The sequence below is a fragment of the Lampetra fluviatilis genome, chromosome 19 (genome assembly GCF_964198595.1).
Source record: "Lampetra fluviatilis chromosome 19, kcLamFluv1.1, whole genome shotgun sequence".
Lineage (NCBI taxonomy): Eukaryota > Metazoa > Chordata > Hyperoartia > Petromyzontiformes > Petromyzontidae > Lampetra > Lampetra fluviatilis.
In genome coordinates this window covers 6,601,358-6,745,536 of record NC_136293.1, presented here as the reverse complement: position 1 = coordinate 6,745,536, position 144,179 = coordinate 6,601,358, and positions in this window count along the sequence as shown.

Sequence of the window (144,179 nt, the reverse complement as noted above, 5' to 3'; positions counted from 1 at the left end):
ACGGGGCAGCTCAGCGGCACCTGGCAAATGCCGAGGGGTGGCATCGGGAGCGCGGCGCCGAACTCGCCGTCCTATCTCCAGCGCACAGGCCTGCCCCTCGGCGTGTTAATTCCCCGTGTATTTAATTAAGTTGTTTTTGGTTTTTGAAATATATATTTTGCGAACTGCGTGCCGAGACGGAGAGTCCACTCGGAAGTCAATTGGCCAGAGCAGAAGTTTGTACCACTTAAGTTAGCAGAACGTTAGTCGTATGGATTTCATACGTATGTATTATTTGATAACTCATTCATTTCAAGTGTTTTTCAGACAATGTACTGTTATTGGTTATGTAAATACATCGGAACGGCTAAAGTGACGCCACGTCGGGTGGTATCGACAAATTGAAACATTTAGGCTGGGCTATCTCGCAGAACGGCCTGCTGAAGGAGCATTCATAGAACTGCGTCAGAAATTAATCAAAGGAAAATGTTGTATCTGCACGCTAGAGGGCGTCCTTTCTAACACAACCTGCAACAGCGATATTTTCACAACGTGACAGTCGATTAACTATCTGAGCTGGAGAAATATAAAAATAAGTTACAAGCAAAAGTAAAGATTACAGTTGTTTTGTACATCATCGATGACTTGCTTGGGACAATCAACATGCTACACTCTGAGAACCCAGTTACATCACGGGTGGCTGAAACCTGGATTTTAACCCCGAATTCCACCTCGCTGGTATGATTTTTTTAAAAGAAATAACTGCCTCGAAACAAGCGGCATGTGCAATATATGAAGGGGATATCTCACGTTCCGTCACAAGCGTAAAGGCCCCTGAGCCTGTTAGGACCCTAGTGCATTTATCAAGTTGCATCAACATGCTGCCACGGACTGCATTGCATTGTATAGGCAATGTTTTTAAATGCAGGAAAAACTAACTTCTAAATAACTAAAAGATAAAATGTCGTAATGGGCAATGTCGTTGATTGCTGCCAAAACTCGCCATTGCTTCCTTCCTTCTGCCAGATTCTGTCGTTGATATTCGTTTTTATAATCACCACCGTCGGACTTTAGATATTCCCCTTGTTACAGTCGAGTGAGCTGAAGGACACATCTTACTGTCGCATCAGCGCCGCCACCATCACCTGGCTTGAGATATTTTTCTTCTTTGTGAGAGCGGTGACTGGGCGCAGTGGTAGCATGTTCGCAGCTTGATGTAGAGGTTCGAGTTCGAACCCAGCGGCCTCCCCAATTAATACCGCTAAATGGTATTAACCGTAACAATACTCCGCGCCCTCTGCTTCACTCACAGTGGACGTTAAAGATCCCCTGACGTCATTCGCGAGCGTAGGCCATCGTGTGAATACGTCAAGGTCCACATTTGCCAAATTCGAAAATTAAACCGCACGTTTTACTCAATTGGGATTCTATACGCATATCAGCAATCATCGCCCCCTCCTGGCGGACTCATGCCCTGGGTCACGTTTGCGAGTGAAACTGGTCACTTGAGTTCTTGCCTGCTTAAACAATATCAAGTCGATAAACGTTAAAGCTACACCACGGGTCACCGACCCGTGCTTAGCACGCGCAGTGCCCCCACCACAGTAACCGTGCCGGCCTCATCCATCCTGCACCTCCACCTCGGCCAACGTCTACGTGCCCCCTGGTGAGAATCGGTTAATTGAATGAAAATTAAAGATAAAAAAGGTAATGAGACATCAACACCTCGAGCCGAATGTTGGCCCACGCCTTCTCTCAACGATGCGCGCCGCGTATCGCTGTGCCGCTGTTTGCGACGCACGCAGCGAGTTAATTCCGGCCCCGTCTCCCGTCAAACGCCATCAGTCTAATTTTTCCGCTTGATGGTTTAAAAAAAATAAGTGTCCGAGCCGAGTCTCCCCGCCACTCTTGTGCAGCGTGAAATACCGGCGGTGTCATAATTTATGATTTGGTGTTATTATGAAGGTAATTGTACAATGGCGGATAAAAGTGTCCCCGTGAACGAAATGGTTTTTGGAGACATTGATCAAATGCGCTCTCAAGACGTGAACAATACAAATGCTATTAGTCATGCTTTAAGTTGTCACTAAGTATGGATTTTAATAGAAAATAATCAATGTAATTGCACGGCGAGGTCTTTGAAATGACAAGATAAAGTATCGCTATTTAAATACAATGCGCCCGGCAATTTTGAGGACGAAACGGCTATGGTTTTAAAGTAGGGGAATGGAAGGCGGCTCAAGGTCATTTGACGGTTGCTGGCATTCGTGGCGGTGAGCGGAATAGGCGAGAAGTGACAGAGGTCGAGGGAAGGGGCACAGAGGGCGAGTGAGTGAGACACGGAGCTAGCGGACTGGACAACCGCGAGGCAAGCATTGGTCATTAAAGTCGCGGGTCACCGCAAGATCACTCGAAACGTGCCCGATCTTTCCAAATGTCGGAGGCCAAGCAGGTTTCAGCCTGGACAGCGCTTGATAGTGCTTAGATGGGCGACCGCCAAGCCTAACGGCAGCGGCTGGATGTAAGCACAGCGATTATAAGCACAGCTCTGAGATTACAGGAATACAAGCATACATTTCACCGGTGCGTTTGAGGCGCATGGCAACTTTTTATACATGCACAATTGGGATATAATCACACGTGACCTTTATCTCAAGCGGGTGTGCTTATGCCATGATTTGTATTGCATTGGTTCCGAGGTAGAACAAGTATTCGTTCCTGGAGGAACACATTCGGTGGAGAGAGAGAGAAAGAGAGGGAGGGAGGGAGGGAGGGAGGGGGGAGGGACATATATTCTCTGACACGGGCTTCAGGCTAAGGTGGCAGGCAGGCAGGCACCATCCGGATCGGTCAGATAAGGCTACGCCGGTCTCGACCCAGTGCCCAGCGATGCTGAGTGAATTTGACCGACCGTCATTTTTGATTTAGGAGGCCCTTTCCACCTGGAGACACTGCGAATGCTGCACACGTCCGCGCGCGTTTGTTGAATAATTGCCGGGGGGTGCGCTCGCGCCGCGACGCTGGTGTGGTGCGGTGTGCGGGAGGCCCCAGGTGTCTCTCTCTCTCTCTCTCGCAGCTGCCTTTTGGGTTATTCTCGCGCGCGTGGTGGCGCACACGCGCGCGCGCGTGCGGGCGTGCGCGCGAGCGAGCGGGCGGCATTTGCCGCGAAGCTTCTATTTAAGGGCGAGCATGTGTTTCTTGTGTTTAGCCTCGGGAGGGCGGTTCTTTTTGTAGCATGCCAGGAAAATAACAAGGGCCATCCGACAGTTGCCAGAGGTTTGGTCTGGTTTTTTTTTGTTTTGCATACGGAAACCAGGGCTTAATTTCTTACTTTTTTTTTCCTCTCGTCGCCTGGCTCGACTGGACATGGTGGCACGTGACTAAGTAGCAACGGCAGCACCGGTGCGAGAGGAATACTAGATGTGGCGTGCCGGGTAAAGATAGGTACTACTTACGTAAGTGGGTGGGAATCGAGCGAATCATTAATATTGGCTGCCCTACATCCAACGCCAGCAGCAGCTGGTGACTTTATATAATCGAGGGATGGGGGGATGCGAGCCGCTTTACTCAGATCCGAGCTCCCAACATGTGCAGCGGAACGTCTCGCTCTACCAGACAGAGCGCATCGCCTCATCCATGCGGTGTTCAACCAACACATTGCAGGGCACAACAACACACTCACTCACTCACAAACACGTACACCTACCTACTCACACACACACACCCACTGACTCGCTCACGACACTGCAGGTCAGTTCACTTCTCTATTCTGCTTCTTCCCGTGCGCTGCTCCGTATCTCCCATGGTCGTTGAATGAAACAATCCGTTCAGCACTACGCGGGTTGTTTCGCGGTTGGGCTGCGTAGCTCAGGAACTGAAGAAGCTCCCAGCACGGCGAACGAAACGTCGGACATCGTGCTGACGAATACGATGCACAACCGGGCAACACATCGGAGAGGCGATGTTGAGTGTTTGCGTTGTCTCACACGGCCGACAATAACCTTGCCTGGAAATGAGCCCGAATTTGGAGATTCGCGGTTGCGCAGTCTTCGGCGATGATTGCGGTGCTGCGGCACTCACCGTCATCACGGCGCAATCCATCGCACGGAAGCGTCGCGGGCCTCCTCCTCGCTCGCGGTCACTTTTTTTTTTCTTATTTTAATCGTTCAGATTTTCGCGTTACCGCCCATTATTTTGTTGTTGCTGTTACCCCTCCGTCGGCGTCTTAAATGAAGATCGTTCAAATCGTGCGACGTCATCCCGTGCACGTCTCTCGCTCGCGGCGACACGACGCTAATCTCATTACCTCCACGGCGCTTCGGTACGAAAAAAGAAAGATGAAAATCAAATCAGAACCGACCCGCGTGTAACCATGAATGAGACAAGAACAAATACAGGAAATGGCACAAATTATTAATTACAATCAGCACGTGCAGCTTTGAACCCCCCCCCCCCTCCCTGTAGTACATCCCACTGCTACTGCGGCACGGGCGTCTTTCTCACCATAATCACGGCTGGCACAGCTGCTGTATTACACAAGGCATCGCAACTGATACCTGATATCACAGTAACATGTGTTCCTTGTCTTGATTCAATTACAAGAAGGCAACTGCAACCTGCCGCTGCCTCAGCTCTATAGAGAATAAAGTGTCAATTTGTGCAGTTTGATTTTTTTTTATTCTATTTCCACACAGAATGCGGTTGGCCTTCCTCCATTATTTATTTCGCAAAGCCTCCACATCTGGGCAGGCAGCTGAACGCGGCGATGGCAAAGGTGAGTGGGTGAAGGCGCGGGCCTGCAACTGCTTGCTCGCGCCGCTGCTGCCAGAAGGGCCTCGATGCAGTTCGAGAGAAGTCCCTCTTACAGAGTATTTGGCATCCTCTTCCACGCCGGCCACCCGATTAATATGCAACGGATAGGTCAACGTTGGCCCAACCGTCTCATGGTCGCTGGGTAGACATCCCGCTGATATACTGACGGCGTTGAACACATTGATTGTGCTGGGTGGACAGACGTGGCGGAGGGGCGATTTAAACACATTCCTGCGAAGGGAACTGGTAGGAACGTTGGGTTTCTCGGTCAATGGCCAGGGTCAACGGCGGCGTGTGTATTCCGCAAATATGGCCGACTGTGAGGGCGGACACAAGCCGGCGTGAGTAGGTTAAACGTTGAATTTTATAAGGGCACCACGGGGTGACCAGCCCCTCCCCACCCAGCCCCACCCCTCCCACCCTCCACCCAGCCCCACCCTCCTCACCCAGCCCCTCCCCACCCTCCCTTCTCCACCCAGCTCCACCCCTCCAATTTCTGGATGCACGATGGACGGACGGACACAATAATCCCCTGTGGACTGGTGGAACCAGGTGGTTCCTACCAATATAAATTGTTTACAGCAGCCCCGCCAGGCAAAGGGATCAAACTGTCGACCACCCGATTTCAGGTCCACTGCACTAACCGTTACACCGCGCTAGCGATGACATATGCTCACATATTGCAATTTGCAAATCAGGATTTATGATTCTCCATGTGCCACATGGCCCTTCGAAACATATATATATAATTGGAACGATATATTTTACAAAATCAAATGGAATGATGCACAGGGTTTCACATCAGATCAACATCAAAAATGAGGATGTTTTTTTGTTCTAGCGAGCAGTGAGGTGTTGCTCATCTGGTGGAACCAGTGGTGGAAATTCCACATTCCCATGACAGGCACCGGTTTATCCTATTTAACGATCACATTAGAGTTCCCACGAAGCAGACCTGAGTTTACTGACATACGGATGACTGGAGGGAGGAGATCAAATGATAACGTTAAATGATGAAGTAATTGCATTCGAAAAACGCATTGTTGTTCAAAGGCATGGTGGAGAGCAAAGGTGGAAAGGCAGCCAAAAGAGTGAATGGGCTCGCGAACACGGATTGTTGCAGCACCGGACCACGAGGCCGTCATTCAGCAGTGGATAGATCATGGCTGATGATGATGAGAAGGACAATGGGCTGAGTTGACGGGAATTTCATCTCGCAACCTTGTGAATGTGAAGAACAGTCTGACACAGCGATATAAATATAGCCAGATTTACCTCCTATAGCGCTTCGCATATAGTTAAGGGTGACATTGGCTACCTTGGAAGCAGAGCTCAAAATACGACAACGGAGACCGCGAGCCCTCTGTGAATAGCACAAAAAGGTGCCCTGGGCATCTCCACAACAACAACGACCGCTGCTGCCCCTTCGTCCGTGTGCAAACCCGAGCCTAAGCCCCCCCCCCATCCCCCCCCCCCCATCCCCCCCATCCCCCCCATCCAAACCAACTTATATCCCATTTTTCCACAAGCTCTTCCCAGCTGAGTCACCAACAGGCCCTCTCTCGCATCGTACGGGTATATTTCCCCACCGGGTATTTTGCCGAGGCAGTAACAAACACCGCTAGCCTCGCGAGAACGTCTCTGAATCTGGCTCGGGTGCCAACGCAGGGCTAGGGATGCTGATGGGGGGGGGGTGGGGGGTTCATCATTTTCGCCGCCTCGGTCGGCGCAACTCATTGACGCAACGTCCAGCCGTCGCGCGTGATCTCAGTGGCAACAGCTCGGGTCGTGCAAGAGGATAAACGCAACCTGCTCCCTCCTGAGCCTCGCCGGTCGAGCTCAGTACAGCCTCGGCACGTGATCGGCTGTCGTATAGTGGAACAGAGGTAATATAGGTAGCTTAAATCGTAGGTTGTCAGAGCCTATGTAATGATCTATATTTGCTTTTGGGTTTGGCCACGCGGTTCGTGTTTCATGCCAAAATCATTGTCATTAACCCTCCAACACCTGACAAGATTGTCCCTTCGAAAAACATTATTTATACGTGTAATATGGTCTGAAAAGGGTGCGGAATGTAACCCCTGCATGTCCTGCTTTTGCAAACTTAGGCTCATGCCCCTTTTCCGACCTCGTCATACAACCCAAAGAGCAAAGCTCTAGCACAAATGTCTTAGGACTCAGCTCGGGTCTGGCTCACGCGAGCCGGCTAAAAGCCACTTTGAACTTGAGCCAGCTCTGAGCATGGTCCCAGCCATGCTCAGCGTACTAACCAGCACCACTCCGCACTTTCTATACACACAGATCCAACGTGGAGTCTTTAGCAGACTGTTGGGGCGCAAGTGCTGTTAGCGAGGACGTTCGAAGGCGGATAGCCAGCACCACACCCAGTGGTGATGTTTACACACTGCACAAGGTACTCATTTAAGGTTGAGTCAAACCAGGGGAGGCCCAAGGCCACTTGAGACATTCATCCCCGTTGTTGACCGTGAGCGCGATTCAAACTCGGGTGGCCGGGTTCATTGTGCAGTGCAGCGCTAACCACTGCTCCATAAACAGACAACCTATTCACACCTCAACAGACACTTTATTCGCACCTATAACAGACACATAATCAGTCACAGCCGGCAACGAGGATGATTGGGGAATAAGCGCGTTGCTACCCAATTTCTGGAGCTTGTTGTCATGCCAAATGGAACTGAAGACGATATGATTCATTAAGCGACGATTCCTAAACAACTGACATTTTTTTTTTAATTCTTAATATATTTTTTTCCCCACAGCGCTCCATTGAGCTCTCACTCACCTCTTTTCATTTCATCATTTTGATCCGGATATACTTTCAACAATTGCCCTCGGCAATGTGCTTGACGGGAAGAAAAAACCCCATTGAAACCTGAGCAAAAAATATTTGTCATCTCCGACGTGCGGATCAAGCACACGGGGACACTTGATAAAAGAAAGTGCGCCAAAGAGACGTGTGTATGTTGAACTTCTTTCGTATCGTACGTCGACAACCGTGCTAATCGGAGGTGCGGGGAAAGACGACAAAGCTAACACACACACACACAAATCAGTCCTAACGAAATGAGTGTTTGAATCTAGATTTAAGATTGCACGGCTCTCCATTGGCTTTCTAATATCGGCAGGAAAAGAGACGCACGCTCGACATTTTACTTAGAGACAAGAGAGAGAGGAGGACACGCAGCTGAGTAGACCACGGATCCTGCCGAAAATTACGGCGATCACGACGATGATGATGATGATGACGATGATTAACTGCCACTATTGTACACTCTGTGCCTGTGAATGATGATACGGGCATTTATTCCTGACATTATGGCATGTTTGGTTTTTTTTCTGTACAAGTGCTCACAATTCTGAGGACAAATGACGGCACACGGCACGACCATATGGTCATGTTGCCGGATTTAAATTTGCCAGCGTTTGCGCATTTTTTTTTAAATACGGGGGAGGCCAAAAAAGGTGATTTTAAAATGTACCGAGATTATGAATTAAGACCGTCTGTTAAAAAAATTACGTGCTTTAAGCCGAATACATTTTAATGATGTAGAGAAAGAGATGGCACACGCATACTCTAGGATAATGATGCTTTTTGTAAGTATCGTGATGTGTTTTAACGTGCTATTGTTACATAATTACTTTTGCAGAGAGTGCATTGGCTGTGCAGCGTGACGCACACCTAGCCTATCTCTGTGCATAAATCAGCTTGAGCCTTCCGTTAATCACGTGACGTGAGTGTGGAAAACCCCGCTCTAACCACCCCCTCCTCTCGGTGCCTCTTCCTCCTCCCTCTCCTCATCTCTCCTGACCCATGTGCTCCAGTTTCTCTGTTCCTTCTCCATCCTTGTCCTCTTATGTATCACCTCGCGGTGGCTGAGAGACGTTAACTGCCATGACTGGTATACATGAGGTCGTGGGTTCGATCCCGACCCTGACGCCTGTTGTTGTATATTTGGAGTTTGCGGTGTCTCTCGAACTCTTGGTCGCGTGGATTTTTCTCTGGGTCCTCAGGTTTGTCCCTCCACATTTAGAAACGTGCGTTTGGAATATTTGGGCTGCGATACATTTCCACACGATACGCCACTTCGTTGAGCTATCATTTGTAGCCAGGTCGCTTCCAAAAAAGAGTTACAGAGCTCAGTGGGCCTTAACTGGTAAAACAAAAAAAGTAAAAAAATATATATTTCCCGTTTGTTCTCTTGTTTTTTACTCTTCCGTTATCTTTTTCCATCTATTACATCCTTCATTACGTGCACAAAGATTGTTCGTATTAACAATGCATTGTTCGTATTTAAGCAACTGCTATGTAACTTCATTAGACCTCCTTTGCCAGTACCAAAATATAATAATAGGGTTTTTCCCCTTTTTTCTGGCAACAAAACTGAAACTTTGTTTTACTTTGATAGTGCATTGTCCTTGAGCTGTACGCCTTTTGGCGTCCTCTGGTCGAGCACCAATTGGGTCTAGGCTCAAAAGAAAGCCGTCCCTTGGTGTGGACCAATCAGTTGCAAGGACAATTCATATATTATTATAGTGTGTTTTTTTTGCATTTTGACTGCAAGCATTGTGGTTAATGCAGACATGAATCCTTGTTAAACGGTTTCAGTTTTGTGGGCAGAAAAAAAGGAAAAAACCCTATTATTATGTTATGTAACTTGTGATAACGTAAACAGAATGGGAAATCAAAAAAACTAAACTTTTTTTTATTTTACCAGGTAAAGCCCACTGAGCAATTAGCTTCCTTATCAGAAACGACTTGGCCATAAATGGCAACTCAACGAAGTGGCTTATCATGTGGACATTTATTTCAGTCAAATTTTCGAAATAATTCAAACGCATGTTTGTCAATAAAATATAATACAATCTAACATTTATATTATTATTTGAAGAACTCCCAGTGTGGTGGGTCATCTGTGAACACACACAAATGCCCTCCACACAGCCTGCGATTCTGAGCATATGTTTCAAATGTATTGTATCAGCAGCAGCCACGACCTATCAACTCTAGATTTGAAGCTTTCGTGACTGCAATGATTCATACTAGGTAAAAAATGAAATTAAAATTAATAATTATTTTTATTAATTTTAATTTCATTTTTTACCTACGTGACTTTACCGAAAGACCTATCAACTGTTGGATGAAGCCTCCCCCACACAATGCCCATCACCCATCATTCGCGGCTCCTGTGAGGCCGAATCGATCTCACTCCCGCACAAGCCGACATCCCTCCATCTCCCCCAGCGGCCGCGCTCGTGACAGGCTGCCACTCCCTCGCCGCCCTCGTCCCATGGCCATGAGAACTCTCCAAGCCTCCCGACTTCCCTGACCAAATCAATATTTCTAAAACATTTATTTAAAGAATATTTATTATTTAAAAAAGGAGTAGTCAAAACAGATGTCTTGCTCAAATAAACATTGAGACGGTTCTCATTTCCTGTCTATTGCCCTGAACGAGTGGTGGAAATTCCACATTGCTCTGGTGGGGACTTGTGTATGTTGAACGTCTTTTTGCACCGTACGTAGCCAACCGTGCTAATCGGAGGTGTGGGATGAGTCTATCCATAGGACAGCCACTGTTAACAATCAATACGACGTCTCTGCTTTCTGTTTTTTCTTCTGCCTTTTTTCTCCGACTCACGCGTTCCTCTTCCTGTCATATCGTATCGGACAAATAATTGCCTTGCAGGGATTTTTTTGTCTCTTAATTTAATTGATTATTTGATTCCCCCTGCCCTGATCGAATGCACCATCCGTGCGGGTTACGGCCTTGTTATCGCCTTTATAGTTAGCACATTGAGCCGCGCTAACCCAAGTGCCCTCCTGCGAACACCTTCCGTTTCAAGCGAATGGACGCGATGAGAGGTTACTGGCGGCCAGTGACAAAACAGCTTCTGAGGATGTGGTCTCAGTCGCCAACTGACGAGTAGATATATAGAGGATATCACAACGGTGATGCTGTGTTTCACAAACATATTCTTGGCCTGATGAAAATTTTATTTTTGAATGTTTGTTTTTTTCTCAACAGTTTTTTAAGTGGGTATTTTAATAAATTTCTGATAGCAGCCAATAAAAAAAAAATGACCATCAGATTTTTTTTCATAATAATGATAACAATGTGATTCTCATCAGGCCCCATAGTGCAAAATGCAGCCTCCAACTTCGACGATTCACTCCATCTATCTGTCCTCTTTCTATCTCTGTGCTTTGAAGGGCCATTTGCCAAAAACATCACCTATTATGTATATATATTTTTTAAAAATCAGCAAGTGCGATTTACGAATGTGTTTTGTCGTTTTGACTTAAACTATAGATGTATAAACTTATTTATTTTAATGATTATTTTTTATCAATGGCCAACCCTGTAGAATCTCAACAATGAGCTCTGTAAATAAGAACGTGCACGACCTGTGACCCTGGACCGCATGCTCATTGTTGGAATGTATCATGCGTCGGGAATGTGAATGAAGAACATCTATTGAAAAATACGTATTCTTGGGAACATTGTCAATATTGTGACGGTGTGGTTTGCCAAATACGTGAAAACCGTCCGATCGGCTGAGCAAAATGTGCTTTCACCCGCTGGCTCTGGCTGTGTTGACTCAGCCGCCAGCTCCACAGCTTCCGATGTTGTACGAAAGCGGCGCTTTTTGCGCAGCACTCAGATTTCGGGGGCCTGCTAACGCCACAGAGTGCAGTAACGAAGACGAGAGCACAAAAACGAATAACTATATTTGTATTTTAGCAGGTAAGGCCCACTGATATATGTAGCTCTTTTTCAGAAGCGTCCTGCCCATATATGATGACTCGACCAAGTGGCTTATCGTGTGAAAATTTATAGCGGCCAAATACTCTAAGCACGTGATTTTGATTCTAAATGTGAAGGGGAAAACTGGAGGTCCCGAAGACACGCCCACGCGACCACGGGGAAAATACGCAGGCTCCAAACATAGAGGCACTAGGGTCGCGATCGAACCCACGACCTCCTGTATGCAAGGTGAGCAAGTTAACAACTCGCCACCACAGCGCCCTGAGATGTGGGATGGCAGGGTGTGTGTGCGGGGGGGGGAGGTGATTGTCTGAAAAAGTTTTAATATCACTTCAGCTTCCATCATTACTACCCTCTCATTTTTCTTCCGTTGTTCAATTATTAAATACAACCCCCCCCCTCCCCCCAAGACATTTGTAAACGTTCCCTTGTTTCTGCACGAGAGGAAGATGCCCCGAGACCACCGCTCTATCCGGGGCCATCACTCACAGACGATGGCGGGCTCCTGGCATCGCGCACTCGGCGAACTTTGACGACCGCTGATTACTTTCCGTAATAAAAAATAAAAATTAGGAGGACGTGCGAAATGACAACGGGGGGTGGGGGGCATTTTTTTATTTGCCTTTGCGACAGAGATAATTGATTCAGGGCGCAAATTAAAATGTTTCACCCTGAGAAACGTATCACGGGGGGGCGGGGGGTGGGTGGAGGGGTGGGAGGGTTTTCAGGAGCACCGCCTTATTAGCGGCCCCAGAATTCTCGCTGTGCCGCGGAAAATCACAGTGGCGGTCCGGCAAGGCGACGCAAGCCTCAATTCCAGCCACCCCATTGCCGCGCCCCCCGTGAGCCCGCTTAATTTATCGTGGCGGACAACGATCCATCTCTGGCTTGCGTGCGTGCGTTGTCTGATGCGCGTGTTTATGGATCTCCGTGTAACCGCGCTTCTCCGAGCGGCTCTGCAACTTTCGCCCCATTTTCTTTTGGCGACGTCCACGTTTTTTTTTAAACGCATGTCATCATCACCCATCGTCAGCCAATGTTTCGTACGTACGTACGCATGCCAACTGTGCTCATCAGAGGTGCTGGGTCTCACCCCCGCACGCTGACACGAATCCTCTTGGACGCATGCTCTCCTTGGCTGCACCGTCCCATTACTCTATGGTTCTGTCGGTAAAGTCAGGTAGAAAGAAAAATAATGTAATTAACTTTTATTTTTCTACGTGATGTAGAAAAAATTTTAATTAAAAAAATATTTAATTCACTTTCTACGTGACGTAGGAAGGAAAATAAATTAAATATGTATGAAATTTCTTTTTTTATGTGACGTAGAAAGAAAAATAAATTAAATAATTAAGTAATGCTTTTTCTTTCTACGTGACTTCACCGAAATAACCAAAGAGTAATTCCTGCAGCCACAAAAGCTCCAAATCAAGTTTCTCGTCCCTTGACTGCATGCCATCGCGGGCAGCACCCGGCAAAAAAAACACTCAACGTCGGCCCTACGCTCCGTGTTCAGCAGGCACGCGCTCATTTAGTGAAGCGCAGACCTCTGGTTAAGCCCCTTTTTCTGACAGAGAGAGTGATAACGGGGCGTGTGAAGATGTGAACGGTGTCTTGCTGAGCAGCACGCCCGCGAGAGTGGAGTGAAAGCGCCGCGAGATGGAAAGTGAACAACAACAACACTTAGACGGAGAGCCGCAACACAAGCCACTGTGAGAGCTTCTTCACTTCACGACATCGCGTAATAGTCAACACTATTACGCTTTATTACAATGCCTCTATTGTTTTAAGCATATAAATAGGTTTTTTTCTGTCTTGGCAGCGCAGCGGTAGAGTGAGGGGACTCACAATCGTGACGGTCGTGAGCTGCTTAAAATCCCGATTGGGGGACGTTGACTCGGCCCATCGACCCTCCTGGGTCGATTCAATGCGCAGCATTTTGTATGGAGGTCAACGGCGTTCTGCCGTGTGCATAGACTCGCCTCCGTCACAGCGACGTGGAGTTTCCACCGCTGTCCGCGTGATGTAAACAGGAGGTGAACACCGTCGCAGTGCTCCTTTGAGAAGGAGCTCACTCGGAATGAGATTCGCGTGACGGTGTGGGGGTTTTGTGGGGGGTGGTCTGCCGAGGTTTGAATGCTCTGCGCATGGTCAGCAGCGGTGGCGGCGGCGGCGATGCGCGATTCCCGTTGGTCGTCGTGCGAGCGATGAATTCGGTCGCCAACCCCGTATCAGATTCCCTCCACCCCGGGCCCCCCCGCTGGCCTACGTGGGGCCCCGCTGAGACGCAGCAGCATCTGCACTGCGCCGTGACGTCGGGCCCAGCGGCGGTGCTCTCGCCGCTTGTTTCGGTTCAAGCCCAGCGGCCACCCTTATTAATACTGCGCGTGGATTAATCACGACAAAATATATACAACGCGCTGCCCGCGTCACAGCGGGCGCTTAAAGATATCGCGACGTTGGTCCACAATAGGCGGCCACTGTGTGCCGGCGTCATCGTGAAAAGGGATGACACGTTTGAAAAGTTACACGGCACACGACTACTCGATTGGGATCCCGCATCGCAAACCACTCTTTCCTACCTCTCCCCTCTCATCTCACTCTACTCCCCTCCACGCACTCTCCTACCTCTCCCCTCTCATCTCACTCCACTCCCCTCCACGCACTCTCCTACCTCGCCCCTCTCATCTCACTCCACTCCCCTCCACGCACTCTCCTACCTCTCCCCTCTCATCTCACTCTACTCTCCTCCACTTACTCTCCTACCTCTCCCCTCTCATCTCACTCCACTCCCCTCCACTTTCGCAAACCCTGCCTTACTGTCAAGGCCCTGAGTCAACTGCGTGCCCCAGCTCGATCCCTGCTCATGACCAACAACAGTGGCGATTATTTGAACCAGTCCTGGGCCTCCCCTAAGTCGACTTAACCTTAATTGAGTACTCATTGCGTTGTGTAATATCAGCAAGGAGGCCGATGGTGTTGGCCACCCACCCCCTCGTTTGCTGCCGTTCCGGCCTTTTGCTATTGCTCGCAAGCAGCACGTAGCCCCAACGTTCTGCTGCCGTCTGTATCCGCGCGAGCCTCTCTCCTTCGCGACCCGCGATGACTTTTCGCAGCTTCGCGAAATCAACTGACAAAGTTTTCGGCTTTTTTTTTTGTTCACCACCCAATTCATTCGCGTCGTGGTGTACGGCGGCGTAGCATCTGAGCTCCAATCCTCTTACCGCGCGCGCTCGGCGCGATGCAAGGCCGCGACAGGGCTCACCACATTTGCGTAAAATTGCAAGCCCGCACAATATTTCCGTGCCCCCCACCTCGATGCTCTTTCGAATAATTGGCGATATGCTGTGTCATTGAAAAAAAAAACTTTTTTTTTTCACCCTATCGATCCTTTCAAATTTCAAATGAGACAGAAATACGATAAGCTCTGTACAATTGCATATAGATTGGGCTTAAAAGAAAAAAATCCCAGATTAAAAAGGCGCATTGCCTTGCTTCACAAAAACGGAGGCCGGTAGCGGTCGAGGCTGAAAACTGCTGCTGCTACTGCTGCTATTGCTGCTGCTACTGCTGCTACTGCTGCCGCTACTGCAGCTACTGCTGCTGCTATTGCTGCTATTGCTGCTGCTACTGCTGCTGCGGCTACTGCTGCTATTGCTGCTATTGCTGCTGCTACTGCTGCTACTGCAGCTACTGCTGCTACTGCTGCTATTGCTGCTACTGCAGCTACTGCTGTTACTGCTGCTATTGCTGCTGCTACTGCAGCTACTGCTGCTGCTGCTATTGCTGATATTGCTGCTACTACTGCAGCTACTGCTGTTGCTGCTGCTGCTACTGCAGCTACTGCTGCTGCTACTGCAGCTACTGCTGCTGCTGCTGCTACTGCAGCTACTCCTGCTACTGCTATTGCTGCTGCTACTGCTGCTACTGCTGCTGCTATTGCTGCTATTGCTGCTACTACTGCAGCTACTGTTGCTACTGCTACTACAGCTACTGCTGCTGCTACTGCAGCTACTGCTGCTGCAATTGCTGCTGCTACTGCAGTTACTGCTGCTACTGCTGCTGCTACTGCTGCTACTGCTGCTATTGCTGCTATTGATGCTGCTATTGCTGCCGCTACTGCAGCTACTGCTTCTGCTATTGCTGCTATTGCTGCTGCTACTGCTACTATTGATGCTGCTACTGCAGCTACTGCAGCTACTGCTGCTACTGCTGCTATTGCTGCTGCAACTGCAGCTGCTGCTGCTACTGCTGCTATTGCTACTGCTGCTGCTATTGCTGCTACTGCTGCTGCTACTGCTGCTTCTGCAGCTACTGCTGCTGCTATTGCTGCTATTGCTGCTACTGCAGCTTATGCAACTGCAGCTACTGCTGCTGCTATTGCTGCTACTGCTGCTACTGCTGCTGCTACTGCAGCTGCTGCTACTGCTGCTGCTGGAGGAGGGGAACACAAAAGCTTCGGATTTTGGCTGCCTGCTGGGTATTTTTTTTTGTCACCGCTAACCTTGGACGCTGCATGGCAATAACAAGTGGGAACACAACAAGGTGATCCGAAGTGGCATGTTATGATAAGCCTTCCCCCGACCAAAACCATCCCGTGCGGTTTTGTCATCGCAAAGTGATTCTTGTGTCCTATGACCTCAGCACATCTTTGCATGCGTACACCTTCACTCGTGGCGGGGCTGTGGGTGGGGGCTGTGCTGGGTTATGTGTCTTTTTTGTTTTAAAATCCCACCACAAATAAGGTGAAGGTGGCGCCAAATAAAAGGGGGGGGGGGGGGAGCAACGCGAGCAGCGGGGAGGGGGGGGGGCGTAGCCCCGTGCCGGCTGATCGGCACGTCTCCTTCAGGCTGACCTTGTATGAATCAATCACATCTCCTTTTAGCGGCTCACGCCAATTCAATACTCGCGCGCGCCGCGTACGAGCAAACGCGTGCACGCGAACACGAGCACGTGCACTCGCGCGCGCGCGCACAAGGGACAAAGGTCCCACGTATAGCCACGAAGGACTTTTTTGGGGGCAATTGCCGTTCGCGAGCGCCTATGAAGGCCGGCAAGGCACACGAGAGGGTGGGTGACCAGAACCACGCCCGGCCGTCTTTGTCTCCCACGTGGCAATGGTTACGTACCGCTCCAGGTAATAATTTGAGACTGAGTCAATCTATGGGGAGGCCCAGGACCGGTTCAGATAATTGTCACTGGTGATGTCTGTGAGTGGGAATCGAACTCGGGTCGGCGGGTTCGTAGCGCAGCGCGCTAAACGGTACAATGCAACACAAACACACGCGCACACAAATACAATTATCTCCCGAAAAAGCTGAACAGACTGTTGGGGCAAGTGCTGTTATCGAGCACCTATGAAGGCCGCACGGCATAGGAGCGGGTCGGGTGGCCAACACCACGCCTGCACCCACGCACTCGCATGCACGCACCCACCCGCACACACGCACCCACCCGCACACACGCACTCGCACGCACCCGCACACACGCATTCGCACGCACGCACGCACCCGCACACACACGCACACACACGCGCGCGCACACCCACCTTAGCCCCTGCAACCATTCCCTCTGCTGGAGTGGACAAAGCTTTTTAATCAGAAAACTGTGAGCATCAGCAATGAGGAGACGGAGCCAGTTGGGTGACCCAAATTCTTGAAACACCGCTTGCTTAATGTAATCAGCAGTGGACTTTATTTCTCAATAGATAAAAAATATATATATGACTATATTTTGCCCATCTCTTCACACATCATCCATTCGGGGGGGGGGGGGGGGGCAATAAAGGGAGTACGATTTTGGTTGTCCTTTAGATAAACTAACCGGAGCCATAGGGATGAAGAATTTGTACCACACAGCCACGAAGCTTATTCAAGCAAGAAAACCACAGGCATCTTCTCAAGTGATTTAAAGCTTTCGTGACTGCAGGAATTCATATCTTCTCAAGTCTCCGTGAGACTCGAGTTGCGGGCACACGCCCGTTTCTCTGACATTTCCAAGGGCACGGAGGTCCTGGTGTTTGCCGACGAATCTGTTACTTAAGGCGTGTGTTAGTGGACACGGTGAATGAAGCAAAACCGCTCCACGACCTGCGCGCGTGGCCACAGCCGACAATGGAATTCAGAGAAATCACTACCCGCTGCCACAAAAAAAAAAACCTCCGCTGTACGGTGCACGAGATGAAAGGGTCGTGCCTCCGTAGCTCGGTACCGCGTGTTATTTTCTGAGCGAAAATCTTCTTTGATCCTCCAAAGAGGATGGTTGAGGCTTTAACCGCGCGAATAAAAGAAAAGTAGTAAGAACAATAAAAAAAAATCATTTCCCATAACCCGCCACCTTGCCCGTCACAAACATTCGAATGCCGAGGAGAAAATGTGTTTTTATTTTACCACGATGCTCACATTTTCTGCGCTGGCACACTCCCAAACAAATGTTGTTGATTGTTGTTTTCTGCTATTTTACTTTGTTCCGCACGACAAACTCTCCGATGACAGAAACTGTTGGCTCGGCACAAGAAACACACATATATATATTCTTTTCAAATTCTTATCAAGTGGACCTCCAAACAGTACTGTTAGTTCCTGGCCGCTTGGCGTTTTGACCATGTTGGCACAGTGCTCTGCAACATCCTAAAAACAACAACAACACAATCTCCGTCTTATTCTGTTTTATTAAAAATCTCAGTGTGTATATTGATCGTACCTCCAGCCGGAAAAAAAAAAGCTAATTTGCCGCTACATCAAAGTAAACAGATGCACCTGAGCCGTGGATGCGATTCGCTGACGCTCTTTCCTGCATGGTCAGAAAGCCTTCGGACGCATTCTTTCGGGTGCACTCCCGTGATTTATAAGCCGCGGTCAAAAAACGCCTCGGTCGAAGAACCTCCAGCAGCAAGGAGAATAACGACGAAGTAGCAGCCGCAAGGGATGCGAAGGTGTCCACCCGGGAGATTGCCGCGATGAAAATCGGCCCCTTGCGCGGGCGGGAGGTGGATTGTTGCGCTACTGGATCTTGAGAGGCTGCGACGGCTTTGGTGAGGTGTTCATCCAGCAGTTGATTGATCATGGCTGATGACGATGACAACAATGATGGTGGGAAGGGACAATGAGCTGAGCTGACGGGGATTTGATGCCACAACCTTGGAACTGTGATGAACGCTCTGACACAGCGATTTAAATATCACCGCAGATTTACCTCCTACCTACAGTGCTTAGCGTGCGGTTCGAGGTGACATTGGCAATCGCGGTGTAGCACAGCGGAGAACGCGACGCCACGGGAAAAAGTTCGACGAAGCAACTGGGCGAGCGCGTTCGGTGCGCAAACATCGCGCGGCACGAACTTTAAAATCCGCGTCGATCAAAGCCACATGGCGCCGGCCTTCAGCGCTCTTATCGAAGGCAGCATCCGACCAATGTCACGGGTGGCACCCAGGGAGGTTCCTCGCAACAAAAGGACAATTACAGGAGTTAATTTCGTCGGTCACTTGTCAATAGGACATCTTTTATTTTCGGGAAGATCTCGTGAAAACAATCAAACCGTCGGAGGCGACGAGCTGAGCCTCACCCGGGGAGACGGCGTTGGCAATTATCGGCGGAGTGACCCCGATAGCGCCCCACTCCGCGCTGAGCCGTCCCGCCGAGCGCAAACCTAAAGGCCACAGTGGAAACCCCCTCCCCCCCGCTCGCTGATTTATTTGAGGCGCATTAATTGGCTCTCCAAGTGACATCAACGCTAATTATTTTTAATTAAATTTTGAAAAGAACACCTTCGACTGTATTAGGCGTACGTGTGTGCATGCATGCAATGTGTGCGCACGGCGCGGTGCGGCGGTTAGGGCGCTGCGCTGCGAGCTCAGTGAAACCGAGTTCGATTCACCGCTCGCGGCCGAAGCCAGGTCGACTCAGCCTCAAAGGAATACGTGGTACGATCGTAAACATCGCCACTAGGGATACAAAAGGCAGCCAGACCAAGTGTTGGCCCCCCACCCGGTCACGTGGCGCGCCGGCCTTCAAAGGCGCTTGCTAAGAAACACTTGCCCCAACCGTCTGTTAATGCTATAGGAGGATCTTTGTCTTTGTTATATCTAAATAATGTGCAGCCCTGTTTTCAAACCGCTGGTGGACGAAACGGTTTCCTGTGCCATGTCATTCAAGGAGGTCGATCGCACCTCCCTTATTGTGGACTTAGAATTGATCTGCATCACGTGCCAGCGGATCTGTAGGGGAAGTGTGGCTAGGGATGAAGGGGTTTAAGCCCCTTAAGCACATTTGGCCTCACGGCGGTCCACTCGGTGTGGGGTGGTGGCACGCGCCGAACGGTAGCAGCGCTTTGGCTGCTTGTTGCGGGGGTTCACGGTTTCGACTCCAGAGGCCGCCCTGGTTAATACCGCAGTGTGTGAAGACACGGCGCGCCGTCTGCTGCACGGTGGACGATAACGATCCCATCACGTTGTTCTTGAGAGTAAGTCGCTGTCTGCCGGGAGCATGGTTATATTTTTGTGAAATTTCCCGCTAGATTACCCCATTGGAATAGACAGCAAAACATCGCAACCCCTGCCCACCCCCCCCCCCCCCTGCTCTCCTGCGACAACTTAGCAGGACCTACTCCTGATAAAGGGACATGAGGATCGGTGAGTATTTCCTGGGTTAACAAGCACACACACACACAGCCTACGCAGCAACAACCTCTCAAAGCCAGACTCGGCGAAAGACGCGGCGTGGCACGATCGCTGATCCCGTGGACGTGCCGCTCCACGGCGCACGTCTGCTCATCCCGTGCTTGCGCTCTCTAGTTCATGGCCATTCATTGTTTGCAAAAAAAAAAATTAGAGAAAAAAATGTGATATTTTATTTTCAAAAAATGAATAGATTATCCACTCCCCCGCGCCCCCCCCCCCAAATAATAATGTTTTCATCCACCCGTCTGTGGAGCGAAAAACATTGAAAAATCCAGGACTTGCCTCACGGCATTTTTTTTGCGCGAGCAAAGCCTCACGCGCAGTTTGTTGCAATCGCAATGATTCGCTGAATAATGCGTTGCATTGTGGGGGTGCGTTCGAGGGACCGACTGCAGCGGCCAGGAATATCCACTAGAGTGGCTCCCCCAACCCCCCCTCAAATTTCGTTTTGTCAGAGCGCGCGTAGGTGAACCCCCCCCCCCCCCTCCGATTCGCGTGATCCGGGCGGCACTGTTTGGCCGGCCGTTTGTATTCACGGCGTCTACCCGCCGCCAGATATATCTCATTTCGCCCGCAAGCAGACGGAAATGTCAAGAGTTCAGGCTAAGACAACTGCGCTCCTCGTGTCTTTTTAATTCCACTCCAGGTTAAAACGTAACAACACAATCAATGTTTCATGCGATCAATTCGGCGAGGGTGGCGAGCGACCACGTTCGGGGAAAAGGAACGGACACGCGAGCGCTTCGTCGGGCCGTGGCGAAGCCGAAGTAAAAATGAACCCGTAAAAACAACGTTTTTCACTCTAAATCCTTTATATGCGTGGCGGCTAAAGTCCTCTCGTCCTCTGGCTTGAGATGGCTGCCACCTATGAGTCAGATGATTGTCTGCCAGCATTAAGCAATTGGTAATTAAATAATTACAAAAAATTCTCTAAACAGTGTAAAATTTTTGAAAACAAATTTCACGAAAATTAATTGTCACGCACAACGAGTCTGTGTGGAAAATGTCAGCTCGATTGGATCACGGGAAGTGGGTTAAATAACGACCGAAAGATTTGCACGGTCGTAAGCAAGCAAGCACGCAAGCACGCAAGCAAGCAAACGAACTTAATATAAAGGATTTAATAAGTATAACCCGTAAAAACAAAGTTTTTCACTATAAATCCTGTATATGCGTGGCAGCGAACTTAATATAAAGGATTTAAAAATATATTCGCCTGTGGAGGACGCGGGGATCGATCCCGCGACCTTTGGCATGGGAAGCGAGGGCGCTACCAACTGCGCTACTCCGCCACGGCCTGTGGAGGGGTTATGCTCTGGGCTCTTACACTGTGACGTTCAGCCAAAGCGATGAATGAGTTCTATTTGAATATATGTAAAATAAAAATCTTTTGCCTAAAAAGTGTAAAATTTTGGGAATTTTTTTTCACGAACATTAATTGTCTCGCACAACGAGTCTGTGTGGAAAATGTCAGCTCGATTGGATCACGGGAAGTGGGTTAAAAAACGACCGAAAGATTTGCACGGTCGTAAGCAAGCAAGCAAGCACGCAAGCAAGCAAGCAAGCACGCAAGCAAGCGAACTTAATAAAATTAACCCGTAAAAACAAAGTTTTTCACTATAAATCCTTTATATGTAAGATCACCTCTTGACATGCCCCGTATATTCCCGAGGGCACTAGCGTTGACCCGTTTTACCACTTTCAAGAACCTGGCGGCTTCAATTTAACTGCTCTATAAATAGTCTCCATTGTACAGCGTGGGGGCAGGGATTTCATGCCATGTGGTTAGTCAACATTTGCGTCATCATGAAATGGGCGGCTAGAGTCCTCTCGTCCTCTAGCTTGAGATGGATGCCACCTATGGGTCAGATGATTGTCTGCCACCATTAAGCAATTGGTAATTAGATATTTAAAAACATTTCCCTAAACAGTGTAAAATTTTGGAAATTGTTTTTCACGAAAATTAATTGTCACGCACAACGAGTCTGTGTGCAAAATGTCAGCTCGATTGGATCACGGGAAGTGGGTTAAAAAACGACTGAAAGATTTGCACGGTCGTAAGCAAGCAAGCAAGCACGCAAGCACGCAAGCACGCAAGCAAGCAAGTGAACTTAATATAAAGGATTTTAATAAAGGATTTAAAAAAGGCAACGGAGGAGTCAATCGCGCGCCAAGTTACGGAGGGGAAGTTCCCATAATCAAGCGTGTGCCCTCGAAGGGCGAGGGCCGTACGAGGTGGAGGTGTTTCAAAGAGGCGAAGCGTCTTGTGATTGGGCTCGTGGGAGGAAATGCGGTGGGTGGATTTCTGTTCGACGGGACAACAAAGAGCCTCTTTTTTTTGGGCAGAAAGGGATTAAGCATATTACAGGATTTAAATTTTATTATAACACACGGCCAGATGTAAAGGTCAGTCCAGGTGAGTGCGGAATCTCTCTCGGGGTGGAATTAATATACATAAAAGCGCCAGATGCAAATTCCAATTAATTTGAACAAAAATTCTTTCAGCCTGGAAAGGCACTTGACCACGAAGCCAGGCGGGTGCTTGCCACGTGCAATGGCACGGGTCTCAGGAAACAGCAGTAGATGCTCCCAATGCCCCTCCCTCCCCTTTCCACATCTTCCCCACCCCACCACCCCCACTCCTGTGGTTGCATTTTTGCGGATTCTTGAGCCGTTTCCCAGCGTCAGCCCCACACACACCGGAGGGTTCCGGAGCTACGCCAGCGACCAAAACACAAAACAACCCCAAACGTCTCGCGGCAAGCGCTTCTTTTTTTTTTACGATCAGTGAAAACAAGAAGATGCTCGGTGTAGTCGGCACTTTGCTTCGTTCATCATTTCGTCAATTTTTTTTACTTTGCTTTATGTAAACCCCCACCTCTCGCTCACTCTCTCGCTCACTCTCTCGCTCTCTCTCGTTCTTCATTCACAAACGACACGACCACACGCGCAAAGGCGCGGCCGCGTCGCGTGTAATTCACACGCGACGCGACCACGAGGTGCAAGGGTGCGGTCGCGCGCCGTGGCCGCACGTACGAGCTCATGTTCGACCGCTTGCTAAAGCGACCACAAGCGTGAACGTCAACCGCATGAGGTTCAAATCATAGAAACACCATCCCCCCCCCTCATTCCGCCGAGCCAAAAGAGAAGACAAAGCCAATACATTGAGGCTGTGGCACAGAGACGTTTAACAGTCACGCAAGCAAGGACGAGTCAAGCTGTGGAGGCAGGCAGGGGTTGCTAAGTCAGTTTGTGTAGCAGCAATAGGCGAATGTACACCACTTAATGAACACCCCTTGTAGTAAATGCAATAATCATACGAACCTTATGTTTTTCTGCCATTCGTTTCTCGCTTTTTTTTGTTTCTTCTGATAAAAAAAAGTTACTTGTGAGAAAAGCGAAATAATACGGGGATATTTTTCGGGAGCTAGCCCCGACGTAAGAACCTGGAGCTCTTTGCGATGAATAGCAGCGAGTGAACGATTTTAAACGCGCAATCAAAGCACACAGCTGTGAGACACAATCGTGAAATATATGGAAAAAAAACGTTGAGTCTCGAGGGTAATCCGGCATGAATGAACACGTCTAAGGATGCACTCCACATGCCACGTGCATACGTAGATTGAAAACCCATAGATTGCAAAAGGTAGATTGCAAACCCATGGATTGAAAACGAAATTGAAAACTCATTTCATTAACGACTGCCTGTGTTCAGTTTGTCGTCCTTCCCCCCCGCACACCGCACCTCCAATTCGCACCGTTGCCTACCTGCGGTGCGAAGGAGGTTCAACGTACGGTACGTACATCGCACGTAAACGCGACCGCTCTCGCGTGTGGCCTGACTCGAGCGCAACGCGGACTTTGCGAGCCCAGCACTTTGCACGCTACACGAGCCCCCCACTTTCACGCGGGGTTCATTAACATCGCTGCCTCGACCGCGAGCGACGCCGCGTGTACTTGCAACCCTCCGAGACTTCGTTCGACGTGCGCACACCAATGGAACACGACGTTAACGATCACAACAACAACAATAATAATAATAAAAATATAATAATGCCATTTATTGAGCAACATTGATTTTTATTTAGCCGTTTTCGTTTGAAGGCTGTCCGCTAACGAAGCTTAGAGGCGGTCTGAGGACATTGCGTTCCGCAAATGGAGAACGTGCTTGCCTGGCGCAGCGCAAACGATAAATGTCAACAACCTTGCCCAAGAAAGCCTCGCTAAGTGACAAAACTCATGTTCAGGCGAGTCCTGCATTGGAACGTTTGGCGAACGACGGTAATTTTTTTTCTTTCACGAGCGGCTTTGCAGGCGTGAAGAAACCGGAGAATAAAGTGAAAAAACCCTCCGTGCATTAAACAAGGGGATGACGCTCCATGTTCCACACGGATAGATTTAAGAATCCATTACTCGACTGCCACCTGGCGGTGGTGGGGCACGCCTGTAATCCGGGCACCGTGGAGGCAGTGGCGAGGGTTTGTGGATCACGCGAACGTTGTGGGACGTACCCTTCCCGTGAGCGTCGGTGTTGCCACACCCCGGCTCGTCAGAAGGCGGTACAGCAAACGTAGACTCCACCTGCTTCATCTGTGCGGGATAGAGTGTTTCCCCCTTGCACGTGCGTAGGTTTACTCACCCACACCGATTGGCCGATAGCACTCCTCTTGAAGACATGTGGACGAATGCTTCGTCTCGTGACTCAGACATCGATCGCACACTGGAGATACGTCTGGAAATCCACGACAAGCTTAAACGAACGTAAATGAAAACGTTGCAGGTCTGTACACAACATGCTGCGAGTTAACGAAGGATGGCGGGGGTGGGCGATTGCATTGTGTGAAATCTTAGACACCCTTCCACCAGAACTCCCCGTGTGTCGTTTCGCTGACGCGTGTGTGATACTGGACATCTTCTGGAAAATAGCTTCTTAGCTAATCGGATTCCTCGAGTATATATATATTGTGATTCTGATACTAGCGGTCAGACTGCTAAAATGCATACTCCAAGCCACGGCAAAGAAAAATGTAATGGCCTTCTAAGAGAGTACAACTTTGAGATTACTGAGTTTGCTAATGGGCCAATCAAACTAATCATCAGCGTGACAACTGCGCTACTCCATTACAATAATTTGACGCATTAAATAACTCGTAATGTGGCGCGTTCTATGGCACAATTTTTGCATGAAGATGGATTTCATCAGGCAAATGTCAACTGTGGCATTTAATGATATGAAGAACGGAAGCTCCATAGACGGTTAATACATTTCAATAACGAAATTTAAATGTAAAAAGGAAAATCATCCATTTCATTTTGGACTCTCTAATGCGGTACATTTAATATTTAATTCTTGCAAAAGGTAAGTGCTGGACAACTCCTCTGCTACAGAGATCATAGCAACTATCAGGACGTATGTTTAGAACACACGTATAGATCACTTCACAGCTTTTTGTGGCACAACAGCTGAGACAACAGCTGGACGGTGATTAAACACCTTTCCCCAGTGTTGCAAAAATGGTTACAGATTGGGCTGTCATCCCTACGCTCTCTCTCCATTCTCATTTTCTCTTTGCATCTCTCGTGCGTCCCCTCACTCTCCACTCTCAGCTCTCTCTCTCTCCCCACCGTCCCATCCTTTACGGTGCACGACTGCCCTCCACACATAACCCTGTATCCCACCCCTCTCAGTTTCTTCATGTCCAATTAGTCACCTTCACGCATGCTCTGCAATCTTTCCTCTCTCTCTCTCTCTCTCCTCTAATGAGTCTCGTTCTCTCCACCTGCAAACCACCCCACGCCACGCTCCGCCCCCTCCCACCCATGTTGCCAGCACCTCTGAACCCTTCACACTCTCAACCTCTCCACATTGCAGTCCATGCGTGGGCGTCTGCCTCTCTCTATCCTCTCGCTGTCTCTACCTGTCGCTACCACTCCTGCTTTCACGTGAAAGTGTAATCTGCCCAAATCCGGATTGTGCTGCAGCAGCGTGGATCAGCTGTCGACTTCCATGCGGTTGGCTCAGAGCTCATTGGATCAGGCCGTGTGTCTTTAAAGGATAGAGGCTGCAAGCCAGCCTCTAACAACGATACGTGTAACAGGCTCGGATTAGGAGGTGGGTGGTTGGGTGGGTGGCTGAGAGGTCTGGGCTGACATCACTGAGATCCTACGTTCGAATCCTGACAGCCGCCCATGATTAAAACCGGGCTCTCATGTGTAGTGAGTCTCAGCCTGATCACCAATGACTGTTCAATACAACCCCGCAACATGCAACTCTGGTTCTGGACTAAATATTGCTTTGACTCCCGTGCGATGATCATTACTCAAACGCAGAGCAGGTGGGAACATGCTGCCACATGCTCTGTAGGCCAGAGGTCACGCGAAGGGGCCTCAGAGGCAGCTTTGCAATATCCACTTCCGTGCGCGATTCTCCAACACGAAGGGGACGTTATGCTCTGCGAGAGTTCCGAATTGGGTACTTCATCGCAATGCATGATGCCGAAAATACCTTCGGTATACAATTGGGGCAAATTAATATTCTTGGTTCTTTCGGTAAAGTCACGTAAGAAAACTCCCACCTTGTGTTGCTCCTGCGTTAGCGCGTTGCTTCCGTAGCTCGTGTTGCTTGCGCAGCCCTTTCCCCCGCCCAATCACTCTGGAACCCTTGTAAGCAGCTACATTTGGAGGCCTGCCCCCACTTTTCTCTCCGCCTGATGAAGACCGCTTGTGTTGCTTTAATTATTTTCAATTGATTATTTGAATTTTATTATTTTTCTTTTATCTCGTGATTTTTTTTTTTTACGTGACTTTACCGAAAGAATCAAGAAGAGTCATTCCTGTAGTCCCGAAAGTTTTACGTCTAAATGGGGCAAATTAATATATATACGTATAGATTATTGATTTGAAGCTTTCGTAACTGCAGGAATCCATACTCTTTGTGTCTTCCGGTATTATTTTTTTATATTTATTTTTCTTTCATCGAGTTGTCGAAAGTATGTTGTTTTCTTTCTTTTTCCGGCGCACACCAAATACAATTTAACAAAAATAAAAAAATAAACTATTTTGGGGTCAGGTGGCCAAAAACGAGCTCGCTTATGGAAAAAAGAAACGAGAGCGGATTGCCATTGGCACGCGTCGGACGCGGCATGCGTGAGTGAGCGCCGATTCCTCAATCCAGAAACTGGCAGTGCCATTAAAGCTGAGCAACGCGGCCAACCAAAAACAATCAAGATTTATTACACGTGACCCGCACATCGCCGCCGTCACGTGCCGCTCGTGATGTCACCGTAAAACCCATTAGGGACCATTTTTCATCTGATATTCAATGCATTAAAAAGCAATCAAGACCTCATTCCTCAATGGTAATTGGCAGTCTCTCCTCAGCCCGTCTCTCCCTTCCTTTATCTTGGCTCACGACGCGCCGTCCACAGCGCCAGTGTCCACGTTCAAACTTTAATGCTCATATGTTATTCAAATAAGCACGGAAATTTCGTTACATCTGCGACTTTAGATAAAAGTCCAATTTCCAAAATGACAGCTCGTTTTTGCACGTTTGACAAATTATTATTTTTTATTTCCGGTTTTTTTATTACCCTTGCTGGGTTATTTTTTTTAAGCTCCCACTTTCTACTCAAAGTTGCATGAGGCGAGCCAGAACTGAGGCAACCGCTTACGTAATGGGTCGTTAACAGCTGATGTACGCTCCACGTTGCATGTATTCAGATTACATATTAAGATGATGCGGATAACTCAAGCATTTTTACGATGTTTTCTTCCTTTACCAATTTTGGTTTTAATGAGCAAAGCAGGGCACGTAAAAATGTGCATGCTGAGGATCATGGATGCAGGAGCGGAAATTTGGAAAACATAAGATCAATTTAAGATATGGGAATTAAAGATCTGAGGCCGCATCAATTCTTCGGGTGCAAACATTCAACTTAAGCTCAAGATACGTGCGAGAACTGATTACATTTTTGATGGCAAATTAAATCCAGACCGTATGCTCATATTGCACGCAGGCCAATGGAACACACACAACTTGTAGAAATCCAAAAATATATAATACAAACGAAACGGCTAAAATTAAGATGCAAAAAGTAGATCAAAAAGTAGATATAAAGCCATCGTTCGTTCGTTTCTCAATCCGCTTGTCCTGGTGAGGGTCGCCGCGGCAACATATTGAGTAGGGCGGTCCACAGCTCCCTTTACCTGGCGACATACTTGCTGGGGAATTCCCATGAGTCCCCAAGACAAGCCGAGCGACATCGCCCCGCCCGTGTGTCCTGGGCCAAGCGATCGTTAGAAAATGAACAGGCATCGTCAGCACCTACATGCTGCTTTCAAGCAAAGGCGCTTCGGTTCGAGTATTTTGAGGGGTATATACAGTCAAAGTATCCCCGTTTTGGAACAAATAAGTGTCGGTCTATGGCGGGGCTTAATTTTCCACCGAGTATTTTCCGATGTCATTTTCAGGCTGGAGGAGGCACGTGACTGGTAGCCACAGCGTGTAGCGACTGGTATACTGGATGTGGTGTGCCAGGTGGGAAATAAATAATCCACCAGTTCGTCGACCCAGACAATCCCAGCTGTCATAAAGCCCCGGTTTGGACTTCTTCCGCTCATAGTCCTGACGAAGAGAAATCCACCATTCCTATGACAGGGACCGCGTATTTCCATCACCGAGAGCCTCCGAACGTGATGAGCACGGCAGGATGTTCGCCAGAACAGCGGGGTCCTTGGACCTGACCAGCGCGATGTTAGCGGTGAATTGTGGTTATGTGAAAGAATATGTGGTTATATGCTTCACCCGTCCACCACGCAATTGCTGTAAATACCCCAGCAAATGTTTGTATGTAATGGTCAAATGCAATTTACGAGTATGCTGTTCGTATGAAAAGAGTTCTCCTATCTCAGAATATACAGTTTTCTCTTTTTAAAGAAACGTCCATGTTTTCAGAAACTCAAGTGCTCCATTAACTGTGAAAATTAAAACACCTCGGAGCATTGTCAAGTGAGCCCGGCTTGTTGCTCAGAGCAATCACCACAATGTCAGATCGTCAGTTCTTTATACGTGTTTTGTAAGATTGACAGAAACTGCATTGGTAAGGGATTTCTTCCTTGTTGCCACCAAATTTCACGGAACTCTTGATAAAATAAAATAAAAATAAACATCTGCTAAAAAGCAGCGATAATTTTTTATGAAAGCCTCGTCACCACGAAAAAAAAAATACGCTGATTTCCATCGAGCATGGCAGGACATTGGAACAACGTTACAAATTCCCCCGTAAATGACTTGTATGCCAAACACTTTCAATTATTTTAGTGTTACTTATTCTCCAGTTTTATCCCCACTGCACTATCAACTTTAATCAAATTAAGAGCAAAAGCTAATTCAATGTTACGGTATTTTGCAAAGTTGTCGGTGGCTGGACTTGAGCACCGCGGTTTAATTGGCAAGCACCTCTTCGCACACAAGTCACAGCATCAGTCAGCGGTGCCAGCTCAGCTGCTCCGACTGTCTGGCCACGTCGAGCCAAAAGCTTCTTAATGGCATTGGCCAAACATCCCAAGTATCTTCTTGAGGATCACAGAGTGAGACAGACTTTCCTGGGTAAATAATTGGCATGAGAGATTCTAGGTGAGGGGGTAGGTAGGGGGAGCGCCAGTATTCCACCAGCAGATAGAATTACTTGGTGGGTGGGCAGATGTCAGTGCTGCTGCTGCTGGGGCACTAGAAGTGCTGCGATGGAGAGATGTTAACTTCATCGCCTGGTTTACGGGAGGTCGTGCGTCCGATGTTCTCCCCATGGTCGCGTGGATTTTTCTCCGGGTCCTCCGGTGTTCCCCTCCACATTTAGAATCAACATGCCTTTAGAGTATTTGGATTTGATGAATTTCCACGTGAAAAGCCACGTCATTGGGCTAGCATTTGTGGCCAGGTTGCTTCTGTAAAAGAGCTACATAGAGCTCAGCGGGCCTTACCTGATTATATTTTTTTTTACTTTAGTCGATGGTTAGTGCTCGCAGTTGAGCAATTCGTCTATACCACCTCAATCGGGAAGAGGGATCCAGTGTCGGGAACTAAGAGAGTACGTTTGCTCACCACCGTCCACGAGAGCCACCGACGTTTACACCATTCAGTTTAAGCCCCCGAGGCTGCGTCTGCCTTCATGGTGACATGCTGACCCTTTCTGTTTGCAGGAAAAACCACAAATGGTGCCTCAATGCATCGGTGAAAAAAAACATGCTTGACCTAAAAGATAACGTGCACTGACGGGGATTCCCCAAGAATATTCACGGTTTAGTTTGTAACGCACATTTTAGTCCCACACATTGTATACGTATGACATGCTAATGGTATGCTAATGACTGGACCGACATGGCGCAGAGAGAGATGGGCAATGTGATGGAGACACAACGGGATGGACAAAGCAGGAGAGGAAAAAACTGGCAGCTTGAATGAACGAGAGATGGAAATTTAATTACACATAAGGCAGCACACGATGGCAGTCCAAGAGAGGAGATGATGCAAGAAAATGTGACATTGCACAAATCATTTTTTTTCAAAATAGCAATTATGCTATGGACATCATTTCATGAGATTGAAGGAACTTCCATGTAGATCTCCACAGCCATCAGTGCATCATCTTGTGTCAGAATCGCCACAGAATGTTGACGTTATGGAACTACATCCACGGCCACTTCTTTGATCCGAGCCAGTGACGCACCCCTAAATGCCAGATTTGTCATCGCTTGTCAATCAAACTGAATGTTTACGTATGTCTCGGAGCTGTAACTTATCCAAAGTGCAAGACCACATTTTAACATTGATGATCCGGCTGAGACCATATACTTTTTCCACTTTAATCACTGCTGGCAGACACCCAGATTTTGAAACAAGAATTTCAGCAGGGCTGGCTCCAGGTCGTGACCCATACGCCCTATAGCCACCTCTAATCAGCGTGCCCTGACTGATATTCTTTGTGATATTGTGTAACTGCACTGTCACTCCTTCCTCACTGCACTTGCTTTGAATTCCATAACGTACTGCGTGTAGATTTCGATTTAAAGCTTTCGTGACTGCAGGGATTCATCTTCTTGGTTCTTTCGGTAAAGTCACGTAGAAGCGAAAAAAACATAATAAAATAATTCTCACGACGTTTCGGCCACAACGCAAGCAGCCGTCCTCAGGTGAAGAACAGGTCTGTCGGAGAATTATTTTATTATGTTCTATTATTATTATTTTATCATTTCCCTTCTACGGAAAGACCTGTTCTTCACCTGAGGACGGCTGCTTGCGTTGTGGCCGAAAACAGGTCTGTCGGAAAGACAGCGTCTGTCTTTCCGACAGACCTGTTCTTCACCTGAGGACGGCTGCTTGCGTTGTGGCCGAAACGTCGTGAGAATTATTTTATTATGTTTTATTTTTTATTATTTTATTATTTCCATTCTACGTGACTTTACCGAAAGAACCAAGAAGATGTACTGCGTGTAGTTTCGTTCATACCGTCCACGCGTGTGGCACGTGGGGGTTATTTGACAACACGTTGCCAAGCTGGTCAGCGCAACGGAGCTTCGATGTGGGACCATAGAATTCCAGTACAACATTGGATGTTGCTGCATTTCTCTGTGCTCCCTACCACTTAGGTCCGAAGTCCTTTGACAATCTGAGTATGTGTGGTAGACGGCCCTCCCAACCATTATCTAGGTGCATACCTGCTTAGCTTATGATACCGAACGAGATTTGGTTCATTTCAAGAGAATGCATTTTTTTGTGTACGTCTAAACACTAATTTCTGTGTTAACACTGAGTGGATAAGTCCACTTAAGTTTTGGTTCAAACAAATTGGTCCCGCTTCTATGCTGATATCTAGTTATACCATCTGGTACTGCAATTTCCCCCCTTAATTCATTATATGTTATCTTACTTTGTGGCATAAAACAATGACAATAAAAAAAAACATCTAATGGGAAGGAGGTGTCATTTATTTCGTTATTTGTGGCGGGTTCACATTATTCGAAAAATTATTCGTGAAATAATGTGAACCTGCATTGAGATGCACCGGCTCTCCAACGCCTACTGCCGCCACCGAAGCGTGTCTGTTCACATTAAACAGTGTCTGTTTATCACAAATGCCAGCCGCGTCACACTGACAATAATTTAACTCATCAGAAGCCCCACTGGGATAGTAACGGCAGCACAATGTCGCGTAAGAAATGGGCGGTGGGGGGGGGAATAATTTTCATCAACCCGCATGTGTAAGTGAAATTGTGTTTGATGACAACCCATTATTAAAATATCCAACAATCAGCCCTGCCATGGCTTGCTTGAGCAATGTTACATTTTTGCAACTGCAAGGGGGGGTGGGGGGCTCGGAGCGGGGGGGGGGGGGAGAACAAGCTGGACGTTATTACAATCTCAACTAAGAAATCTCCACAATGCCGCTACATTCTCACAGATAATTATACCGCACAGCCCCGGCGGCTTGCGCACACACCCCTCTGAGTGGAGCGCTCACTTGCATGGGCTTTCAATGAGTCCTTCATCAGTTTTCTCATCAAGGCGGACAGCGGTAGGCTTGGCATGCTGTAGTCGTAATAATAATAATGATCGGTGGAAAGCCACTTCTGCTGACTCGGTAATTTCTAGGTCAAGATTTCAATGCAAAGGGTGCGCCCATAGCTTGCTGAATCAAGCTCTTTCAGGCAAGCGATTTATTTTCCTTTCTGTCACACAGCGATGAACAGACAATCAATGGAGTAACCTCCATGTAGAGTAAACCGGTACGCAATTTTTTACGTGGAAACATGTATTTATTATATTGTACGAAACATTATAATTCAGTTAATCTATGAAACAAATGTCACTCGCCCATCGCAACGTGAATGTTAATTGTTGTATGACTATTATCGTTGTTATTCTCATCACAGATGTACATACGTGCCCTGCAGTAAAACGTACAGTCTCAGCTGTTTCTCAATCCACTGCTGGATGAATTTTCAGTCATGGGGGATCGTAGAACATACTTGATCGTACACACTGGCCAGTGCAGATGGGTGAATTGGGAGAGGGGGGGGGTGAGCCTAGGTTCTGTACGGTTATCACTCGCCACTGATGAGAGCCGTGGCTGGAAATCGAACTTCGGTGTCCCGGGGTTCACGGCCCACCGTGTTAATCACCGCGCGCCACCGTTTCAACCCTTGCACAATACAGAGACAGTCATAAACGAGCAAATGAACCACGAGAGCAGGGTCACGTACGCATCAACATTTGTATGCGGTGCTGATTTGCTATTCCCTTTGCATAGGAAAGAAACAAAATATTAAAAAAAACACACATAAATATACCGCAATATATCCGTACGACTAAATTTCGAAGCGACGTAGTTAACACGTTAACTGCATTATCGATCGCCAACAAACAGTGGCAGATTTTTTTTATTTGGGAGGGGGTGGGGGGGGGGAGAATTGCGCTTCTTATCTGCCAATAAAGGGCAGGGGCACGCGAGAACGCGCGCGTCGAGTCGCTACCCCCACCCGCCCCCACCTCTGCCCCCCACCCACCCACCCACCCCCTCTCTCTACTCGGCGTGCCGACAATGTTATCGTGACCCCGCAGTGCTCTCCTTCTTGCCGTGCAGTCGACTACACCCATCGCTATCGCCCAAACATGCAAACGAGACCAACGCGTCTCTGGTCAAAGACAACGGGCACGTTTGTTCGGGTTTGTTTGGTTTTTTAGGTCACGAACCCTCAACCCCCCTTCCCTTCTCACTTCAATGGAGATCAGTTAACTTTGACATCCATTACATAATCTACACCGGTCGAAAGTCTGGCGTTTTCTAAGGTCGGGTGAGAAGAGAATTGCTCGCGGGCTGGTATTTAAGCTATGAATATGCGCTAATAAAGACTTTGCATTTCCAACCACTTAATCCGAATTGTCTGCACTTGACAGTAGGCATTGTAATAGCTGCCTAACGTTCACTTGTGTGATCCTCCCCTCCTCCTCGCAAAACATTTATTTGCAAAGTGTTTAATTTCCACCTGAAACCACCCTCCTCTTTATTGCGCGCATCAGGTCCCCTTGAAGCCACGCACATCGCTCCTACCCACAATCCACCTTCATCCCAGCCTGCTCCCCCCGCGTAGCCAGCCCAGGCTGGCACCATGTCGTGCCAGGCTGGGCTGGCACGACACGGTGCCAGGCTGGGCTGGCTACGGTGTCGTGCCCAGCAAAATGGCAGAGTCGACACTGGGTCCCCAACGCTGCACGCAATGCGAACACAAGCGTCCATTCACACAACCCATGCGTCCGTTCACGTGACGTTTACGTGGCGCGAGATCTATGGCGCTGCACGCGGGCACCCATCGATATTAGCCGATCCTTCGTTTCCGCGTGAGCGGAGAACGCACGCCACTATCTGGGAGCAGGAGGAGATCTTTGTTGGTGCGGGGCCCTCTTCTGTCGCAAGACCACTGAGGCTTGCAACCGTCAGCCCGTCTAGAAGCCTGTGGAGACGCGAGCTCTTTAACATCCTCGAGCCAACGGCCCATCTGCCCTTTTGCCCTCCGTTTCAAGGACAGGCATTGGTTGGCTCAGCGACGCTCGCGCGTTTTCAAGTCGCGTGACGGCGAGACCGGCGAAGAAGCCGGCGAGAGCCAGAGCACAATGGGAGCCTCTGTTGTGTGCCTCGTGCACCGACTTGAACGCTTCTGTCCCCCTCCTTCGAGCGCTCACAACGGCGCAACAAGAATGCTCCCAGAGCGCGACATCGCCGCGCGCCCGTGTGCGATTTATGTAACGAGCACATTGCGGGGTTGCTCACATAGTGCGAGGAGGAGGAAGAGGGGGTGAAAGGAAGAGTTTGCGCCGGCCTCGCACAAAAGAGGACCCTAAAAATGGGCCCTGGTCTTTTTTTGGCACTTACTTTTTTGGGGCGCAGAACGCCACACGGTTGTTGCATTCTGTCCCGGGGCCTCTAAGTACCTCTGGGTAACCCTTTGGGCGGATACAGCCCTTCGTAAATCCACTGCTGCGTGAGATGTTGGCCACCTCTCTCCCCCAAGCATATGCAGGTCTTGCGGTTAATTCGACCTCCGGTGCACTGGTCAGTGTGCAGGTTGGTGAAAGGGGCGAGCGTGGAAGTACGGTACAACCAGGGTTTATTGCTGCACTGGCCTCTACTGCCGTGGCCGCCGCCTGGTCAAGCGCTACACAAGCGCAACTTGCTTAGCTTCCGAGATCTGACAGGATCGACACACTATCAAAGACAAAGGCCCCCCGTTGAGCTTCAACATACTATTGGGGCAAGTGCCGTTTGTGAGCACCTATGAAGGCTGGCACGGCACACGATGGGACCGGTGGTCAGCAACCACGCCCGGCCACCTTTGCCTCCCTCATGGCGATGTTTACACACCGCACCAGGTACACACTTGAGGTCGAGTCGACCTAAACGAGGCCCAGGACCGGTTCAGATAATCGTCAGTGGTGTTGGACCGTGGGCGGGCACTCGAACTCGGGTCGCCCGGTTGCTAGCGCAGCGCGCGTACCATTGCACTACCGCCGCCACACACCACCACCACCAGCAGCAGCAGGAGCAACAACAGGACTCTTCTCGATGACGTAGTCCTTCCAAATGAGTCGGCATCGTCGCGGCAGACAACTAACAGAGGGGTAATGTCCCACCGGGCCGACATCGATGAGAGCTCCGCAATTGGCGGCGCCTCTCGCTCAGAGCAGCTAACTCCACGCGTGCCCAGGCGCTTCCTTCACCAGCTGCCCTCTGACTATCGAAGCGCAGCATCACTAACCCCTCCCCTCCCTCCCTCCCTCCCCGGCTTCACGGTCACGCTCTCGGTCGCAGAAACGACCGCGATGGATCCACGCACAATTGGCGATGCGATACATCGCAGTGATAGCAATGTGGAGGCTACCGATATTCGCGGACAATGACAACGTTCCCCCCCCCCACCCTGTCAAGCTGTAATAATAGGCTGCATAGGAAAGTGCTGTTAGTGAGCACCCAGTAATACCAGCGGGGCACACAAATAGGTGGTGCATATGCCACGGCGCCTGCCTTTGCTTCACCGAGCACCGATGTTTGCACACTGCATCGGACACATGTTTCAGGCTGAGTCAATCAGGGAAGATCACACGAGAGGCGCATGAATATCCCCAACACTGATATAAACCACAGCCTATGAATTGAACCTAGCTTTGTCAAGCAAGGTATTAGTGTTTGTTCACGAATTACAATGACACCCCTTTCCCCAAGATAACGACAAAAATCCCCCATGTCACCTACATGGCTTGATGAGGCAAGGGCTGTCACAGAAGACCTATAAAGGCCGGTAAGGCGCACGAGAGGGGAGGCCACGTGGCCAGCATCACACGCCGGGCAGCCTTTACCCCCCAGGGCTGATGTTTATGCATGGGAAATGGAACTCAGCTCGCCGGGTTCGTAGCACAGCGCCAACCGCTCGACCATTCCACCCACATCCGCGCGAGCGGACGCTGGCGCGTATTTATTTGCACACAGTCGAATGATGTCATTCATTTATGCGCGTTTTTTTCACTCACATCTACGTGAAGGTAAATAAATAACACACTCAGGTGACCACTGAAAGACCCGGGCATCCTCTCGATGGGCTCCCAGATGCCTATAAAACAAAGGTCACAACGACACACGCTCGGTCTGTCACTGTGTGTACATTCATTAGCTTCTGCAATTCAAGAGCACAGCGCTTTCATTTGCCCAGTTATTTTCCCAATGCGCTCCAGCAGTAGTTGTATCAACTAAATGTTAGTTGATTTGAAGGAAGCGATTTTCCGCAGATTGGCATGCTGCTATTCATTATTAAATCAAGTTGAAAAATAAAATTCTCCAACCCCAAGTAAGAGATGTCATATTGACTGCTATGAAAAGTGAAAAAGTAAGATGTTGTTTTCTATTTCGATTGAAAGCTTTCGTGACTGCAGGGATTCATCTTCTTGGTTCTTTCGGTAAAGTCACGTAGAAGGGATAGAAAAAAAATACAATTCTCACTATTATTATGTTATATTTTATTATTTTATTCTTTCCCTTCTACGTGACTTTACCGAAAGAACCAAGAAGATGTTGTTTTCTACATTAACTGAGTGTTGTTGACGAGTGTGTAAACATTTTTTCGCGTTAATTGTGCGCGTTCACACACAACTATAATGTGAAACTTGTCATTGAGGTACCAAACCCAGCTTGCCCAGATCAAGCGCTAGAGCAAAGTGTGGACTCCACTTGTTTCATCTGTATGAAATAGAGTGATGGCTGCCCCAACCCCGTTAGTTTTCTCCGGGAACTTCGGTTAACTCCCACACGTAAACACCGATAACACCTTAATATATAGAGGACCGCAGAGCTTGGAAAGGAATTTGACATCGGCTCACCGCCTGCTTGCCTGTGGTTGCTCACTCCTCTGAGTCGTTTTCTATCTCTCTCTCTGGTTGTCAGTGAGCAAACACTGTGCGTTAAAATAAATATTGCATTTTATTTTCCGGTTTCTTATCCGGTTTTGTGTTGTTGAAAAAGCAAAGAAAATAAAAACCCCTGAAACCTGATTTAGGGACGAGCTCATTTTGAAGAAGAACACCTCCCTCCCAATGCCCTCTTGGGGAAACCTGCGAAAGTTTTAAACGCTTGCAGGATTACTCAGCCGCGGTTTTCCCCGGACGCACTGGAGTGCCGTACTAAATGTTTGTTTGCTAGGGGCAATTATCCACTCGCCGAATAAATTGCGGCGCACGTCGTGAGGCTCTGTGAAAGTGTCGAAAAATAAACTAACAGCCCCCCATCCCACCACCACCCCATACCAGGAAGACCGAGTCCCAACTGTTATATCGCCAACTGCGGGGGCCAGTTTGCAGGCTGGCACTCACCAGCGGTTTCCGTCGATCAAAGTCCCCTTTGCCGTTTAATAGCTAATGCCCCCCCCCCCCCCATTCATTGCAAGCGTACAAGCAGTGGAGGTAAATTCACGTCGGTCCTTTTGTTAGCTCGCTTGCCCCAAGCGTTGAAACAATGACGGATGTTTGCTAAATCGCCAAAGCCCTCCCACCCGCCGCCCCTCGTCACCACGTTCCCTCCGCCGCTGTCAACCCAGCAGCATGAGTGCAGGTGGTCTCTTGCGGTGGGGTAAGGTGTGGGTACACCTACCTCTACCGTTCGCCCCACCCACCCAACCCCCCTGTCAATCCATCAGTATAAGTGTAGACTTTCATAGCCAATACGTTGATCCGTATTCATGTTTTGACCAAATTATTTGCTGATGCTGTGTATGCAGTGGTGCACAAACACAATTAAAATATATTTATAATGAGCCATTATTAAATCAATGGACCTTCTTCATAGCACTTAAAATGTGCTATTGTACGTGCTATTAAGTTAATTTTGTGCTACGAATGAGAGCCATAGCTGGAAAATCGCCGATCACGTAGGTTTTAAGGCGAGTGCTGATGAATGTGAGTTGTGCTCATATTAAATAAATACGGACCAGTATACATGGCTAAATCGATCCGCAGGTCTCAATCTCGCCTTCCTCTGTCCACCCAGCAGTGTTAATTGGTAAAGCAATCAGCATAGTGTATGTGGTGGGACAGTGTCAGTGACTCCCACTTCTTCACTCATTATCAGAGGGGGGACCACTTTCGCCGATAAGACATCATCAATGTGAGGGCCGCCACACCATTTGAAGCCATTGGGGTTTGACAGCACGATGATGACGATGATGACGATGGGAGGGCGGGGGGGGGGGGTTGTTTTTCACTATTTGTGCATTGTTGGGGGCCGTACTAAAGGCTACCAGGGACTGCCAGTGGCCCGTGGCCTCGCACCGAAGGTGTCTGGCCGGTGTAGAGCAGGAGACCAAAAATACCCTTTCTAGAGGGGCTTCTCTCGAGCTCCCTCCAGTGGAGGCCGCTCCACAAGCAGTGGGTTGAGCAAGCAATTTCAGGGCTGTAAATTTTTCATTTTCTTACACGGATAGCCAGGGGCTCAATCACAACTCTAAGCCAGAAAGGCTGGCCAGCCTAATAAGCGACGGCTTATGCCCCAATAGGCTTAGGCCTCTGCAGAATATGATATACATTTAAAATGATACAGAAACAAAGTATGTCATGCTATATTGCTTGGAGTTGGGGTTATTGGTGTAAGGCACTACCACTAGACTATAGGGTATACCTATCTATATTAATCTTAAATTATCGAACCTTATATTCCTGTAGCTCTGTGAGTGGATTTATACGTATAATGAGGACGAAATGAAGTGAGATGGATGTGGCGTGCTAGACTGATTCACGTAACAGCGTTGTTGACGGTTCCACCTGAAATTAAGCACCGCCGCTAGCCATATTCTCGCGAGTGCGGTGGAAATGATGAACAGCCTCCTCCTCGTTAGCAAGCTGACCTGGAGCGACAGCTCGCCACTGCTTCTTGGAAGCCACCTGGGGGATGTGGGCGTCATCACAAAACTGTCGTAATGACGCCCACATGATCATTTTCCTTTCCTCTAAAACAGGTGACTGGATGTTGCGGAAACAAATGGCTCCTCCACATTTTACAGAGAGGGAGGAACAGTGGAGGAAGGTGTTTGCTAGGATGCACATGGACATATATGCGGCTCTCTCACACACACACACACACTTTCTAATCCAGGAGGAATTTTGACAGGCACAACCTCGAACGAAAGCAATGAACCACTCGCATTGCAAATGATGTGAAACATGTAAAGAACTTGTTTTAATCGGATCAAGTAATCAGTTTACAAGCGTACGCCTTTTTAGAATTCAGCAAATGCTCATTCTCATAGCGCAGAAGACACCAAACTCGCTTGTAATGTTAAGTTAATGATGATGGCATAGCTCCAGCCATCAACTTGCAGCTAGGCCATTCATATGAAGAGGGCTTTGAATCAAAATAAGTCCGTCGGCGACACACCTGGAGGCCATTCGCCATGTTTAGTCAGTCTGGGTTGTACCTCTCATCTTGAAGCAGCAGGGCTGTCGAAAAACGAAGGTAAATAATCGACCGATCTTCGCGTCGATAATAGACCGCCGATCACTTGAGAACATTGCGACCTGACGATGTGCGAAGCTATAAAATAGAATGAAAAGGGGGGAAAAAAAATCAGCCAGAAGGGAATTGACGTGAATATTCCTCCCACAGGATACTTAAACCTCCCTCTCTGCAAGATTAAATTACTGGGGGCAGCACCAGGAGTGAGATATAGGCGAGCGGAAACCCACAATTGCAGAGCGGCGTTAACGCGAGCGCCTACAATTGAACCACCCAGACTGCTACCGATATCGTCAGATCTCGGATGCTACGTAGAGGATGAGCCAGGATGATGGCGCAATGGACGTCCACAGCTTGCACAACAGTTGTCAGAGGCTGCGTGGCTACGTTGTCCGCAGAGCGCAGTGAAGCAAAACCCATTGTTGTACTATACTTCTACGCTCACGCCGTTAATGCCTCGCCCCCCCCCCCCCCCCGACTTCATCAACACTGAATAACGAGCGTAGCGAAGTATGGTCGTATAACGCCCACGACGCGCCCATCACCCAGCACTGGATGTACCCCGAGTTAACAACAAATTCTAGTGGACAAAAGATTCGGTGCGCGCATTGTGAGCCAGAAGAATCGACAGTGAGGTAATGAACCTATGCTTCGTTACTCACTTGCCAGTCAGGGTGACTGACGATGAAGCACTCACCACTATGAGATCTCTTTTACCAGTGGCAAAATATAGTAGTAGGTTTTTACCCTTTTAAACTGGTACAAAACTGACACCTTTATTCAAGGTATCATGTTTGCAATAACCACAACACAAGTAGTCAAAAAAGCAAACAAAAAGAAACAACTCTGATAATTATAATAATATGCACTCACCGGTGGACAGCCGTCTCCTAATCATTCCACTCGCTCCTTGCAGCCCTCCACTGGAAACACACTTCCCGTCTACATTAAGCAGTCAACCCTTCTGTAACCTTCTTAGTTTCTTCTTAGGAAACCTAAACTCTTCTACATTTACTCAATTCCATTCCTCTTCCATCCCCTCGCCCCTCCACTCCTTCCCGTCCCTCCTCTGCCCTTTCGTGACCCCGTGTGCCCTCCGTTAAGGTCACTCATTCCTCGGCCCTTACAGACGCCCTGACATCTTAAAACACTCAATTTTTTGTTCCAGCTTTTTGTAACGTGTTATAAAGCGCCTTGAGCTAAGGCACACTATAAATAAATAAAAAAACACTTAAAATATTGCTACTATCACGGTCACTGTTCCCGTGAATCACACTCATTGATTCCTCCAATCATGCTGAGGACTCGCTCTGCCCGACTGGCTGTTTTGTCTCATTATCACCGCGTTCAGTAACTACCCTGCAGGTCAAAACTCTTCCGAGTCTCCTTATGTCCGTCCTCGCCACTGCTCCACTTTGAAATTCCTTCCCACCATCTCATCTCCCAAGCACAGTAATAGCCCCGGTTTACGTCGGTAATGCATTCCTGAAAGGTGGGACGACGGATATCGAAACGACGTAAATCAAAGTGATGTACAAGGTAGGTGGTGGTGGCGCAGACTGAATGAGAGGATGGACGATGCTGTCACCGACGTGAGTTTTGGTTGAGGCAAGGCTCATCGGGTCGTGGTGTCAATAAAGTGGCAACGTATTTGCAAAACGACGTGAAAGTGGGAGACGAAAATGGAGGCCTTAGGTTATTGTCGTGTAGCCGCGCACAACGACTTTCATCTATTAAAACTCCATTCGTGAATGTGTTGATGGCCACTTGGCCTTGTGGGTCTTGATGGCCTGTGGTATTTTTAGGCCTCTACTCGGCAACCGTGATAACAAAAGTAGCTCGATGTGCATGTTCGTCGCACCAAGCAAGCGGTGGGGCAGCTTGGTTGGCAGAGGCTGAGCGTTCACAGTCATCCACTCCAATTAATGCCAAACAGCTCTTTCATCGCACACATCAGCAGATGACAACACCGCGTCCCAGAGGCGGCGCCAAGAAAATATAGAAAGTGCATTTAATAATAAAATTACATTTTAAAAAGTGCCAACTACGGTGCCAAGCATTCGAATGGGAGCGTTTGACCAGCTGGCGCAAGGCTCGTCGACCCTTCTGGCTAAATTGCACGCTTGCCAGACGCGCACGAAGGTAGCAATCAGTCACCGGCAGCAACCCTTGCGCCCCGATGCATTCGCGCCGGCAGGAAAAACTCTTCGCGGCGGAGAGAGGCGCTCTCCACTTCGGCCGCTGAGCAATGCGAGCGGTTATTTCCCCCCCCCCCCCGAAATGGCACAAAATGACTCTCTCATTGGCGCATTACGCACAGGCGCTCGCACGGAGCTCGCCTCTCGCGCGGTCGGTCCGCTGGCCTCTGCGGCGGAGCGTCGATGATCAGACGCCTCGGGGTCACACGTGGTTCTCTGATGGCGCTCCTAATGAGAAGCCAGGACGATGGTTGTGCCGGGCCGATAGCAGCTCGAGACAATTTACACTCTCCACGTTCGCAAGGCTGCTCAAGGGTTCGTTTATTTTTTATTTTTCTGGAGGCCCGAGGCTGAAGGCCTGGGGCAGGATGTGACCCGGGGTTACCTTATTCATTCGCTACAAAACAATGCCCGTCGTGGGCTCCCTTTGCTGTGAAACTTGGAGAAAATTGGCCCTTTTGCCCTCCTCTGCCCACCCCTCCACCCTTCCGGACAGTCTTGTGCGTTCACCCCTGAAAGCATAGTTTATCAGTTTTTCATTCGCATATTGGTAAACCTACAAGTACACTCTAGGTGCATTGTTAATTAGCGCGCGGTCTTCGAAGTGGTCATTACGCCTCCTATTGAGTCGAGTTCCCAGAGAATGCAAATGGACTCACGAGTAACCCTTCTCAAGGCATGGAAACGATCTCAAGTGGCAGTGGGGTCAGCTACGGGAGCTTTGTTGGAAGCGTCTCTCGTGCGTTAGAATCCCATCCACGGCTCAACATGTCGATGTACCCGGCTACTAATTGGTGCCTTTCCAAAAACCATTCCCCGACTCCGCGGCACAAGAAGAACACTCCATTGTGGCTGCCACTCAGAGGAGTTATCCGACCGAAAACGCATTAATTTCGAGAATATCTTGCATCCGCTGACCTTATTGGTAAAGCGCGTGCTCAATGCGCACAGCACACAGCGCCTCGGCGCACGTGCAGTACCTTGGCTAACAGCAGGCATTATTGACACTTGTAAAGATGATGCCCACTTGTGCATCCATCCTCCCCTCTGCCTGCCCCCCTCCCCACTGCACGACAAATTGCGCAAAAAAACAAATTAATATCATCCCGGCCATGCCGGGCTGTTAAAAACAATCAATCGTGCAATCTTCGAACGCCGGCAAGAGCGGTGCCAAAAGTGGCATTAGGTGACGGAATGAAATTGAAGAGGGCTAAAGCATTCTGATGCGCCGTGACAGAGCGACGAGCTGCGGAGATGCACGCTGCCAGCGCTCGGCTGCCCCCCCCCCCCCATCTCATTCATTGCCATGCGCGGTGCCACTCGGCTGAGCAAGCCCACAAACCGCCCCCACCCCCACAGCATTCTCCCCCCTCCCTCCACAACTCCACTCGCCTGCCACCACGAGCCCCTCCCAGGCAAGCCACCGGCGTATAAATCCGGCGCTTCATCGCTCGCCGCAAGCGCAGCTCATCAATCGCCGAGACGTCAGAATCCAGCGCCACATTTTCGAGCAATGGAATTAAGGTTCGCCGCTTTGGCATGTGACACGTTGGGCATGCCGGTGATAAAGATTAAGTCGCTGGTTGAGCGCCGGCGAGCGCATAAGCAAAACCGCGCATTCCAATCCCCAGCGGGGCGAGCGAGGGCACCTGACAGGTATTTACCGCTGCGCCCTGGGGGTATTTTGACGCCGTCACCGTGTAACGGTCAGCACGTTGGACTTGCACATCGGGGGGGGGGGGGGGTGAGCCCTGTGGATTCAATCTCCCGGCGTGGTGGATTAAACGGCGGTGCAAGATTCTGAAATTGCCCCCCCACCCCTCCCTCTCCACTCCCCCCACCATCCGCCGCTGTCAGTCGATAGGCAGGTCGTGTGCGGTAGGATAACGAGTGGGTAACTCCCCGTTTCTTCCGAGACGTCTGGAAGAGTAGAGCACGAGAGTAGCGCCTCGCACTACGGAGCTCACCGGCGTGGCGCCCCTTCCCGGCCTGCGGTGGCACGGGCAGCAGCAGCAGCAGCGACAACAATAACAACAAAACGTTATGCAGGGCTGCACCTTTAACCTTTTTTTACGTAGGCACTCGGCTGCGCGATTGTGCACCGACCGGCTCACATTGTTCAGAGGGTCGAGGCAGCAAGGATGGATTTTCACAGCAGTGTAACAGCTGCCGCACAGGGAACCCCTGTGGAGAGCGCAGACATACGATCCGCCGTTGCTGCGGTGCCTCACTTTGAGAACCGATACAAGACAACATAGGCCTTGTTTCCATGACGACTGGGCAGCCTGTCTTCTTAGAGGTGGGATTTTACTCCGCCCATCATCTTTCTGGGTTCGATAAACCACGTACCAATTTGGAGATAACCGCCACCCCCGCCTAAGAATGTGGAATTTCCGCTGCTGTCACAGATGAGCACTGCCTCGATGCTGAATTGAAGCAAAACAGCATTTTGACGTTGATCACTGATTGTGTCGAAGTCTATCACGGCCTTCCTTTCGTCTAACATTTGATAAAGCAACGGAGCGAGGTTTCAACCAGGGTGTTGTGATTTTGTAAAGCCATTCGATGGCAACCCGGGTGTCGCCAGACGGATTCCTGTCTCACCGTCACGGCAACGGAATATACGTGCGACGCGGGTTGAGAATCGGGTCCAGGCCACAAGCCTGGGCCGCGTTGCTATGGGAACATAGACTCTCTGTGGTGAGCCAGTGCAGAGCCAGTGCTGAGCCAGTGCAGAGCCAGGTCAGAGCCAGTGCTGAGCCAGGTCAGAGCCAGTGCTGAGCCAGTGCTGAGCCAGGTCAGAGCCAGTGCTGAGCCAGATCAGAGCCAGTGCTGAGCCAGGTCAGAGCCAGTGCTGAGCCAGTGCTGAGCCAGGTCAGAGCCAGTGCTGAGCCAGTGTTGAGTCAGTGCTGAGCCAGGTCAGAGCCAGTGCTGAGCCAGTGCTGAGCCAGGTCAGAGCCAGTGCTGAGCCAGGGCCAGTGCTGAGCCAGTGCTGAGCCAGGCAAGAGCCAGTGCTGAGCCAGTGCTGAGCCAGTGCTGAGCCAGGTCAGAGCCAGTGCTGAGCCAGTTCAGAGCCAGGGCTGAACCAGTGCTGAGCCAGGCCAGAGCCAGTGCTGAGCCAGTGCTGAGCCAGTGCTGAGCCAGGTCAGAGCCAGTGCTGAGCCAGTTCAGAGCCAGTGCTGAGCCAGTGCTGAGCCAAGTCAGAGCCAGTGCTGAGCCAGGGCCAGTGCTGAGCCAGTGCTGAGCCAGGCAAGAGCCAGTGCTGAGCCAGTGCTGAGCCAGTGCTGAGCCAGGTCAGAGCCAGTGCTGAGCCAGTTCAGAGCCAGGGCTGAACCAGTGCTGAGCCAGGCCAGAGCCAGTGCTGAGCCAGTGCTGAGCCAGTGCTGAGCCAGGTCAGAGCCAGTGCTGAGCCAGTTCAGAGCCAGTGCTGAGCCAGTGCTGAGCCAGGTCAGAGCTAGTGCTGAGCCAGTGCTGAGCCAGGCCAGAGCCAGTGCTGAGCCAGTGCTGAGCCAGTGCTGAGCCAGGTCAGAGCCAGTGCTGAGCCAGTTCAGAGCCAGGGCTGAGCCAGTACAGAGCCAGTGCTTAGCCAGGTCAGAACCAGGTGAGAGCCAGTGCTGAGCCAGTGCTGAGCCAGGCCAGACCCAGTTCTGAGCCAGTGCTGAGTCAGTGCTGAGCTAAGTCAGAGCCAGTGCTGAGCCAGGTCAGAGCCAGTGCTGAGCCAGTGCTGAGCCAAGTCAGAGCCAGTGCTGAGCCAGGCCAGAGCCAGTGCTGAGCCAGTGCTGAGCCAGGCCAGACCCAGTGCTGAGCCAGTGCTGAGTCAGTGCTGAGCCAAGTCAGAGCCAGTGCTGAGCCAGGTCAGAGCCAGTGCTGTGCCAGTGCTGAGTCAGTGCTGAGCCAGGTCAGAACCAGTGCTGAGCCAAGTCAGAGCCAGTGCAGAGCCAGGTCAGAGCCAGTGCTTAGCCAGGTCAGAGCCAGTGCTGAGCCAGGTCAGAGCCAGTGCAGAGCCAGGTCAGAGCCAGTGCAGAGCCAGTGCTGAGCCAGGTCAGAGCCAGTGCTGAGCCAGTGCTGAGCCAGGTCAGAGCCAGTGCAGAGCCAGGTCAGAGCCAGGCCAGAGCCAGTGCTGAGCCAGTGCAGAGCCAGTGCTGAGCCAGGTCAGAGCCAGTGCAGAGCCAGGTCAGAGCCAGGTCAGAGCCAGTGCTGAGCCAGGTCAGAGCCAGTGCTGAGCCAGGTCAAAGCCAGTGCTGAGCCAGGTCAAAGCCAGTGCTGAGCCAGACCAGAGCCAGGGCAGAGCCAGTGCTGAGCCAGGTCAGAGCCAGTGCTGAGCCAGGTCAGAGCCAGTGCTGAGCAAGGTCAAAGCCAGTGCTGAGCCAGACCAGAGCCAGGTCAGAGCCAGTGCTGAGCCAGGTCAGAGCCAGTGCTGAGCCAGGTCAAAGCCAGTGCTGAGCCAGACCAGAGCCAGGGCAGAGCCAGTGCTGAGCCGGTATGGTTCCCTCCGGGCTGTGGAAAATGAGACCGCGGTTGCTCTTTCAATCTGCCGGAGATGCTCCAGATGCCTTTGCGTGGAATGCCTCGCATTCCAGATGTGGAGCCAATCGTTTCAGAGGCTCTGCACTTCCGACGAGGGCTTCCGATCTCAAGCAACATTTGTATAAAATTACCAGCAAGCACTTAACTCAATACTGACTAGTAATTATTTTTCAAGGATTACATTTTTATTTTAAATTGAAGTAAAAATGCAACTGCAATTGCAGACACTTGACACAATTACGATTCTTACAAAAACATACGGCATTAATACATTTGGGAGCAAAATAAAAAAACATTTAAATAATAGACTCGTTGGGGTTGGGTTAAAAAGGGTAAAAAAACGAAATTACTACATTTGCCTCTTTTCTTTAGTATTTATGTTTTCATATTAATCTCAGTAAATGATGGCATGCTACCATGGTGTGACGATTAGCACCCTGGGCTTTCAGAGGTTGGCGGTTGATTTTGATCTCCTTGGCTTAGTGGTCTAAATTATGGAGCAAGTTTCTTAATCCCCCCCTCGCACCCCTCCCTTTCCCCACCTGTATCCACCCAGCAATATAAATGGTTCCACCACAGTCGATCATGCGCATGTGTGTTCAGGTAGGGTGCGGGTAGGTCCAGCCTCTTTCTCAGATCCCCGTCCAACTTGGAAGAGTAGGCCAAATCACCTCTGTAAGAGCTCCCTCTAGCGGAGGCCCTACCACCGCCAGAACAGCGCAACACCTTTTTTTATACAAAGAAAGGCTGCTTTAACTCAAACAACATCTTAAGCATGGGTCTTGCCAAGAGCTCCCTTAATCAATAGCACTTGCCTTAATCATTGCGGAGTCGCGTACCACCCATACCATCCATACCACGCGCAGCACGCATACCAATTCCGAGACAAAGAGGGAGGTCAAAACAATGGGCGTGCAATCGTTTGCCCTCTAAACACTGTCGGATTCCTGCAAGCACAGGCAGCTGGCCAACGTTTCAGAGGCAAGCAGCTTGAACAAAATGCACAATTAACACAATGGCTGTAGGAATTTCACCTACAGGGATATAGCCCACGAGCCAAGGGGGTTGGTCAGTATTGAGAATAATACAATTTCTAACGTGCACAATGTTTCACAGACTTAAATGACCAATACCGCCTGGGGTGGCAAATGCTGTGGAAGCAGCGTTGTCATGAGGCTTAGCATATATGTCGTCTGCTTTACATGCATACTTCCTATTCATTTTCATATTCCGTAGATGTTTCGTATCATTTGGAAAAAAAAATCATCAGATTCCCGCATTTTAACAATAGTCTCACAAATAGCTGCCATGGCGAAATTGCACACATCTGTGACCTGCAGAAAATATATTCCAAGATAATCATCGTGAGCATTTTCCACCATGAGGGGTACCAACCAAATATGTTTGGGTCAATGGCTTACGAATCAGAGGACAAAGTGAGGTAGGTGGTGTAAGCGGCAAACATAAAAACCGCTAGAAGGGCAAAGCGAAAGTTCCAATGCGATCAGTCTCTTACGGATGAGACGGTGGAGATGACACCAAGCCTGATTGGGCGAAAATTACCGTTCCAGCAAGTTGCGATGGCTTTGACAGAAAAGATAGTGGTAGGACAAACAGCTGCATTTAATTCACCTTGTGGGGCCTGGCTTCGCATACGTCTCCCCCCCCTCCCCCACTACCAGCTATTGAGCAATCAACTGATAGGGAGCTATCCCTGAATGGCTCGGGAATTTTGTCCATATTCAGAAGTTTCGTGGTCACCCCTTAAACCCTGCGCCCCCCGTTCACCGACACACTCGTAACCGTTGCACTCTTCTCTCGCCTGTAAGAACAATATCTGATATTATATGGAACCTTTCTTGCCAGTATTAAAATATAACAATAGGTTTTACCCGTTCTGGCGATAAAACAGTTGTGTCAAGATGTTATAACAACAAACTGAATCCTTCTTCAAGGAATCCTGTCTTGCATTAAACACACGTACTTGTGGCGAACATGCAAACAAAAAACATGCTCTGATAATAAATGGCATTGTTTTTGAAACTGATTGGTCCACACCAGAGACAGCTTTCTTTTGAGCCTAGTCTCAAAGTGTTAGACCAGAGGACGCCTAAAGGCGAACAGCACAAAGACAACGTACTTGTGGTCACCACAAGTACGTGTGGTTAATGCAGACAGGATGCCTTGAATATGGATTGCGTTTGGTGTTTTAACATCTTGACATCTGTTTTACTGCCAGAAAGGGTAAAACCTATTGTACTCTCAGGTTTGTTCGGTAAAGTCACGTAGGTAAAAATAAATAAATAACAAAATATTCATAGAAATAAAATTATAAATCACGTAAAAACCTATTGTTATAATCCATAATCAACGTTTTTGGGTTTAGATCGCGTTATTTATAAATGTGTCGTAACCCTCCACCACCCGACACGGCCAATCAGTAAAAAAGTGTCACGTTGACAAAAGACAAATTAGTTCACTGCTTTAGCCCACCGGTGTGTTGAAGCGCGAAACCACAACATTTACAATTTGAGTACGACGTTTCAACTCGCCCGATGATGCTGGATGCAATTACCAGCGAAACGTCGTACTCAAATTGTAAATGTTGTGGTTTCGCGCTTCAACACACCGGTGGGCTAAAGCAGTGAACTAATTTGTCTTTTGTCAACGTGACACCTTTTTACTGATTGGCCGTGTCGGGTGGTGGAGGGTTACGACACATTTATAAATAACGCGATCTAAACCCAAAAACGTAGATTATGAATAATATTGGTCGCGAAAGCCTACGTGTTAAACTATTGTTATAATGTCTGATATTGCCTCACGGGTTTTCGGAGAGTCCACGCTGGGGATTTTCATAAATTCCAGGAGTTTCCTGAGCAGAATTCGCCATGGTGGCTAGGAGATGATAACTACCTCGCCTGGTATACAGGAGGTCGTGAGTTCGATCCCAACCCTGACGCCTGTATATTTGGAGTTTGCGTGTCTCTTTCCCATTTGCCCTGTAGATTTTTCTCCTGATCACCTGGTTTTTTTCATTTCACATTTAGTATGAACGTGCGTTTAGAGTTTCATTGCCTGCTATATATTTCCACGTGATAAGCCACTTCGTTGAGCTATCATTTGTTGACCAGGTCGCTTAAAAAAAAGAGCTACATAGCTCAGTGGGGCCTTACTTGGCAAAATATAAAAAAAACCCATTGGGCCCTTTTATTCATGCCAAAAAAAAATGCAGGCCAGTTGCAGGGCCCTTTGTTCTGTTCGCCTCAGGAGAAACAACATTTTCATTTTATAACCCCACCCCCCTGGTCCCTCTTCTCTCTGGGTGGCTCCGAGTCCACGTAATTTTGTCTAAATTCAGAAATTGTATCCCGCTTTTAGCGTGTAGCTTATGTCACAATGCGAGACAACATCAGAAAAAAAAACTGATTTTCAAAAGCATGCCTCGGATTGCTGATTGATCCATCAAGCTGCGGTGGCATTTGTCATGACTCTTTCCATGAGTTTGCGCCCCCAAAAATAAAACCTGTTTTGGAGTCACCATTATTAGCCATGAACAATTCACTGCTGGATGACGTCTCCGCCACGCCGTCACCATCTCTCATGATCTTGCGATTCAACGAACCATCTAGCACCTGCACATGAGCTGCCTCCATCGCTCCATCTCCCCAGTTGACGTTTTCTTTTGATTGGCCAAAATAAAAGCTCCAGTGAATATTCAATTTCAAGACAAATCTTTGTTATGGTTTTTAACTGATACAGTGAGTTGACAGAGGATGCCCAGGACCGGCTCAGATATTTGTCACTGACGTTGGCCGTGAGTAGTGGGAAATCAGAAATCACACGCGCACAAGATCAGAGGAATGCATTTGGTCCAGAGGTTTCGCAGGCATATGCAGTAGGCGGCGTTGTCTATTTCCAAGACAAATAACACTCCTACAACGACACGTGGGCAATTAAGTGAACCAACCAATACAGCCCACCGGAGTTGTGTGTCTGGGGCTCGTTTTGTTGCCTGGTCTGGTTGACTCGAGGGCAACCTCGTAGCATGACCTTGTTTAAAAGGGGGCGGCAGCCGCGGGGGGGGGGGGGCTATACTATGAAAAAAAAATCTTTCAACGAAAGATAAACGTTGAACAGAATGAGTAGCGATACGATCTGCATGCGCGTTGTGCCCGGGCTCTCACCCCGGGTGTATTTGAGGAAAAGGCGTCCCACGTGTGATTGTGTGCGTTCGCAGAACTGGCAGAGTTAAATATTGTACCAGCATTTGTTGTTGTTGTGTATATTGGGGCTGAGCCTTCAGTAGGGGGAGCCGGCTCCCTCTCGTAGGGGTAGAAGGGGGAACCGGGTCCCCCTTGCCCCCCCTGCCCCGCGCTCACCCTGTCCCCCATTACCCCCCTTCCCCCCCCCCTCCCATTGGAGCGGTCTGGCTCCTAGGGAGGTGATTGTGCGTTTGCCCCCCCCCCCCCCCCCCCCCATGTATTTCTGTACTCTCATCTCGACCCGTCCCATTAACCCAAGGCCACAGCTCTGGAGGTGGTTGGGTGTCTTGTGGGTCAGAGACACCAATGAGTGAGTGTATAACAAAGATAAAGCCATCTTATTACGTTTGCCTTTAACTTAACTTGAGGATATTTCGACGAGAAAGGGAGAGAGAAAAAATACATTTTGGTAGAACTCATTTGCCCCTTGATGTGTGCATTTATAAAACAAGAAAAGCTCGCTTGAAGGAATCTCGGTTCTATGCAATCTTGTGATGTCTGCTCCTGTGAGCCATCGTCTCACAACGCGAGGCTGCATGCGCCACTCGCTTTGCGAGACACCAAACCGGATACCTGGCGACTCGACGAGGAAACGCGCAATTGGAATGAATTGGAATAGATTTGCACACACACACACAGACAAACAAAGGCGAGAGACGTTAACTTGGCGACAGTCCCGCGTGATGCAAGCGAGCGGCAGAAACAACTTCCTGGCTGCGCCTGCCTTGTCCGTCATTGTCTGTCGCTGGAACCCAAATAACTTCGTCAGATACCCCCCCCCTCCCATCACCCTCCTCCCCACCTCTCCCGTCACCCACCACCGTGCGGAGGGTACGTTGCGTGCTTGTGGCGACGCGAGCCGTGGCTGTTTGTACTCGCCAGGTGCGGGATGGGCAGACGCACTCAGCTGATCATCATCTGCGAGACAATTAGCCCACGGGCTCGTGGGACGGACGCGTGGGAGGTTTTGCATCGCGATGAGTTTGCTGCGGGTCCCACGCACGCGCGGCGCGGAGCGGTCGGAGTGGGGGTGGCGGTGGGCGCGCGCTGCGCAGTGAACCCGGCACGGGCACCTCACTTTCGATTCTACAGCCTCACGGCTAGCGGACACTACGAGCGATCGGGTTTTTTTTTTGCTTTGGTTTGAACGGCGCAATGAAGAGCGAAGATATTACAGATTCAGGTTCGGAGTGATTTTAGACATTCGATTGCTTTGCCCTGAGCATGTGTGAATTTGCCGAAACACCATCCCACCCATCCACTCAGCTACCCATACACTCAGCCTTTTGCTCGCTTAACCACTCGCTCACACTCACCCCAGCCACCCACACACTCATCGGTTTACTCACTTAACCACTCACCCACTCACCAGCACACACATCCACCCACCACCTTCAAATGTATGTACGTGACAGCGCTAAGTAATGTGGTTTATTGTTTGGTGCTTGTAGCCGCAGCAGCGCACACAGGATAAAGAGTCTGTGATTTTTTTTTACACTTGCACATTAGGTGCCTGCATCTTCTACGTGGGTTGTGTGGATACGGCCGGTTTGAGGTGGAAGACGATGACCTTATCGTGATTGATCCCCACCCTGTGACTTTGATAACCCACAACAGATGTCATCAAATCGGCGAGCAAATGCCGATCATCAACCTCCTGGTCAGAAGATCAAGCACTCGTGGCGCATGATATCTGAACCATTCCTGGGCCCCCATCCCTGCATAAACCTGGACTGACCACTGCGGTGAAGTGTGGTCAAACAACCTGCCATGACCGGCACAGTGTGAGGAAGCGTTGTCTCGTATGGTTGCCAAGTTTACGAAATGTTAATTAAATCAAATGCTTTACCTCACCAGGTAACAGCCAACAGCAATAATCACACGAACGTGATATCTTTCACGTAACACTAATTTACGTGCATCGTAGTAGTTTTTAACGGCACGTTTATATTAATTAGATTTACAATATTTTAAGTGATAATTCAGAGCCCATTGCCATGTTGGGGGGAGGTTCCCTCCTTCGGCTACCAGTCCCTCGCTGCTTGGGCTACACCGCCAGCCATCTCCTTCCTGTGACGTGTCGTGCCCGAGCCAGCTTACCTTTCTCACCAATCAGAACGATGCCTCTAACTTTGGGCGCCACGGTGGTGAGATGTTAACTACGTCTCCTGGTATGGAGGTGGTCGTTGGTTCCATCCCGACCGTAATGGCTGCTGTATATTTGGAGTTTGCGTGTCTCTCTCCCCCCATGGTCGCGTGGATTTTTCTCCGGGCTCCTCCGGTTTTTCCCTTCCACATTTAGAAACAAAGTGCGTTCAGAGTATTTGGCTGCAATACATTTCCACGTGGTAATCCACTTTCTTGAGCTATTATTTGTGGCCAGGTCGCTTCTGCATAAGCTCTATATAGCTCAGTAGGCTTTACATGGTCAAATAAACATATTTTAAAGTGTATTTAGATTTTTTTTCACTTGCATACGATCTCTCACCCACATGCTCCCCGTGCTGTCTCTTGGCGTCAATAATGATGTTGGCAATCATTAATCGAGAAGAGCCAGAGGTTGATGGACTACAATGTAAAAAAAAATAATTGGTGAAACAGAGACACGTCTGTCTATAATTTAACGTGTTAACTTTGTGCCATTCACAGTACTACTGTACAGAGGTACAGTAGTATTGTCTTATCTCGAAAATCCATTGTATCATCATAACTATGCTGTCATTTTAATATCTTAACTGTGTAATTTGATTTAGTATTTTTTTTGCCGCTCTAGCATCTTACACCCTTCAGCGACGACGAAAAAAAAAGTTCCAGGCACCTCCACGTCCCCGCATCGCAAGCACCCAGATGCATTCTCCCGTTATCTGTGAGCTCAACGATAACCTTGGGGGCAATGTTATCTCGGACGGGATCTCTGCTGCAGTGCACAACTTTATCTACAAGGGCTCAAAACAGCCCGTCCTGCAGTCCCCCTGGATCCACTCGTGACCCGCACGGGGACGGCCGAGGCGATACAATGTGACGGCGAGACGGGCACTTTGGGAATATCGTGATACCGACATCAAATAAAGACGGGGGTTATCTGCGAAACACGCTCGCGTCGGCCGATTCAGCGGGCAGCTTGAGTACTGCGCTATAAGTACTCGGTGAAACGTAATATACTACGGGCGGTGTGCACCGATTTCTTATCGGCGCGTGCCATCTCCTCTGATGTACGGCACCGAAAAACGCGGTCACTAACGACGACATAAATGAACCCCCCCCCAAAAAAAATATCTGACAGTGAGCAAAGACGCACGAAAGTGCATGCGTTGGATAACGCCGAGAGACGGTAAAGGGTGAACACGTGGGACGAAAGGAACGTGTGCGAGGTTGTCATGGATTCGTTCGAACCGCTCGGTAGAGTAAGTGGACTCGGGGCAGGACGCGTCGCGCGGCCAGAAGGAATGGAGGCCGATGGTCGAGACTCATGATGGAGCGGCAGCCAAGGAATGGAACGCGTCTGAGAGGACGTCCACCGAGAAGATGGAGCGAAGAAAGCCGGTCGTGCACAAGGCACTGTGTGGATTGCCACATTTGATCGCGGCTTGGGGATCCCTGCATCCAGCAGTGGATTGATCACGGCTGATGATGATGATAGCCAATAAAACGTGGCACTCGGTAAAAAGAACAACCATCACTGTAACCGGTTTGTTATCCAGTGGCCTTTAATGCTAACGCTGGGCATCAGCTTAAGAGAGTTTAGCATTTTCTCTTTGAAATGTCTCTTGGCTCATTAGTTACTTTTTTGGTACATATTACGAATCTCAATCTGGTGATTAGCGCTGTAGACGCTCGGACTTTGCAATTAATGTTGAGACAAGGCATCATCATCTCTTTTTATTAATGCCAAATTGTCAGCGCTGGTAAGCTCGCGGGCGTTTAGCCCTGTATTTGCAGACGGTTTTAATTGAGCTGCGGGCGGCGCATGGAAGCGCTGTGTTTCCATCAATTGCGAACATCTACGGGAGGAGGAGGTGGAGGGGGTGCGCGGGTGTGCCGGTGAATTTCCACAACACAAGGGAGCGTGCGTGTGGCACCGCGTAGAGGTGAAAGCACTTTCGCCGTCCTTGATCCCTTACTTAACCACGCGCGATCTTCAACACGTAAAGCGGGAACACGTGGGTCAGACAAAAAAGCAAAATTAGAGACCTCAGGTTGACTGCTGAAAAAAGGTAAGTGGGCCCGGGCAGTACGCGTCGCCAGTGTGTGTGTTTATGTTGAACTTCTTTCGCACCGTACGTTACCAACTCTGCTAATTGGAGGAGCGGGGGGAAGGACAATGAGGGATACGGTGAATGATTGTGCCTGTTTATGGAGTGGTGGTAGCTAAAGGGGGGAACAACGCCGCAGATGTCGCCCACCGTGGAGATGGAGCGATCAAAGCAGCTCATGTGCAGGAGCTGGAATTGATCGCGACATCGCTGGACCGTGAGGGGTGGCGACCGCTTTGGGTGGTCCTTCATCCAGCAGTGATGATGATTCATCTAGAACAGACGGAGAGGAGGCGCGGATGAAGCCTTTTTCTTAACTCGCGGGTCAGAAACACGGACACACCAACAAAGGCGACGGAGAGTGAACGCTAGGAAGTGTGCAAGGGAGCGTGGCGAGAATCACGACTGCGTTGAACTCGAGTTGCAGAGGACACGCAGCTCGCGCGCCAGTTGACAGATGGGAAACATGTAACGACCGCATGGAGTGGAAGGACAATAAACTCAACACAACAAGCAGTTATACGGAACTTAGTTTTTCACGTAGATTTAAAAGTGGCATTGCTCCAATGGCCTCCCAATATCAGAAGGTAGAGCGTTCCAGACGGCCGCAGAAGCGCATCTGAAAGCGCGCGGTGCGGTGTCGGTATTTGTTTGACGGCCAGCTTGCGAGATGGTTTATGCAAAGCGCCATTTAAAGCAGGAAGGAATTGATGTTGAAGAATGGGAGAAAATGGGCGAGGCGTCCACCCAGCCGGGGGATGTTCTGTGGAATTTTCACAGGGGCAGCACGCTGCCTTTGATTGCTCCGTACAACAGAATCTCGCATGCAGATACGAGCCTTTACTGAACCAGGGCGCAGTGTTAAGTATTATAAATGATCTGTGCACTTTTGCTTGATATTTTACACGCGTCGTCCATTTAAAATGATGACAGTGATGATGACGGCGACAATATCTAGCTAATTGACCGTTTACAGTTAATAGTTTTGATGCCTTGAGGATGACGACTGCGAGTGAGCATGCGACGAAACGCATTAAAAAAAAATCTATGTTATCGCTTTCCTTTTGATTCCTCTTTCACTTTTCTCTTTTTCATTTTGCTCTCTCTCTCTCTCGCTTTCCTGCTTCTCTTTACCGCCTTAGATCACAAAAGGAACGAGGATTCGTCTTTAGATCCAGCTAGAAGACACAGTGAGAGACCCTTGCAGGCTGGCTCCGTTTTCTTTCGATGTTTAGACTCGTAAAAAAATATCAAAATAACACATCAGCTACAGATCTCTCGCGCGCTGCGATACGTGTTGACCATCACCTTGGCAACGCAAATATTTTTTTTGCATGAAAAAAAAACAAAAAACTAAGAGCACATCATGTATTGCGATTAAATATTCAGGATTTACATGCAGCACAGTTCTGCAGCCCCGCTGAGATTTGAAATTTCGCGAGACGGCGCGGCCGTTCTATTGGGTCCCCGGCTCTTGCAGAAGTGTGATTAAAGCTGCGCGCACGTGGGCGGGATTGATCCGAGTGTCGATAATGAGATTTAGTCGAAGGGCAAAGCCATAATTACAGAGCCGCCACGCGTCGCACACAAACACAATCTCCCGTCGCAGAGCGCGCGTCCTTGTATCGAGAGGCAGGGTCCCAGTGAAGATTGTGCCGCCCGCCATCCAGGCCCTCGGTAATTAATCGCCCGTGCGCACGCATTCTGCGGCGCCAACCGGAGCCATCAAAAGAGAGAGAGAGAGAGACTCCCACCGTCTCTTTCTCCGCCACCGTGAGCAGACAGCACCGGCAGCTTCGCAGCAATTAGAATGCAACAGCCTTCATCTATTCACTGCTGGATTATGCTACGCCCTCTCCCGCACTCCCCCACCGCGCCTACAGCTCCCTCCGCTCCGCGCCCAAGCCGTTGCCATGCCTTATTGTCCCACCGTGCAACGATCCAGCACTGCAACACTGGTGGACAGCGTCATGGCAATAGCAGGACAAAGCAGATTCATCATCGTCATCAACAACCATCATCTATGCACTGCTGGATGAACGCCTCCCCAAGCCGTTGTCATCTTCCGCGACCGCGCGACGCGACGATCCATTTTCGCGATCCACACGAGGCGGTTTTCATCGCTCCGTCTCCCCGCGGGACGTGATTCATCGGGTGCATTCCCTCTCTCAGCTGCCGCTCCTCCTTTGGCCACAACGACAAGCGATCATCCTCTTCTCGCGACGCATCCTGCCCGAACCCAACGTACGCTCCTTGGCAGTCGACATTATTGCAAATAACACCCCTCCCGTGATGTGGCCACTGGCGCGGAAGAAAACGGAACGGAGACTGAAAAAAAAACGCACAGAGGATTCGTCGTGGAAGAGACTCGCGCGCGCGCTTGGCGATATTACGGTGCGAGTAGATTGCCCCCTTAATCCTGGTCGCCCAAACGATCTTGACCGAAATGCCAAAAGTTTAATTGCCGTCTCTTGACTTTGTCCTCACGTTCCATTTGATCACTGCCTGAACCACTGCGGTTAAAGGGGGGAGGGAGGACGGGGGCGTTCTCGGAGTCTCGATAAGTCTGGCCATGCGTGCAGGCTGCCATTGGCCGCATTTGCATGATTTATACCGATGGTCAGCGGACAATGACGATATTGGAACAGAGATGGGGAGTGCAGAGAGAATTGTTAATATCGAATCGTAATTTGACTTGGCTGTGATTACGGAATGAATTGAGGGGTTAAATGCTCATACCCCAACCCCCCACCGCCCTCCTTCTGAACCCCCTTCTAATTAACGGGAAAGGTTTGGCCACGGCTCCAGGCCAATGAGGCGGTGGTCCAGAAAACGAGATAATGCTGCAAGCCCTGCCAGACCAGCTGGCATTAGCACTTTTGCAAAGATCACGCTACGCCGCTTACGGAGCGTTGATGCGACGCCTCACGTTCGCTGCACCGGTTCGGCAAAGCGCAGCGTGAATTTTGACCGTTACGATTGTTACCGTCGAAAAATGGCTATTGTCATAATCATCATCATCAGCAGCAGCAGCAGCAGGGAGGCCTTCATCACTGCTGGATGAAGGCCTCCCTGAAGCTGTCGCCCATCACCTTCCACGATTCTGGGATGTCATCATCCACCTAGCAGCTGCACACGAGATGATGAATAGCTCCGTCTCCTTTGGTAGACATGCCTCTAAGAGCCGCTGCATTCCTCAGATGACTCTCCGTTATTGGATTCGATAATTGCATTAACCCTGGGAATGTTCTTTCGTCAACGTGTTTCCTCTTACTGTCTCCAAATGTAATTCCAAGCGGACACGCATCTCTCCACGCTACTTTGCGCAACTTTTCCGCTTTTGTTTCTATATTTATAATTAATAACCGCGATGTGTCTAATGACCACATGTTACAACCGCAGATTGTAATTTGGCGTATTTTTTTTTTAATATGCTTTTACAATTCCGTGTGTCGAATTGCCATTGTGATGCGCTCCCAGAAAGTGGAGCAATATTGAACCTTGAAATAAATTCTGGCTTTCATCTTAAAAAAAAAACACCTTCTGGAAGCTGTAATACACTTTGATGCCTTTATATATATACACACACTGTTTGAAGATGCAGCAATGAAATACAAACATTTAAAATAAGACTAAGGCAATATTTGCTGGGGCACATTGTGCGTGCAACACAATTTCGCTGGGCGCACTATTCCTTGACAAGAAAAAAATCACCTTCGGATTTCAGTTCCAGTGATTTTTTTTCTCTCTCTCTCTCTCTCCTGGATTTTTCATATAGCTGCTCAGTCCACTGCTTAAAATATAATCATTCTCTATCGAGGCCTGTATGATTGGTGACGTGAAGGTGTAATCACGTTGGTACAGACAGTACCACTCGCCAACAACAAACAAACATTCTCCGTATAGCCGTAACAGACTGTTGGGGAAAGTGCTGCTAGCAAGCACCTATGAAGGCTGGTACGGCACACGAAGGGGTGCGTGGCCATCACCACAACCGACCGCCTTTGTATCTCTAGTGGCGATGCTTACACACCGTACCAGGGCCGAGGACCGGTTCAGATAACTGTCACTGGTGTTGGCGGTGAGCGGGAAATGAACTTGGATCTCCGGGTTCGCAGCGTTGCGTCAACAGCTCTCGACGCGCGCACACACACACGCGCGAGTGGATACACACCCGCCACCAACAGAGCTAGCCGACTTCATTACATGTCACAACGGTACTGCATAGCGACTGTGAACTTACTGCCCCAGCTTCGCAAAACGAGCACCTCGGTTTTTGTTATGTTTCTTCTTCCTTTTGTTGCCCGTTTCAAATTTGGGTCTGCCATAGCCACCGCAGGTGGAATAAGGGTCCCGTGCCACTTGCTCTCTAGCCCCTCGTGGATTTTACACGTGGTGGTGGTGGGGGTGGGGAGGCGGCTCCACATGAACAAAGCCGAGGTTAAGTGCCCGGATTCCTACCTGTCTCTCGACTCGCCCCGTCGCCCAGCCAGTCAAATAGACCGCGGAACCATTACCAGCAATGGTTTTCTCCTGCGTCCCCACACCCCCTCCACCCCCCAATAATTTATTCTCGGTGACAGTTCCATATCGTCCTCCATCCGAACGGCCAGGCTCTCAGCCACCAACCGACCATCACCGCACCACAGCCACTACCCCGCAATCGTCTCTCGGTCAGAGCCTGGGCTACTAACCCCCCCCCCCCCCCCCGTCATCACCACCCCTGACTCCAGTTCTGGAGTGTCGGGTCAGTAGGCAGCCCGCCACACGACAGAGGGACGCGTCTCCTGCAAACCAACGGCTCCCCACCACCCCCCTCCCTCCTCCTCTCATCCCGCCACCTCTGATCTGCCCCGACGCCCATCACTCAAAGCGGTGGTCCATCTCCATCAGCACAAAAACGACGATCTCAGCAAATCTGCAGCACCACTTAAGTGAAATGTGACGCAGAGATATCGGAGAGGGGGAGAGGGGGGGGGGTGAAAGGGAAATTAATGCGGCTTTCCGAAGCAGCGAATGATAGCCGAACGTGTATATATTTTTTTGTTATTGTCCGCTAAAGCTTTTAAGCTGCATAATTAATGCACGCCGCATTAATGATGTAAAGTCGTGCGTGGAAGCGACTCCGGACGACGTTGCGAGCACATTGGCGGAGGGAGCACCGACGTGCGCGCGGCCAGGCAGACGAAAAATCGCATCGCGTTGGATTTGTCAGCTCTGCTACATATCGAGGGGGGGGGTGGAAGACGGGACGTGCGACAATTGCATTACAGAAGTGGGGGGGGGGGGCTGCGACGGGAAAATGCTGCACGTTTCAAAAAAAAAAACACCACTGCTCCCCAACTTTTTTTGAGCACAAAGGAGAATGGATCTGTGCAACGCACGGAACAGTAACCTGGAAATTGAATCATCCAAATTAGTTCAGCAGTCATTTTTCATTTTTAAGTGAACCGGACACGTTGTGGACTGACTCAACAGTATTTCCAGAGGACACCCCTGGTTATATATATTTTTTTTTTCTGGCGGGGCTGGGCCTTGCGCTCAAAGAGATATTTATCACGGTGACATTTGCCTGCGCCGGGGAAACAAAAAAAGTGCGTGATACCTTGTAATTCTGGCAGCTGGCAAGAAGTGCTGCTCGTTGGCTTTCATTTGTCAGTAACACGCTTGTTTGTGTTTATTTTTTTTTGCCACGGTTCTGACCAATAAACGTTCCTAAATAAGTGCGTTGAATAAACAAGGCTCGCAGAAGGTGTGTGTGTGTCTTTTTTGTATAACGGTGAGTGTAAGGCGATAAGGATTCCTTCCTAAAGTGATTTCCTACTCAAACCAAGAGCATTTCGACGGTGCTCATCACCTGCTTACAGCCTTGAGCCAGTGGTGAAAATTCCTTATTCCTATGGCAGGGGGCGAGTATATCCTAAGGACCACCGCCGTGGACTCTTCACACCAAGTAGTGCTAATTATTTTGACCCTAGAGGGATGCTGGGCTGAGTGAACTACCAAACAGTTAGATTATTTATATTGTTTGGCTGATAGAAATGTCCACATGATAAGCCACTTCGTTGAGCTATTATTTGTGGCCAGGTCGCTTCTGAAAAATAAACTAAGAGCTCAGTGGGCTTCAACTGGCAAGATAACAAAAACAATTGCTCAGCTTTATTTGTATTTTTTAAAGTGATTTTTGTTTACCTTTCCTATACTTGGCACTCCTATCGTGTGTTTGTATTGTTTGTTGCTGTAACGTTTTGATCCGCCCCTACTGAACATGTGTGAAAAAGAGCTTTAGAGCTTATGGGATGCATCAGGTATAAATAAAGGTTCTGATTCTGAAACATAATTTGAACTCGCAACCTTTATGATTGTGAGCTGTGAGCTTTGCGGCTGAGCAGCAGCGTATTCTTCCCAGCATCCCGTAAATTCTACCGAAATCCTAAGCCTTTAGAATCATTATTATTATGCTGCTTTAACAATAGCATTAGCAATCTATTTCCATAAATGTACCACTGGTTTGGTAAATGTGACAGGACTCCACATGCTTCCCATTGGGCCCATGGGATTTTACTGCCTGACCTCAAAAAGCTTAATTTGATGTACATCTACAATCGAGTCAGATGCTCCCTGTTGGCTATTAAATAAAAAAAACACGGACATTTCAATAGTAGATGCTGCATTTCCTAATTAAGATTCCATAATTGAACAGAAGAATTATGAATGTGAAAAATTGGCGCAGCGTAATAACATTACTGACAAAATGCCAACTCTATCGCCAAGACTTCCGTGGCTAAATCGCTGCTCATTTTTATTAAACTTGGAAATACTCGTGGTGTCACGCTGAGACTGTCAATTTTGTGGTTAATCACTCCTCTGAACCATACTTTAGGAAACACTTAATTACAAAGCATAGTATTTTTGGAATAAAAGAGGAGAACACACCTCTTTAGCACAATGAAGAAAAAAATTGTTTGGGAAAAGATAAAAGTGCCACCGTGAAATTTCCTGCTTGACACTTTCTAGCAGAACGATCTCTAGTCGAGACAATTTTAGAGCCCCATTCGGGGGTATTTGGCCTACTCTTCCACGCTTGCCAGACATCTTGAAAGAGGTGGGAATACCCACACTTTGAAAGTGGGGTAGGGGGATTTAAGAATGTCACCGTGATTTAAACTGCCTCGCCAGGAGATCACATCCGACAGGCCCGTACCTCTGGTTTGCATGTCGAGTGGGCCAACCTTGATCCAGGCCCGAAGCATTAACTGTTGAAGCATCGAAAGAAATATGACTAACATGGCATTAATATGGACAACAAAAAGTTATCACAGCCGGAGTCTTTTAATTAAGAAAGACGCTTTAACCGAGTACTTGTCAAATTCACGAGGACGCTTATAAAAAAAAAAAATCAGACACAACATAAATCAGCGAATTGGCAGTGACCAAAAACTCTTTCACGGTGGTGGTCAATAGATGAATTACATCTTTATCAGTTTCACGAGCACAAATAACCGCGAGACAAAGTCCCTAGGGCAGGCAGCTGCTTTGCCATCTCAACTATCCTCGAGCTTAAGCCTCCCATCACAACAACACTCCCCACTTGCCCTTTCTTTTCCATTTTCTCCTAAATTGTGTTGTGTTTTTTTCCCTGCGAGCCACAGAAAGAGCTGCCACCCCCCACCCAGCCAGACTCCTTGCCCCCCCCCCCACCTCACTACCCCTTAAGGAAGGGGACTGCAAACGCTCGGCATTTTGATGCGTAACCATTCAAAAAACGTTCTTGTTTAACGCATTTTATTAATACAACCCGGAGGCTCACACACATTGGGAGACCTCCGTCAAAAAAAAAAAAACTTCTCCATATCAATTGCTTCGTCTCCAGGTTTAACCCCAAGCCGCTCCCTATAGCAAGGGACGGTTCTTAGCAAGCTCCTTACCAATTCCCCGCCCGCCCCACACTGCCCTTCTCGTGCTGCAGGGGCCGTGTGATGGTATCTATTGTCGTGGCTGCCGCTGCTGCTGCTGCTGGTTGGTGGTGGTGGTGGTGCTCAGCTGATGACTTGCATACCGAGCACGAAACATGCGGGCAGCTCGGCAAAGGCAGCCAAATAGATGACTTGGAGCCACGGACTTTTTATTTTGTTTTTCTGATTGTTACACACAGGCGCTCCGAACAAACATCGGCGTGTGGCCCGTGCGGGTGATTACGATGAATAAAGCACGCGCGCGTGCATACGCGCGCGTGTCGCTGATGTATGATCCACACAGACATTATGATGATGATGTAGGTGATGATAATGAAGGTGATGTTGATTATGTTTCTGAAGGTGATGCTGATTGTGATGAGGGTGCTGATGAGTGTGATGATGATAATGGCACTGATAATATATGACAACTATGTTGTGCGGATCATGGCTTTTTACGTATTGGAACATACTTCACTATTATGCCGGGTCGATGCACATATGTGGTGGTGGGGGAGTGGGGCTATAGATGTACAGCACAACACTTCATGTAGCTGTTTTGCAATATTCTCTCCGCCACATAGCCCTGGCAGCAGCCGAAATCAGCAACCTGTCATGCATTCAGGTCACCCATCGAATCGCTGTCCATCATGCTTAACACAGCTTTCATTCCGAGATCTGTGTGTATGTATGTTTAACTTGTATCGCATCGTACGTAAGTCAATCGTGCTAATCGGAGATGCACAGATCTGACGAGATCGGACACATTGCGGATGATGATTTGGTCATAGTCGTGCGCATAGCACGTGCACCTATGGACACATGCCTGTGTACGAGGAGTGTTCCGAGTATGAGATAGAACATCCACAAGTAGATATGTACCGTATGTTTCACTTCATTCGCACCCTGCGTAGCCAACCGCGCTGATCGTAGATGCGGGGAAAGGACAACAAACTAAACACAAAAAGCAGTTATAATTAAATAAGTTTTTTAATCGATGTTTAAAGTACATCGCTTCAGCAGCTTCCTAATATCGGAAGGAAGAGCGTTCCAGACGGCCGCAGAAGAGCACCTGAAAGCGCGCGATGCAGTGACTGTCTCCGTTTGATGGACAGCCGAAATCCGCTGCTGCGATGATGATGATGATGACGATGGGGTTTATTCGTGGTCAGCACTTTGTGTGTAACACGTTGTTTTATTTGTTGTTGGTGTTGATACAACAGTAACCCCTTACGTAAATGGATCGCAACACGATATGTTCTGTACGCAAGACAGGGCTAGCAATAAGTCGGTGGAAATGTTGATTATCTCTTAGTTAGATGTTTTTTGTTTGACTTCCCCCATTATGTCATCATCACGAGCCCTCGGCCAGATCTCAGCATCTCGATGAGGACCTCCCCACGTCCTCGTGGCCCCAAGGTGCTAGACCCATCTCACCCCGACACGTTAACAGATCTTTGCCTGGCATCTCGTGCGAGTGTAGGAAGTAACGTTTGCACTCAGAATGATTAGTGCATTATATTATAATACCTGGCGCCAAGGGTAAAGGCGCAGCCCTGCAATTGCTCGCTCAAGCGGAAGGGCCTCCTCTAGAGGGAGGTTCAGAAAGCCCCTTTCAGAGGTGGCAGCCCAAAGAGGAACTCGCCAGAGAGGACGGTCACCGTGGAGATGGAGCGGCGAGGTGAACAGCTTGTGGATCGTTGCCTCTTGTGACGGTAAAAGATAACAGCTTAGGTAGGAAAGGGGGGGGTGGTGCTTCATATGGCAGTGGATTGATCATAGCTGATGAAGTTGATGTTTTTTTTGTAATTCAGCTACCAATTGGCTGATGGGGCAGAACAAGAGTTCTGCTTATCTGTACGGATGGGATGAAGATTGTTCATATCATCCATGGGATCAGTCATGTACCAATGATGCTGTAGCTCACGTGAACACCACAGGCACTTTTTGCGCACCAGTCATTCCTGGGAGGAATCAGGTGGATGACAACCGAGACCCACCCCCCCTACCCCCCTTTGTGAACCTTCTCGGTGTATTGTCCCTCGGCATCAGCTTGGTTTCGATGAACTCCCTCCAGACAACACGAGTGCACGACGCAGCTATTCATCACAATTTGTTACGAGCAAAGCCATTAATCCAAGCAAGCGCGAAGTTAGTCCTGTATCGGAGCATCTTTCAGGAGCCTACAATTACATGAACCACTTCCCACTTTAAAGCAAAAAAAAAACACGGCTTCTTCTTTCACTTGTTTCGCGCGCTGTAACTTTATCACAATTACTCTGCCACCTTCACACACGCTGTGAGAAGCAAGCCCTCCGCACGAGGGAGACGAAGGGAATCGGGCCAGGACATTCTCGGGTGTCCCTCTAGACCTGGGGGGGGGGCTCTCAACCAACTTAACTCCACGGCACACTTCCGGACTTGCTCGATCTTCGCTGCGCACCGAACCAAATAAAAAAATAAGCATTCCAACTGCGCAAGAACAACTAAGGAAGGGTGGAGAGGGCCCGGGGTGCTGTCTGTTGCCATGCCGCGCAATGCGCGACCAATGGAGAGGGATGTGGGGGAGTGTTGGGGACTCTATCGACAACTGAACGGCAGCGAGGAAAGTTTCGTCTGCACCTGCTTCCGAAAAAGGAAGATTTATTATTTTTTTTTTCAAACCATTTACGGTGTATATATATGGGTGTGTCTAAGTTACGTATCATATTATATGTATGTTTGATTAATTTATTTCGCACCATACACGTAGCCAAACCGCGCTAAACGGAGGTGCCAATCGCGCTTTCTCTAAGTTATATATGTCTGGGTGTTTAGTAGCACGAAAGTGATGTCATGCCACGTGACAGCATTTCCAGATTTGAAAAACAGGGGAAGTGATGTCATAGTTACATATTCCAACATTTTTTTCAGGAAATCCGAAATTTCACGTCTCGTCCTGGTTTTCACATTTTCCTGGATTCGTCCAAAAGTTGGAAGCTGTTATTATCGAGACAACGATTGCACGCGTTTCTCTTCTTGTCTCTCATTCTAATACCCAGAACGCGTGTCTCGGTTCCTTTTTTCCGTGCGGTTTTCAGCGTCTCTTCCATTTCCTTCATCCATGTCCACTTCTCTGATGCACGCGCCGTACGAAGTAGCAGCCAGAGGAGGCAACGCGCCCCAAAGGAATGCCCACCACCAAGGAAATGGAGTGATCAATTAGGTCGTGTGCAATGAGCTATTAAAACTCGGCAGATGTTGGCGTGTCTTTAAGCCATGTGGCCTATGTCGAAAACCAAGACAAACTCATTTCATGAGACAAAACCTCAACATTCATCCATGGCGCTGACCGAAATAGAAAAAAAGGCCGTAAAGATGCTCACGTTTCGGGCAATGACCCTTTCATTTCTTCTAAGCAGAGAGATCTAATACTCTCAAAATTGAAAGAGCTCCTCTGGACTGACGTGGAGTCAAACATTGCAACGCAAAAATCAACAATTGGAAAGGTGCAGCCCTGAAATATCTTGCTCACGCCACTGCCGGCAGAAGGGCCTCCATCAGGACCCTGCTGCAACACGACAGCCCCCTGACATACGAATTGGATTGCGTGCCTATTTCGCCTGAGATTACCGCTCTGAACCCGATTGACTGGCGATCGCATCTAAGAGGCCCCTAGTCAAGACAGACGAATTCGACACCGCCCATTTCGTCCGCTTTCCCTTCGGCACTTGATATGAAGATCCTGCTGGAATGCCTCGCCCCCTGCCCTGTCCCTCCACCGTCCACTTGTGCGCGGTGCCGCTTCGTTCCCCCGTGCGTCCTCCGCACTCCAAACAGACAACACAGCCAATGTTGACAAAGGCCTCATCTGACATCTGGCCAAATCTCGGCAACAGTGACTCACCCCTACAAACGTCACCGCTGCGGCGCAAACAAAACCTCTGCAAGCGCTCCCACGCGTGCCGATTAGCTAAAGTGCACCCATCGGCAGTGGGATGCTGCCGCCGGTCACCGCGCTGTGTCGTGGTTAGCGCGCCAGACTTGGCAACCCTTTTTGTCTAAGCGTTGCGAAAAAAGGGCCATTTGCATATGTTTGTATTTGTTTCTTTTTTAAAGCCACGCACACAGAGTTATTGGCGAACGCCGGGATCGATTCCATCTCCCGCCGTAGGTAGTCGAGACCACTGGCAAAATCCTCGACCTCGTGTGTGGACTTTTCGTGTGTACCTTACTTGGGAACCTCACGTGTGAACCTTACCTGTGAAACTTACTTGGGAACCTTACGTATAAATTTGGCAACTTTCCTTCATACCCCCCCCACCCCCAGCCTACTGTCCACCCACCACTGTGCAGTGCAAATGGGTACGGGTTCTTGTTGTTGTCGTTGTTGTTGTTGTTGTCAGCCTGCAATTTCACCACTGCTGGCCAAAGTCCTCTCCCGTTTCATGCCATTCCTTAATTTCATCTTGCTGCCAATTCGTGCCGCTGTCTTACTCCGCTTCTGTTGCCGTCTCTCGGTGTCCACTCCACGGCTGGTTACGAACGGGCACGCCACAATCACTCAGTCAGTCAGTCGATCGGCAGGTCAATCAACGGTGGGTGTCCGAGCACGCGCCGCTGCTCCACGAACCCAGCGACCAGAGGTCGATTCCCACTCGCAGCCGCCAACATCAGTGACGAATATATGACCGGCTCCTTGGCGTCCCCAAGGTCGACTCAGCCTTAAATGAGTACCTAGTGCAGTGTGTTGAGCATCAGAACTGGACAGACAGAGGCAGCCGGGGCATGGTGCTGGCCACCCACACACTGCGTGTGCCGTGCTGGCCTCTGAGGTGCTCGCTAGCAGCACTTGCCCTAAGAGTCTGCCAAAGGCTATATGGGGGATCTGTGTCCTTGTGCTCCCACCTCTTCAAAGGTGTCTGGCCATGTGTTGGAAGAGGAGGCCGCAAATACACCGGAGATTAGCTCTGCATAGCTCCCTCGACTGTCCCTCTCGTAGTCTCGCGGGGGCCGCGCTACTGGCGGTGGCGTCAGTGAGCAATTGCAGAGCTGCGCCTTTACGTGCGGAGAGAGAGAGAGAGTCGGGGTGCACCGAGCGAGATGCAATTTATTTCTTTTCAGCTTCCTTCCCCCGCAGTAGCCAATTCCTGAATGTCTGAACGCATTTGCCTCCCTTGTAGCGGGCCCCACTTGCGAGCCACTTTGTCTGCCCGCGACGCAACGAGGAGACGCCGCGTCTGGCCGGCTGCATTTCAGACCGAAGCAAGGCTGCTGTCGTCATGTCGCCGAGTGCCCCAAAACTTCATGGCGTCATTGGCAACTGCGCTGCAACTCCAAATGTTAGGGCGAAATAATTGGCATTGCATCTAAACGGTGACCGCATCGCATAGACGCTGCTGAACGGCGAGCACGTTCACGTCGCGGAGAGAAACGTTCAGTCGTAGGTGTCTGTGGGAGGCTCTGGGTCCCTATGGGGGTACAGTCTGCTCTCCTATAACGCGTGTTTTGGATATAACGCGATGGACGTATTAGGGAACACATTTTTCTTTTAACGCGGATGCGAATTGGATATATCACGATCGAGGGAACGGAACTACGTCGTGCGAGTAGAGAAGAGCGGTGATACAGCGGCCTCAGTGTAGCGTCACACAAGGCACGGGGATGCTGCTGGATGCTTCCAGATGCTACCCACGCGCCTCCGTCTCTGTTCAGTCTGCGTACGCAGCCTGCCTACGTGTTGTCGCGGACTTTGCTTTACCCGATATTAAAAATTATTCATTATTTTACGATTATTCCATAACGCGTTGTTCTCCAGGAACGCAACAACCACCGCATTACATGAGAACAAAAACTGTGTATGGGTCTCTGCATGGCTATACATTTCAATGTGCATTTATATGAAGTCTAAGAGATAGACCGCGTAGCAAGATACTGCACATAAACAGCAGGCGTCCTTGTTTTTGTTTACCAACACTGACAGCCATAAGGCAGAGGACTAATGGAAGCCTTGAGCCTGCGACTTGCCAATACGGATGGAAATTCCAGACTGTGGGGCAGCAGAGAGGGAACGACGACGGTTTAATTAGTACTCGCATGCAATTGTCAAGCAATGTTTGGATGGCATTCAATAGCGGGGCCGTCAAGGCTCAATAATATTGAGCGGTTGCAGACTGAGTATGAGCAGGTGCATTTTGAAAGACACGTGCGCTTGCACACACACAGGCGGATTGCGAGGGAGATTCACAGGGGATTGTGAGATATAAAGGTGGATTGCAAAGGCGCGGGCTATGATAAGAGACACACGAATGGATTGTGAGTCACGCAAGAGGATGAGAGATACGCAGAGGTGGACTGCAGGTCACACGCATTTGTTTGAGAGGTGAAGATAGGTGGATTGTAATGCGAAAGTGGATGACGCACAGAGATGGATTGTGAGACACGTGAATTGTAACACACACACACATGCCTGGATTATAAGTGACATGCAGAGATGGATTATGAGACACGTTCATTGCAACATGCACACACACATGCCTGGATTATAACTGACATACAGACATCGATTATTATACACGTTCATTGTAACACACACACATGCCTGGATTATAAGTGACATGCAGAGATGCATTGTGAGACACGTGAATTGTAACGCACACATTGCTGGATCGCGACACACAAAGGCGTGTTAAGGACACACACGCACGGCTTAGTGCGAGACGCAGAAGTGGAACGAGGCATGCAAATGCAATTCGCTCGCGAGGTATCAGTTGCCGCCTATCGATTGCAATCTTGTGCAACGAGCAGCCATTCAAATTAACAATGCAAAACGCTTTCCACATCCTGAGTTGGAGAGCCGCGGCACATTTCGCCATCGCCGTCTTGTGAGAGCATCGCACAATCCCCTGGATTCCCGCGGATTCCGAAGAATGTCACTTTTGTTCCGCATCAATAACCAGAGTAATTTTAATTTTAAAAGAGGCCTTTTGTAATTTATGCAACGGCTTCCAAAGTTTGGTCAGTCGCGTAAAGGTTGGCCCTGTCACTGCATAATCAATGATAAAAAGGTTAATATTGCGAAAATGGGAGGCGTAATGGGAGCCACAGCCCTTTCATCAGATACGCTCATTTTTGGGAAATCTAGACGATGGCTGAACTAATTGTGTGAAATTTGCGACGTGACTCCCATTATCTCGTGGAGATAGTTAGAAAAAGTGGGTGGACCGTGGGCGGGCCCATTGAAGGAAACCCTCACCACAAAGACAAAGATCCCCCCGTGTAGCCTTAACAGACTGTTGGGGAAAGTGCTGTTAGCGAGCACCCTATAAAGGCCGGCACGGCACACGAGCGGGTGGGTGGCCAACCCCACGCCCGGCCGCCTTCGTCTCCCCAGTGGTAATGTTTACACACCGCACCAGGTACTCATTGAGGCTGTGTCAACCAAGGGGAGGCCCAGAACGGTTGAGATAATCGTCACCGGTGTTGGCCGTGAACGGGAATCGAACTCGGGTAGCCGAGTTCATAGCATAGAACACTAATTACTACACTACCGTCCCCTCTCCCGCACCTACACATTTTCTGCTATCTTGTCACCATTATGAAGATGAGCAAACTTTTCGAGGCCTAGATATTACATAATGATATCATCATCTTCCTCACGCGTGGTCAATCCGCAGCTAGATGAATTCATCCCAAAGCGGCCTGCCATCTGTAACAATACACCCATCAATGTCACATTCCACCCAGCACCCACACACACGCTGATTGTATTGCTCCATCTCCTCAAAATACCCCCTCGTAGGATCCACACATTTCCATGATATTTATTAAGTGCACGCATTTGATATATATTTTGTTTACAGAGACCAGATCGAAACTATGTTTCTTGAACGAAATAAGGTGGCTTACGATGTTAACCAGAAAATGATATCGGCATGCACGTATACACATTTGGTATTCGTTAGAGGAATCGGTTTGATATTGACTCAAAAAAAAAACATCGTAGAAATGTGATGCTTGTACAATTTTTTGGGCGCCCCCTTTTTGGGAAAGTCGTTTCAGGTGTACCCCCTTTCCAACACCCCCCCTCCCGCCACCCCTCCCCTCCCCCACCCACTCTCACCAGGACTGTCCGTAGGTGAACCCGGGCGGCGATCAGAACCACCGTGCCACAGAGCTCCTGGAAACGTGGCACCAACGTTCCCCCGATGGAGCAGAATTAAACCGTTAAATGTGAAATAAAACAGGGTCAACAAAATCCCTAATTTGTGCAGATTCATGTCTCACTTGAAATAATGTCAAATAAAAAAACAGCCAATCGGTGGGTACATGTTGAAGTAAACAAGGATTTCTGGAAAAAAAAACTAATATAGCAGACTCCTTTGTTTAAGGTCCACGTGATTATAACAGTAATAGCATCTTGCCATTACCCCTCAGATGACGCTACGTGAGGACATTTTGGCCACTAATGACCTAGAGGACATGGAAATCCTATTTCCCATTCACGTCACATTAATGCCCTCGCCATTAAACGATCTGCCGCCCTGTATCGCGCGCTCCGCGTGCAGAATAGGAAGGCATTCGGCGCATTTTCGAGGACACAATAAAACTAATAAATTGCTCTCTTTGTCTCTGAAATGAAGACGGCGGAGACCATCGCTCTGGGTGGAAAATATTGACCGCAAATGTGGGAGGAGGGTTCCGACCGCGTGGCACGCCGTGCCGTGCGCCGCCGCTGGAGATGTGATATTTGTTACCGCCGCGGGCTGGACGCGCGCCGAATGCCAAAGCGAAGGCCTGAATACCGCTCTTCCGGAGGTGACGCGGCGGTGGTATGGTCCGGCCCTCTGCACCCCCTACACCCCCCTCACTCACACGCAGGAGGTGGATTAACGCTGCAGGGGGCTTTCGAGGGCTGCAGCCCTCAGGGCCCGCAGATTGTGATGCCCCCCGCCCCAAGCGTCCTTCAAAAAAAAAATATCCTGGTTTTTAACGGTTGACATGAACCACTGTGGCACACCATGATGGAACCTTGAATGTAATGTGGTCATTAACCAGTTACGCGCCAATATGAAGTGACACATTTAGCGTTAACGTTCGTTGAGAAAAAAAGTGCAACGTACGTGTATACATTTATATTTTACAATTCCAACATCCCTATACCCATCTGTGACACGTGGCACCTTTGTGATAGTCTTGCAGTGATAAGAATGGCAAGAGAACCAAACGTACAAAATCATTATAATTATTATTATTGAACTGGACTAACCAAGGTTCATAACAATGGAGCGTTTGGCATCATTGGCGTGGGGGTGTTGGGGGGAGGGGGGTGGCGAAACAGCCCCAGAATTCCTCTCAAACTTTAATGTGGCCCTGAATAAAAGGGCTGCAAGGAGCCCAGGCATCACACATCTTCGGGTCACCTTGCGACAACGTTTGCTCGAGCTAGCTGCGGAGCGGGTATTATCCGTGACACCGGGCAGAGAGGCAGAGAGAACGGTGGCAAGCGGCCAATAACGAGCGGGGTCGTTAGCGCAGGAAGGGAGAGGGGAAAGCGGCGGATGAATTAACAACCTCGCGCAGAAAAAAAAAACTGTTTGCCCCGATTAAAATTAAAAATATATATATATTGGTAAGCGCGGAGCGTTGTAAGGATTTAGTGCGAGTGTTGAAAACGCGTTAAATCTTTCCCGTCGCGTGAGGTTTTCAATCGGCGCTCCGGAAAGTCTAATGAAATGTGTAAAAATTAAGTTAGAGCTTCCGCGGATGTTTATTGGCCTTGGTTATTACCTGCAAATGCTCTCTCTCTGCCTTTTAGAGCAAGGCATTTAATGCGCAGCAAGCCTTTTAAAGCATGAATAATAATGCTGTGTGAGCAATAGTACCCTGCATGATATTTCGCACGGAACAGTGGCTCTAAATGTATGTATATTAATGAAACATCATTGACAAATAAAAGCCTACAACCCGCAAAATATGAAGGGGGAAAAACGAGTTTGCATTTTTATTGTTGCATATTGTAGATTTGCATTAATTCATATTAAACAACGTTCGCGGCCTATTCATTCCATTCATTACTGCAAATATCACTCCCCCCACATCCACACCTCCTTGCAGACACCCGGATGCACCCGCATGCCCGACGTTTAATAATAATTGAGAAGCGGCGATCACTTGTCAACACAGAACCCCGGGGCCAGCCATCGGCGTCTCGGCTACTCCAACAACGGTAGCAACTACAAGAGCCGACATTCGACACAAAGGGCCATTCGACGTCAACACGGCGCTTGTGCCAGGCTCTGTGCACTTCAGGGCAACGTGAAGTGTCGAACGCCCGCTGGCAGTGAGGTCAGCGGACAGACCCAGATTGCCGTGGGTTGACTGCTACTCCAAGCACACACGCGCACGCACGCGCCACACTCTTTGGCGTAAATGGTGGCCCCGCTGTAAAACAATGCCATTGTGCCGTCATCTTTAATTGCCAGCGTAACTCGCTCCGTCGTCCCCCACACCACCCCTTTTTACGGCGGTTGTTTCATTTAACAAAGTGCTTTCTCTCTCTCTCACTCTCCTCAATCTCTCACCTTCCACCGGAGGAAGACTTTAAAAGACGGGAGAATCGCCTTCGTGTGTTTTTTCTCTTTTGTAGAAAAATATAATCAACTCCTCCCGTTAGCGTGGGGTTACAGCCCTGCCTGCTTGGCAGTGACAAACAAACCGCGCAGTAGTATTTTTATCCTCGCGTCCCCTGCTGATGCATATATACGGCAGCTGTATGTGTGTTGAACTTCTTTCGCACCGTACGTAGCCAAACCGTGCTAATCGGAGGTACGGGGGCAGGACAACAAACTAAACACAACAATTTGTTTTAAAATAAATTAGTTGTAAATCAAGATGATTTAAAAGGGCACAACTCCAGTGGATTCCCAACATCGGAAAGGAAGAGCGTTCCAGACGGCCGCAGAAGCGCATCTGAAATCACACGATCCAGCGACCGTATTTGTTGGATGGCGAGCCAAAACTCGCAGCACAAATGACCGGAGTTCGCGTGATGGTTTATGTTCCTTGACGAGATCATCAAGGTATTGTGGTTCATTTGTGCGGCAAAAATGTTGTGTGCAATGAGTGCGACCATGTACACAGTAAATGCATTTAATGCAGCCGTGTGGCTCAGCGGTAACGTGGATCACGATTTTGAAGGTGGCGAGTTCACTTCCTGGTTGAGGTGGTTGACTCTGGCCAATCATCCTTCCGGGGTCGATAACACACGGGCCACTTGGTGAGGAAGTGAACAGTTATAGTTGTCATTCGCAGAGGCTCATCCCCACCATGGGAATGCGGGATTTCTACCAATGATAAGCACTGCCTTCATTCTCATTTGAGCACGAAAATCACTCTTACTTTTGCAATGTACTTTTACATCTATGTATAAAATAAATGTTCGGTCAAACACGCCACACGCTCTCTTTGAGCTACAGGCCCACACGATCGTACGAATGATCAAACACCAAATCACCCTAAATTCACCAATCCTGTCAACTAAGCAGCGTTAAGCCAAGTTGGTACTTGCCTGGGTGACCGCTGGGGTGTGCCAGATGCTATAGACTCATAGCTGTATGGTGGCCGGGTGATCGGAGTGTTGACTGTTATCCCCCGATTGCTCTGCTCTCTTGCCACGTGGCAACTGTGGAATTACCCAAATATCCCAATGCAAGACCCTTGTGAATAAATCAGTCTTAAGACGCTCCGATGCTCGCCCAGGTAAAATAATTGGCGCTGATATAATTGTAGATGTTTTGCGTTGTCTCGAGATACTGTCGAGGCTTGTGACCTTATTTTTTCAAATCTCGGTCATTAAATCAACTTGCTGTTGTTATTATTGCTTGGCTCTGTGCAAGTGAAGTATCCAGACGTGGTATATGTGTCATTTACATAAGTGCCACGCTGGCCAGCCAGGGCCTAAGCATATTCCTACTTAAAATACAATTTCGGCGGTAAGCCCTCTGAGCAGTTTCAATCATTCGACTAACAGCAAAGGAAGCCTGCCAAGTTTGCAGAAAGCGAGGGGTGGGGGTGGTGAGGGAGATGGGTTGAGATTCAAACGATGAATTGTGTCAGAGTGCAGGAATCAGGAGAAGCGACGGTGGTCAGAGGGAGGGGAAGTGGATTTTAAAGAAAGTGGAGCTCTCTCCTTCTCCTCTGGCCCATTTGCAGAACTAATGAGGCTCTCGAGCTCATAGCCCATTTCCCTCCCGGGCCAGAGAACATGGGAATATGCTGCCGAAACCCCCTGGTCCGATTAGACTTTAAATGAACCCGCGTCTAATTGGAAGCAATGATGTGGCCGCCGAGTGACGCCCCTTGCAAAAAGAGGCGGAAAATGTGCGGGCCAAGCGAGGCCACGTCTTGAGTGCAATTGCACATTTTTTAAATGCCCCCTTCTTTGAAGTGACTCGAAAGGGATTAATTGCGATGCCCGATGCCCGTCGATAATTATAACATTTAAACGAGGCAGGAGGAAGAACCCAAAAAATGTTTTTGCTCTAAGCTCCCGTGACTCTTTTAACCTCCACCTGAAAAGTTTGCCCATATTAAATAACGTTGTGCTCCGTGCGCCTTCACTTTACAACTCTTGGCATGACAGTTATTTATGAGACGGGCCGTCCGTTCACACAGCAGTAACCCACCCCCGCTCCCAGGATGGAACCCCTCGCTCATAAATATAAACTTTACCGTACTCCCCCCCTCCCCCCCTTTCTCAGATAACATGACATCCCGTCCTTCATTTTTGTGTGTGTGTTTTTATGCAATATTTCTGCTTCGGGTTTTTTTTTTGTTGCAGAAAGATGTATGCATGTAAAAAAAAATGCGTGCCAGGCAAGGAATTTGGTAGTCGGATAGTCACGTGACAAAGGGCAGTGGCACTCATCGTCCCCCCTTAACCCCCAGTCTCTTCCCCCCCCCAGCCCCCCCCTCTACTGCCCCCTCTCCCCATCCTCCCCCGCAATTCAACCACAATATCCGTCATTGTAATGCGCGCTGCTTCTGCGACTGTTCACCGTATCCCTGATGTACATATTAAGACACTTTAGCTGTGCCTGCTGTATAGCCCCCCTACCCCACACTCCAAAAAAGTAGGTTATGTTTCTTCCTGCGGTGTTTCGAACTCAGTTCCATGGTGCAAGCAGAACAGGCTGGGGCAAAAAACACGGAACAGCGGATGAAGCCGCAATTACCTCGGTGCAAACACAAAGACGCGGGGAGTTTGTGCAGTGAAAGGATTTTTTTTTCCGCCCCAAGATAAAAGGGTATTACGCTGCAGACCTTGAATAAGTGATCACATTCGAGACATAACTTTACCCGCTCTCCCCAACGGCCCCATTGGCAGCGACGAATCCAGATGATTTGTACGAATGTTGAACTGCTTTCGCGCTGTACGTAGCCGACCGTGCGAATCGGGCTATGGATTGTTTTCTGACCTTTCAAATTGAGGGTTGTTAAAAAGAGTGTGTGTGTGGGGGGGGGGGGGGGTACCAGTGCGGGGGAAGAACAGCAAACAAAAAACAAAATCAGGGAACATGGCAGGAGGCAACAGGCCTGCTGCGTCAGCGACAGGCCTGGCACCAGCGGTGTCAAGATCAGGCCTCTACGGAGGAGGCTCGTGAAGGACGCTACTGGGCAATTAGAGGCAGCGGCCCACAAATCAACATCGAAGGAAAGAGGAGCGACGCTCACAACAACGAGCGGAGCGCCGGACAGATAAAATCCAGCGAGTTGGCATAGTAGAGGGCATAGCTGGTGCATCTGCTGGTCACATCAGTCAGTCAACCCATGGCACCTGCTGGGTCTGTCCCGTGACCTCCTCCTGCCAGCGACACTTTAACGTGGCCACAAATTGCACGCGGCCTGGCACAGGGGCCGTGCAGACGTCGCCGCCACTTAGTGGCGAATAGTGGCTGTTGTTGTCTTGTTGTTGTTGCTGTTATTGGAGTAGCCGAGGCGCCGATGACTGGCCCGGGGGTTCTGTGTTGACAAGTGATCGCCGCTTCTCATTTATTATAAAACGCCGGGCATGCAGGCGCGTCTGTTAGGAGGGGGGGGGGGCGCATGAGATTCGCAGTAATGAATGGAATGAATAGGCCGCGAGCGTTTAATATGAACGAATTAAAATCGACAACCGCGTTCGTGAACACAAGGCAGATCTGAAACACGGTAGGACCATTGCCTCTGCCGTTGCCGATCATTGTTTTAATGCTGTGGGCTCACACGAAATAGTTTTTTTTTTTTTCCCAAGACGGAGGTACTCTGCAAACCTACCGGCTTCCTTCAGAGATTTGTTCATGAAGCCATCCAGATATATAAACACAGACACAACTTCAACCGAGAGGATGGGTACAAACTGAGAAATCATTGGAAGGACGTTATTAAAAAGGTAAAGTCTTAACTGACTGTGATGTTTCCATCCTACCTGCCTATGTCAGCTGCTATTTCCGACTCTCTGTATCTTTCTCTATGCCTCTCTCTTAGATCTCTCATGCTCACATGTCCTTTGCATTGCACTCTCATGCCTTGGGATTGCACTCTCATGCTCGCATGGCCTTTGGATTGCACTCTCATACTCACATGCCCTTGGGATTGCACCCGTGGGGTTTCACTCCCTCGTCGAGGAGGCCTCTCTCCTCCTATCTTACAGTTACATGCTAATTTCTCACATTAACATCATGCTAATCTCTCACATTAAAATAGCCACTTCCGTGCCCTTGTCAAGGAGGCCACTTTCCTATCTTACAGTTACATGCTAATTTCTCACGTTAACATCACTAGCCCCGGCCACTTCTTTATGACCCTTGGGCTACACCCATTTTAAAACTTTTAAAACAGACTGCCTCAGCAGCAGACCATGCTTTCCCACCTGATGACGGACGCTTGTGTTGCGCCCGAAACGTCGTGATTTACTTTATTTTATACCTACGTGACTTTACCAAAAGAAACAAAGAGTAGAATATAATTACAAACTCGTTTGTAGGTGGTGGTGGTTTGTCGTTGACCATCACCACCGCCTCCTCTTCCTCTCTCTCTTCTCGCGAGGGCGCGCAACTCCACCGCAGAGGTTTTCGCGGTTGTCCTGGACGTCCGGCTCTCTGACGACGGCTCGGCTTGTACCCTCAGCGTTTCTGAACCCACGTGTGTAAGCCTGCATTTCCAGCAGGCCTTGGTTTGCGCAGTGTGTAGTTCCGGCAGGGTCGATTAGGATAGATTCCATTTGAAATATGGACGGAAAATCAACTTCCGATTAGCACGGTTGGGCCACGTATGGTATGTGAAAGAGGCTCAACATTGTGCATACGTACCACATTTTAATCTGTCCCTCATTCTGAAAGGAGCTTAATTTTAAGAAGACGTGCCATCCGAGAAGTCTTGTGTTTTGGCTTAATTGGTGTGGGGACAAGGGGTAGCATTGTTTATGGTGTGTTGTTTGGCAAGATTTCTGTCTGAAGTTTCACTCCACTTCCGCGAGATATTTCAGGAACTGCTTTTTTGAGAGTTTGCTGTGTTCCTGCAGTATGGCTTCAGCCACTGAGCTCCGCCTGCTATATACAAACGAAGGCCACGTTTCTTTATGGTCGGACTGAAGGAGGTCTCAGATTGTATGGATACACGTCGGACATCGCCGTAGAAAGGATGACAGCCGGTAGCCGGAGTGGCAGCCAAGGGGAGGAACTGTGCCATAGCGGCTGCCCACCGTGGAGATGAAGTGATGACAAGTAGCTTCCCAGAGAATATCCCAGCACGTGAAGAGAAACGTCGGGAATCGCGCTTACGACCCCCGAAAACGTGGCTGAGACCTACGCGGCAGCAAAACCGCAACAAAAAAAACAACGACGCAGACTTCTTGTTCTGCCGTGCGGCTAATGCGGATGTAGAGCGACAGCTACAATTTCACATTCTGGTGATAAAGTCACCCGAATGGAAGACGGAAAACTTCGCACGGCACACTCTGGTGAGTGAGAAATCACGACGATTGCCATCGAAGCGGCGGACCGAACATCGATCGTCGATCTCCCGGTCTCCAGAGCAAACAACAACGCAAGCCACCTACAGGGTGGGAGCACCTCGTTCCAGTGGCCAGGATGGTAAAGCGTCAGAGAGGACAGACTTCCTTGGGCCACACACGAGAAGTCGGGACCGACGACACTGGCTTTGGGAAGTAATGGGGCGCCGTGCAAAGGGTGGCCGCAGGCAGAACCAACTATCTTCTGAGTCCCGCTTTCTCGAACGTCCAACAGACGTTGGCGTGCGCTCGTGTGTGGTTGACGATGCCCACGTCTGGTGGCGCAAGAGCCGCGGTGACGTCGCGGCCGGCCACGTGCGTGGCAGATGGTGGCCCCTTTGCTCTGGCCGGCGAGAACGTAGGGCCCCTTCTCTCCTCGTTCTTGAACAGACGCCGTGTCAGTCACACGATCGAATGATGGGCGCTGCTTGTTTGTTGCCCGAGTCACGAATTGGAATGTTGACTCTGCTTTTGTAGTTATTTTACTTCTCCTCGTTCATCCGTCTTGCATTTGCGCGTCGAGGGCTGTCTGCAATATTTATTCTGCCAGTGACATTACCAAATAGTTTGCGTTATAAATAACAAATATGCTTTCACATGTGTCATCCCCCCACCCCTCGCCTATTTGTTTCTCGTTGCACTTTCTGCGACGCCTCGCGGGACGGAGAATCATTTCAGATCACTCGGGGGGCAGTGTGACTCTTCGTGTTTGTGTCATAAAGAGAACGGATCACGGAAGCGGACATCACGGATCTACCTCTGAGATCAATTAAACTCTGGCCTACTGCAGCAATTTCGCACTCTCAATGCATATGAGAGCGAGGTTTGTTGCATGACAGGCAAGGCACCGATTGCCACGGTTGGCTACGTAGATAAATACAAACCGATATGTTCATCCTCGGAGGGGAAATGTTGCCAAATTAAGTGCAGCACCAAATCTAACGCACCAGCTCTGCACTCTGACCTCTGCACCCACCAGGCCACCCACCTACAAATGCAACTTTCGTGAACAACACTTGCAAGTTAAATGTTAAACACTCCATTGGTAAACGTTGCTTCTATATTTAGGATTCGCGATTGCATATTTTTTTTTTATTCGTAACAATGCTGAGAAATTGTACGCTGGGAACATTTTAACGAATGCACGGAGAGAGAACGGGGATCATTCATTACGGCCGCGCGATTCAAGAGGAATTCCTGGACCGTCGCCAATTTATTTCATTTTATTCTATTCTCCTTCATCTGACAATGACAGTCGGTGTAGCAGTTTAAATGAACAATACCTTTCAACTTCCGTGCCATCATAACGATCACAGGGTTCCCTTCTGCCAGCCAATAAACAAACGGGAGGGGATAGGGGGGGGGGACTTCTATTACTCTATCATTGCCAACTGCAGAAAGCCCAAGCGGAGGTTACACAGAGTTGAGTCATGGAACGCGTATGGCATAAACAGGGTCTCCAATTTTGACTTCAAACTTTCGTGACAGCAGTAATTCATATTCCTTGGTTCTTTCGGTAAAGTCACGTAAGTAGAAAAAAAAAAAAAAAAAAAAAAAAACTCACGACGTTTCGATCGCAACACAAGCGGTCGTCATCAGGCGGAGAGAAAAGGGGGATAAGCCTCGAATGCAACTATTTATTATTTTCTATCCACGTGACTTTACAGAGAGAACCACAGAATTGGGTTAACCAATGAAGTGCACTTCCCATGAACCTATGAGGAGGCCTCGTTCCGTTGTCCTTAACGCATCTCGTCGAGCGTCATTCAGCTCGGACAAACTCCCGACTGGGCTGCGCCTCGGTTTGGTCTGTCCGGGTGGGCGACCGCGTAAAAATTCTCACCATCGCCACACCCGCACCTCCGATTAGCACGGCTGGCTACGTACGGTGCGAAAGAAGCTCAACATACATACATACACCATACGCAGCATACCTCTCACAGCATCAAGGTGGGAAAAGTCTTCTTTGTCATCGTCTTCACCACCACCACCACAACTTGAGACAAACACAAGACTTAATTTTCACCAGTCTGTGCTGACCAGCCACCCGATCCCAGCACACCACATCCAGTATACTTCTCTTTCTGTGGCTGTGGCTGCTACTGGTCACGTGTCACTTACTCCAGTCTCTCCAGCGGCCTGGGAAATATTCCACATGCAGCCTATCTGTATCACCCCACGTCCAACTAAACTCATAGGATTGTGTTAATGTAATGCATATTGCATATTTAGATTGCTTTGTTTTAATTACTTTGGCAAATGTTTATGAAGATGAACGTTAAAAGTAAATCCAAAAATATAAATGCAATTATTTAAAAATGCTCTACTCGCAAAAAAAAGTATTGCGTTGCCGAGATAAAACAATACTTATGCATAATGTATGTGTATGCAAGGATTACACTTATGCAAAGCAATATTATTATTACTTTTAAAAATGCGACAAACGTAGTGGATTATAACTGTGATTGAGCTTGCATTGCAAACATCAGGCGCACCAGCGATAGTCGGAGGGCTTAGCGAACATCGGAGCCAGATGCCTCTTGATTATTTGTAACAACTGCTCAGAGAGAATGTAACCCTCCCATTTTTCACAAGTAACTATGTTTTTTGAGTACGCGGCGGTGCTGTCGCTGTCTGTGCTCTCCCAGGCCGGATGCGCACGCACTTTGCCCTCCGCTCTCGTTGGTCATCGGTGAATGAAGTGGCTTTCGACATCGCCCGCTCAAAAAAGTAAAAATTATGAAAATTCTCCCGCATGGGTCGATGCTTCATCAGTTACCGAGTGCCTTCAGTGCGGCTATCAAAATGTCTTACGAGCGTCGGCTGTATCCTCTGGCAGTATTTTATTTAGTTGTGGAACGCCGTGTACTGTGTGCTTGGGGCGGGTGAGGGGGAGGGGCAGAGTGGGGGGGGGGGGGAATTCAAGGCACATCTTCACGCCACATCTTCATCGCCACTCGACAATGTGATTGAACCCACCATGGATGGGATTGTAATTCACGTGAATGTCGCCAGTTGCCATTGGCTTCACGCTCAGTCAACGCGTCGCGAGTAACGCTGGGTGGATTATCCAACGAATCATCGTCCTCGTGGTGTTGAAATAAACAAGGACAGACATCCGCGGATAATACGACCCTCTCTACACGGACATTTTTCTTTACACATCCCATCAGTTGAACGGCCTTCTGTCAGTGCATCTTTTCGGCAGCAATTAGATTAAAATCGAGCAACACTCTGGATCGGCGTAGACATGTCGGTGTCTCATCGGCAGTGAGGCTTTCTTAAACCAATGCTGGTCAACTGCCTTGTGTTTTTAAAGGCTAGGGTCCTAGTTTAACTCCACACTATACCACCGTACCGTTTAAATGTGAGAAGAGACAAATCTGGGGATTTTGTCGCATTGTTTATTTAGTTAATTACGTCTTCCCCAACGAGGCTCAGTGATCATTACGTGTTAGCTCCAGTCGAGGATCGCCTGTGCGGCATATTGAGATGCAGTCGCATTTACCCAACTGTCATTCAACACTGCTCGATAATGTTTTGTAATTTGCACTTCATGAGGGTTGTTTGACCCATGTTTTACCAGGCTGGTTATTGCTGGTCGGTTAAGATTGGGGAACATGGGACCGATTGAGATATTACCGCCATTGATGTCAGCCGTGACCGGCGAACAAAACGCAGGTCACTGCGGTCCACGACGCAGGGTGCTAATCAATGCGCCACCACTCCATTCATATTTATAGTTTTACTGTAGCGTAATTAATTTTTTTTCTGGTGATGCTGCTGCTGCTGCTGCGTTGGCAGTGGTGCACAAGCACAAATAGCAACAACAAACCAACGTAACACATTCATTAATAACACTGCGTGACCTTAAAAAAATAAAATAAAATAAAAATCAGCTCGAGTTTCTGCCAATGACCCTTTTTTCACAACGCATAGAGAGGCCATGTGCTGTGAAAAAAAAGGGCCATTGCCTGAAAAGTCGGCAAATATATTGTTTTCCCTTTAAGGTCGCACAGCATCCTTGACGAATGTGTTGAGTCCTTTCTGTAATTTTTTTTCGCCAACACATGTTTTTTTTTGTATCTTATAAATCACATCACCGACTCACAACAAACACTGCGGATCCGCGAAACGAATTTTTTTACTTTCGACGCAACGCATGACTGCCACCCTGCGCTCTGATACGCGCCGAAAAGAAAAATAGAGACAGCAGCCATCATCACATTGGCGCAATCCAGGCCAATTAAGCGGTTCGAGTGAAAACGACAGCAAACAAAAGAAACATTCCACCCACGACAACAACGGCTCCTGTCTTTGTGTGTACACAAATTGCGTTGTTCGCGTGCCGTCTGACGTGAAGAAAGAGTGTCAAGCTCCGCTCACGGCGAGACGCTCCGGTGACGTCGCACGGATGCCACCGAGGCGGTGTGACAGGCCAGCGCGCTGGACTTGTGACCTACAGGTCGCCGCTTCGATTCGATCTACCGGCGCGGCAGTTGAAACCGATGGACATCTTCTAAATATCTTCTTGGTTCTTTCGGTAAAGTCACGTAGAAGGGAAATAATAAAATAATGAAAATAAAACATAATAATAATTCATATAAAATAATTCTCATTCAGATGCTGTCTTTCCGACAGACCTGTTCTTCACCTGAGGACGGCTGCTTGCGTTGTGGCCGAAACGTCGTGAGAATTATTTTATTATGTTTCATTTGCATTATTGTATTATTTCCCTTCTACGTGACTTTACCGAAATAACCAAGAAGATGAATCCCTGCAGTCACGAAAGCTTTGATTCGAAATGTTCTAAATATATATATCCATAATAGAGGTTGTTTTGGGTTAGATCGCGTAAATATTAATGTGTCGTTAAACCCGCCAGCACCCGACAGCCAATTAGTAGGGTTTGGACACGTAAACAAACCGTGCCGATTCGATACCAGTTCAGCACACCGGTGTGTTGGAGAGTTAAACCCACCACGACATCTACAATTCGAGTACCGTGACGTTTCGCCGGTAATTGCAACCAGCATCATCAGGCGACAGCCAGATTTGTGGGGAAATGCTCCTGTTTTGGTCTTAAATAAAGGGATAAATGTAATGTCATCATTATATATATGGTTAATATATTGAAATATAGATGTAATTGCATTTGTTGGCAGTTTACCAACACTGTTTATCACAATTGCACGGTTGGCATCACCTCATGAGACATGGGACAAATCCGGAGCTCTTGCGTGCAACCGCTTGCGTTAGAGAGCCGCCCACGGAAACAGATAACACAGAGCAACACCTGAGATCCCTTTAAGTGGCCTTTGATCCACACAGTAAGGGGGCAGCATTTTTAAAGGTACAAGTCTCTTAAACCACCCTCCTCCTCTGCCTCGGTCCATCCATGCGGCACAGTTAGTCAATCGGCAGGAGCGCGTATGGGGTGGGATAAAGCGTGGGTACTGCCATCTCCAATGTCTATTCAGATAGGGAAGAGGAGGCCAAGCACCTTCTCCAAAGGGGCTCTCTCGTGCTCCCACTCGGGGAGGTCCTTCAGCCAGCAGCGGCACGAGTGATACATTTTAGGGCTTGCACCCAGAACTTCCTAATGAAGTTACTCAACCACGCCGCGTGAGAACACTCAGGGGTGCGGTGGGGGTGCGCGGCTTCGGTGGGCCTGACCGCGGCTTTGTAGTCTGTTTTCTCATCACTGAAGCTGTAACGGCACTTCAGACAGCCAGCGACAAACAGCATTGATTGATAATTTACCAACTGCGTTATTTGTTTGCTGGTGGGTACGCGGCGGGTAGGGCTGGGGGAGTGGTTTATATTTTCCCTCAAACCGTTTAAATTAATGAATTACTTGATGGTGTTAACATCATCATCATCATTGTGATATGTATTTGATAATGTGTAATTCACAACCAAGGTCACGATGTGCAACCTCTGAAATCAAGTTTGCAGAAGCATGCATTACAGACTAATGATATGTCTCACGAGGGAGAGAGAGGGGAAAAACCTGGCAATAATTCAAAAACGACTCGCAGTAATTGCGGAAAAAACAAATTAACACGCAGATTTACAGGTAAAACTGTGAGAAAAAGGCGGGGGGGGGTGTATAATCCTTGACAATTGCAAGTTTTTTTTGTGTAATTGCATTATGTAAGAACATTAGACAAGTGGGGCGTACTAAGAATCGCACGTGTCGTTTCTCTAGGCCTTGTTTGAGAAAAATAAACTCATAAATAACAATAAAAGCATTTCTCGGAACAACAATGGAACATAAAAATACCGCGTGGGATGTTTCGCGCTACCATGGCTCTCCAATTTGTTTCGTACTTGTTCCGCGCATTGCTTGGCCCGGCCGACAATAGAAATTCGTTTTTCCCAATGAAGCTCACAATACGTGGAACGAAACGTCGGACGTTGCGCTCCCCGAGAGCACGCGGCTGCAACCCCGGGAACTGCATCCTGAACTAAACCTTAAAAACTATTTTCACGATAATTGTTTTTTTACCCTTTTATCTGGCAACAAAACTGACACCTTTTTTTACAAGGAGTCATGTTTGCATAGACCACAATACCTGCAGTCGTAATGCAAACAAAAAACATAACTCTGATAATGTATGCACTGTCCTTGAAGTTGATTGGTCCACACCCGAGACAGCTTTCCTTAGAGCCTAGTCTCACATGGTGTTGGACCAGATGACGCCAAAAGGCGCACTATTTTCCAGAGGTGTGGACTCGAGTCATGTGACTTGGACTCGAGTCAGACTCGAGTCATGAATTTGATGACTTGCGACTCGACTTGGACTTGCATAACAATGACTTTGTCCCACCTATGAGATGTGGACTCGAGTCATGTGACTTGGACTCGAGTCAGACTCGAGTCATGAATTTGATGACTTGCGACTCGACTTGGACTTGCATAACAATGACTTTGTCCCACCTCTGCTATTTTCACATTACCAGGCGAGGCACCACTGAGAAATACAGCTCTTTTATCAGAAACAACCTGACCATCGCAGAAGATAACCGAACGAAATGGTTTATCGCGTACGACAATTCATAGCGGCAAATCACTTTCAAACGAGAGCCAACCGGGAAGAGAATGGGAGCACCTCGTCCCAGTGGCCAGGATGGCGAGGCAGCACAGAGGACGGAATTAGCTGGGCACTAACGAGAAGTCGGGACCGATGACCCTGGCTACGGGAAGTAATGGAGCGTCGTGTTGCAGTTGTGGAGCTAACGAGCTTCAACGTTTAACAGCGTCGCAAATCGGTGAACTTTACCGACTTGATTTGTTGAACACTCTCCTTTTAAAACAAAATTAACAGATTTATTTTTCCAAACATGAATCCACCGTCGTATTACGATTGCAGAGCCCTTGTGTCCGTCCACTGCTGGATGAAAGGCCTCCGTGCGCCGCGTCAGCCACTGATGGAGGTTGTGTGGACCGTTCGTCACCACGCTGGTGAGTGTGGATTGGTAAAGATGAGCGGGTAAGGGGTGGGTGCACACACAGGACCAGTTCAGATATCAGTGGATGGCAAATCGAACGCCGGTCGCAGATGTTCATGACGTGGTTTTGCTATCCAGGCTAAAGGCTTTTTGAGGTTAGATCACAATACTATAAATGTGTCGTTAAACCCACCACCACCCGACACCGGTGCGTTGGAGAGTAAACCTGAAACATTTACAATTCGTAGACTGTCACGTTTCACTGGTGATTACAACCAGCTTCATCGGGCGATCAGCGAGAAGTGTGAAGAAGACTTCACGGTGGGTTTTTTTTGGTCACGAAAGCCTACGTGTTCCAGTGATTTTGCTCACCTCTGCACCGTCTCTCCGAACGACAAATGTCACTTATTTCCAATAATTTGGAGAGAAGCGAGATGAGGAGAGTCGGAAAGCGACACCCCACGCATGGCATCAGGGTGCACATTCGCACCTCTGGTACAAACCATTGGCGTAGTAACTACTTCAGGAGCTGGGGCAATCGGTCAGGTGTGGCCCGAATATGCAATCTGTTTCGCACAGTCGCACCCAGTCTATTAGATATCGCGACGCCTTTTGCCCTAAGCACATCATAGTTGCGCTCACGGTCTCGAACATTTAACACTGTAGGGGTGCCTCCGTCTTTGCAAAATACAGCCACGACAGCTCTGCTTGTCGACCTGCTTACACTGTGACAACAACATAGAAACAAACATGCGATGTGCAGTTTGTGGAAGCCAAGCGTTACCGCTCCGATTAAATTAACGTGGAACGTAAATTAAAGCACATTTCACGAAGCATAAATATAAAAACAGCGTGTTTACTAAGTATTATATTCTTTTACGTATCGTTTACATATCATATGGTGGTTGTTAAGGACTGCCCAAAACTCATAGCTGTGGCCAGCAGACACACGCTGGCCCCACGCTAGCTAAGCTACCGGTACAAAGCGTTCCTCTTGCACGAGGGATGGACGCTTCGTCCGGCAGACGGCTTCACGTGGGACCGCGCAGACTGCACAAGGCCACACGGATGAGCCGGCGGCAGACCGCACTGCTAAAATTACGAAAAACACAGACGGCCATCACGCTTCGGTCCCCGTATCCCCACGAGTGAATGGGTGTATCGAGTTCACCGTGTTCCCTACATTCAATGGGGACTTTGTGTGCCTTTAAATAAAAGCTCCGCTTTAACTTTTTATCATAGTAATGTCCTCTATTTAACTCGAGAAAACCTCTCTCTCTCTCTCTTCTGCAACTGGGACGCTTTGCCAAGCCCACTTTACGAGTGTTTAATTTCACGTGAGAGAAAACCAGTATTGTCCCGAGGAAACCCACCGTGCATACGAGGGGATAACACTCGCACCTCCGCACAGGTGGAATAAATTCACAGACGGACCCAATTTATTGACTATGTCACGTGGGTAGAGGAGTAGAGGAGAGTAGTGGCGTCGTGTGCGCTGTCCGGTGCGATGGCGTCACGGGACGTGGGGTCACGCGCGCTGGACAGTGCACATGACGTCACAGCTCCTCGAGGTGAAAAGGGGGACCCCGTGACGTAAGCGGGATCGCTTACGTCACGGGGAGAGAGGGTGAAACGGGGAGCCAGGGTCAAGAGGGTATGGACAGGGGGGATAGCACAGCGCCAGGACTGGACGTGGCTGTGCTCCTCGGTCGGCCGGTTTGGATGATCCCACGGCCGGTGCAGAGGAGACAGCACAGGGCAGCCGGCTGTGTTGGGACCCAGTGGCACCTAGCCCGGGACCCCTAACCCCTGGGAAGTTGTTACACCCCTCCCGTGTGTTGTGTAGCCCTTTAATAAACGGCGGAAGCCCTTAACCTCACCTCCGTCTCCGAGTGAGTCGTCGCCAGCTCCTCAACACGTGGACTGAAACCAAAGTTGCCCTGCCATTTCCCAGCTCCAATTGCAGCCCCAATTGCTACGACACCCAGCAAAAGCGGCGGCAATCACCCCGTCAAAGTGCTTCCCAGGCTCAGCCTTGCTTAGTGTCTAAGGTCTGATGAGATGGGGAGGATTCAGGGTGATTTTGTCTTAGATGTGCTACACACTCCTACTTCTCCCCCCTCTCATCTCACTCTCCCCTCACTTTCCAAACGTTTCCCCACTCACCTATTTCTATTTGCACTCCCCCCTCCCACCCCTGCGCTCTCGGTTCAAAGGCTTTCTATTGAAGCCCCCCAATTAACCTTCACTCATTCTCCTCTGCTGTACCCACAGTCTGGAACTCGCTTCCGCTGGGAATTCATCCTGTCAACTCTCTGCCCCAGTTCATCTCCAGGTTTCAGAGCTTCTTCTCCCCTGCCTCTCTATAAACAATATTCACACTTTTGATTTAAAGCTTTCGTGACTGCAGGGATTCATATTCTTGGTTCTTTTGGTAAAGTCACGTAGAAGGGAAATAATAAAATAATAAAAATATTAAACAATAAAACTTCTCACGACGTTTCGACTGCAACACAAGCAATCATCATCAGGTGTGAAATCCACAGCAAGAAAATTTCAAATTTTCAAATTGTATTTTATTATTTCCCTTCTACGTGACTTTACCGAAAGAACCAAGAATATAATATACACACTCTTTTCTGTACTGCGTCTCGAGATGTGGTCGTATATAAAAGTTATATAAATCCACCATGAATTGTAAAACCTAAGAGTCAGCGTTTCCCTGTTGATATAAGTAATCTATTCTAGATTTGAAGCTTTCGTGACTGCAAGGATTCATACTCTTTGTTTTTTTTCGGTAAAGTCACGTAGGTAAAACAATGAATACAATAAAATAAATGAAAACAAAAAATAAATAATCTGGTTATTGCTCATCTCCCTGGTGGAAATTCCACATTCCTGCGGCATGAGCCAGTATCGTCAAAGGACAAAACACCGTTGACATTTCGCACAAAGAGGTACTCGATATATCTACCTTGCAGGGGATGATGGGCCGGGTCGATGCCAAGCAGAGAATTGAACCCAACGCCTTCCAACTGCGATGTTGAGTGCCCTGCGAAAGTTTTGCACGACCCAAGAATAATAATGATACAAATAATAATGTATGTACGTATGCTGCATTTCCTTCACACCGTACTTAGCCAAACGTGCAAATCGGAGGTGCGGTGGAAAGGACAACAAACTAAACACCAAAAATACATTATAACAATAATAGAGGGCGATGAAAGGCAGCGGCTTGACAAAGGATGAGATGAATCGGCCCTGGCGCATGTTGGCCCGGCTTCATCACGTGCGTGCACACAGCCACATCACGGCACAATCCCGCGTACAACGTGCCCCTTATCCGGTGTGATTATTGGTTTGATGGCAAACCGGTGCCTCCAAAGCTTTTGCGCAAACCATAACAATTCTGTGTGATTACAGGTGTCCAGATCTAACTTGAAAAATCCAAAAGAAAAACACAGCAGGTGTTCGGGAAATGTGTAGGACAGCTTTACGGGTTAAATGTACAAGTGTTGTTTTATTCCCATTATTCCCCACCCCCCTTCCCCCCCCCCGAGGATTTTTCAACAGTTAGGATTCAGTGCTGGGCTGGAAATCACTTTAGGGGTCACGTATTGTTTTGCCGACGTTGGAAGAGACGTTGCAAATGTGTTGAAAGCATCGGTGTCTGCGTCTTTGAAGGTTTCGTTGGATCTCAAATGCATGTTTTGCTTAAACAACTCGTGCTTAGGCTGCTGCGTAGGTTTCACGTAGTTTGGAACCTAATTCAGTGGCTCCAGATGCTGTCGGTACATTGCCAACCGTGCTGATCGAAGGTGCGGGGGAAGGACAGCAAACACCTGGTTTGCCAGGGTTTCCAGGGTGTCGATTGGCACATAAACGACATAGCAAGCACGTGACACATTGACGCCATTTCTTTGAACTCGAAGACTTTCGGGGCCTATGCAGCCTCCTCTCCTGGCTCTGGTATGAAGGAGGTTGTGAGTTTGATGCCGACCGTGACGCCTGTTGTATACTTGGAGTTTGCGTGTCTCTCTCTCTCCGTGTTCCTCCGGGTTTCCCCTCTATATTTGGAAACTTGCGTTTAGAGCATTTGGCTGCTATCAATTTCTACGCAGTAAGCCACATCGATTAGCTCTCGTTCGTGGTCATGTCGCCTCTGAAAAAAGTTATATAGCTCAGTGGGCCTTACCTGGTAACATAAAGAAGTTTAAATATTATTTTTTATATGCACAGAGTTTACACCTTTTTGCTAAAATTAACGAAAATAAACGTTTATAAAAATGTTAAATTATTGTTTTACTACCTTTTCTTCTTCTTTAAACTTCTTAAATGGCGTGACTTACTCGCTGACTTTTTACTGCGTTTAAAATTTGTTCGGAGTCACATCGGAAGATGCTGTAAACGAAGTTTCTGTGTCGTAAATGTGGGTCGTAAATTAGACCGTCGTAAATCGGTTGCAATCTTTGGCAAAATTCAAATCAATATTTTTGCTGGCATTTAGAAATACATAAAATCAATGTTTCATTGCATATTAATGAATCGCAATTTTATGCGCTAAAAAAATAGGCTTTTGAAAACTAAAAATTCCGGACAGACAAACACAGTAACAGATAAACTCACACTTGTTCCATTATAGTATGATATAATGATACGATAATGATGATGTATGTTTTTGTGTTTTCGCCATCTTTCTCCAATTGTGCCCTTGGAGTGCTCTGTGCAATCGAATGTTCTATTAAAATATTACTTTGCAAACACGTGGTGACAGGCGCATGCGAGCGGTTTAAAATCCACGACGTTTTCGGGATACGTTTACAGAATGAAAAAAAAACAACAACAACATCTAGACACGAGACAAGAACGGGTACGGGACGAGCCGAGGTGGCGTGCGTCAACATCGCAATGCGGTGACCCCACGTGGGACACAATGCGCCACACGCCAACCGGACGTCACACGCCAAAAAAACACGCGGCACATCCAGAAAACCCGTAGGGCAGCTGCGACACAAAGGCTCGTGGGAAAAGCAGGGATGAAAGATGAACACATGCAAGAACAAAAAAACGCTTTAAAAGAAAATTCCAGAACCCCCCAAAAAAGTCTAACATTTGGCCTAACCAGCGAACAAAGCGGTGCAGACTGTCAGAACGCTTCTCGGCTACACTGATTAAATTGCTGGAAACAAATAGATTAATGGATCGGGAGTATCCTGAGGCAGGCATACCTTCTTGTCCACTTGATCGGACATCGTTCTCCTGAAAACAGAGTAATGATTTAGGTGCCCCTCTCCGTGGCGACTCCCCTGGCCCTCCGATTCCCACACATTCCTCTTTCATCGTGTCGCACTTTAAACAAGGCGTGGATTATCAACGAGCGCGCGAATAAATAACAAATTCAGGCGGCACGTTTGTCTGCGCCCCCTGTATTCGTGCCACGAGCATTTCAGAGCTGGTCCGAGGCTCTGTTGTAAATGCTGTCGAAAATAATTTCAAGTTGTATGTTTGTTCAACTTTCGTCGCACCGTACGTAGCCAACCGTGATAATCGTCCAATTGAAGTGGATTTTGCTTAACCACGTGGTGAGATCTTCTTGGTTCTTTCGGTAAAGTCACGTAGAAGGGAAGTAATAACATAATAAAAATAAAACATAATAAAACAATTCTCACGACGTTTCAGCCACAACGCAAGCAGCCGTCCTCAGGCCTGAGGACGGCTGCTTGCCGTCCTCAGGCCTTCCCTTCTACGTGACTTTACCGAAAGAACCAAGAAGATGAATCCCTGCAGTCACGAAAGCTTTAAATCGAAATTTAACCACGTGGTGAGAATTCAAGAGACCAGGATGAGTCTCGTTTGCAAGAGACGAAAATTGCAACAACAAAAGCAATTATACAATTAAATATAATGAAGCAAACAGAAAAAATTTTTTCTGACAGAATGGAAATCAGAGTAAAAAAAACGATTCAAAATCAGATAGCGTGATATCGTGATAATAATATAGAACGATATATCGGACAATATTCCATTCACGATGATCGTACTGTCCACTTTGCAAACAGGTGTCATAACACAATTATTGAAGCTCATGTAGTTTTCAATTAAATAATGTATTCGCTGACAAAATATTTATGAAAGAGTTGGAAGCACATTATTGAAAGTTGTAAATAAATAGCTGTTATCCGTTATGCTTTGTAAAAATGTTTTCCGGAGTAATTGACAGCGTGGCAATTATACGAGGTCATTTAATTATTTTGAGTGTGACCGAGAGCTGTGAATTATAAAGCGTTATAGATTGTAATGATTATGAAGACTTATGGCAGGCCTATGGTGCGTTAACTGCAGTCGAATAACGTTTAATCAATCTTTATTTACACTGGAAGTATACTGGAAGTATGAATAAACAATGCAAAAAAAACAATACAATTAAAATGTGAAATACAATACGCAGGAAACGTGCGATTTTGGTCCATCGGGATGTGGTTGCAACCATTTGGCTTATGTTGGTCTGTCGTTCGATGTTTACTTGGGCACACATTTACAGGGAATGTTCGTTTCTCATTCTTTCGCTGCTTGTCTTCATTAAACCTTTCTCTTGCTTCCCCACTCTTTCCCAGACCATAACTCGGGGCCGATACTATTGCGCACGTTTATTTTGGTCTCTTGGACGCTGTGTGCCCAGTAACACGGAACATTGGACCAACTTTGATCCAACGATGACCCAACGCTGCTTCAACGTTGGTTCAACATGTCCCACCGCATGTCAACAATGGCCCAACGTTGCATGTTTACTGGAGAGCCCAGTTTGGCGAAACCCTGCACCTATTGCTGTTGGACAAAAAATGTCTCGGCCAAAAAAAAAAAAAATCCATCATGGGAAACTAATATCCCGATCATCGTTTCATTGTCAAAATCTGATGCCGTATCCATCACAATAAATGACATCGCAGCAACGCTGCCGACTGCAGGGGTTCAAACTCTGAACGGACCCCGGGCAGTGCCGCGCATGAGGAAACGCATCGATAGCCAAATGTAGTCACTTCCTGCGAAGTCAATACCCATTGCTTATTGGCACACAGAGGTTACGCATCCAGAGGCGCCCTCCCGCTAGAGAATTCCATTTTCCAGTCTATCAAGTGTGTTTTAGCTAATTTCGCTTCGAGTCAAACTGCTGTTACTCAATGAAGTGAATTGTGTCACAGACACGCCTCGCGCGGCTCCACGGCGCGTTACGTACTTGTGTACCGACGTGCGTACGTACGTGCGCACTTACCGTCCGGGCTCAATGTTGGCTGCGTTTGCCCAGTTAGAGGGCCCATTAATCATTACCACACCCGGCACACCGCATCCAGTATTCTTCTCGCTGTGACTGCAGCTAATAGTCACGCGCTTCCTACTCCAATCTAACTAGCAGCACAGACAATGTTCTGCACCCGGAACACCACATCCACTGTACATCTTATTGTGCTCGTGGCTACGAGTCACGCGCCCACCTCCTTCAGTCTACGAGCGAACCGGAAAATATTTGGCGAAATTTTAAGCCCTGCTGCCGACTATGGATGGCATGGAGTCTCCTCTGTTAAGATTGCTTTGCCATTTCATGCCCTCCATGAATTACTCATCAACACTGGTATTAGTGATTAGTAATAATGATATTGCTATCATGATGTCTGGGTGCTCGTAGATGCGGTCAGTAATGAGTGTCAGGGGTGGAGCGGTGGTTTGCATGATGCCTGGTGAAACCCACGACCTGAGTTCAATTCTCGTCTGTGGCAAACATCCATCGTGCGTGAGATATGAACCCATCCCGGCTACACCCACCAACCCGCCACTAATCACTAGTGGTGAAGTATGGTCATATAACTCCCGTCGCCAACGCGATGAGCCTCGCATTGCATTGTATGGACAATTCCATTGAGGATTGATTTTACCGTAAAAGGAAACTGGTCACTGTTGCAATTTACACTCTATCCTGCTCTCTCTCTCTCTCTCTTGAGTGCTCACCTGGTTAAACAAACTTGAAATGAAACTATCCTACCCGAAAACCACCCACGTACACAATCAGATAACATTGACAGTTCTGCATGGAAGGCACATTCGCTTTGCCGTACTGCCATCGGCTGGCCACCTCTCAGCAACGTGGTGGGTTTGGGAGTCTCGCAAATGTGCGCGATCTGCCGAACCTGATTTCTAAAGTTCTGGATCACAGGCGCGCGCTTATCTTGAGTGTTCATCGGCGAACTCGAGTTGCCTTTGTGTAGACATTGTGTGAGAGCCAGACGCCCGTGACAATAGGCCAGCCCACATTTGATGCTTTTCAAATTCGAGCTCACTCCGAAAACTTGAAAGAGTGTCCGGGAATGAAAATCTAAATTAACAAGGATATGTTTAACATCGATGTGCTGCCCAGAAATCTTGTCATACTTTAGTTCCCTTTTTCAAAGATCACTGCTACTTGCGCTCGTCAACCCCTTCATCTCATCGTGTCGATCCCGGCCGGCCGGCCTTCAATCAAACTCCCCGAGGAATACACAGGCAGACGCGCGTGGCAGTGTGCACAATGACACGAGTGTTCAAAAACTGCACGTGACCTGCGACGAGGTATAGATGAGAAGCGCGGACGTTGACGAAGGAGACGCGTGCAGAGACTGTGCGTGCTTCAAATGACAACGAGAGACACAACGGGGAGGAACACGTGGATCATAGAAAAAAACAACTCAACTTGGAGACCTCAGGTTGACGGCAAAGATAAAGTGAGCGGGATTGGACGGGACGCTTCGCCGAAGTGTTTGTGTGTACGTTGAACTGCTTTTGTGCCGTTCGTAGCCCGCCGTGCTAATCGGAGGCGCGGAAGAAGGACAACGTGGGTGACGAAGGATGGTCGAGTCTAACGACGGAGTTGTGGCAGCTAAAGAGGGAACAACGCCCCCGGGGACGTCCACCATGGAGATGGAGTGATCAAAGCAGATCATGCGCTGGAGCCGGATTGAGTGTTGCATCGTGAGGCCATCAGAGATGGCGATTGCAGAGCGAGGCCTTTATCCAGCAGCGGATAGCCCGTGGCTGATGTTGACAATGTTGACGACAATAGCTGACAAAAATGTCGTCTTTAAAATGATCGCACATCTGTCACTCATTAGGCCATGTGACACACTCCACACACGGGCTCCATTTGAGGCTGTGATTTATCACGAGTAGGTAAGTGCATTTTTGGCAATTTGAGAGGGTTTTTTTTTTGCCCTTGCACAAATGCTGAGAGAGGTTGCCAGATCACCAAATATCTGGAGCCCGCATTCATTTGTTGCAGAAATAGAGCCTTCCTGAATTCAAATTTCCAGGGCTCGCAGCATATGCTACGTCACCCTAATTAGGAGCGCCCAGGCTTTGTTTACTCCACATACACAAAAACATCGACCAGGTGCTTTTTGTTACAAAAAAAATTTTCCGGTCAGCGACTAAACCAGGACAAACATCTTCCCGGCCCGAAACGATAGCGTTCGCTCGGAATGATCGTGGGCCATTCAACAACTACACATTCATTTATTTCCTTAATTTATGTCGGAGAATTTAAACCATATCAATTTGCTGTCCGGTTATTAAATCATGCCTCATACATCCTTTTTCAGCCATGCTATTAACCATTAATCTGTGACCGTGGTTGATTTCTTTTTATTAGATCATTGCAAAGCTACAGGGTTCATTTTAATTACAGTCTCATGCATTTAAGAGTCGCCGATCTATTTTTTATTTTCGACCAAAACAAGCGCCAGTCCAAGGCAATGCATCCGCTAATGCCTCAATGTACAATGGTCGCGTTTGCGAGTGTTAATGCAACACGCTCTGCATCCTGAAGTCACAGGTGCTGGAGAAACTGCAGCACTTAAATTAATACGCTGACATATCCATTACCTCTGATGTAATGTGTTTCTGCTTGGCAGCCAGAATATACCACAGTCATTTTTAACCATTATTCATCCCGGAGAAATTGATTTTCACTTTGACGTTATGAGGGGAAAAAAAGGAGGCAATTGACACACCATACTTTTTAATCCCAAAGGGTATAGTCATTTCATTTAAAGACCCTAACGTTCGAAAAGTATGGTATAGTCCGAAATGCTATGGCACATTTAGTCTCAATTTCTTTTTTTTAAATCGGCTATTTCTGCAGCCCGAGAGGTGAAGCGGCTCTCGGCTGTGTCACGTTGGGGTCAGTCAAAAGTCGAAGCCATTTCCTGCTCAAATGAGTATTCGGGCAGCGCTCGCAGTCTCTTTACAGCCCTCAGCCAGTGCTGGCAATTCCACATTCCTAGGGCAGTGGGTAGGTCTACTCGGTAGAAAAACCCCTGTTGACTTTCCCAACAAAACGCTACCTATTTTATCGACCCCCCCCCCCCCCGAGGGAAGGGATGATGGACTGGGCCAGCCACAATCAGGATTTAAATGTGCAACTTTCCAATTGCGAGCCGCATGTCCTACCACTCAGCCAACTGTCCGCCCGCGGTAGGCAATCCTGACATGTTTAATTCTTTATTTTTTTTTATTTATATCTGAGAGGAATTGAGGGCAAGCACTTTTTGATTCACATCTCGGGCAAGGTTTTACAACAACAAGAAAAACGCTCCGCTGGCGGGGGCCCCTAAAGTACCGCAGCGAAAGCACTCCCTCGGATGGAGCCATTTCTGGCTCAGCCTCCCAACGCAAAGCCTCCCCCGTGTCACAGAGGCACTCTGCAATCGGCTGTCAAACATCAACCTTGATCCATGGCTCGTGTTCCACTCCCAGACCATCTACCTCTCACCCGCACGCCAACCTTTGCTCCAGACCCCATTCCAGACACTTCCTATTACATTCTCCAGACACTCAAATGCTCACATATGTCTTCCCTCTTCTTCTTTCTACCTCTTCGATGCTTCGCCCCCCTTCCCCCCTTCCCTAGCCTTCAACCCTCACCTCATTATCTCGAGTCTCCCACTCCCACGTTTTATACGCGCTCTTTGGACGAAGCATAGTCTCACGCGTCGCAGATTTGTTTCCACCCATTCTGTCACTCGTTCGTGTATTCATTCGTCTCAACAGATTTCACAGTTTTGGTTTTGTCCCGCCCGCCACCCCCCCACACACAATTTATTAAAGCCGTAACATTCGGGGCGTTACGTCGCGAGACGAAAAAATCCACGTGGAAAAAAAAAAACATGTCACGTAGCGATGCACTGTCTGGTGTTTTCTCAGAACGTTCGAAAAATTCTGCACGTGGATTTTTATTTATCCGTCTCACAGTCGGTGGTTGCACTTTACTCCACACACCCTGTTATTTATGTATGTTAAACTTTTTTCGCACCGTACTAAGCCAATCGTGTTAATCGGTCACATGGAAATGAAACCGATATCATTTTTTTTATAATTGTCAGCGCTGGAATAACGATAACACTAATAATAATATTACCATTGTAATGCACCATCCCCGCACGGTATTTTCTCGCTCTCAAAGAGATATACGGAGGGGGACTCAGAGGGGCAATAATCTGCAGACAGGCAGCAAGGCATCAAGAAGGCAGGAGCAAACAATTGCCTAAGCTCTGCGGCCCTCTATACATTAAGGTGTTTTCATCGAATTAAAATGATTTAAATTTGAGATGAAACCGAAGCATCCGGATAAAATCCATCCACGCGAGGTGACACTCTATCCCATTCATAAGGACACAGACGATAATAGTCCGCACCTTGCTGAACCGCATTTTAATGCACCACACGTTCATGCCCACAGAAAGGGCGTCTCACAACATTCGTGTGTTCCACCAACCCACGCTGCCCCCGGTGCCGATCGCAGGCGCGCAAGCCACCACCGACCTGCCAACGGTCTAAATGAAGTGTAAAAACCAAACAGAGTTTCACGGAGCTATTGCGTCTGTCCGTGTGGCCATTAATAAACAGAGGTGAGACCATGGGACTCGCTCCCATGGACAAGGGGCCCATGTAATCACGTGCCGCTGTCCACATTCATGTCAACGAGCTCTGCGGCGCTTCCTGACCTCCAGAGCCATCCAATTGCTTCTTCACGCCAACTATTTGCATTTTGCTCCTTATAACCTACAAGCAAGTGCTCTTCCTCAGAATATGTATTTATACTGGATCTGCCACCATCGCAGTGATCACGACTCCACGCCTCTGCAGCAAATGAGTAGATGCAACGTGGCAAATCAAATGGACATTGCAATGAACCCTTCGCAATAATCGTCAAATGCATGAAATGCGTATTCCTCCATCAGGCGTCCGCTGATTTTTTTGTTCTGCATCCCGCAAAATTAATATGGATGTCCGTCCTCCCCGCTGGAGCATTTTCGCAGACGGGGCTTTGCCCTTGATTTGTGACGTAATTTTAGTACGGTATCTCTTTATTGATTCTGCAAGAGTCTGTGTGTGTGCGGGTGCGTTCCTTAGATAGTGGGGAGCGGTGGTGCAGCGGTTAGCGTGCTGTGCAACAAACCCGGACCGGCGACCAGAGTTCGATTCTAGCTCATGACCAACAACATTGGAGATTATCTGAACCTGGCTTGTGCCTCCCTTAGGTCGACTCAACCTCAAATGATTACCTGGTGTGGTGTGTAAACATCGCTGCTGGGCACACAATTGCGGCCACCTATCCCCTTGTGTGCCGTACCGGCCTTCATAGGTGCTCGCTAACAGCACTTGTTCATGCAGTCTATTAAAAGCTATACGAAGGTATCGCTGTCTTTGTCCCTGAGATAGCTCGGTGGGAAATGTGAAGGGTAATAATGGCATGTCGGTGGAGGCTGCGCTGAGCACGTGCGGTGCCGCGGTGGCGGCGAGAGGAGTAGCTCCCCGGGGCCTCCGTTATTACCGTCGGACGTGACGAATCACCACATCACGTCTCACCACCCACACCGCCCCCCTCCCCCAACACTCTCTCTGCCCGAGCCTGCCGCAACCCCACTCATTTCACTCCTCCACCCACCCACCCACCCAACCGCCCCTCCACCATCACCACAGCCCACCTTGACAAACCCCTCCTCCTCCACCACCTCCCTCCACCGCCAGCCTCCAACAAACGAGGCTTGCCTGCCGTGTTCGCTCCCGAACCTTGCTGGTTTTTGGCTGGGTTCCTCCCCCAGCGAGTTGGGTTGTACGTGAGCAGCCATTTCATCGGAGTATCACCGCGGTCTTAAGGAAGGCACTAGAGAAAACCCATTCAGTAGACTTCTGATAATAATTATCCACGTGCGGTTTATCCCATTTCCGAACCTGAGATTTTGACATGAATTAACAACTCATGGATTTTCCCTTAAGCTAAAATTAATAATCTAAAAACAGTTATACATTGTTATTTTTGCAAATGTTTATGGCAAGTGACGTGCTTAAACCGAACAAATATATGCCCCGGTTAATCCGAAATCCACGTGATCGCCTCTACAGTACAGTAGTTGCATATCTTTACAACAGTGGGCGGAGTTTGATTGATGTTGATTGGCGTGGTTCTGCCATCCATTGAGTGGGCTGAGTCTTCTGTGCAGAAGCAGGAAGGTATTATCACTGAGCAACCGCACCGATCGGTCGATTCTTTACTACAAATGTTTGTTTTGTCCATTAACAAACTACATTTTCTTAGTATGAAAAATAAGAAAAGGTGTTACCATTTCTGGAAATAGAACACGTGTTAAGGTGTTCAAGCAAAAAATAGAAATATTTTGCAAGGAATACATTTTGGCATAGAAATCCACGGAAATCAATATTTTTGGATTATCCGCGATTTTGAATTATCCGCGGCCTTTCTCTCGTCATTATCACGGATAATCGAGAGTCAACGTAAGTGAATAAATATTTCCACATTGGGCCATGGAGATGGAAGCCGTTTTCGCTGTCGTCATCTGCTGAAGGTACTCCCCCCCCCCATCATCGTAACTAAATAATGTAATAAATACGCCAAGCCACCATTCGAATCATGGGTGGCAAGGCGAGGTTTAAAACAATTAGGTTTGATAAGGTTTAAATAAAAAACCTCAATATCCCGAAGGGCCAGTTAGGGTGAGGTTTTGCTGTTTATTATAAAAATATGTCATTTTGGTTTTTGCAGGAAGTCTGACTGAAGTAACGGACTGTGGAAGTCTGGAGCCCGGAAATCAGAAATCTTGGCATTACCGGAGTTACTAGTGTCATCAAACGAACCCAATTTCCACCGCGAACAGGATCATGGACCAGAACCTGGATGAGAATTTACTCAATTCCCAAGAATGTGATAGTGATGTTGTAATTGTGATTGAGAAGAATGGAGTGGCCAACGCGGAGAAGGAAGGAGTGGCCGACGAGGCGTCGGCTAACGCAGGGAAGGCCAGAGGATGCTTGATGGGCCAGTTTGGGCACTACTTCACCGATGATCCAGAACCGCGCAAGTTGAAGAGTGCCGTCTGCAAACATTGTCACACCAAATTCAACCATCAAAGGAAGAGTGAGCAGGCAGAGGCACATGTATGCATGCGCCGCTTTTCGGAAGGCAATGAATGGCACCGAGATAAATGATTGTCCCGAGTGGTATGCGTCAGACAAGAAGCGGGCGAAGCCATCGAAGGCAAGCGGCAGCTCAACTCCATCTACATCGAATGCTTCGTCGATGAAGCAAGGATCGATCAAAGGTCACCTATAACCCAAGCTCGATAAGTGAACGAGGGAGAAGTTCGAACAGGCCATAGCAATGCATTACTTTGTCTCAGGCACTTCGTTCCAGCGGGTCGAGGAGGATAATCTGGTGATCGCTGTGAAGGCCCTTCGCCCAGATGCAGTGCTGCTGAACAGGAAGGGGCTGGCCGGACCATTGCTCGACAGGGCATACATTGACATAAAGAAGAAGGTTGATACTGACTGTCCTGGACAATAAGAGCATTTGCTGACATCAAGAATGATCCGATTGTGAACTACATGGTCACATCGCCATCCACAACATTATTTCTCGAGTCGGTATCCACTGGAGATCAGGGCCACAACGCTGACTGGATCGCCTCAGATCTTCAACGTGTGATGGCGTCCCATCCGAAGACTACATTCGCTGGCGCGGTCACCGACAACACATCCACCAACACAAATGCATGGGAACAGCTCCCAAATGCTCACCCATTCTCCTATTTCCAAGGCTGCACGTCGCATGATCTGCATTTGCTTGTCAAGGACATTCTCTGCCACGGAGACGAGGAAAACCGGCCAATAAGAACACACATACCCGATCGACTTTACGTTCGAGTACCTGCTTGAGTTCATCGTGGGGTGAGAGGGCACGGTCAAATTGTTTCACAACAGTCACGTTCTCAAGGCACAGCTGCAGGCTGAACGAAAGATCGCTGGCGTTCAAGCGTTGGTCCGGCCGGCTCCTACACGTTGGGGAACGATCAAAGGCTGTTGCGAGACGCTGTTGTCGTTGGATGATCCAGAACCGCACAATGGAATGCAGGATTTTTGAATTCCATTGTCACAGCTCACGACTTCATCAAGAGGAGAGCAGCTCAGAAATCTGAGCGCATGCGAATCAAGACCGTTATTACAAGCAACGACAATGTCTCTCTGTTGCAGAAGTCCCTTGCCATTCTCACGCCCATCGACGCATTGATTGTCAAATATCAATCCGATTCCGTACCAGTCTCTGAAGTCCTGCCGGATTTTCACGCCCTCCCTGCTGAGTTTGCCAAGCTGCACGAAGACGGTCATATGAGCCCTGAAGAGATCAACTACCCGATCAACTTGGCAGAAAGTCGCTTTCAGTTCATCTACGGAAAGGCCCATGGACTGGCGTATCTGTTAGATCCTCACTTCATCGGAGAGGGCTTGAGGTCGGCTAATTGAAAGAGCTGGAGAACATATTGCTGGAGACACCGATCGACGATGAGACGGCGGTTGATGACGAGAGGTGCTCTTTATGCAGCTCACCGAGTACGTCATCTCGGCGCAGCAGGAGAATGATGCCGGCGGGTTTAGATTCATTATGCTGCTCAAGACACCTTTGCAGTATTGGCAGTCTGACGGCGTGGCTTGACCCGATCTTTAGAAAATCGGCGTCAAGCTGTTCACGAGGGCGACATCCTCTGCAGCCTCGGAGCGCAACTTCTCAACTTCATACACAGCGAGCTCAGGAACAGCTTGGCGCCCAGTTCGGTGAAGAAGTTGATCTACCTCAATAGCAACTATGTGGCGTTCGCCGAATGCAGTTCTATGTCGGAGGGCGACGACATGGACTCGTCGGAGGAGGACTAGTACTGATCTGTGAGTATTGCGAATATAACCACGTGATTTATTAGGTGTATTAAGGTTTAAACCTTAAACCTCAAAATCGGATCTGAAAGAAATAGTTTTTTTTCCACCCCTGGATTCGAAGATAAACGACAGCCCCCAGTGCACACACGGTAGCAGGCGGCCATTGGAGTCCACGTGCGTTTTGTTCTGCGGGTGGGGGATTATTTCGAATTCAAGACAACTCATTATATGGATTACAGTCTTGAGTCCCCGCTGAGTTCAAAGGGAATTGTAAGAGCTGCAGCTGAAACTCGCGAGGGCTTCGCTCGGGAGGTTGCTAAAGGTGCACGCGCATTCCTCTCGCGGGCTGTTTTAATTTTCGCGTCCGTGGGTCGGCACTTCAGAGAGGAGCACTCGTCCCGCTTCATGTCATGCCAAGGCACTGCGGGTGTGTGTGTGTGTGTTTTTTTACTGTCGAAGGACCGGGGATGAAAAGTTTCGCGTCTGCCGCTATGTAGAGCGGAAAAATAACACGAAAATATCGTTCGATTTCTACTGCGCACACCAACATTTTTCATCTGTTAAAAATGTTTAAACATTCTCAAGAATCTGGCGTATCAGTCGCACCACCCCACAGCCAAATATCTGAACTGCATTCTGCTGATATTGTTATTTTTTCAGATTGTATTAATCAGACTAAAGACCAAACGTGCAGCCCATACAATTGCTTGCTCATGCAACCACGCCTGCTGCTGCTGCTGCTGCTCCCGCTGATGATCAACCCCACTCTTCATCTCAACCACTGCCATCACATGTGTATCATTTTATTTTTATATAATTGCTGTGAAGCGCCTTGGATTAAGGCGCTGTATAAATCTTGATAAGAAATCGGTGCCACTGCAACAGCTTTCAGCAGCTTGAAATCATTAGAAGCTTCCACTATGTTAGGAAAGTAAAGAATTACTTTAAGCTCCTTTGTGTCTTGCCTACAGCAAGTTGCCAGCAGCATCTTCACAAACACAACACACTGTGGCTTCAAAACGAGCAGGGTAATAAGAATCGGCGGTGTACATCTGTTGCAGACGTACAATTCAGAGTGTTCCAGGCTTGGGTTATGTTTGCCGACTCATCCGTTAGCAAAGTAATTCCATTTCGCTGGGACGGGCGAGGATTCACACGCACTCGCGTGCCCCATTGGGATCCAACAACAGAAGCATAGCAGGGCGGGTGGCACATCGGTTGATGCATGGTGCGATTTACAAAACACAGCCACCGTCACTTTCTGGCTATGAGTAACACCAACGCACACCGTGCGACGTGGTGAAGTATGGCCGATACGGCGTGGAGAGGCCGTCATCCAGGAGTGTACTGAAAAATGTGAAAATTGTAATTGCAGTATTGTATCATAGAAACATGAATTTATAATATGTGCAGGTGTATGACTAAATCGCCCGGATTGTGCCCAATTCAGTCAGATGTGAGAAGCTAAGATGGGTTGAGCCTGAATAGTGCCTGAACGGGTGGTCCATCATGCACAACAGGCTGCTGCGGGTCTACAGGCTGTGCAGTAACATCCAATGTTGTACTGTGCGTCTATGCTTGCACCCATATCTATGCGCCCCGCCTTCACGAAATCGCACTGACCAGCGTGGTGAAGTATAGTTAAACACCCCTTACGTGACCAACACGACACGGGGTGGAAGGTTCTCCGCTATTTGGCCTACTCTTCCATGCATGCTAGACGTCTTGGAAGGGGTGCGAGTACCCACACTTTACCCAAACCACACACGACCTGCCGATTTACTATCTGCGATGTACCCATTGATCATGTTGGGTGGACAGATGCGGCGGATGGGGGGTTTAATAAAACGCGCACCATTGTTGCACGTGCCGCGCTGGGAGATTGAATCGAAGAACCGGCGACCTCTGGAATTGTGTGCTCACCATTACGCCACCGTGGCATCATCAGCACCAACCCACCGTCACTCAGAAAGCGGATTGAAGAGAGGGTGGGAGCAAAAAAATAAGAAGAAGATTCTATCTTCTTGGTTCTTCCATTCTACGTGACTTTACCGAAAGAACCAAGAAGATGAATCCCTGCAGTCACGAAAGCTTTAAATCGAGAAGAAGATTCTAAATTACAATCATTACCGTAGAACGTACGAACGCACCTGCGGCCGCCTTTGCGGTGAATCACTGAACCCACCGGAACCCTTAAACGAGTCGTGGGAACTCGCCGGAACGAGACGCGTCGAAAAAAAAACGGGCGCAGATGCAGCGCGGATTCGGTGCAGCCGTCGGTCGGCTCTCTCTCCCTCTCTCTCTCTCCCTCTTTTTTTTACGATCAGTGGAAACAAGAAGATGCTCGGTGTATTCGGCACTATGCTTCGTTCGTCATTTCGTATTTTTTTTATTTAATTTAATTTTTTTAAACTTTGCTTTATGTAAACCCCCACCTCTCACTCACTCACTCTCTCGCTCGCTCTCACTCTCTCTCTCTCCCTCTCTCTCCTTTTTTACGATCAGTGGAAACAAGAAGATGCTCGGTGTATTCGGCACTTTGCTTCGTTCGTCATTTCGTATTTTTTTTATTTAATTTATTTTTTTCAACTTTGCTTTATGTAAACCCCCACCTCTCACTCACTCACTCTCTCGCTCGCTCTCACTCTCTCTCTCTCCCTCTCTCTCCTTTTTTACGATCAGTGGAAACAAGAAGATGCTCGGTGTATTCGGCACTTTGCTTCGTTCATCATTTCGTATTTTTTTTTATTACACTTAAATTTAACATTTTTAAACTTTGCTTTATGTAAACCCCCACCTCTCGCTCACTCTCTTGCTCTCTCGCTCGCTCGCTCTCTCCCTCTCTCTCTCTCCCTCTCCGAGGAACACGAATGCCCGACAGCTTGGCAGTTTGTGCTCCGCGTCCCGCTGCTTCGGCAGCCCTCCGCGCGCCGCTCTGTTTATTGTTGCTTAGAAATCACGACGATGTGTGGTACATCTGGTCTGCGGAGACAGTCCCCCCCCCCCATTCCCCCTCCTCACCCCCCAGCAGCCCCAGATACGCATCTCTCACGACGAGCCACGTTTACAGCGGGCTCGGCGGCGATTGCGCCGTGGCGAGGAGTTCCTGACAGCGGCGTTCGTTCAGAGGCTCAGACGTGCGGCCGTGTTTTGAGTTCGAGGCGGGCGCTCTCGCTGTGCGTACACGATGCGGACGTAAAAAACAAAGACGCAAACTAAAAAAGATGCAATCGGGGAATTGTTTTGTTAATTATATATGTAATGCTCTTGCGTTACATTTACGCAGGGTGAGTTCCCGCTGCTCACATGAGCCACGTTAAGGCGTTGTCAATGGGCCCTGCTGAGCCAGTGGTTGGTTATTCCACCTGGTTTTTTTGCGAGGTCGAGCCTGATCACCAGAAGACACACCCACCCACTGTGGACTTCTTCACGAAGTGGCGCTCGTTTATTTTTTTCTCTCGAGCCTAGAGGGATGATGTACGTACGGTGCGAAAGAAGTTCAACATTATGCACACATGTGCCGAGTCACCCCCCCCCCCACACTTCCCCGGCACTCGCTAAACCACTCAGCCACCTGGTAAAGGTGCAGCCCTGCAAATGCTTGCTCACGTCACTGCTGCCAGAAGGGTCTCTATTTTAGAGGGAGCTCCTTTCGACAGTATTTTGCCTAATATATTTTTATTTTATTTTGGGTGAGATCGCGTAAATATAAATGTGTCGTTAACCCGCCACTACACGACACAGCCAATTAGTGAGGTTTGTCACGTAAAATAAAACGCGCCAATTAGTTACTACTTCAGCACACCGGTGTGTTGAAGAGTAAACCCACAACATTTACAATTTATATTTACGCGATCTAACGCAAACAAAAATCATTAATTTTGGATAATATGGGTCGTGAAGGCCTACGTGTTAAACTGGTATTTTGCATAATACAGGTTTTTTTGGGGGGGGTTAGATCGCATAAATATAAATGTGTCGTTAAACCTGCCACCACCCGACACAGACAACTAGTACGGTTTGTCACAAACAGAACGTGAAAATTCGTTGCTAGCACAGCACACCGGTGTGTTGGAGAGCAAATTATATTCATGAGATCTTACTCAAAAGAAAAATCGTATTTATTTTGGATAGCATTGATCGTGAAAGCCGACGCGTGAAATTGGTATTTTGCATAATACCAGTTGGATTTGCTGTCCAGCACCCCGTGTCCTGTAGCAGTAACTAATTGGTATGTTCTGTTTACGTGACAAAACTTACTAATTGGTTGTGTCGGGTGGTGGCAGGTTTAACGACACATTTATAATCACGCGATCTATCCCAACAACACCTCTATAATGGATGATATTGGTCGCGAAAGCCTACGTGTTAAACTGGTATTTTGCTGATTACGTGATAATAGCGGCTTCGTGGTGGCCTTGCGACACCCGAATATCGCAAATACCAAAAAGGTGCTTGTGACCCGTCTCGGAAGAGGTGGCAGTACCCACGTTTTACCCCACCACTCATTGAGCCGCTCGCTCAACCGCTGAGCCGCCTGGGCTGGAGGATAAACAATCCAGTGGTGGGAGATGTGTCTTTAAATAAAAAAAAAACGCTATGCATATTTAACATAGCTCGTAGCGGCGGTTATTTTTTTTTTACGAACAGTATCTTCCAGAGGTGTGGACTCGAGTCATGTGACTTGGACTCGAGTCAGACTCGAGTCATGAATTTGATGACTTGCGACTCGACTTGGACTTGCATAACAATGACTTTGTCCCACCTATGAGATGTGGACTCGAGTCATGTGACTTGGACTCGAGTCAGACTCGAGTCATGAATTTGATGACTTGCGACTCGACTTGGACTTGCATAACAATGACTTTGTCCCACCTATGAGATGTGGACTCGAGTCATGTGACTTGGACTCGAGTCAGACTCGAGTCATGAATTTGATGACTTGCGACTCGACTTGGACTTGCATAACAATGACTTTGTCCCACCTATGAGATGTGGACTCGAGTCATGTGACTTGGACTCGAGTCAGACTCGAGTCATGAATTTGATGACTTGCGACTCGACTTGGACTTGCATAACAATAACTTTGTCCCACCTATGAGATGTGGACTCGAGTCATGTGACTTGGACTCGAGTCAGACTCGAGTCATGAATTTGATGACTTGCGACTCGACTTGGACTTGCATAACAATGACTTTGTCCCACCTATGAGATGTGGACTCGAGTCATGTGACTTGGACTCGAGTCAGACTCGAGTCATGAATTTGATGACTTGCGACTCGACTTGGACTTGCATAACAATGACTTTGTCCCACCTATGAGATGTGGACTCGAGTCATGTGACTTGGACTCGAGTCAGACTCGAGTCATGAATTTGATGACTTGCGACTCGACTTGGACTTGCATAACAATGACTTTGTCCCACCTCTGGTATCTTCTACCCTGTTCTAACTCGCTTAATTACGACTACAATAACGCATCGGTACTGTTCGTCGAGGACCCGTAGTTCTACCGGAGACGATTGCCTACTGCACCCAGCTGCGCTCTGGAGTAGCACTGTGCCGTCGCTAACGCTGCTGAGGCCATGAATGTGCAACAGCAAAAAAAACGGGAACGAATAAAAAAAACCCGCTCAATTAAGACGGGACTTTACTTGTGCGGAGGCACGCAAGGCCGCGTGCATACATCCTCATATCCTTTTGTTATTAAAGTGTCAGGAGATATTATCTCCGCGGCTAATGCATGTGTATTCAGATTTCCACATCCCCCCCCCCCTTCTTAGCCCACCCCCACCACCCCTCCCCCCCACCAATGGCCCCGCCCCCACCGGCGTTTCAGTTCGAATCGCTGTTCGTGGGCATTGACCCTCGTATTCAGAATCACCGGCGTGCTATTTGGCTCAAGATGACCACTCGCAGCGATGGCCCGCCGAGTCGAGCAGAGGTCACGAGCTCAGACAAATGGCCAATCGCTCCACTGTGCACCCCCCCCCCTGTCTGAAGAGAAAGGATAGAAAGGAAAAACAAATAATAATAAAATCCCGTTCCAGTAGAGATGCAGGTTCAATGCTGTATCGATTCCTTCCCAGGAGCATTAAATTCAATTAATTTTAGTGCAGCCGGTGTGTGGACGTTTCAATAAGAAATGTGCCCTTCCGTGACTTCTATCGCCTTTAGAATAAATAACAAAAACATGAAATTATAATCACTGTACAACAGTCCTTAATTAAATCGCGGACATAAAGCAGAACGAGCGAAATGCATTGTTAACATCACGGAATTCGTCCATATAAAATGTGCAAATGCACACAGCTCATCATCATCAGTCTCAGTGTCGGGGCATTATCTCAGTCGATTGGGAGATATCATCCCTTCATGCCTTCCAATCCTCCCATCTGCTTTCCATCACTCCCGGTCTTCTCCTCCCTCATCACAGGCCACCTTGTCTCGGGCCGTACCTCTTCGTCTTCTCGTCCTTCCATCCCCACCTCAAAGAACCAGGTTTGGCGATCAGAATGGGTGTCAGAATCCTCATGTAGACTGGAGAAATACGTTCAGCTGTGAAGCTTTTTTCCGCAGACGTCCAATCAGGTTCCTCCATCGTCTGCGAGTAAACCGAGCCAATTCGGTCTCGCATGTCATGGCCCTTTCAGTCGTTTTCCTCCCTCTCGGGGTCCATGCTTCCGTCGTGCGTTAGTGTAGGCACGACGAGTATTTTGTATCAGAATCTTCTCCGTTCTCGCCATGCGGTAATGGGATTTGTGTTGCTTTTGGCAGGCTCTGTCATCTCATGTTAATCTGCAATCGCATGCGTGAACGAAAAAAAACCGTAACGGATTACAGGCCTTTGTCAATCCGCTGCTGAATGCAGGTTTACCCATGCTGTGTCGGTCATCGGAGTTATTTGGCCATACTTCGCCATTCTGGTCAGTGAAGGGAGGAAGGGGGGGGCTAGAACTGGTTCAAATCTCGAGAATGTTCGTTATGGTCTGGCCGTGACGGCGATGCACATCTGTAAATCCCGCACTGTGGTGAGGTGTCTGGATCGCACAGCATTTCTAAAATGTCCTTCCCATTGGCGTCGACGAGATGCCGTGCCCTGGCTCGGCCAGAAGAAGTCTGTACAACAAATGCGGGCTCCACTTGTTCCATTCGTATGCGAGAGAGTGTTGTTTGCCTCGCACGCGTGGGGTTTCTCCAGGTGCTCCGGTTTCCTCCTTCACGTAAACACCAATAACACCTTAATATATAGAGGACTGCAGAACTTTGATGGGATGGGCTTTGAACTTGGCACCGGCACGCTGCTTGGCTGCTGCCTTTGTGCTCGTCTGTGGTTCCTCTTAGCGGTCTCCAAGCCATCCTCTTTGATTGCGATGGGGGGGTGGGGGAGCGAATACCGTGCTGGTGGCGGTGGCGCAAGTTGAAATCGCGAGGTTCGCATTGCAATGCCCTAACCGCCGCGCCACCGATCGCAACCAAATATAGCATTGAGCAAATAGGAAAATTACGCGATGTTTAAACACTCGAGACCCATGTAATGCGATTCAGGCTAATTAATATTAAAAAAATTATCCCATTAATTCATCGACGGGAGCGCTCTCTCTGTCCAACAAAGGCGGAGAGTAGCAAGCGCCGCACATTTAAATCAAATTAACATCTTGACCCAAATGATGAATTGGATCGTGGTAAATACTGCAGCTCATTAGCAGCGTGCATTAAGAACGCCGATCGCGGTAGCCCGTAATCAGCTGTCATGTTTCACCGTCAAAAAAAAAACTGTCCTGCAAAATAAAAACAAAGATGCTCCATTCCACCCCCAACGGTTTGTCCCATATCGTTACCGCCAAACACCCACGCCATGCATAATGCAACGTGTGTCGCCTAAAATGCCTGCAGCTTACAAACATTATTACTGCCTAATTGCCAATAATTTGTGATGTGATGCCACGATAACATACACAATTATCACGTTACACGTGGCCCAATTTGAATTACGGCGCCAGGCTATTTGCGCGTGCGTGCGTGCGTGCGCGTGTGTGTGTTGCTTGCAAATTCACAACAAAGAGACGCGCGCGCAATTATCTGAACACAGTCCCTGGGCCTGTTCTTGCAGGTCAACGTAGTCTTAAATGAGAAGCTGGTGCGGTGGGTAAACACAGCACTGTGACGACGCAAGGGTGGCCAGGCGGAGTGCTGGCAACCCTAATACCCTCGTGGGTATCCGGTGCCGGCCTTCATAGGTGTTCGCTAGCAGCGCTTGCCCCGACAGTCTGTTAAAAAGGGAGATCTTCGTCTTCATTGAAAATTCGCAAATTTGCCCGCGGTAGCGAGGTGGGGAATGCGCCTCGAGAAAGTGAAATTTGACTGCGCATTCTCCCTTCAAGGTGGCTTTTTGTCTCCTTATTGCGGCAGAGCCAGGCACAGGCTGATGATCAAAGAGTCTCGTGGTAATGTACACCCGGCAAAGGAAGGCATTGCCTTACAATAATTTTGCATTCAGCATGGAAATAAAAACCGATATATTTTTACAGGAATAATATAAGAACATGATTTGGGCATCATTCCACAATTACAGAATTTCATTGCAGTGTAAACAAACCTGCATTCAGCAGCAAAAAAAAAAACCGAATTGCCACCGAAAAAATAAACACCAAAACCGGTGCGTACGTTGCATCAATAAATGTATACGCAGCATCAGATAGCATATGTTTACGCTTGTGCCCGTACCCCGTACAGAAGCGTTAACAGATGGCTTCAGGTCGCTTCCCCTTGGGTAATCTATTACCAACAAAAGTGCATCATGATTATTTAATGCATAAAAATTTGTGCGCTTTAATCTTCCCAGGGTTCGCTTGGAGGTCTCAAGGTTTCGTTGCTTCCCATGAGCAGCAGCAGCAGCAAGACGCACAGCAAAGGCCCACCCCGGGATTTCCCGGACATCTCCCGTCTCGTCTCGACCCCGGGATATCCCTCCACCTCTGGTCCTCCCCACCCCCCACCGCCACCTCCTCACCACCTCTCCCCTGGGGCAAAAGACGACGCAATTTCCTAGCCGGCAAACGTTAAAGATCCCGCATAAATCCTCGAGAGGCAGAGCGAGAGGTGGAGGGGTGGGGGGGGAGCTAGCCGGCCTTCCGTCCCTCCGTGCACAGAGCTGTCGCGGTCAAATTAACCACCCGTATTAAAGAGGTAATTTCAAGCGAAACAAAAAGGGACCGCTTGTAAACAAGCCCGCGTGTGACGCCGCTTAATGGAGTGGTGCAGCATAAAGATTTCTATATGAATTAAATAAATAAATAACCTGCCTGGCTACACGATAAATAAGAAAACAGAAGGAAGAGAGGGAGGGGAGGGCAGCTGCAGTGCCCGACTGCATAATGCTGACTTCACTCCCTCAATCACAGTCGGGACGTGGCCGCGCACACAAAGACAACGATCCTCCGTATAGCCTTTAGCAGACGGTTGGGGCAAGGGCTGTTAGCGAGCACCTATAAAGGCCCGCACGGCGGACGAGGGAGTGGGTGGTCAACACGTATGTTGAAATTGTTTCGCAACGGATGTAGCCAAACGTGCTAATAGGTGCAGATACCACGCCTGCCTGCCTTTGTCTCCCCAATGTTATGGCGATGTTTACACGCCATAACAGGTACTCATTTGAAGCCGAGTCGACCTAGGGGACGCCCAGGACAGGTTTAAATATTCGCCACTGTTATTGGCCGTGTGCGGGATTCGAACTCGGGTTGCGGGGTTCGTAGCGCAGCGCGCTAACCGCTACACCACCGCTCCCCACGCACAAACACACACAAAGATCCCCCATATAGCCTTAACAGACTCTAGGGGCAAGTGCTGTTAGCGAGCACCTATGAAGGCCGGAACGGTACACGAGGGGGTGGGTGGCCAGCACCACGCCCGACCGACCGCCTTTGTCTCCCTAGTGGCAATGTTTACACACCGCAAAAGGTACTCATTTGAGGCTGAGTCGACCTAGGGGAGGCCCAGGACCGGTTCAGATAATCGTCACTGGTGTTGGCCGTGAGCGGGAATCGAACCCGTGTCGCCGGGTTCATAGCGCAGCGCGCTAACCGCTACACTTTCGCTCACACACAGACGCACACACAGACGCACACACACACACACGCACACATATGCATACTCAGACGCACACACAGACGCAGACACACGCACACACGCCAAGACACGCAACGAGCACTGCCGGGCATTGCCTCGGCGGTTTTGTGACGAGTCGCGCTCGCTCGACGTGACAGCTCGGCGTCGATGAAGAAGTGCCATTGCCCGAAACGTCGGGGAAAAAAATATACAGCGCTATTAACGAATGCTTTGAGTTTATTGTTATTTGTGATTGTGCATCACTTTCAACGCAACAGAAACAGGAAGATCGCATCGAAGCACGTCGTGTTAGATGCGTGCCGTGATAATGATGACAATGCCGTAAGGATGAACGGCAAAGTGTTACAGGAGTGACGTTACGTTTTTTTTTAATATCCAGTCGAGGGCTACGTAGGGAGATGTGGAGTGAATCTCAGAGACAAAGATCCGGTGAGACGAGCGAGAAACACCGCAGACAAACATAGCGATACGAAAAATATTAATGAGCTTGTGGTAACCTTGCTTTATAGCGTTAATATTATATTTCTTAGAACCTCAATTCAAACTGATATCTTTTCATGAATCTGGGTGGAGGTGGGGGGGGGGGGGTGAGCTACTTGGGCGCCTACGCTTTAACTTTGTTTTCTAATGCGAAAGCACGCCACCACTCATAGAGCACACGCGTGTACGTACGCACAAGTGGAGAGTGCTGTACGAGATTTGTCCCGATGTTTTGAAGTTCGGCTCTGCGCCAAGTGTCCTCCGTTCTGCTTGGGAGATGTGCAACGAATCTGTTTGAGCAGAGCCACTCCTTTTGAATCTCACGACGAAGCTTGTTTTGTTTGTTCCATACGATCGAATTCAAAAGAGGACACGTTAATGCATTCCACACGAGGACCAGACCTCAAACTTTCTCATACTTTGCACAAGTGGCATAAAAACGAGGCACCACTTTCGCTTGCATTAAAGCTTCGTTTCATCTGGTGCCTCCGCCGCCGCCACCAGCAAATGGGGTCACGCGCGGCGGACAAAATGCTCGTTCGGCCAGCGACATCATCCAGCACGGCAAAACACCGCGAGCACTTGCTGGGACGCTGCCGCGGCGTGTACGGTTTGGCAGCGCTCGCCGGAGAGCTTCGCCGCTTCCGTTCTCGCAGGCGCATCGGTTGAAAAGCGACGGAATTCATGAAAGAAGCTCTCGGTACGCGGTGCGAAACGTCGGACGTCGCGAGCCTGGAAACGTTGTCGGGGAGCTGACACGCGTCAAATGAGACAGTTGGAGGGTCACGGATCCTTCATTGCCTCGGTCCACCCAGCGGCGGTACGAAGGTGGTAAACCACAGCTCGTGTCAGTATCGGTGCGGTAAAGTGCGGGGGTCCCCTCACCTCGACCAAGAAGAGTGCGAGTGGCAAGCGTGAGCTACGCGGGCCAAACAAATCGAACCATGATTACCTTTGGTGGTGTTTTGCGTCATTCTTACAGCGCAAGGCTAACCACCAAGGAGCTATGTTATGCGTGGCGCGCGAAATGCCATCGAGGGGGACTCTCTGTTGACCCTTCCGGCGCATTCGCCAACACCGACAATGGCAGTACGATGCAGGGCTGCAACTTTAACTGTTCCGGCCGGGTGACTCGACGGTAGAGCGAGCTCGGCTCGCAACGACAAGTGTGCGAGTTCCAATCCTGGTCGGGGGTCGACGCAGTCCATCATCACGTCCTCCAAGTCAACGGTGTTTGGTCCTATGGATACACCACTGGGATTTGCACGACTGGTTTTCAGAGCTGTGCGCGGGAGGTGAGTTGCCAGCTCCAATGCGCCAGCCGGGCGGGTACGAGACGAGCCGTTTTGACCGTCACGTTTTTCTCGCTCAGCGCAAACAGCCGCAACTGCCCTTTTATTTTTGACGCTCGAGAGCGGCGCAAGAGTGCTGCTCGCTCCGTGGGAGCGACGGGAGCGCGTCCACAACGCACGACGGGCGACGCGTAAGAACCACCCCCCCCCACCCCACCCCACCCCAATGCCGTAACCACGGAGTCAACATTGGTGGGGACCAAATCTTCCATAGAAAAAAATCTTAATTTGAAACTCATGTCCTGCCTAAAATATTAAAACAATTCACTAACACATGGGATGGACTTTTCTTTTAAACATTGTCTAATAGTGTATTGTATTACATTGCTGTCGTTTTCTTTTTTACCTTTTCTTGTAGTATGTAATGGCAAAGATTATGGATTCATAAAGTACAACCATAACCACAAATCATATAAACAGAAATCTATGCATTGTTACGTGAATACAAGTCCAGATTTTGTGGCCAAGGTTTTGCAAATTGTTGATTTTATTAACATAGCATCGCAATAATTATTTTAAAAAATATTTTTATAGCAACATATTGGGGGGGGCATTTTGAGCATATTTGATTATGAGAGATGCCCCCCCCCCGCAATTTATATTATAATCACGGCCTTGCCCCACCCCAAACCCCGAGCGAGCTTGGGAAATCCGACAGCGGCGGCGGCGCCACTCGCCGAGGCGTTTACCGTTCACGCAGCGACTCGACACCTACCAGGAAATGCATCGGCAAACACACAAAAAAACTGCCACACGTGTTGCATTTAATTATCGCCACACTTTATCAAACCGAGCGTTTGCTCAGCCCGCGCACACAGTGTTGCCGCAGCGTTGCCGCCTCTGTAAGCAGATGGCGCGTCAAAACCGATAAAAGCCAAAATAGCCCCCCCCCCTCTCTTTTTTTTTACCGCGTTCAGCCTCTCCGAGCTGTCACGTCGAGCGAACGCGCGACTCGTCACAAAACCGCCGAGGCGATGCCCGGCAGTGCTTCTTGTGCGACTCGGCGCGTGATCGTGTGCGTGTGTGTCCGTGTATGTCAGCGTGAGGAGCGGTGGCGTAGCGGTTAGCGCTACGCTGCGCTACGAACCCCGGTGACCCGAGTTCGATTCCCGCTCACGGCCAATCACCAGTGACGATTATCTGCACCGGTCCTGGGCCTCCCCTAGGTCGACTCAGCCTCAACTGAGTACCTGGTGCGGTGTGTAAACATCGCCACTGCGGAGACGAGGGTGATCGGGTGCGGTGCTGGCCACCCACCCCCTCGTGCGCCGTGCCAGCCTTTATAGGTGCTAGATTATGAATTGTTGTGTGCCTGCTTGCCTTCATCACCTGTTCAGGTGTTGGCAACAGAATATACCGTAGCTGCACGCTTCATTCATGAGGAGGCATGGTTTTGGCAACACCATGCCTCTCACGGATGCATCTTGCAGCTACGGTAAACTCTCGATTTTCGGTAAATCTCAGGACACTAAGATATGACTCGGGGGGGAGGGGGAGCTTTCATCCAACAGCAGATTGATCATAGGTTCTCCTGCTGCTGCTGCTGAGGATGATGAGAATTCCGATGATGCAAAGCATATTTAAGCGTGTGCTGTGATCTCTTTCCGTGTCATCTGTCAAGGAATGTTAATCAGAGCCAGAGCTGCCAGGAAGGTCCCGGTGGTGGTCTATTTTGTTAGGTCGGATTTAAAGCGTGGGCCGGAGAGGAAATTGTGAGGGGGAGAAGGGCAATGTTTGTACAGCTTGACTCATCTGAAGCGACTGAAGGAGTTGCGTTATTATGTTACCGATGTCGGCTGCAAATAAACGCGTTTCATGCTGACGGGGCGTACTTCAGCGCCAAGTTGAAACGTGGATACGCGATTGCGTGTCTCTCTGTGTTATTTGTATTTCTTTTTCTTCTTGGTTCTTTCGGTAAAGTCACGTAGAAATAATAAAATAATAAAAATAAAACATAACAAAATACAATTCTCACGAGGTTGCGGCCACAACGCAAGCAGCCGTCCTCAGGTGAAGAACAGGGCTGTCGGAAAGACAGCGTCTGAATGAACACCACCAAGCTTGGCAGCGTATATTTAAGCTGAGTTAGGGGAGGAAGGGCGCCTTGACAAAGGAATTTGCATATCAACAGATGAATTTAGCATATTTATGGAAAATGCAGATATGGGATTAGTCACTACTTGTGGAATGCCGAAACGTCGTGAGAATTGTATTTTATGATGTTTTATTTGTATTATTTTATTATTTTTACGTGACTTTACCGAAAGAACCAAGAAGATGAATCCCTGCAGTCACGAAAGCTTTAAATCGAAAAATGTATTTATTTTGTCGACCAAATATCCAAACGGGGGATATGCAAACGTCAAAGCAGTTTGATCCGTTTTCTTGCCTACCAATCAACTAAGAGTCCAACGATGCACCTTGCAGCCAACTTAAGTCCCGATCCCGATTTTGGGATCGTGCTGCTGCTGTCGTCACCATCGCAGAATCTCGCGCGGACACAGAAGAACGCGGCTGGCGAACGGAGTGGAAGCAATGCAGATGTCCAGAACAAACACCGCATTTGAGACCCCAAACCGTCGCGCCTTCTTGCTTTGAGCATCATAAAATAAAATAAAACACCGGTGGAACCGTGGACCGCATCGGAACATCAACAGGCCGATGTCCACATCGCCTCCATGAATGAAAATTCTGAGACAAGCCACAGTGGTGCAATTTGTGGCCATGCGACCTAGACAGTAAACCCACTGTAGCCTGTGCTCCTCCAACGGAGGAGGAGGCACAGGAAACGACACGAACCGTCTCTCTCTGCTGAAGCCCTCTCGTCACGGCCAATATCAGAGAGCTCGATATTGACACCGAGCTCCTGAACACGTTACCGTCATGCTCAAGAACAGATATGTTAATTTACTCTGCAATTTTTTTTAAAATAAGTTTAGTCATTCTCTCCCGGTTAGAAGTAGATGAAGGCGCAGCCCTGCAATTTCGTGTTCATGCCAATGCTGTGAAGAAGCCTTCCCTCTAATCTCCCCCCCCGCTGGAGATGGATCTTAGAGAGCCTCTCTAGGAGGCTATTTTGGCCTCCTCTTACACACTGGCCAGATCGTCTTATAAGAGGTCGGGGGGGGGGGGGGTACCCACACTTTACCCCACGACACGCAACCCGACGATCAACTAACTGCTGTGAACTCATTCATATTGCTGGGTGGATGGAGGTGGCTTGAGGGGGGGGGGGGGGCGGGGAGTTAAAAAAACACTTTGGTTTTCTGAGCATAGCCGACTAAAGCAGTGCAAATGTTGACGAGCATGCAATACCCCCCCCCACCCCACCGATATTATGAGGTCAGCCAATCAGCGAACTCCGTAAATACTTTTCATATACATAGGTAGCTCATTAGCAGGGCCGGTCTTCCTCGGTTTCACTGCAGTCTCGAATGACTTCACTAAGTGATCTCAGTCAGCGTCTTCAATCGGACTCCGCGAGTTCGTCTCGCCACGGTCTGCCGCGCTTTCGGCTTTGGTGGGGCAGCAGCAGCAGCGGCGGCGGCGGTAATCGTCGTCACGCTCGGTGATTTTACTTGACACGGTCATCGTTGACGAGAATATGCATTGCTTGTTGTTACTGGCGAATATTTTCAGTCATTTTGTACGCAAAAGAAAACACTGCATGTCTGCAGATACGCGCGCGCGCACACACAGGGACATTGTGGCACCAGAGCACCACGCAACAAAGCCAGAAACCAAAGTTCAATTCCCAGCCACAGCGCACGTCAACTGGAAGTGATAACGTCCCACGAGTTCTGGGCCTCCACTAAATCACAAAATCAAATGTGGACCTGGCGTTTCGTGTAATCATCGGCATTGGGAAGACAAAGGCAGCAGTGGTGTGACCACAGAGTGGTGTAGCTAGAGACCTGAATTGGTGCTTGCTAACAGTACTTGGCCCAGCGGTGTTTAACGGTTACACAGGGGAGCTTTGCCTTTGGTCGACAGACAAAACAGTGGGAAGCCATGAAACGCGTTGTTCACGTACTACGAATTTGACTCCTGGCCACGGATAACATGAATACCAAGTGATATCAAAATCTCTTCTGGACTTCAAACGTTTGGTCTTAATTTATGTTTGGCGTATTGTTGCACCTCACCGTCTTTATTTTTCTTCTCTAATTATGGTGCCCTCTGGGTCACGCTTGCAAATGAGGCTCATTCTCGTCCATTGAGTTATCAAATGGCTTCAACACAAAACCAACCTAAGACTTAAAAACGCAGAGGTCGCCGGTGCAGCGGTGGAAACATCAATGCCGAGAAGCCCCAGCAGGGTCCGTGGCTATACGGTTAATATGTGTGCGTGCGTGTTCCCTTGTGGGCGTGCGTGTGCTTTGCACCCTCGTGTAGTGTAGGAACTAACACGTCTAGACACACTCGGTTCATTTCATGTCAACTTTGGTGAAACTTTTGGGAAGGTTTTTTTTTCAAATCGAACAAAGTGTCTGCCTGCTGCAATACTAACTGCACACACTCGACTCTGACCTCGTGGCAGTTTTCATTGGTCGGGTCAAGTGTGGGCAACCGAACAACGTGCATCTCGTATGCCAAGCAGGGGAAGCGTGGTTTTTTTTTGGGGGGGAATAGTTCGAGGGGAGTTGTGGTAAAGGGCGCACGCAGCATTGTCTTCTCAGAATGGAGAGCAGACCGAGCATCCCTCGCAAGCTCAAAGGAGCATCCCTGCGATGAGCGTGCTTCATGCAACTGCGGGCAGAAGGCCCTCCACAGGGAGGACGCTCGAGAGTGACCCCTTCTAAGAGTGCATTTTCCCTTGGCCTACTCTTCCACGCGGGCACGACGAAGAGGTGGGAGGTTTCGATTTAAAGCTTTCGTGACTGCAGGGATTCATCTTCTTGGTTCTTTCGGTAAAGTCACGTAGAATGTAAATATATTATATTATTTTATTGTTTTATTATTATTATTGTATTATTTCCATTCTACGTGACTTTACGGAATGAACCAAGAAGAAAAAAGGTGGGATGTTACCCACAGTTTACCCCACCATACGCGACATGCCGATTGATCAACTGCTGTGTGAGTGTGCACAGTTACAACTGCTGGCAAGACAGAGGCGGCGAGCAGACGGCGCAGTGGGTGGGGAGGGTGGGAATTCATGAAACTCGCACCGTCGTTTCAACTGCAGCGCCACAAGGACGATCGAAGCGGCGACCTCTGAATTTGCAAGGGCGGTGCGCTAAGCATTGCACCGCGGCAGCAGCGTACCCACCACCTTCATAGAGGAAACTTGTCTCTTCCTGCAGTGATGAGAGCGCTTGGGTGACCGAGTGGGCCTTAAAATAAAAATAAAAACTGCAAACGCATGGGTTTTAAATATTTTTTTGTTTTGGTTCGGTTGCACGGTCATTATAAACACGGAGGGAAGGGAACAAACAAGCGAGTAGGTAATTGGGCTGATTAGGCCTACATGAAGACTGGTGGTCTAATGAGGTTATCCTCGGTGCATTGTGTTCCTGCTAATTATTAGGCGGCACAGCTGCAGTAAGCAGAGGAGGGTAAACGGTTAATCAGAAAGGTTTTAGCTGCGTGGGGACTTTCTTTACCTATTTTCTAAGAAATGCAAGTAAAAAACTCCAAATTGCCATTTGGTGTTGCACCGGTGTCAGCGAAACTTACAGACACAGCCATCGACGCTAGTTAAACAAAGTTTGAGCACTTTCGACCATTTGTTTTGAAAAAAAAAAATCGCCACCTGCGCTCGGCGTATTACGGATTATTACCGCTCGGAGGAAAAAAACTCAACTCGCGAAACTTTTGTCGCGATTGTATTTGCCGAGAGAATGTACGGAATTACGCGAAATGTGACATCAGCGCTGCTGCACCTAACGCATGCAGAAGATGCAAGAGGAAATCGCTATATACAATATAAAAAAAAAAACAATACGAGGATGAGCCTAAATATATTAAAACGATTTTTAGCACAGTTATTAAGTGGCGGTAGTTGTCACACTTAGGCCAAGGTGCGCTGCTGTGCAGCTCACCGATGTGCGTTCGGGTTGCACGACATCACCACCATCGTTGTTGTTGTTGTTGAGCACATGCGTCCGATGCTGCTTCGTTCCACGTGCTGGGAGACTCTTCGAGAGGAATGGCAATGAAGAAGATCCCAGCACGTGGAGCGGAAGATCGGCGGCCCGTGGTGATCAGCAACAACGTCAACATCAAGAACGTCATAAAACCCCGAACGCAGCGGTGAGAGCTGATCTCGATTATCTATGCCTGCTGCCTACTCGCTTTGTGGTAATCATTATTAATTTGTTGAGCATGAAGGCACGGACCGAAACAAGAACAAACATGAGAGCCTCACTATGAAGGCCGACGGATGTTTCATATTCTTAATTACGCAGATGAATAAATATTGCATTGGATTGGGTTCATTATTGTTTTTTTTTCTGCTCTCTCCCGAGCCTCCTTGCTACCGTGCCCAATGCAAAAAGACAGAGTATGGTTGAAAATTACCCTCTCGGAAAACCAATGTCTGAGACAATGCAAGAGAGTCCTGCTGTTTCTAGATTTGAAGCTTTCGTGACTGCAAAGATTCATATTCTTAGGTTTTTTCGGTAAAGTCACGTAGGTAAAAAATTAAAATTAATAAAAGTAAAATAAAAATAAAATAAAAACAAAAATCACGACGTTTCGGAAGCAACACAAGCTTCCACCTGAAGACGGAAGCTTGTGTTGCTTCCGAAACGTCGTGATTTTTATTTTATTTTTATTTTTTATTTTACTTTTATTAATTTAAATGTTTTACCTACGTGACTTTAAGAGTCCTGCTGTGCCCGTCGTGTACCAGTGCCGAGCCTTCTGAGAACTCCAGTCTCCCATGACCGACATGGCACGGGCAGGATTTGATCCAGCAGTGAATTCATAAAATGCTATATATTTATAATCACAATCAGACACGATGGGTATATAAATTCTTAGGTTTTTTCGGTAAAGTCACGTAGATAAAAAATTCATGAAAGTAAAAATAAAAATCACGACCGTTTCGGAGGCAACACAAGCTTCCGTCTTCAGGTGGAACCGTCACAGCACGATTGCTCTATCAAGTAAGTAAGTACTTCGTGATTTTTATTTTTACTTTTATTAATTTTTTATCCACGTGACTTTACCGAAAAAACCTAAGAATATGAATCCTTGCAGTCACGAAAGCTTCAAATCTAGAACGATGGGTATACTCACCGCTGGTTGAAGGTCTTCCCCACACCTTTCGGTTTCGGTGAGGTGGGTGGGGTTGACCATACTTCACCCCATTGTTCAGTGCAAGTTAGTGGCTATGAAACGTATTGTTATAATGAATGTATACATGTGAGATGGGTGACGAGATGAGCACATGTGCAGACACCGAGGCCTTCGTCCAGGAGTGGATATTTCAATAGCTGTCGATGCTCGTGATCCGCGGACTCAATCTGTACACATTCAGACGATGGAGTGTCACGACGGCATGCTGCCTTCACGCGGTCCCACTCTGCCAAGTTGCCAAAACATCGACGAATGCCATCAACGTGGCGACCCAACATCCACAACCATCGATGTCCCGGCCTCCAGAAAAGAAAAAAAAACGTGAGGACAATCGCGGTTTTGGCACAGAAAGAGCAGTGTACACTCCTGACGACGATCACTCGGCGAGCCAGAGCAGGCGCCGCCATCGCGAGCTTGCCGCTGCTGGCACAAGCAGTCAGTCAGTCACAGTGCACGTGTGGACGTGAGCACGTTGAACTTCATTCGCACCGTACGTAGCCAGAACCGCGGTTAATCGTAGGTGCGGGAGTGGGGCGGGGGTTGGGAAGGGCAACTTAACTTGGCGCACAAAAAGGAGGCAGTTTGAAAGGAATGAGCTTTGAATAATTTATTTTAAAATGTATTTTGCCGACACACGCTCGCGTAAGCGAGCCCCGGTGCAGATGTTCACTTTCCCGACACATTCCTTGGCGACAGCACGGATTGTCCACCAACCACACCCCCGCCCCCCTGCCCGGTCTGTTTCCGTTACCACCGCGGGGGACATTTGCGGTTGTTTATCGTCGTGTTTATAGCGCGATCAGCTGTGTGCCGCGTGAGTTGTCGTTCGTGAGCCCCCAATTTAAAAAAAAAACATCGTAAGTTTTCAATGTAAATGAAGCTCGGCTCGGACAAGAGAGGCGCTTTCATTCTCCGACGGCCGTTAGTGCACCGTGCAACCGGTGGCAAAGCGTGGTTGTTGATGTTGCTCCGCTGTTATGCACTCCGCGTGGAGCTTCTGTTCCCACCGTTACGTAGGTAACCGTGCAAATTTAGTACACAAAGGATGCAAAACACGCGACACACAAAACGCAGGTTTGGGGGCCGTCGGTCGCAATTCAGCACGACTCTGCTGAATACGAAGGGCACGACCACGTTCATATATTACGTGCCATGTACTTGATGAAAAAAAAAACATTAATGCACCGGGGTATATATGGAGAGAAAGAAAAGCAGCAATACATCGATAATGCTGAGAGAAAGACTGAAAGTGGAACACGTGCAGGATGAGAGAACACGAGCAGCAGGTTCGAGACATCACCCTATCGACTAGAAAAAAAAATGCCAGTGGGTTCTGCAAGAGACGCGCCGATTTATACTAAACTCTTTTTATTTCACCAGGTGAGGCCCTCTGAAATATCTAGCTTTTTTCAGAAGCGACCTGCCCACAAATCATAGTTAAACGACGTGCCATGTGGACATGTATAGCAGCCAAACAATCTAAACGCGAGTTGATTCTTAAAGTGTAGGGGAAAACTGGAGGACCCGGAGAAAAATCCACGCGACCACGGTGAGAGAGACATGCAAACTCTAAATGTAGAGGCATCAGGGTCAGGGATCGAACCCAAGAAACTCCACCATACCAGGCGAGGTAGTTGATTTAAAAGGGACGATGGCAAGCGGGCGAGAATAGCAACGGAGTGGTGGTCAAAGGACGGAGAATACGCCCGAAAGAGAGCACGCACACCGTGGAGATGGAGCGGATGAAACCAGCTCGTGTGCAGATGCTAGGTATTAATACAACGCAGGGGCGCGAGGGACGTTCAAGGCGTTGGTAGGCCTTAATGCTGCAGTTGACTGATCATGAATAATTCTGATGATGATGATTTTATGCCCATTACGTGTATACTGAAGAAATAAACACAGATATATTGCCTGCGTGCACGCAATTTCATTCAAAATGTAACGATGGAAGAAATAGATATTAATAATCGTGATAATATTGTTTGAAACATATCTTGTAAGACATTTATCCCCTGCAGGGGAAAATGAGACCACCGCTTACATTGAGTCCGATTGCAAATGATCGTTGGCAATAAATTACAGACAACATTCACGTTTGCATTAATGGATCAAGCTAATTGATGGAATTATGGGGCATGTAATAAGCAATATCGTACGTTTAATAAAACTGTTCTGGCAATTTAGTACACAAAGTATATTGCTCATAGGCTTAATAGGATTCGTTTCATCCGGTGTATTCATTGCAACGCCGCCTCGGGGATCCACAATACGGTGGATATCTTAGGCAGTCGCAAGCCTGGATACAAAAATAAGAGAGGGTCGGGCGAAAAGGATGCCGATACTTCGGCCGTGAAGAAAGATGAAGAAAAACAACTAAAGGAATTCAATGCACATGACGACCACAGAGGAAATAATTGATGAGATGTCCAGTGGACACCTGTGAGCTATCGGCCCATGAATCGTGATGATGATGACGTCTTTCTCACGGAATGCCATCCCTCCTTCCTTCCCACGCTGGATCCAATCTCATCGGCAGCAGAAACTGCCGAGAATCAACCCTCACGCACGCACGACATCTACCCTGAATGTCCACGAGTCGGGACCAGGTGTTTCTCTGGTCGGTACGACTCGGGGTGGGCGTCACTGTAGTAGTTCCGATAGTTTTTGTTAACGTAGCGAACAGCAGTGAATTACGCGATAACCACGTCCAATGAGCGATGGTTATCAAAGAAACCACTATCATTGGCCGCGTAAAAACACATCGGTGCTTGAGAACGATTGTTTAAGGGCGCTTTATGAATTTAAATTTGTATTAGTATTACTAATACTTGTAACGTTTAGCTACCTTATTAACCGTTATCGATTCGTGCTCCGGCCCGTTGACTATTAGTTTCCGTGAAAATATACATCGCAGTGTTTAAGGGGTTTGGTTGGGGAGAAGAATAAAAACGATGGCTTCATGCGTTTGCCAATGGTGGTGTATTAAAATACGCGTGTGATCTCCCTCTCGCTTTCCTTGCTTTGAAATCAGCTTCTATTCGTCGTCTGCGTTTGTCCTCCCCATGCCCTATGATATTTGTTCAGTGATGATGTACATCGCCCTGAGTATCTAGCTGAAAGGCACATTATATATGCAAATGTATTATTAGTATTATACATAACGAGAATGGTTATTTGGCTCCTGCACGCAATGCAATATTAATGCAATGGAGACGTTATGCGTTAAAGAACGTACGCAGAGACTACATGTTCACCGTTGAAGTTCTACACAAATGAACACAACGCGCTTCAAGTTAATTTTGTTTAACCAGGCGGTGAGAACTCAAGAGAGCAACACGAGTCTCATTCTGCCAGCAATGGGGCGATGATTGTTATTTACAAGGTGTTTAAAAATGACGGACTCGATTTGAAATCCGCTATCTCTCTGCAACCACGAACCACCCATTAATGAAACTCTTACCACTTGAAAGGGCGGGGCATAGAGTTTCAAATGATTACCGCTAAATGCCTCTCCCAGCGCACAAACAGCCCGTAGCCTCAGTCATTCGCAATTTGGCGACCCCGCAACACAATGGGCGTTTTGCGTTCTGCAGTTCAGTAAGACTGAATCCGTAATTGTGGTGCAGCGTGCGTTTCATCATCACACCATGCGACTTTTTCTTGTGGGGATACGTCAAAGACCGTGTTTTTGTGCCACCATTAGCGACTAATCTGGAAGACCTCAAAAACAGAATCACGGCCACGGTGACTTCAGTGGAAGAAGACACTTTGAGAGGCGTTTGGGACGAATTCGACTATCGTCTCGATGTTGTCCATACAGCAGGTGGACGGCACAGAGAATGGTTAGTAAAACTTGAAAACTCATTAAACCGTTTGTAACTTTTTGCCATCGTGAAATACACTGCTATGAAATTGAGTCCATTCTTTTTAAACACCCTGTATAATCCCAACCGAGTAATGAATGTGTAGTGTAGTAGAACGACACTACAGTATTGGCTCGGTATGGGGGCTGTAGGCAGCTGTCACGGGGGTCGTGTCGGGCCGTGACACTCTGCGTGAACCAGAGGTCGCAAACGGGTTTTGATTCCTTACCCGTACCCGGCCGCAGCAGGATCACAAACGGGTACCCGTACCCGCACCCGGCCGGGTATCGGGTAGGGTACGGGTATCGGGTACCCGATTGCGACCTCTGGGATGAAGTCATGTTGCAGGCGCGGGTGGGTTGATTCTAGGAACTTGAATTGTGAGAAGAGACAAGACGTTGGGAAATGAGTGACAAACGGTTACTCACCAGTGACTCACGGCCTTCTCACTCATTGGTTGGGGTGAGTCACGTGCGGCTACCCATACCCGGCTGCACCAGGGTCGCAAACGGGTACCCGTACCCGACCGGGTACGGGTAGCCGGGTATCGGGTAGGGTACGGGTATCGGGTACCCGATTGCGACTTCTGGCGTGAACCCAACAGGACACGATCGGATAAATGGGGGCCAGGGACCCCGGGGGTGGGGGGGGGGTCACGTGGTTGGAGTTCGGGCCTTCCCTAAGGATCGGGAAGGGGGGCGTGGCCTGGGGCGGAGCCGGCCACGCCAGAGTGGTTCTGAGCGGGGTGCGTGGACGGAGAACAGGGCTGTTCTGCTGGGTCATCTCGGGGATGTAGCTCTCCGGTCTCTGCTCGTGGACTAAGCAGCGTGTTGGGCTGTCCTGGTCCAGTGATGTAGTACCCCCGTGGGTTAGCCAAGTTAGGAACGGTGGCTACCCCCTTAAGTCGTTATGTTAAGTGTTATCTAATGAATAGTGTTGCCTCCAAAGTCCAGTGTGCACCTGAATTTAACCCACTTCAAATGTACGGGTCATTTTCCAATTTGACAAATGTGGACACAGCCAAGCAACGACCTACTCTTGCGAATCACGTCATGGGATCTTTAACAAGACGGCGCGTATTTACACGGTTATTATTACACTGGCAGTAATAACCGTGGTGACAGCTGGATTCAAATCTGCTAAGATATTTTTTTTAAAAAGCTGTTACCTTCCTTGTACTTTGTACACCTATCTTGTTTTGGTATTGTTTGTTGTTGTGACTTTCTCACCCATCCCTGCTGGACATCTGTGAAAAAGAGCTTTATAGCTCAACGGATTCCTCCTCTAGTCTAAATAAATATTCTGACGATGATTCCGGACCCTGATCCTCGCCAACAAGCGGTGAACGCGCAACCGCTGGGCCGTGTCCATTACGCACATGCACTGGGAACATACAACAGATTTGATGCCATAGGAGCGAAATGTTAACTACCTTGCCTGGTATACAAGTGGTCGTGGGTTCGATCCGGACCCTGACGCCTGTATATTTGGAGTTTGCATTATCTGCCCGTGGTCGCATGGATTTTCATCCGGGTCCTCAGCCTTGAGCTCAATATTTACGCGATGATAAGCCACTTCGTTGAGCTATCACTTGTGGCCAGGTCACTTCTGAAAAAGATCTACACAGCTCAGTGGGTCTTACCTGGTAAAATAAAATTAAAAAAGTAGTAGTTTTAACATGTTCCCGGACAAATAAATGGTACACACCGAGGCAAATACACACGTGCGAAAGGAATATGGATAGAGAGCGTGGTGTGCATCTGGGTGGGCATGGGCTGGATGCGTCGCGAGGAGGCTTAGGGGCCGGTGGGCAAGAAATGACGCAGGGCGAGTGGCAGGCGGAGGGAGGAAACTGGCTCAAGAGGACATCCACTGTGGAGATGGAGCGATGAGGTTGGCCGGTGTTGTGCGGGCGCTGCGTGGATTGTTGCATCGCTGGACTGCAAGGGATGGCGACCACTCAAAAAGCGCCTCATCCAGTTGGGGATCTATCGTTGCTGCTGATGACAGTGATGGCGAAGAAATGGTAAAAACTGTGAAGAGGATGTTTTCTAAATGGAATGTAAAAAGTGAAGTAATGAGAATGTTAACAGCTTTTTGTTAACCAACCGATCGGGGACGTAAAATAATAACACCCTGGCATATTTCTGAGACGTGTTTATTTGTACATGCGCAACCTTGTCAGAAGTTTGCATTTCACGTGTTTTCAAACTGCGAGAAATTAGTCAAACAGCGGGCAAGTGGCGCGCGCGCGCTCACACTCGTTCAACGCGACCGGTGTCACCCGAGCGCGGACGGCGCGAGAGTAATATTTTAAGACGTTCGTAATTATTATTATTATTAAATAACTACTAAAGTACAATTACCATACCCAGTCAGCTAGCGAGGGGCAATCAAGAGAGAATGCATGTGACGGTTCCTTCATACGCTGCCCGCTTAATTGGACATCTAAACACAGGTGACTGCCCAAGGTGCTGTCCGGTCTGATTTTCGCTTCGTCGTTCATCTTGAGCATCGTTGCTTTTTTTTTTGCTTCTTGCAATTTTGATGCATATTTCTCATCCGTAAGCTCTGTACAAATATACATTCGTCACTGTCGTAGCCAGTTATCATGGATGATGATGACTGGCTATCATTCCACTGCTGGATGAAGGCCAACTCGCACAGCTTCGCAATGTAACAGATGACCTGCATCCATTTCACTCCTGCGCGGGAGCTGACCTCCTTGTCACGAGGTAGTCATCTCTGGGAGGCGTGCTCTCTCTTTTGGCTGCCATTCTGTCACCAGTCTCGACCACCAGCCGTTTTTTTTCATTCGTTACATCCGTCCATGCATCACGTGGACGAATGTTTTGAGCGTTTAGTTTGTTTGTGAATTGTGCCAAAGTAACAGCATCACCACCACCAATTCATCTGTTTACTTCCCTCACCGGTCAATATGACATCGTCCTCGTGTGTGTATGTCCTCGCCACACGTGTTCCTCCACTCTCTCTCTGTCGCTCAGCATGATTCCCAGCATGCGCATCTCCGTCTTTTTCTCTACGCTTCTTTTCAGCGCACATTTAACATCGCAACTTAAACCGCGTGTGGTTGCAGTATCGTCACCACGACCCCTAGTACCGGACCCGTACGCAAGGCACGCGGGTGGGGCACCAAGCAGCTTCACAATCCTCTGGGCCAATTAGGATTTTTTTTATTTATTGGAACGACTTCACCTCCACGTTCCGACACGTACATACGCAGCTTTCGGGCTTAATACAATTCCTTCTCTCCTTTGGTGCTCTGCCGCGTACACGAGCATAGCACTCACGAATGGCGTCTCGCAGCAGGCGGAAGAGGAAAAGAGCAATGCGCAGCAGTAGCAGCAACAGCAGCCGCAGCAGCCACCACTGCACGAGTGCCAGCTGTTGCAGGAGCAGGACGCCGACTCGGTGGCCGCCCACCGACGATGAGGATGGCGAGTGCTTCACCCTCGTCACCTCGCACAAGCGCAGGGTGAGGCCTGGCCACGGCGGAGGAGGCCACACGGCCCCTAACCCTAAGCGCGCCGCCACCGCCAATCACGAGCCCTACCCCAGGGTCGCAGAGCAGGATGAGCAACACCGCCCCCCCCCACCGCGAGCACCGTCGGGGGGGTGAATATGAAGACATGCGATGGCGACACGCCTGAGAACAGCACGGTGCGAATAGCACCGCCGCCACCCCCATCGCCACCGCCGCACGCCACCTCTGCGTCCTCAGGGCAAGAGGAACCACCAGCCAGTGCGGCGCCTAATGGCGCCACGCTGCAGGAAGGCGACGAAGGCCGGCTCAACCTCACCCGAAAGAAGAGCAACAGAACCTCCACTACCAGAGGGCAACCACCCTGTTCCCGATGGGGCCTTGCCATCACCAACGGCAAACGAGGTTTCTGCCGAGTCAGTTTGACGAGCTGGAGGACTCGGACAACGAGGTCTCGGAGACTGAAGGAGATGACAACGGGAGTGAGCTCAGCTACATAAGTCAACAGCGAGTGCGATTACCCACCTGGGGACATCCACAGCTTCCTCGGGAAAACTTTCAGAAAGCGTCAAGTTAGGGGTCGGGGCAGTTTTCCCTGACCTCACCACTTTTCTCAAAGCGTCGCAACAAATTTTCTGCAATAGCGAAAGGTTTGGTTTCTCGACTCAGGAATGTTACCGTCTAAAAGCGTTCATGCGCAAGGCGAAGGAGCTTACTTCTGCCCAGAAGCAACCTGCCCCCCCCCGCAAAAACTGTTAACACTACCACCACCACACAACAACATGATGGCTTCAGCTATTAAGGTCGCTAGTCTGAGCTATAACAGTGCTCGCAGTGACAAGGAGGTGGGACAAGATCTGCCGCTTCGTCAGGTAACCCAAAGCAGATGTGACTCTCCTCCAGGAAACTCACCGACGCCACTCTGAAGGTCCAACGCCAGCCTTTTCTCGGCGGCCGGGCGTTCTTCAGCGACGCAGAGGACAACCTAGCCGGCGTGGCGATTGTCCTCAGTTCGCGGTTAACACCAGAGAACGTTTCTTTCAAAAGAAATCGTCAAAGGTCACTTGATTTGTCGAATTCGTCCCGAATAAATCCTGCCTCAGGTGCTTTAACGTGCACGCACCGAACAGGGCCCCAGAGAGGAAGCTCTTCTTCGGCGCGCTGCGGGACGCACGTGCGACAGAACACGTGGACGACGTGCTCACCGTCGTGGGGGGAGACTTCAACTACACTGTCGACCCGGCTCTCGACCGCAACACCGCCGAACCTTACCCCGAATCCGCACGGCCACTAGCCGACCTCGTGGAGACTGGATCTGTGTGACGTGTGGCGACTACAGCATCCAGCCCAGCAGCAGTACATTTGGTGCCGCTGTGGCTCTCAAAGCAGGATAAGCCTTGCCAGGCTCGACCGACTCTACGTTAACGCCAGCAGCGTTAACCTGCTCGGGGACAGTAAAATCTTACCCTCAGAGGGTTTTCTGATCACCACCTGGTCTCTGTGCTGCTGCTAATTTCCAGAGCGGCGCAGCACAGCGCCTACTGGAGACTCAACGTACAGCTACTTGACGACACTGCCTTCAGAGAAACCTTCAAAGCCTTTTGGGCTCAGTGGCCTTCTGCCAAAGGCAGCTTCAGTTCCCACCAGCTATGGTGGGACAACACAATGGCGCAGGTCAGGGTTCTGTCAGTTCATGAGCCAGCATGCCACCGCCAAGAACGAGGTGGCGCGCCAACTGCAGGACCAGCTGCTAGCACTAGAGGCATAGCTGAGCTCATCCCACGGCACACAGCAGGGTGATACGCTAACTGAAGAAGCAGCGGCACATCGTGCTTTTGTGTGCAAAAAGATGCAGCACCTGTCGCAGATGGACTCTCCCTCTAAGTTTTTCTTCAGCTTAAACAAAGCACCAGGCAACACCAACACATATTTTAGCAAACCCCATATGGACAAACAGCAACATCTGAGAGCGAGATCGCCAAGACCGCTAGGGAATTTTACTCGCATCTTTTCGCCGCCGAAACCATACACGACGAGGCTGTCCAGGAGCTACTGGACGGGGGCCCTACCTTAGGAGTCTGAGCAGAATCATCTGGACAGCCCTGTCACCCTGCAGGAGCTCCACACCGCCATGAAAGGGCTCACAGATGGTAAAGCCCTGGGGATTGACAGCATTCCGATTGAGTTTTATGCGTCTTTCTGGGATGAGCTTGGCCCACCACTACTGCAATTGTTGACAGAGAGCCTGCAGAAGGGTGAACTCCTACAGAGCTACAGGAGAGTGGTGGTTTCCCTGCTACCCTGCTACCTGCGCCTCGTCGAGAATTGGCGACCCGTGTCCCTCTTGTGCGCCGACTAAAAAAGCTTCTCCAAGGTGCTGGCAAATCGTCTCAAGACAGTGCTGGGTCAGCTGATCCTGCTGGAATAGTCGTATTGCATCCCCGGACGGTGCATATACGACAACATCGGTATGGTCAGAGACATAATCTCCCTTGCAGAAACACACAACATGGACCTCCTCTTCTTAGATTATGAGACGGCCTTTGACAGGGTAAGCCACGAGTACCTGGACAAACTCCTAACGTCGCTCGGCTTCGGCCAGGCCTTCATCTCGCACGTTAGGCTCCTGTACCTCGGGCACATCCAGCCTCTTTAGGATAAAGCAGCAGCTCGGCACCCCTTTCCCTGTGACGAGGGGGGTCAGACAGAGATGCCCCCTCTCGGGGCTGCTGTACACCCTGTCCAGAGCCACTGCTACGCCACCTGAGACGAAATCTGTCTGGCCTCAAGGTCCCGGGACCTGAGAGCGCGGTCGTCAAGCTCTCGGCTTACGCAGACGACATTTGCATCGTGCTCAACGACGCGCATGTCTCCAAGCACTGCCAGGCAGTTGCAGTGTACGAGCGGGCCTCCTTCACCAGGGTCAACTGGGCCAAGTGCGAGGCCCTGTGTTTGGGGTCACGAGGCGGCGTTCGCTCCGTGCTCCTTCCAGGAGGAGTCAGTTGGCGGGACGATGGAGTCAAGGACCTGGGGGTTTACTTGGGGAAACCACACGTCGCTCTGAACAACTGGACCGAGCTGGCCGACACAATTGAGGCTAAATTACTGACATGGGCACGCCTCGCTCCGCAGATGTCCTTCAGGGGCCGAGTGCTCATCGCTAACACCCTGGCAGCATCCGTGCTGTGGCACGAGACCAAGGCCCTCCAGCCTCCTGCTTGGCTACTCAGAGTCAACCGCTCACTCGCGCACTACGTCTGGAATGGTGAACACTGGGTCAGGCTGGGCGTTCTCTGCATGCCGGTGGGCGAGGGCGGCCAGGGTCTGGTGGATGTCGCCGCCAGGGTCATGAGTTTCAGGCTCATGTCAATCAGGCAGCTGCTGTACGACCGGGAGGAGCTACCCTGGAAGTCGCCATCCCTCGCCCTGCTGAGGAATGCAGGGAGGTGCCTGGGGTATGGAAAGGAGCTCTTCCTGATGGACCTGAGCCTGGTCAATTAAACGAGGCTGTCAGGTTATCACCAGAGCCTCTTGGACGCGTGGCGGAGCTTCGAGTGGAGCAGAACGCGCACACCCTACAACCTCACGCAGTTCCTGAAGAGCCCTTGTTCTGCAATGGCCTCTTTTAGGGGATCAGAGGAGAGGAGGACCCTGGCTCTACGCGTCACATCAGCAGGGCTTCCACCTCGTGCAGGCCCACCAGCCCAAGTGGAAGGCCGCAGCTGAAATCGCCAGCACCGCGGGACTCCGCTCCATGCTCGCCGGGGAGAAGCTGCTGTGGGACATGCTCCGTGCCACGAAGGAGCTGCGCCTGAAGCTGGAGGCGCCGGGGATGGTGGCGGCCCTCCCCCCCTCCTCCTTCCTGGAGTTGTGCTTCTCCTGCGTGCAGCCCCCTGGTCACAGCGACTCCGGCAAGCTACTTTAGCTCGAGGCTGTAGGAACGTGCCCCAAACACAGCGCTCTACACGTGCTGTGTCAAGGCGCTGCATTCACGGGACCTGGCCGACCTATGGCACACAAAATGGAGAGACCATTTCTCTACCCTCATTGCGGCCACGCCCCAGTGGCAACAAATGTATAAGTCTCCCGTAGCCAGTGGAGATTGGCACACTCCAAGTTGCCATCAGCCATGTGGCTCAGCCAAATCTCGCCAGGGGTAACATACTTGTGCATTTACTCCGGTGCCAGGGAGGATCTGCCCCACCAGTACTTATGCTTCCAGTGGCTCAAACCAATGTTCCGCTTTTTGGGGGACATCATCGGGAAACTGGGGGTGCCCTTCTACAACAGCAGCTTCGTATCAGGGGTACCTGACCTGGCTAACAAGCGCCATGACCTCGCCAACTTCGCCTGTGTTTAGGCGAAGATGGCAGTGTACAGAACGAGGAAAAAGATGCCGGAAGGTGACACCGATGACTGCTCTGTGCTTCCAGTGTTCAGGAGCCTGCTCAAGGCGCGGCTCCAGCTGGAGCATGCGTACCACACACATGTCGGTGATGTGCACGTCTTCTTCGAACACTGGGGAGTCGGACAAGCCCTCTGTACCAGCGTGGACGGCACACTCACGTTCACCTTCTGAAGCGCTCGCTCGTCACCGTGGTGTGCGCAATAAACACCACAACCACGTGACTTTTCTTTGTGTTGTGTGCGGTGCATTTAGCGCCACAGCATGTGGATATATAGTGCTTGTTTATTTGTTTGCTGGTGACTTTGTGTATTTCGTATCGGAATCGCCTCCAGTGCTGTTGCTGCTGGCGCCAATAAAAGTTGTTTAAAAGTCAAGTCTCCTCATCCTCATCCTCCCAGCAAAGCATTCCCAGGACCTGTACTCTGACGGCGAGGCGGACAATCAAGAAGGAACCAATAAACAGGAGGCAATGCGTCGGGGTAAATGCGGTCGGGATGATTGAAACAAGTCTCAAAAGAGACATCATTTCAGGGAAGAGCGAGCATGCTCGTCTTATTAATAGTGGGGACCTGGAAACGATGAGCGTTGTATAAATCTAGGAGAGAGCGAGAGAGCGCGCGCGCTCTGTCTCTCTTTGGATAATAGACCGAGCAAAGGAGTCTGGGGCGGGGAGGAGAGGGGCTGGGGGAGTGGGGGGAGCGCTATCGGAGCCAACCGCAGATGCCTCGCTGCCCATATTTGCCATCTTCGTTCACATCTTGACATTTACTTTGTAAATGTCACTCGCATAACCACCACTGCTTGCCATGCGTTTCGGTTTTTTTTCATGTCATATTTATGTCATTTTACACCATTAAGAAATGATTACATTTTACATTAATATTTATAGAGGCAACATTCACGGGTAAAATTGAGTTCTGTGTGGGTTTTTTTTGTACGACCGCTTTGATATTCACCAGCTCGATCGCCTATTTGTCGGCGCCCTATTAGGGGCAACGCTTGTAGTATATTTGATGCGTTGATGTTGCGGCGTTGTTCTGAGTCTTGCTTCGTGGCACGACAGTTTTTCTCGCCGATTATAATTGTTGTTGCACTTAGTTTTCAATTTTTGAACAACTCACGGAACTTTTTTCCTTTCTCGATTCATCATTTTTTTTTTCTGCCGAGCCACGCAATAAATTCATTAACGATCCGTCTCAAGTTCTGGGGGGGGGGGTCGGGTAGCGCTGTGCAGAAAAAAAAAATCTATGTTCAGATTCGGCCCCTGCCTCCGGCAAAAAAGAAATTCTTTATCACAGCGTGGAGTTTGTCAACGTCTGAATATCGTTTTTTTTCATACAACCTCAGCAAAGTGCCCAAATGACTCGCGGATTCAGGCGAGAACAACTTTGCTCTCTCTCTCCACGTGCCACGTTTCGCAGAGACAAAGATCCCCCGTGTAGCCTTTAACAGACTGTTGAGGGCAAGTGCTGTTAGCGAGCACCTATGATGAAGGCCGGCAAGGTACACGAGGGGGTGAGTGACCAACACCACGCCCGATCACCTGTCTCCCCACTGGCGACGTTTACTCACCAAGTACTGTTTTTTTTCAAATGTTTTATGTAACTTCACTTGTGTTTGTCGTGGTCAAATCTTGTAAATCAAAAGTTAGTCTACTTCCTGTTGTCCAATCAATTACACATTTTGCACACGTACTCAGATCCGGAGACAATGCATGCCTGTATCAAAATCGGCATCAAATGATCAATTGCCTCCTTTCAATCAATAAAAAAATGGACGACTTATTAATTATATATTTTCGTGTAGGTCAAAAACGCCGCGGTCCCTAAACTGTGGAGTTGGCTCGCACAAAACGCAGGCGCCGCGTGTCTCGGGCGTACTTCTCGACCGCGAGTTAAACGAAGTTGTTAATAAAACCGTTTTTTTTTTTTAAACTTTTTTAAGGCGTTTATTGTATAGTAAGTCGACCTATGGGAGGCCCAGCACCCGTTCAGATAATCATCACTAGAGTTGGCCGTGAGCGGGAAACGAATTCAGGTCGCCGGGTTCGTAACGCAGCGCGCTAACCACTGCGCCACCGATCACGCACTCTTGCAACTGCACCAGACCCCACACTGAACCCCCACCCCACCACCCACCCATCCACCCACTCGCGCTCGCTCTGGAGGAGATGCGTTGCGTACTATGCCGTCACCTGCTTGTGCACGTGGCCGCCACTGATGCGTTGAGCCCATTCACTGCCGTGCTGTTTTTAACTTCGTGTCGTCTCCCTTTGTTGTAGGGGGGTGGCTGGTTTCAGTGAGTGATTTTTTTTTAAGTTGGTGCTGGAAAAAAATGAAGAAGTTCAAAGACTAAACGTGTGCTGGCCTATGCTGATGCTGGCTCCCATTAAGGAAAGTGGAATGCCCTACCCAACCTGCTCATCTCTGCTCCCTAGCCCATCCTGCTGCTACTCCCCACCCAGTTACAACCAGGCCAAACCCCGACCCATCTTTAACCACTAACACCTGTCCTCCATGACGAACACCACCACCACCTCCAATTGTAATAGCCCCACTCTTTATTTTAAGCGTCCAATGGGGAAGAGCCATCATCATCCTTGTTTAAACTTTGAATAACTTTACCGTCATTATTTTAACAGCGTTTGCACCCAAAGTAAAGACGCCTTCGTACATCAAAAGCACGAATCTGCATGACCGTGGTGCTGAATAAACGGTGTACAACTAACGTTTAATAAGCGTGTAATTCACATTGGAAATGTCAGACCCAGCCGTTATATTTTTACCAATGCTGCGGGGAGTTAAAATTAGTTTTTGTTTAATGTGCAACGATTTTCTCCTGTGTCCAAATTTAATTGTATACTTAATTTAACGTTCGAACAACAAATACGCGAGTCACTTTCAACACAAAGGCAAAACACAACACAAACCAGCAGCAGCAGCAGGTCAATTAACCTCCAGGGGCGCAGGTGAATTCGATCGACCTTTGCTTTGTAATTAAAACTGCAAGTGTGTGTATGCGTGTGTGTGTGCACTCTCGCAGAGTCACACGCGGCAAGGGTTAAACGGCGGTGGGGGGGGGGCAGAGTTGGCTTGCCGGTGGCTGTCGACGGAACGCACCATCGACGCATGGTGTGGAAGAGAACGCCCACTCGGTGGCATGCCGATGTTGCGTGGCCACCACGATGGGCAGACAGAATAACCACCGCCTTAGTGACAAAGCCCGTCAAGTGGCAACATCGCTAGCAATGTCCAGCCATGCCGGACACCCGTAAAAGTGACTGCTGGTTTTTTGAAGTGCGACGGGAGGTTGGAGTTCCCATCGCCTGGCGAGCCCCCACCCCTGGCCTTTCGTGATCGATGGTAGAGGTTGCTTCAAAAAAATGTTAACACTTCCGAGATTTTGCTACAATACCACGGGAAAATGTGCCTCCGGGCTCTGGAGACCACCTGGAGAAAATTCCAGGCGTGTGTTGACAGTGATGGCAAACAAGTGGAGACTATTTGAAGCTGCTAACATACATTTGTTATCATGTAACAGTGCATTATCCGTTCTTTTTCCATTAAAAACGATAGTCCCATACACGTGTTAATATTTTTTTTAAGCACCATGTATAATGGGGGTGGGGGGCAGGAATTATTCTTGCAGATATAGGCACGAGGTAGAGATGGGCGCCACGGTGGCCAGATGTTAACTACCTTGCCTGGTATACAGGAATTCGTGGGTTCGATCCCGACCCTGGTGCATGTATATTTAGAGATTGCATGTTCTCTCTTGCTCTCGTGGATTTGTCTCCGGGTCCTCCGGTTTCTCCCTATACATTTAGAATCAACATGCATTTATTTAGAGTATTTGGCTGCTATAAATTTCCACATGATACGCCAATTCTTTGAGCTGTCTTGTTTGACCAGGTGGATTCTGAACAAAAAGCTTTGTAGCTCAGTGGGTCTTACCTGATAAAATAAAAACATGTTTTGAGATTTGAAGAAGGTACAGGTGAGATAAAGCTGTGGTGAGATGGCCGATGTCGACAAAAGACAGAAACGGAGCGATACAGACAGGGATGAGAGATGAATCAGCTGTTTACGTTCATCGGGATGTTAATCGAGACGGATACTTGGTCCAAAACCTACATTTTTCAACAACAGCAAATTTGGGACCAATTTGAGCCGCATGGGGTGCTTCGCGTTTGCGTGCTTTGCCAAGGGCCCCGAGTCACCACTGCTCAGGACAGGATGATTCTGAAGTTCCTTCCCCAGCTCTGAGAGCAGGGGTAGTGTCAGACATGAGCAAACCAAGCAAAAGCTGAGGACCCCAAATAGCTCAAGGTGGTGGGGGGTAGATTAAAATTAAAGAATATTAATGCATCAATTTTCAATTTAAGTTAAAATCCGCCACAAAAAATGTGAAAAGTGAATCAACTCAAAACAGCCAATTCATCTGTATATTATTTTTGTTACTTATCTGTATGTATCTCTCCTCTCATCTCACTGCATCTCTATATTACGTCCACATTTCTCTCACCTCACTACATGTACTGTATAGCTCTTGTCTATATCTCTTCAGTAATCTCACTTGGATTTTATAAATCGAAAAGAGGTGGGGGGGGGGAGGAGGAGGATCCCGTTGGGAGAGCACCGCCACTCCGAGGAGGGTTGCTGTGTGTGTGGTTTTTTTTATTAATTGAAATGGCTCTGGCGGGCGCACACGCGCTCGGTTTTTTCGCAAAGTCCAATTTGAGCGGGCGGTCGGAATTGATCAATGATTGCGCCAGGAATTTGTTTCTGGCTTGCGATGCTGACAGGAAAAAGCTGCTTTTGACCGGAATCAATAGACATGTCAAAGGTCAGGTTAAAGCATCCCAACGGGCGCGCCTAGGACGGATGCTTAAAGAACAAACCCGATTGAAAACCGAGCCAGACACCACCACAACATACAGACACAGCGACATGCTTTAAATGTATAACAATGTTCTTATTTTCCTTTGGGGGGGGGGGGGGGTGGCGTTTTTGTGTAACTCACTGGGGGAATAGTCTGCATTTTCCAAATTGTCACGATGTTTTAGACTGGTAACGGCTGTGATATCCTCGCTGGGACCTTTGCGTATTTCAGGATCGAGGATGGCATGGAAAATAGCATTAATATTCAACACTTAGTGGCATGCACAAAAAGCAATCTTAAACCCAAAACATGCCAATTCCCAAGTGCTCGCACAAGCTGTCATCCCGTCTCCAAAAGGCTCAGGGAAAGGTTGTTCCAAAAATGTTTTTTTTAAATCTTCGCCAAAAAATAACTAAATTAGTTTCTTACTATTATGTACATGTTTAGATATTCTCAAAGTTGGAACGTAAGTAAAGGATTTTTTTTGTCATTTATTTATTTTTATTTTTCAATTCGTAACACCGTTCGGTTTTGTGATAATTCAAATCACTCACGGGGAGTCATCGTTCATGCGTGCCGATAAAATAAACGATGTTGATTGAATCGCGGAATGGATATGTGTATATTTTTACGGGAGCAAACACACGTTGCAAATTGTGTTAAGGAGACGCATGCTGCCAAACAGAAGAGAATAGACTCCTGGATTCTACCCTCTGGCAACACGCAACAGGATTTCAACGACTTTCGCTCCCATTTGTGTACTTTGAATAAGGCCCATTGGTCGAAACGTCGCCAAAAATATGTTTTTTCTTTCAAGGCCACGGAGTTATTGCGTTGAGTTTATTGTTAATCGAAGCACATAGTTTCTAGATGCGTACCATGATAATGATGGCGATGTCGTAAGGAGGAACTGCAACTTTTACAGTTAAGTTTTGATATCTACTATAGAGCTGATTTGGAAGATGTGAAGCGAATCTCAGCGAGAAAAGATGCAGTGAGACCGAGAATGATGTAGACAAGAGACAAAAGATAGTGAGCACGCGAGGGGATAGCTGCCGACAAGGATAGCGATGGGAGAGATGTTGTTGTTAGTTTTGCTTGTGCACCAGTCAACAAATAACACTGGTCAACACACTTTTTCTGGCATAAGGTATTCCAACGGTTTTAATGTAATTTTGGGGTGCTGATTCCAAATCTGGCATCAGTTTTTGTCTATCACATCAGGTTTTTGAGATATCAAATATTGCATTTTCAATAAAAACTGCAGAAGAAAAATATTAAATAAATGTGGATATCTAAGTAAAAATATATTATAAACACACTATCCTAAAAATGCAGCACCATATTTTAACACTAAAGCAGTCACTGACTCGCAACAACTTGCAATCATAAGTGACAGAGTTAATTTCGTGTAAAATCAATGAAAATGGCGTATGCCGATAGCATAAAAATGAGATGTGATAGAGCAAATCTGAGATCAGATTTGGAATCAGCACCCTGAAATTAGTCTGAAACAGCTGCAAAAGTCCAGGCCAGAATTTTTGTTTTTGTTGACCAGTGTAATATGTCGCTCTCTTTAGAATCGGCAAATGTCATTGCTCGCAATAGACTACCCTACACTTTGCTGTGGCCGTTACCAACAAGATTCCCACCTTGCAGTCCAGTCACCGAGTTTATTCTGGGTAAGTACCCCTTTGAGACTTTTTTTCGATGGCGACCCGGGCACAACGACTCTAAAATAAGTCCCTGCGTCAGAGAGAGAGAGAGTGCAAGTGCTGGACGTAATGTTGAAGTACAAACAAACTAAAATAAACTCGTTTTCACCAGATAAGGCCCACTGAGTTGTATAGTCCTTTTTCAGAAGCGGCCTGGTTATCAAAAATGATATCTCAACGAAGTGGCTCATCACGTGGAAATGTATCGCTGCAGCCAAATACTCCGAACCCATATTTCTAAATGTGGAGGGAAAGACCCTAGAAAAATCCACACGACCACGGGGAGAACATCCAAAATCTAAATATACTGGCATCAGGGTCAGGATCAAACCCACGATCTCCTACATACCAGGCGAGGTAGTTAACATTTCGCCACTGCGGAAACTCCACGTGCACATTGTGAACCTCTCAGATTGAGCAATCACTGATGCAGAGTGGACTGATGAACGTTGGTAACGATTTCACAATGAGGGATGAAAAGCGAACACTGAGAATATATTGAACACAGCCGTTAACGATGGCAATCCATAAGGCTCTGCAAATCCACTGCTTGCTTTTCAGGCCACATTATGACGCGACCGTGATGGGGATTGTTTGACCATACTTCACCATCGCTGGCAAATGGGAAATCCACGACGGGCCCAGTTTTCACTCCCCACTGACTTTTAGCCGTAGCCTAGAATTGAACTCGCGTGATCCGTGTCACCGTGCAATGTGAAAACCACTGCTACCCCCCCCCCCACACCTGTTATCGATCGCTCTGATAGTTACGATTGGGTGCAATACTATGACACAATATTACACGGGCACATTTTAACACACGGTGCAATTGTTGCGAAGGAGGGCCCATGAAGGCCAAGGCGACACGCGAGAAAGGGGGTGGCCGGCACCACGCTCAGCCGATTGCGGCTCCCCAACTGGTGATGTCTACACACCGCGCCGGGCACTCTTTTAAGGGCGCGTCGACCTAGGAGAGTTCTAGGATTAGTGCAAATATTTGCCACTGTTATTGGACACAAGCGGGAATCGAACTCGGGTCGCCGGGTCAGGAACGCATTGGGGCTAACCACTACACAACCGCTCCCCATACACACCCGTACAAAAAAGAACCACACATACCCTCACCCAGAGCTATTCCGTGTAACAACCAGTCCCACGTTATTGTAATGCGTTACTTGAAAGATTTTCATTATACAGCTTAAATCTTATATCATATTTCGAGGAAGACAATTATGCAAATCGCAAGTTGCCACTGCATTCTAATTATGGAAATTCCAAATCCTCTTCATATCAGCTGCGCTGATTATAATGAGGAACCCATCATGAGCAATGAACAACATTCCAGGATGCGCGCGCGCGCGCGCACGGCCACGTGTCTGTAATTAAACGCGCGCCCGGTAACATCCTCGTGATGCTGTGACCCCCCCTTCCCCACCTAGCCGTGCAGAGGCTGACCAATGAGACGTGTAATGGCTTGCTGGCTCGCTCTCTCTCTCGGTTAAACCTTCATTGAGCCTGCAGAAAAAAGGGGGGGGGGTGATCGGAATGGCTCCTGAAGGCCCATATCACATGCTGAGACGTGTCCGTTTTTCCAAAGCCGATTGTCACCAAAAGCTGATTACCAATATAGGGGGGAGGGGAGGGCATTGTGCTTTGAGCGCAAGAGGATTTCAAACAGACGGCCACAGACGCCCGCTCAGGCACACAGCCATCCCAGTGCACGCGGGGCGATCACCGTGCGAGGAAATCCTCAAGCAGGTTTGCCGTGCTCGGGCTGATCGCTCTGCGAGTCGCCTCTCTCTTTACACGTCTATTTGTTCCGCGTGAGATGGTACCGACAAAGAGGGCGCCGCGGAATAAAAACGAGGCTCTGTTTGTCCCCTCCCCCCGCCGCTTAGGATTATGTGTCGGGGAAAAAACACAAACTCGCCTCCACCGGTGGCGCTTTCATCCCCGCTGCTTTCCGTTGGCCTTCGCCTCGCTCTCAAAGAGAGGCAAATTACGTGCTTCGCTGATGATCGCCACCCCGAACTGCGTCCGCACCGACCATGGCATTTTAAGACTCGGTACTTTTTTTTTCAATGGCGTGTCCCTCTACTACTACTTCCGGTCCTCATTCTTAAACCCTTAAACATCATCCCCCTTCAGAACCTCGCCCCTCCCTTCCCCTATCGCCACTCTTCCTTGCCCCCCCCGCCCCCACTCAAAGCCCATTGTTTCCCCCATCAGCCAAAACAAATGTACAATTTATAATTCTTGCCAAGCGCTTTAACTAAAGCGCTATATAAAATCCGAGATAAGATACGATTATCAGATACGAAAACTCGATGATGATTTGAGGATGCACAAATGGAGAGTTTACAACTCTCCGGCAGTGAGAGCGACTGTGGTCACGCGGAACAGAACCGTGGATCGTGTAACGACTCAGCGACAGATTCACAAATACGGAGGAGGAGGCATCGGTACGGCGATTGACCACCCCGCTCCTCCTGACGCAATCATTTGGCTCAACCACCTCAACGCACAACTACGGCTGTTGTTTTACATCAACATCGGCCCACATCGTGATGGTTTTTGGAGGTTTGTGTGTGTGTGTGTTCTGTTAATGTGCGAGACGAAATGCAGCGTAGAACTTCCAGCAAATCATTCTCCTGCTGCTGCTGCTGCAGGAGATGGTCGAGACGAATGATGGAGCGGCAGCCAACGGAGGGGAAACGCGCGACCGAGGGGTTACAACCCTTGCGGGAGAAGGAGCAACGAAAGCAGCTCGTGCGCAGGAGGGTTTGCCACGGGCTTCCACTCGAGACGGGAGCCACGCAGGGGAGCCACTTTGGCTGTGACATCTCACGATGATGTTTCAAGCACTTCTGGCCTTTTGCCTAGAGGTGATGCGTGCGAGTATGGTTGGAGGAGCGGTGGTGTAGCGGTTAGCGCACTGCGCTACGAATCTGGCGACCCGCGTTCGATTCCTGCTCACGGCCAACGCCAGAGACGATTACCTAAACCGGTCCTGGGCCTCCTCTAGGTCGACTTGGCCTCAATTGAATACCTCGTGCGGTGTGTATAAACATTGCCCCTCGGGAGACAGGCGGCCGGGCGTGGTGGTGGCTACCCCACCCCCTCGTGTGCCGTACCACCCTTCATTAGGTGCTCGCTAACAGCACTTGCCCCATCAGTCTGTTAGGGCTATACGGGGAATATGTGTCTTTGCGCGAGCCCTGTGTTGTAGTGACGATTGGTGCTTCACGTGAGACTATTTTGCCAGGGCTGCGCACAATTACTGGAGCGGTGGCGCAGTGGTTAGCACACGGCAC